The 144,179-nt window shown below is 23.7% G+C and overlaps 21 protein-coding genes across 30 annotated transcripts in view; 11 read left to right on the top strand and 10 right to left on the bottom strand.

Annotated features, from left to right (window-relative positions):
- LOC105366308 (uncharacterized) overlaps positions 1-1,013 on the bottom strand; it is a 1,449-nt gene extending 436 nt beyond the window's left edge. The window contains exon 1 of the mRNA XM_011504714.1: positions 1-1,013. This exon is cut by the window's left edge and continues 436 nt beyond it. Within this exon, the coding sequence (XP_011503016.1) occupies positions 1-1,013 (1,013 nt within the window).
- A 9,008-nt stretch (positions 1,014-10,021) lies between these two features.
- Positions 10,022-11,705, top strand: LOC105366263 (zinc finger protein 184). The gene is made up of 4 exons (XM_011504645.1): positions 10,022-10,202; positions 10,289-10,438; positions 10,703-10,876; positions 10,947-11,705. The coding sequence occupies exons 1-4, from the start codon at positions 10,026-10,028 to the stop codon at positions 11,658-11,660; spliced, it is 1,215 nt and encodes a 404-aa protein (XP_011502947.1). The 5' UTR covers positions 10,022-10,025; the 3' UTR covers positions 11,661-11,705.
- Positions 11,706-12,915: 1,210 nt separating this feature from the next.
- On the bottom strand, positions 12,916-28,412 carry LOC105366307 (uncharacterized). Its single transcript, XM_011504713.1, has 22 exons — positions 28,173-28,412; positions 27,158-27,348; positions 26,867-26,925; positions 26,613-26,796; positions 25,904-26,070; positions 25,705-25,824; positions 24,545-25,060; positions 23,320-23,407; positions 22,283-22,898; positions 21,359-21,918; positions 19,800-20,199; positions 19,460-19,631; positions 19,003-19,241; positions 18,408-18,927; positions 17,684-17,836; positions 16,466-16,932; positions 15,947-16,249; positions 14,910-15,439; positions 14,387-14,516; positions 14,167-14,259; positions 13,972-14,097; positions 12,916-13,690 (listed from the first exon to the last, which is right to left on the bottom strand). Exons 2-22 carry the CDS (start codon positions 27,326-27,328, stop codon positions 13,089-13,091), a joined length of 6,216 nt encoding a protein of 2,071 aa, XP_011503015.1. The 5' UTR covers positions 27,329-27,348; positions 28,173-28,412; the 3' UTR covers positions 12,916-13,088.
- Positions 28,413-36,135: 7,723 nt separating this feature from the next.
- Positions 36,136-38,649, bottom strand: CycY (cyclin Y). Of its 2 annotated transcripts, none has more exons than XM_011504644.1 (5): positions 38,629-38,649; positions 37,769-38,071; positions 37,463-37,683; positions 36,725-37,011; positions 36,136-36,461 (listed from the first exon to the last, which is right to left on the bottom strand). In XM_011504644.1, the coding sequence occupies exons 2-5, from the start codon at positions 37,998-38,000 to the stop codon at positions 36,173-36,175; spliced, it is 1,029 nt and encodes a 342-aa protein (XP_011502946.1). In that variant the 5' UTR covers positions 38,001-38,071; positions 38,629-38,649; the 3' UTR covers positions 36,136-36,172. The 2 variants fall into 2 exon arrangements, with proteins under 2 accessions (XP_011502946.1, XP_011502945.1); XM_011504643.1 differs by having other exon boundaries at positions 38,619-38,641.
- A 2,183-nt stretch (positions 38,650-40,832) lies between these two features.
- sws (patatin like phospholipase domain containing sws) lies at positions 40,833-52,081 on the top strand. Its single transcript, XM_011504642.1, has 14 exons — positions 40,833-41,025; positions 41,421-42,242; positions 43,006-43,325; positions 43,519-43,876; positions 44,517-44,810; positions 45,138-45,517; positions 45,667-45,829; positions 46,188-46,568; positions 47,891-48,166; positions 48,497-48,683; positions 49,923-50,039; positions 50,587-50,907; positions 51,312-51,580; positions 51,918-52,081. Exons 1-14 carry the CDS (start codon positions 41,011-41,013, stop codon positions 52,068-52,070), a joined length of 4,056 nt encoding a protein of 1,351 aa, XP_011502944.1. The 5' UTR covers positions 40,833-41,010; the 3' UTR covers positions 52,071-52,081.
- Positions 52,082-54,511: 2,430 nt separating this feature from the next.
- Uck (Uridine-cytidine kinase) lies at positions 54,512-60,984 on the top strand. 2 transcript variants are annotated; one of them, XM_011504640.1, is made up of 5 exons: positions 54,512-54,938; positions 55,960-56,216; positions 57,987-58,132; positions 58,374-58,520; positions 60,727-60,984. In XM_011504640.1, the coding sequence occupies exons 1-5, from the start codon at positions 54,810-54,812 to the stop codon at positions 60,843-60,845; spliced, it is 798 nt and encodes a 265-aa protein (XP_011502942.1). In that variant the 5' UTR covers positions 54,512-54,809; the 3' UTR covers positions 60,846-60,984. The 2 variants fall into 2 exon arrangements, with proteins under 2 accessions (XP_011502942.1, XP_011502941.1); XM_011504639.1 differs by lacking the exon at positions 60,727-60,984 and adding an exon at positions 59,650-59,967.
- On the bottom strand, positions 56,330-57,954 carry LOC105366258 (glycine-rich cell wall structural protein-like). The gene is made up of 2 exons (XM_011504637.1): positions 57,212-57,954; positions 56,330-56,422 (listed from the first exon to the last, which is right to left on the bottom strand). Exons 1-2 carry the CDS (start codon positions 57,713-57,715, stop codon positions 56,369-56,371), a joined length of 558 nt encoding a protein of 185 aa, XP_011502939.1. The 5' UTR covers positions 57,716-57,954; the 3' UTR covers positions 56,330-56,368.
- Positions 60,753-62,438, bottom strand: ubl (Ubiquitin-like protein 5). Its single transcript, XM_011504641.1, has 4 exons — positions 62,186-62,438; positions 61,651-61,866; positions 61,460-61,474; positions 60,753-60,816 (listed from the first exon to the last, which is right to left on the bottom strand). Exons 2-4 carry the CDS (start codon positions 61,826-61,828, stop codon positions 60,812-60,814), a joined length of 198 nt encoding a protein of 65 aa, XP_011502943.1. The 5' UTR covers positions 61,829-61,866; positions 62,186-62,438; the 3' UTR covers positions 60,753-60,811.
- Positions 62,439-62,833: 395 nt separating this feature from the next.
- Positions 62,834-65,600, top strand: Rrp1 (Recombination repair protein 1). The gene is made up of 7 exons (XM_011504711.1): positions 62,834-62,875; positions 64,046-64,315; positions 64,377-64,503; positions 64,594-64,737; positions 64,962-65,105; positions 65,181-65,361; positions 65,449-65,600. Exons 1-7 carry the CDS (start codon positions 62,834-62,836, stop codon positions 65,564-65,566), a joined length of 1,026 nt encoding a protein of 341 aa, XP_011503013.1. The 3' UTR covers positions 65,567-65,600.
- Positions 65,601-67,589: 1,989 nt separating this feature from the next.
- On the bottom strand, positions 67,590-78,578 carry LOC105366256 (uncharacterized). 3 transcript variants are annotated; one of them, XM_011504634.1, is made up of 6 exons: positions 78,240-78,578; positions 76,883-77,475; positions 76,254-76,634; positions 75,778-75,945; positions 71,707-71,908; positions 67,590-67,720 (listed from the first exon to the last, which is right to left on the bottom strand). In XM_011504634.1, the coding sequence occupies exons 2-6, from the start codon at positions 77,462-77,464 to the stop codon at positions 67,629-67,631; spliced, it is 1,425 nt and encodes a 474-aa protein (XP_011502936.1). In that variant the 5' UTR covers positions 77,465-77,475; positions 78,240-78,578; the 3' UTR covers positions 67,590-67,628. The 3 variants fall into 3 exon arrangements, with proteins under 3 accessions (XP_011502936.1, XP_011502938.1, XP_011502937.1); XM_011504636.1 differs by lacking the exon at positions 67,590-67,720 and adding an exon at positions 67,994-68,110; XM_011504635.1 differs by lacking the exons at positions 67,590-67,720; positions 71,707-71,908 and adding an exon at positions 73,997-74,463.
- Positions 78,579-81,155: 2,577 nt separating this feature from the next.
- Positions 81,156-87,372, bottom strand: garnet (adaptor-related protein complex 3, delta 1 subunit-like garnet). Its single transcript, XM_011504629.1, has 15 exons — positions 87,096-87,372; positions 86,591-86,686; positions 86,372-86,500; positions 85,892-86,302; positions 85,305-85,378; positions 84,792-85,235; positions 84,275-84,502; positions 83,823-83,982; positions 83,562-83,744; positions 83,070-83,445; positions 83,010-83,033; positions 82,676-82,938; positions 82,062-82,607; positions 81,576-82,001; positions 81,156-81,271 (listed from the first exon to the last, which is right to left on the bottom strand). The coding sequence occupies exons 1-15, from the start codon at positions 87,189-87,191 to the stop codon at positions 81,179-81,181; spliced, it is 3,549 nt and encodes a 1,182-aa protein (XP_011502931.1). The 5' UTR covers positions 87,192-87,372; the 3' UTR covers positions 81,156-81,178.
- Positions 87,373-88,179: 807 nt separating this feature from the next.
- Positions 88,180-94,915, top strand: MAN1 (LEM domain-containing inner nuclear membrane protein MAN1). 4 transcript variants are annotated; one of them, XM_011504632.1, is made up of 13 exons: positions 88,182-88,474; positions 89,528-89,814; positions 90,403-90,542; positions 90,705-91,118; positions 91,199-91,307; positions 91,369-91,577; positions 92,324-92,535; positions 92,619-92,744; positions 92,833-92,962; positions 93,637-93,910; positions 94,005-94,226; positions 94,304-94,488; positions 94,564-94,914. In XM_011504632.1, exons 2-13 carry the CDS (start codon positions 89,648-89,650, stop codon positions 94,713-94,715), a joined length of 2,340 nt encoding a protein of 779 aa, XP_011502934.1. In that variant the 5' UTR covers positions 88,182-88,474; positions 89,528-89,647; the 3' UTR covers positions 94,716-94,914. The 4 variants fall into 4 exon arrangements, with proteins under 4 accessions (XP_011502933.1, XP_011502932.1, XP_011502934.1 ...); XM_011504631.1 differs by having other exon boundaries at positions 88,180-88,474; positions 90,403-91,118; positions 92,649-92,744; positions 94,564-94,915; XM_011504630.1 differs by having other exon boundaries at positions 88,181-88,474; positions 90,403-91,118.
- Positions 94,916-95,539: 624 nt separating this feature from the next.
- RpS26 (ribosomal protein S26) lies at positions 95,540-96,748 on the top strand. Its single transcript, XM_011504628.1, has 3 exons — positions 95,540-95,626; positions 95,983-96,291; positions 96,675-96,748. The coding sequence occupies exons 1-3, from the start codon at positions 95,624-95,626 to the stop codon at positions 96,705-96,707; spliced, it is 345 nt and encodes a 114-aa protein (XP_011502930.1). The 5' UTR covers positions 95,540-95,623; the 3' UTR covers positions 96,708-96,748.
- Positions 96,749-97,011: 263 nt separating this feature from the next.
- LOC105366252 (PEST proteolytic signal-containing nuclear protein) lies at positions 97,012-99,167 on the bottom strand. 2 transcript variants are annotated; one of them, XM_011504627.1, is made up of 3 exons: positions 98,922-99,167; positions 98,189-98,422; positions 97,012-97,307 (listed from the first exon to the last, which is right to left on the bottom strand). In XM_011504627.1, the coding sequence occupies exons 1-3, from the start codon at positions 98,949-98,951 to the stop codon at positions 97,068-97,070; spliced, it is 504 nt and encodes a 167-aa protein (XP_011502929.1). In that variant the 5' UTR covers positions 98,952-99,167; the 3' UTR covers positions 97,012-97,067. The 2 variants fall into 2 exon arrangements, with proteins under 2 accessions (XP_011502929.1, XP_011502928.1); XM_011504626.1 differs by having other exon boundaries at positions 98,189-98,406.
- Positions 99,168-99,414: 247 nt separating this feature from the next.
- On the top strand, positions 99,415-99,977 carry ave (sterile alpha motif domain-containing protein aveugle). 2 transcript variants are annotated; one of them, XM_011504623.1, is made up of 3 exons: positions 99,415-99,508; positions 99,588-99,701; positions 99,772-99,977. In XM_011504623.1, the coding sequence occupies exons 1-3, from the start codon at positions 99,470-99,472 to the stop codon at positions 99,946-99,948; spliced, it is 330 nt and encodes a 109-aa protein (XP_011502925.1). In that variant the 5' UTR covers positions 99,415-99,469; the 3' UTR covers positions 99,949-99,977. The 2 variants fall into 2 exon arrangements, with proteins under 2 accessions (XP_011502925.1, XP_011502926.1); XM_011504624.1 differs by having other exon boundaries at positions 99,785-99,871.
- A 362-nt stretch (positions 99,978-100,339) lies between these two features.
- Positions 100,340-103,358, bottom strand: LOC105366250 (RUN domain-containing protein 1). Its single transcript, XM_011504622.1, has 8 exons — positions 103,149-103,358; positions 102,650-102,743; positions 102,428-102,586; positions 101,886-102,063; positions 101,721-101,815; positions 100,882-101,637; positions 100,534-100,804; positions 100,340-100,468 (listed from the first exon to the last, which is right to left on the bottom strand). Exons 1-7 carry the CDS (start codon positions 103,310-103,312, stop codon positions 100,703-100,705), a joined length of 1,548 nt encoding a protein of 515 aa, XP_011502924.1. The 5' UTR covers positions 103,313-103,358; the 3' UTR covers positions 100,340-100,468; positions 100,534-100,702.
- Positions 103,359-106,095: 2,737 nt separating this feature from the next.
- Positions 106,096-110,395, top strand: Rint1 (RAD50 interactor 1). Its single transcript, XM_011504620.1, has 11 exons — positions 106,096-106,257; positions 106,335-106,573; positions 106,638-106,811; positions 107,097-107,231; positions 107,754-108,238; positions 108,895-109,060; positions 109,126-109,291; positions 109,373-109,599; positions 109,665-109,830; positions 109,913-110,046; positions 110,130-110,395. The coding sequence occupies exons 1-11, from the start codon at positions 106,132-106,134 to the stop codon at positions 110,341-110,343; spliced, it is 2,232 nt and encodes a 743-aa protein (XP_011502922.1). The 5' UTR covers positions 106,096-106,131; the 3' UTR covers positions 110,344-110,395.
- Positions 110,396-110,439: 44 nt separating this feature from the next.
- Wdr81 (WD repeat domain 81) lies at positions 110,440-120,964 on the bottom strand. The gene is made up of 24 exons (XM_011504621.1): positions 120,728-120,964; positions 120,496-120,658; positions 120,115-120,370; positions 119,863-120,025; positions 119,451-119,798; positions 118,641-118,841; positions 118,413-118,558; positions 118,159-118,349; positions 117,190-117,783; positions 116,172-116,598; positions 115,618-115,914; positions 115,389-115,540; positions 114,977-115,271; positions 114,094-114,479; positions 113,789-113,964; positions 113,282-113,559; positions 112,789-112,888; positions 112,240-112,417; positions 112,056-112,138; positions 111,695-111,958; positions 111,242-111,535; positions 110,942-111,091; positions 110,756-110,862; positions 110,440-110,671 (listed from the first exon to the last, which is right to left on the bottom strand). The coding sequence occupies exons 1-24, from the start codon at positions 120,962-120,964 to the stop codon at positions 110,440-110,442; spliced, it is 5,718 nt and encodes a 1,905-aa protein (XP_011502923.1).
- Positions 120,965-122,669: 1,705 nt separating this feature from the next.
- On the top strand, positions 122,670-126,418 carry Rtf1 (RNA polymerase-associated protein Rtf1). Its single transcript, XM_011504619.1, has 7 exons — positions 122,670-122,952; positions 123,601-123,865; positions 124,092-124,496; positions 124,673-124,910; positions 124,995-125,721; positions 125,942-126,197; positions 126,280-126,418. The coding sequence occupies exons 1-7, from the start codon at positions 122,872-122,874 to the stop codon at positions 126,384-126,386; spliced, it is 2,079 nt and encodes a 692-aa protein (XP_011502921.1). The 5' UTR covers positions 122,670-122,871; the 3' UTR covers positions 126,387-126,418.
- Positions 126,419-131,514: 5,096 nt separating this feature from the next.
- tsr (Cofilin/actin-depolymerizing factor homolog tsr) lies at positions 131,515-140,687 on the top strand. Its single transcript, XM_011504618.1, has 3 exons — positions 131,515-132,010; positions 139,388-139,630; positions 140,090-140,687. Exons 1-3 carry the CDS (start codon positions 132,008-132,010, stop codon positions 140,288-140,290), a joined length of 447 nt encoding a protein of 148 aa, XP_011502920.1. The 5' UTR covers positions 131,515-132,007; the 3' UTR covers positions 140,291-140,687.
- Positions 140,688-142,748: 2,061 nt separating this feature from the next.
- The window catches only part of Cka (Connector of kinase to AP-1), an 11,156-nt gene continuing 9,725 nt past the window's right edge, over positions 142,749-144,179 (top strand). Inside the window, exon 1 of the mRNA XM_011504614.1 lies at positions 142,749-143,640. Coding sequence (XP_011502916.1) covers positions 143,188-143,640 — 453 coding nt within the window. The 5' untranslated portion in view covers positions 142,749-143,187. The remainder of the gene's footprint in view (positions 143,641-144,179) is intronic.

Raw genomic sequence — 144,179 nt, 5'->3', positions numbered from 1 at the left:
CTTGATGGTGTGACTCGAGATAGTGGAAGTTGTCCCATTAATTGGTTTGCGCGGATTCCTCTTTGGCGCGTGCAAATTGAGTATCGCAGTACGTATGACTTCACCGGATCTCTTCCTCCTATGATCCAATAATTTTGATGTAAATAATGGAGAGTGAGTTCGGTGCCTCCATGGATAGCCCTAAGATGAGCATGAGCTATGACGAGTGTTGTAAATGGCGAGTGTCGTGGTAGGATGGCTGGATGCTTGGTTTCTTCCGGTAGTAATGCTCTCTGTAGCCTGCCCCCGACTCTTATGATTCCTTGTGCGTCTATGAAGGCAGTCAGGCGATTAAACGCGTGTCCGCTGAGAAGTTGTTTTTCTCGTTCTGCTCGTGTTATAGGATTGTAGGACCTTGCTGACTCTTGTACCCTTGCTTGTTCTATAAATTTGAAGCATAAAGAGGTTATTCTCAGAAATTTATTGAGGTCTGAATATTTGTGGACAAGATGCCATTGCTGCTTGGATTGTTGAGTGTCTGTTGGTAGTGCTATGTTGGGACGGGCTTCAGGGATGCAGTGATTGGCATCCTGCATTGGTTGTTTGGGCCATAGCTCTGGGTTGTGTAGACATGGAGGTCCTGTCCACCACAATGGGTGGTTTATCAATTGGTTTGATGTGCGGGATGCAGAATAGGCCGGGTTTGAAGTGCCTGGGATATGTTTACAGTGTGCATCGGCGGTGAGTTCTTGGATTTGGATGACTCTGTTTCTGACAAAGTCCTTCCACCGAGATGCATGGGTCGTTAACCATGCTAAGGTTACGTGTGAATCTGTCCACAAATAGATTGCTTTTGTCTGTATTATTATTGTTCTTTTTACGTATTGCATTAATTTTGCTAATAATAGTGCTGCTACCAATTCTAATTTTGGAATGGTGACTCTTTTTAGTGGGGCTACCTTCGTTTTTGCGCACACTAGTGTGGTTGACGGGCCATTCGAGTTGTGGGCGACGAGATAGGTGACTGCCGCCATTACTAGTTGCGAGGCATCAGAGAATCCATGTAATTCGATTGTGGATGTACTTTCTGTGTTGAACCATCGTGGAATTCTAATTTTGTTGAGATCGGCCAAGTTTTCTCATAAACTGTTGATATAATTGGCGTTGAATTTCGTCTTTGTCTAACCGTGTCAATAGGCTTCGTAGACAGTCATAAGCAGTTGCCGAAGGAGTTTCCAAGGGCTTCGGGCGAATCTTTGAGTGGTAAGTGAACCGTGTAAAGTCCCATGTGATTTCTTGAATAAGTTCTCTGATATTGGTTCTCACACCACTGCTCATCGGGTGTGTATAATTGATCTGAAGTTGTTACCTTTTCCTGTATCCAAAATACCGGACCGACCACTAGCCACTCGAATATGGATAGTTGTGCTATGGGCATTGACAGAGAGACAGAGATCAAGTTGGGTTGGATGACTTGTCCATGTCTGCTCCGAGCACAATTAGGTCTTTTAAATGTGACCATTCTAGGCCATAGGTTTCGAATAATGGTTTTTCGAAAAAATTCGTATCACTGTCAATGCTTTGAGGATGTGAGCTTGTGCAATGACTACATGGCTTGAGTAAATGGATTGCAGGTTGAGGGACACCATTCCGTTTGTTCTTGTTGCTGGGTTGCCTCCAATTCCTTGTCGCTAATGACGGAATATTGTATTGGTAAATGTAACTTTTTCACTAGCTTCGCCGTAACAAATGTGATTTCGGATCCCGTATCGATGAGGATTCGAACTTGAAGTGTTGTGTTGTTTGAAGTTATTTTAACTACCGCTGTTGCGAGTAGAGTTTTCGCAGTCTTTGGGAAGATAGTATCGCCGAATGCAATTTCTTGTCAACTTCAGGGTGTTGAATCACCTGATGTTGGATTTATGCCAACATTAGGATGTAGTAGTATATGATGTGATTGATGGCACTTATCGCATGTTTTCTTGCTTCTGTATATTTTAGTTGTGTGATAATTTAGGCATAGCTGATAATTTTTCGAAGTTGGGATATGTTGTTATGGTGTGTTGCTATTCGCAGCATGAGCAGTGTTTTCTTTGAGAGAAAGGTTGGTTAGGTATACCGATTGAAGAATGATACATGTTGGTTGGTTCCCTTTTCCTTGGTTGGACTGCAGTATGGGTTTCTCGTGGTGCAATACGGCCTTTATTTGTAAACGTTCTTATTCTAATCATCATAAATGCATACGATTGTCAAAATTTCGGGTAATTGGTTGACCTCGCTAATGATTCTTCTCATTTTTCCCTTGTGTGATTCTTGATTCTCGAGCGGTATCCTCCATCGTATCCGCATCATCCTGTATGCGCGAGGTGGTAGCTAATAGTTGTGTTAAGTGTGACTCGAGATATTGTCTGCGGTCCTCATATTTTTCCATTAAATTGTTCCATGTTATCGCGAGGAAGCCATTTCTAATAGGGATTCTTTCTATGATTTTCATCGCCTTTCCTGTAAGTGAATTTTTAATGTGTTGTAATTTTTGTACCTCACTGAGTCTGTTATTGTTCAAAATAATGTATTGAATTAAGTCTCGGAGCGTAGGCCATGCTAAATAGTCGCCAGCAAAGATGGGTAGTGGAATGTCTGGTAAGTAGGTTGGTTCTCTCATCGTGGGAAAGCTGTTAGTGGATGGCATCGATGCTTCGGGTGTGTTTTGAGTTGTCTCCTTTATATACCGGAGCAGTTTATCTAGTGTTTCATGTACTTCATAGTAAATATTAAATTCTTCTCCCGATGCATCCTTTTCAAAGTATTCATAGGAAGGCAGGGATGCAGGCCAGGCTATTTCTAAATACGCGTGCTCCTTTATAAATGCCTTGTGTAGTTCGTTAACTCTTTTTCTTATGCCTTGAATTTCGGCGTCGAAGATTGTCTTTGGAGGAAGTGGGAGCCTTTCCCCGATTTTTTTCATCGAAGTAATGCGACTCCATTGCGTCTTGGATTTGTTAATGAATTCGTTGGTTTGCAATGCTTGCGTGGTGATGCGAGTTCTGTGGGTGTCCCCTTCAGCCGAGTTTGTTGACCCCTTCTTTTCCGGGTCGGGGATTTTTTTTTTTTTTTTTTTTTTTTGAGTCAATGTATTTATTTAAGAGTGGATGGTCGGCGACGAGGCGGAGCAGATGTTAGTATTTATAGCTGTTGATAATGATAGTTTTGAGACAATAAAAAAATGTTTTTTTTTAATGTTGATTTCTTAGATAAATGACACGTCCTTCCATGTATAAAGACCGAGATAATGCATTAGCTCTACTATCCGGCTCGAAGGACCAAATGTTTGGAATTCAAGCCACCAGTATGATCGCAGTGCGTGGATTAGACCGTATCACCGGTTTAATGGTGATGTGGGGAGGGGGGATAGGTGAGAGGTTAATGAATCAACTCAGAATAAATAAAATTGGTTTTAGTGACCTTTATTTAAGTAGTTGTTACAGTATTGTAGGAGTTTTTTATCCCCCCCCCCCACATCACCATTAAACCGGTGATACGGTTTAATCCACGCACTGCGATCATACTGGTGGCTGGAATTCCAAACAATAGCAGTTTTTATTATTTCTTAAGATATATTATGTGTATTATATATTATGTGTATATGAGTAAAAGTAAAAAGATTTGTAGAAATAAATTTTATTAAATTACTTAATTTATTAAATTTAAATAAAAGATAAAAGGAAAAATATTATGTTAATTTCACAATAGTGCATATTATCTACATATTATGTTTTATTATCCTTTTTAATTCAATAAAATTTTAAATAATTAATAACTACTATATTAAAAATACAGAAAATGCAGTATGTAATAATTTTGCTTTTGAAATGTATGTAAATATTATCAGGATATTAACTTATTCATATTATATATTTTTCTACGTAAACTATAAATAACGTTTTTAATAAATACCGAAACTTTTTTGAAATGATCATAATTTTTTTAATGATATATTTTTTTGTATTAATATAATAATGTAAATATTAACTTTATCAAAGTTTTAAAAAATTCATTATGGTTTTTTATATATTTATTTGCATATAATGGTCACACGCAGACATAGAAAATTCTAGAAAGATTTAACAAATGATGATTTAATATTATTAGAATATAATAAATTTATAAAATTAAAATAATATGATTTATTAAATAACTAATATATTCTTTTTATAATGTATTATATGGATTATATTCAATGTAGTTATATTAATTTATATCAAATGTAATTATATCAATTAAATTAGCTAGTACTAACAGGTAATAGCAATGTCAAATATTTATTAGATAAAGATTTATAGCTTATCAAAGAAAAAATTTAATATATATTCGAATAATTGAATTGTCAAAATTCTAAAATACTGTATTATATTGTTTAGTAAAATAAATGTTCTGTTACTCTTACATAAAAGAGATTTCGAATCATATCATATTTCAATTAAATTGAAAATTTGATGGATAGTGTTGATAATATATTTGTATATCTGTATTAGTATAATATTTTTGGATATAATGAAAAATGTTTATAAATTGAAATTATTAAAGGAAAAACTGGGTATCATGTGATTATGCCAAAACAAAAACGAAACAGAGTATCCAAAAAATATTTAAATACTGCCGCTATCGTTTAAAGGGACATGAGTAACGGAGTATAATAACGAGAATAAGAGTCACGGTGTAATTTGTTAAGTTGTGATTACTTGTGCTGTTTTTCCAATATTTAATGATTTTATACCTATAAAAATATAGTTTAAATTAATATATTTTATTATTTTATTTTTAATTGTTATTCTTCTGTACTTTTATATGCTTATACTTTAATTTATGAATATATTGTAAATGAGTTCACTTTCTTTTCTCAAAAATAAAATATAATTCACAATTCCAAAATAATTTTACAAAATAATTTTATTTGAACATTAAATTTTACAAATAAATATTATAGTTTGCATAATTTTTAAAACTCATAATATTGTTAGCCAACAATTTTTCTTACTAAAAGCTGAAAATTTATATTGAATGCTTCATTTAAACTAATAATAAGTAAATATTTTGTGGTAATACTTATTAAAAGAAAATTAATAAAATTATTACTCAATTCAAATATAATATATCAGTAAGTTGAAATTATAATATGAACTTTCATTATTATTTTCAAAATATTCATCATTTTTATTCATCTTTTATTTATTGTTAGTTAAATTAAAAAATTTATATATATTTTGGTCCTTTATATAGATATTAGTCATTTATTTTATAACAGCAGATTGTTTTAAGATCTTAAAATAAATTATATATATCTATACACATCGTAAATTACAAATGTAGATTTGCAATTTGCAATATGTATGACGAACATACAAATAGATCAGAAAAAACTTTTTTGCTGATTATGATTGAACTCTTCTATTAAAGAAACTATTGAACTCTTCTTTATTAATTATGTCGTGTATGAGATATTTATATAGTTTTTCACTCTTTTCTAATAATCTGCAGTTTTTATACTTTTTCTGTGAACAAATATATATCAAATATCTTTTACACAATATAGTGCAGAATAAGTCAATAACAAGTAATAAAGCACTATATTGAAAAATTATTGAATTAAATGACAACATGGATACACCTAATTTTCTTAAATTTTTTTGAAATTTCAATACAATGCTATGATCATAACCTTTTCAGTTATAAATAAATGCCAGATTTAATAGATTGAAGAATAAATTAATATTAATGAAAATAAAAACTAAAATATTATATTTATTGATTTCAAATCTATTTTAACTAAGTGAATCATTAAAATTTTTTTCATTTTAATTAAATATAATAATATAAACTATGTACTTCATAATATCGTTAAATATAAAATATAATCGTATAACTTTTAATTATTTGTACGTTTAAGTTTCAACTATTTATATATTAAAATGATATTATTAAATATTCAAATTAAATTCTAAAAAGACGTATACAATTTATTTTAAAACGTATTAAAATAGTGAACAGCATAGAAAGTATATATATTAGAATGTTCGTATAGATATAGAAATATTTAATTATATTAATTATATTCTTAATATTAAGTAAATAATTAAGAATGTACATAAGTAATTTTAGAAGCTGTTTTGATAATAAATTTTCAAATAATTACTAAGCAATAACTTTTTAACAATTTATATAAAAGAACAATCAATTATTTATAATTAATTATTACGTTAAAACATAAATGTCCGAAACGAACGATTTCAATTCGAAGTGATTTTTTAAATGACACCTGACATATTATGAGACAGAAAAGGTTTACTTCTACAACTGTCTTTCAAAGCTTGTGTCTCATGTTTTTATTTTCTGAATTCTCAAATTATTAAAATCAACTCGAATAATTGCTCAGTAGATAATATATACTATTAAATCTTGAACTTATTTTATAGTGATAAAACAAAATATGCTCTAGTGATTACTTTTCTACTTATTGTTGTTCACGCTATATATACGATACAAAGAAGTTTTCAATAAATTCAATACTATATAGTATATTAATATTTTTTCCGAAACAGTGTAGTTTATATGCGATAAATGTTAAGTTATCTGGAAATAAAATAAACTCTATTTTTCCAATGCCAATAATGAAAAATATCTGTACTTATTAAAAAATTTATATTGCAAGTATTATAAATTGCCTTATTCAAGAAACATTTCAAAAACCGATAAACATTTTTATAGTGGTATAATGATAATTTTTATGTAATATTTTAAAATGAATAACTTAAAATAATTGTTACTAAAAAAATTTTGCGTAATCAAATATAATTGTGATAATATCAAATATAATTATACGTAAAGCAAGGACAAATAATTTACATAAATTTAAAGTTTCTTCTTTATGGTAGATACATTAAAATTATATTTTTAAATAAACCGATGTATACATTGTCTCTTTTTAAAACAAAAATTGATTTTTTATAATCATAAATAAAATTAACAATTACAATTATGTGATTTATAAACATCTTCTTAAAGCTTTAACAAGAGTTTTGATATTTTATTTAGATAAATTTTATTTATTCTAGATATGCAGTAATGAATGGTCCTACATTATATTGAATTATATTATGGAACTATTATAAATTGCAATAAATTATAAATAAATAAGACATAATATTTTATAAAATATTTTAATTAGATAAATGTGTAAACTAAATAAATTAACCAAAATTAAATCAACTAAAATGATTTCTCAAATAATAAGAATGTTACTTAAAATTTATGTGAAGTATAATTAATTCAATTATTGAATACGTTGATACATCGTTTTTGACATAAATTATAATATAAAATAAAGTTAATAAAGTAAGTAAATAAAGTTTTTAAAAAAATTTATAATTTTAAACGTAATTCAAATCGTAAACGGCCAATGGAAGCTAAAAAAATACAATTATTAATTAAAGTAAAGTGACTTAGAATTAAAGTAAAGTGAAGTTTCAAATGACTTAATTTTATTTAAGTTTTATTTAATTATTTTAAAACCTCAAAAAAAAATTTTCTTAATAAGATTTTTTTTATCTCAAAATAAAGAAAGTGTAATATACTATCTATAAGAAAGAAAATTTTTGTTTCAAATACTTTATTTTAAAGTGGCACTACTAAATCTTAAAAGAAAATATTTTTTAGTATTTAAAAATAATCTTATTTTGGTTTACTTTTATTATTAACCTAAAAAACTATTTTTAATATTTCATAACAATATTTAAAAAATATTTTGTTAATTTAAGATGAACATTATACGATTTTTGGTAATATTAGACCTTACGAATGATTTTCTTAATTATTAATTCCTAAATCTTTATATGATGTTAAGAGGTAAATCCAGTAAAGAATATTTATGAACTTTGTATTGTTAATAGTACTATATAAATCATTATTAAAATTTTTTATATTCTATTTCTAATACAATATGTATACAAATAATATGACGAATATGTATAATGGTATCATAATTTATAACAAATTATTTCCTGAAGAACACAATGCTACACAATTAATTTTGTTTAATATGAATCATTTATCTTTGAAAAATCCTATTTTTTACTAGTGCTAAATACTGTTTTTTTTTAATTAAAAATCAATCGCTAAGGGTCATCGAGAATGTATGTAGAGAGCTAATCATTGGAATTACAATAGTTTCTCATCAAGTTACAGTTCTATTTATCAAATGTCGGAATTAATTCCGATAATAACATAATATAAAGTGGATACAAAATTCTAATATTAATTCGATTGGTCAGTTAGTACAAAATACAAAATAAAAATTTTCCGAGTTCCAATAATAATAAATGTGATTGCAGTTTTAATTAATGACATTATTATTAATCACAAAAGTTCTTCTTGAAATCACGTTAAGTCCCGGTATTAAGTAAAACAGGTACGATAAAGACAAATACTACTCTTCGCAGTATATTTTTGTATTTTATTTATTATGCCGTTATATTTTGTGCCTATCGTAAAATTACTTCTGTATTTTAAATTTTATTGCTGTTCGATAAGCAGATATACGGTACACCGAATGGTGGTCATATATTCCAGGAAGAATATGGTTTTTTTGGGTTCGAATATTGGTTTTATACTTTGTTTATTTTTTTGCTTATTACCTCATAGAAAACAAGTACATCAATCATTATTCTAGATTGAGTACGTACGACTATATTTTTGATAATTTAACGGTCAAAATATTATTTATTTTAATTTTATTTCAAGTAGTTGTAAAATGGTGAAAAACAATATTGACTATGAATTTAGAAGATTTTTTAATTTCGTAAATGAATTAATCTATAAGTCTTTTCTTGATTAAGTGATAGACAAATAATGATAGTGATAAAAATTTGAATAGTTTTCTATATTATTTCTATGACTTAAGGCGAACGTATTCTCCTATTACGGCCTGTAATAGTATTTAGTGTAACGTGAAGAATATATTTGATTAGCAGACACGTATTTACTATATGATTTCCCTCAAACCTTCCAGCAACATCCTAACAATAGTATAGTATTTAATGACATAGTAAAAATTGGGATATATCGCATGCTTTCAACATTAAATTTTTCTTTCTTTCGTATATTTTATTGTGTACAAATTGAATTGAGATAAGAAGGTAGATAAAAGAGGAAGAGAGAGAGAAATACAAATTTCAAATAGATAAATATAGATCTGTATTTTTTTTTTTATTAAATATATTTGATTTTGGTAATAATTTATTAAACTAAAAATAACATCAATAACTAATATACATAATTGAAAGCATGTATGTTTAGTCCATTTCTGCAAATAAAATTTCAATTTTTAATTATCTTCATTTGACAATTATATTCTTATGTATGAAATATAAATATAATGACCAAAAATTCATAACTTTAACAGAAAATGAATTTTATATTAAACACATGATACATAATTTTTAAAACTTAAGGTTATGAAATCTTTTCTTATTAACTTACGATTATAATCAAGCAATAAGTATCTGTATTAATAACACTTCGATCAAAATATTTTACATTTTGATTAATATGAAAACGGTTAATTTTGTATTTTGTATATTTTGTATATAATATACATTTTATTTTTTATTTATTTATTATTTATTTATATATTATAATATAAAATTTAATATTTTGTATATAAATAATGTTAGCATTGTATTAAAATACTTGTTTAAATATGGAATTAAAACTAAATACAATTAATAATATCTAAAATATAAACAAAATTAATACAAAATAATAAATTTTTTACTTAGAATTATGTTATTAATAAATTATTAGAAACTAATTATTAAAATTGCTTTAAAATTGAATACTATACTTATTTATTAATTAATTTATAATTTATTTTATTAATTAATAATTAATATTTTGATAAATATATTCTATTATATTTTGCGCATGCGTTTCTATAATGATGTTTGTATTATCGATAAAACTGTTTTCTTTCTTTTCTACTGAACAAACATGAAATGTTATGTCGTAATATTAACGCAAGTAACTTTAAAAAAATGTTGGTTCATAAAATAACAACATTCAAATTGTGTAGACTTTGCGGCAAAAAAAAACAACAAGGTACTGATTTATTTGAAGATAAAATAAAAGGTTCAGTACTTATATCAATAATCAATAAATACTTTGCAAAAGAGGTAAATGTTTCAACCTACAACAATTACTTAATCTTAAAAATGATTTATAAAAACATAATTTTGAATAAATAAATTAACAATTTTAGATTATTAGCATTTCTATATCTGATAATTTATCGAAATATGTATGCAATATATGTGAACAAACAATCTGTATGTTTGATGAATTTTGTTTAATGGTAGCAAATGTTCAAAAACAATTATCTGCACCATCATTAGAAATTAACTTTACAGAGGTATTTATTATAACATTATTACAAAAATTATTATTTGTATTTAAATCAATAAAATCTATTTAAATATAATTTTATATTTCTTCTACTACTTCTCAAATGGCTTTGAGTAATAGTATGTTAAATCTTAACAATAATTATATTTGAAAAAAATAATAAAATAAAATAATATTCTTAATAAAACTGTTTGCAATATTTATTAATATTACTTAACAATATAAGTTTGAAAATCATTTTCAAAGTTTTTCATGATATATAATTTTTTAGAATATGTTATGTCATTTAAAAGAAACTGATATACCTGAGACATCAAATGAACAAGTAATTTCATTCCAAAAAAAAAAACAGACTTGTTATATTTGTGCAAAAAGTTTTAGATGTTTAGCTCATTTAAATAGACATAAATTAATTCATACAGGACAACGCCCATATGCTTGTAACGTAAGTATTCTTTAAGAATTTTATACTATTAATTATTATTTAAATAATTAATTATATATTTTATAACTAGATTTGTAACATGTCTTTTAATCAGCAAGAAGTTATGACAAAACACAAACAAATTCATGATAATAAAAAACTATTTCAATGTGCCAACTGTCACCAAGCATTTCGATATAGAATTTCTTTAAAATCACATATGTTAAACTTACATGCAACAAATAATCAAACTACTATTGGTAGTCAAGATATCTGTACACAAGATCAAGCTTTGCAATGTACAGAGTGTGGAAAACAATTTGTAACAAAGTACAAATTACAAAGGCATATGAGATGTCATACAGGTGAAAAACCATATAGATGTAATTATTGCGAACGTTGTTTTTCACAAACTGGCAATCTGAAACTACATCAAATCAAATACCATCAGATTAAATATCCCATTCCAGAAACTGAAAAGCTTCTTCAACATACAGTAAATCGAGCAGTAGAACGTGATGTTACTATTTCAATGAATACATTTTCACCAATTTTTCTCACTGAAACTGAAATACAAAATACTATAAACGAAACGATTAATTCTACAAATCCAAGCTCTTCTTATTTAAGTAAATCATATGAAACCCCATTATATATCGATGAAGAAATTGAAACGATGTTAGATCAAGATCTGAACCAGGTACAATACCAAAAGTATGCAACATCAACACAAGAAAAATTTTCGTTCTGCGTAAAGCAACCAGAAACTCCAGAATTACTACATAGTCTACTATATGATGAATGATATTAGTCTATTAATTTTGTAAATAATAAGACAGTTAATTTTGTATTACCAATTTATTGGTATTTTAAATATTCGTATAAATGCAGAAAATTTATTTGATCTTGTCATGGAACAGTTAGTATTTTTACTATTAGAAATATCATTTTATTATTTTTATATTTTTTCATAATTTCAAAGAATATTAATAATGTATTAATTTATTGGAAAGTTGTTTATGTATTTACAAAAAATCTAGAATTATTTTAATATATAAAGATTATTTTCCATTTGCTCGGTATCTAATACATGATCGTTTTGTCTCTACGAAAAATACATTTACATATACTCTTTTCTAAAATATTCCAAGATAGAACATATTTAACGATTTATAAAACAGTACTATTTTGAATAGTTTTCTGTATGTTTGGTATATTAATATTATATATAGATATATATTTGCATTTTTATTGAATATTAATAAAAGTAATGAATCCCATTAATTACTATAATATAAGAGCTAGTAAGATTAAATTCAGTAAGATTGAATGTAGTTTTTAATAATCATGCAATAGTGTAGAGAATAATAGAAAATATAACTTTAGACTATTAATGCATTGCAATTTCATGCAATTATTATGACCTAATTATTATCACAAAAGAATATTCCAATGTCATTAACAAAAATATTCAAATCACAATTTAAACTCAGTTCGATAAAAAAATTAGTGTAATTTTAATACATGATTAATAATTCAATTACAAAATCTTAAGAGGCCATTCATGAAAATTTACTACTTTCGATGTATATCATTATTACATTATTAGTTTTTTTATTTGAGTTGCTTATTTATACAATGATTCACGATAAACATTAAATATTGTTTCATATTAAGAATAAATTGAGATAATAAAAAAGTTGATAAGGCACAGTCCCATGATGAATAATATTATTAATTAAACAATATATTAATAATTATTATATTCAATTGTCTTTTTTGTATTCTAATATATGCAGCAACAAATGCGGGACTGATTTACAATTGATTTAACAATAAAATATCAAATGTTTTATAAATCATCTAATATATTGAGTGAAATACATTATTTCTGTATTCTATAGATTATATCAATGAAATATTTTCCGCATATTTGAGCCAAAATAAATAATGCTCATACTTAAAATTTATAAATTTTTTGTAGCATTATTGATATTGTAAGTGAAAATTTTTTATTTTGAAGTGGATAATAATATTCGATTGAAATGATACTTTAACTTTTACAATATTATATCAATATTTTTATACCGCAGCTTTTTTATTATCGACTGCAGGTCAAAATTATAAGAATACAGTTTATTGTATCACACAAAAAAACTTTCCATTACTCTCGTACAATTATATAATTTATTAAAACGCTTAGTACGTTAAAATTATAATCGATAAAGTTTCTCTAATATAATATATTTAATAAACCAGTATTAGTGGCATAAACCATGCCCTGACCAGGCTGTGGCGCCCATCTAATACAATTAAGACTCGCATAACTTGAGGTCTCGTAATTTTGCAGTAATTCACGTAATAGCACCATACTTTTTCTATTTTGTTTGGTACTACTACTAGATTTCGTAATTCGTGTTGCAGTTCCATCGCTTTGTGCTCGCCAATCGTGGTTATTACTGTTTGTTGATTGGGATGGTTGTTGTTGGTTTTCAATCTGCTGCTCCACATTGGTCATTAGTCGACGCAAGTCATTGAAGTAATTATTGAAGAAACAGAGAAAATCGACGTCCCGTCGACCAATCTCCGAATGCTCTTGGCTGTAGACACTGTCTGTGTCCTGATTGCTCGTAGATAGCAACTTCTCCTCAGGTTCAATTAGTTTATAGATAAATGCCATAGGAGTCGGTCGTGCAGGTATATGAATTCGACGCGAAGCTAAACCAACAAGGAGGTGTTGCTTTGTAGGTGACATTGAGACTGAGATAACTGTTTGGTCAGTTTGCGTTGAATAAACTTTTTCACCTAAAGTCTCCCACTCTAGACTATATACACCTACAAAATACAATAAATTATCGAATTGTGCATTCTTATAACATAATTTAATTATATTTTTATGTTACTTAAGTAAAATTTAAAATTGAGTTAATCAATATTTCTAAGTTTTATTATTTTTCTTTTTAATTAATTAAATTAACAAATTATTAATTTTTATTTTATATATACTATTTTAAATGAAATGAAGTTTCACTATGCTTTAGTATTATTATTAATTATTTTTCTTTTAAGTATCGCAAGTATAATAACTTTTCATATTGGATCTATTAAAATCTTACCTATTGTTGTCAGTGGATTTGATCTAGACGATGGCAATAAAGTTGCTAATAAAGTCCCATCAGATGAAATATCAATACTAGCATCATTGTGAATCTTACACTCTTGTACAATCACATTTTTTTTTGCTGTAATTAAATAAGAAGGTACATTACTAATTTTAATTACTAAGAAAATAAATGTGAATGATAACTTACGATCGTGTATGTCAGGAATAGAAGAAAAATCCCATGCTTGTATTCGATAACTTTGAATTTCGAATCCATTAAAAGCCATGTTTATTTGATGATCTTTATACAATAGAAAAATATTAATGTTAAATAAAAATACTTTAAACAAATAAAGTTAAAACTATGAAAAAACTATTAAATCTTAAAAATATACATGCAAGAGAAATGTTATCATATAAAAATTTACCTCTAATCTCTACATCACTATCAGTTTCAGGCTCCTGACTTCCACTTGAACTTTCACCAGCTCTGAAGTGTCCCTGTGATCGAGAAACAAAGCCATCTCTCCAAGTAGCCTGTGTTAAGAACCGTTGAATCTAAGAAATATACTCTCGATAAATGAAAAAAAAAAAAAAATAAATATAAAAATAACATTATTATAACTATCATATCATAAATAAAATCCTGAAAAAAATTAAAATTAAATCTAATTTTATCATAAAATATTGAAATAAATGTATAATATCAAATTAATGACAATTTAATGGTAATATAGTATTAATATTATATTATTAATATTATTATTATATAAAATGTCTGTGAAAACTATGTCAAATATATTAAAATGATATAAAATGCCATATATAAATAAATAATAGTAATTTTCTAGTTTAAATATATCACAGTTAACATTATTTGCTTATTTAGGTACTAAATCATTGTTATTGCTGTTGTCGTGATAATTCGAATACAATAGAAGTTAATCAAACCTGGCTTCTAAAGCTGTTTGAGAATGATGGCGAGGCTGGTTGATCAACAGGATTACTACTTGTATTAGGGTTTGAACTCCTGGTGCTAACGCCTGCGGTACTTCTCTCCGTTCTGTGGGCGACACCATACAAAAGTTCAGACCGGAGAGCTCGCGATCGTGGCCGACGCCTTCGGCCCAACGACGTGCCTCCAATCTCGTTTACTGGTAAATTGTTGATACGTATCACTGGCACGTTGAAGTCTTGTCGCGAAGTAGTTGAGGAAGAGCCTCTGACACCCTCGATATGTGCATCAAAGCGTGCTCGATTTGCAATAAGGTCGACAGTGGAATTGCGTTCGCGTGGTGGCATTTCTTGCCTATTGATACCAGCACTTTGTGAACCCGGAAAAGATTCGAGATAGAGTAATTGACCCATCATCATTAAACCATCGAAACGATGTTGATTCTGTTGACCAGAAATATGAGAAGTCTCCGACCATATTCGAGGCGATTCCCTCCTATTGACTCGATTCTCATTAGCAATCCTACCTGATTCACAAACAAAATAATGAAGTTCCTTTTTTTACTTTTAAAACTATTACTTGGTCTTGTTTAATACAATTAGACTTAAATAATTCTTAATTTTTACAAATGATCAAATAAAAAATATCTGAGCTTTATAATCAACGGATATTTCGTATTACATAAATAGCTATTATTATAAATAAATCATATATTTTTACAATATTCAGAATAATTAACAATATCCTAATAAATACTTTATACATTGAACGTATTTTTAATCAATGAAAATGTAAGATTATATATTTTTACTTAAGCAATTGTTAACATTTAAATAAAAAAAGAAAAGAAAATGTTCAGAATTTTTTATATCATGAGATAACATAATTTAATTTTTATGCATACATTCAAATAAGAAGTATGTTCATAATTTATTTAAAAAGTTGTTTGTTTGTAACTCCGTAAGCATCTATTAAGTTTTTTTACCTATGAATTATTTAGCTCATTAAAAATTAAAAATATATATAAACTAACTAGACATGTCATCGTCTTCATAATGCTCGTCGCTGTCATTATCAGAGTGTGGATTCAACCCACTTCTACTTTGGTAACGCTGACTTGAGTCACTCGTTTCAGCCCCGTTACTCTGTATTCTCTCAATGATGCTTTGAATTTCGGCAGACAAGGCGTTCTCGTTGCGAGAGTCGTTTGTAAGCAAAATGTCGCTATTTTCAAATTCATTTGTGTTACTTGATGTTGCGGCTGTTATTATATTTGCTGCTTCCCCACTCACTGCTGACATGAACGTACTTTGCGACGAAGACGTATTTGTGGCATCTTCCAAACAAAAAATTTTTGTCAGTCTTATAAAAGCATTATTATGACTGGAACTTAAAATACTACTGATAAGTTTTCTGTCGCTATAAATTTTTTAGTAACATAAATAATTAATTTTCCCAATAAATTTGATTAAATGTAACTTATGATAGTTTTCTTTTATATGTTTAAATAAATTAAAAAGGATTTAAATGAATCTGAAAAAATTAAACTAACCAGAGTTACTATTTATACCGGTATTTACTATTTCTGGAAAATTATTTTGTAGTGTAGTACTGGTTGGCGATTGGATTCTGTTTACTGATATTGTAGTCGTTTCTGTTGACATTAATTCCTGCTCATTACGAGTTGCTAGTTGTGTTGTGGATCTATTTGAATCACGACTGTTGACATTTTGCGTTGAACAGGTGAGTTGTTCAAGTAATAAATCCGTTAGTTGTATACCAAGCCTTGGTAACATATATATTCTATTAACCTGTTCATTAAGAATATTGTTGTGGCTGTCATTTCCTGGCTGAATGTCCTCAAAAAAACGAGTCAATCTTTCAACTATAAGACTGAGAGTTTGTCTTGCTTGCAATCGTGTTATTTCCCGTATATGATCAATTATTTCTGAATTTTCATATTGTAGGTCACTGTTGCGACGTGCAAACGACGTCTGCTGATAAATCAGAGTCTGTAAGCTATATAATGATTTTTATTTTTAATAGAATAAAAAACCCAATAAATTGAAAAAGCAAATAAATAAATAAAATGAATCAAGTTTTTAATTATAAAATATGATAACATAAAATGATTGTAATCCTCAATCAATATTGGGTATATTTACAAAAATGTTAGTATTAATGCCAGATAATTTTACCAAAAACTACAACCAGAGTTTAATCAAAATTAAATAAAAAACTTTTAATTCTTTTCTAATTAATTTTACGTGTTAATACTTTTTTGTGTAAAGCAATAAAACATTATACAAAAAAAAATTTGTTCATATAGATTTCAATTACAAAATCATATTGATTAACATATAAAATAAATTTCGTAAAGTTAAGAGGCAAATATAAAAATGTTTATTAAAATAAAAGTTAGATATACTCACAAAAAAATTCATATTACTAATTTACAAGTATATAATTTTGTATTTCTTTTCTTTGAAAATCTTTTATTAAAATACTTTAGTATTTATAGGTATTTTGTTACTATGTCACTTTCGATTCTAGATATATATTGCACTACTCACAGAAAGAGAAATATGCATATGTATATGTTTAGAAATGTGCAAAATATTTAGGTATACAACAAAATAAAGTAATAAAACTTTTTTTTTAATATTAATAAAATAATGAATATCTTAGGTTAAAAAAATATTATTTTTAATTTTGAAAAATGGAATTTCTTGTAATAAAAAAAAGAATATAAAATAATGACTATATATACCCTGTGATAATAGTTTGAAGGGATTCGGGAGGATTACGCCAAATTTGATCATACTGCAGGAAACGTTGATTAAAACTTCTCATACGATGTAATCGCTTCATATAGCGACGATGAATTGACAATCTTTGTCCATAATGCCAAACTCTTCGATATCTAAAAAAATATAAAATACATACAATAAACAATTATATGGAATTTTAATAACACATATACTTTTTTTTATAAGTAGCATTATTTATAATACTGAATAAATAGTTAATACTAAATATGAAGATAAGTTGAAATAATTAATTTTTATTAATTTTTTAGAATCTCTTTTGTTAAAATATTTTAATTATAGTCATTTAAAACAATTTACAATAAGTTCAGAAAATTTAATATTTCAATGTATAATAAAAATTAATATTTTAGACATTAAAAATAAATACTATAAATCTTAATTATTAATTTATTATTAATTACATAATTAAAGAATCGTATTTAATATTTTTAAGAATGCATACAGGCAAAAAATTAATTATTTAAAAGTCAGTATAAATTTTTCTCTACGATGAATAAATCAATATCTTGTAAAAATTAGTAAGCATTATTATATTCATCTAATTTATGAACATTATTAAAATAAAAACCAAAAGTATAACCAAAAGTATATTTTAAAGTAATTTTCAATGCATTAAATATTAATAAAATACAAATAATAATTCTATTAAAGTCTCTGACTAACCTAGATTGCCATTCTGGAAAACTTGTACTATTCACGGGTGAATCAATAATATTACTTGAAGTTGAATTATGTATTTGAGAAGAGGTACTTCCTACCGCCATATTATTTATATTTGAAGATGAAGTGCTCGGTTCACCACTATTTGTAGTAGACTTTATATTTTTATTAGTAGATGCATTACTACTGCTATTTATACATAAATTTAGTACATTGGGCAAGCACAAGGAACTCGAAAGACTACCCGAAATATCGCTCACGTGACTGGATGTGCTTGGTAATGACGTACTATCATTAGGGTTCGTATTGATATTATAGGATGATAAATTTGAATAAGTATGATCATTTGAGGGTCCTGGTAGTGAAAACTGTAAAAGTTGCTCTCTAGATTTTAAAATTCTCTGTTTTGAAAAAAATTTGTCAAGGAGCTTGTAAACATTTGCAAGACACTCTAATTTTACATTGTTTGGTTGCATAGACAGGTTTAAATTAGTTGAGTTAGATGGTTCATTCTTGCCGTTTTCTGTATGAAATTAAAACAAAATTTAAATCACTAATTTTGGCAGTTAATAATTATTATTAATTGAAGTTCACTAACTAAAGCCATCGTTGTTCATGACAGATTGAGAATGGGAAGTACTGGGAAGATTTCGATTGATAATAGGTGATGAAATTGTAGATGTAGATGGTTGTGGTTGATTTGCTTCATTTTCGACAATCTGTTTTTTATAATTCTCTAGCAAAGTTTTCTTAAAATTGCGTGCAGTTTCAGTTTGAAACTCAGTATTTAAAGTTGTAGATTCTGCTCCAGATGTTGATGGACCACCTAATCCCAATCTATATAACAACAGTTAAATTGAAATAATTTTCATAACCAATTTTGAATTAAAACCATTTAAAATATTTCATTAAATTATGTAAACATACAAATAATTATATCATATTTCTTTAAGTTTAATAATTAGGAAGCTTTGTAATTAATTTTATGAAGAATTTAGGTTTTAATTAAGATAATAAATAATATTTATTAAAAAATAAATAAACTCCATGATTACCTGTTTGTATTAGTCTGTGAATTATCATTATTATACATTCTTTCAATGTGAATGGCTATGTAAAGGTATCGAATGCGCCATTGAAGTCTTTCCCACATTAAGCGAACCTGTTGTAGTTGACTGATTTCTTGACTTGTCAAATCAGAACGATGAATGTTATTATTTTGTCGATCTGAAATATGATAAAAAAAGATTTAATTCTTTTGGAAATATATTTCAATTAAATAGAAAGTAACGAATATTATTATATTTCATATAAATGATCTAATTAATTAATAATCTAATTTATAAACAATGAATAAAGTATAGAGATTTATGAGATCATAAATACCATACTTACCAAATAATCCAAAATCCTCATTGTGATCCGTGATTCTATCGATGCTCGGAGCTTGCGTGATGTTCGAAGTAGCAGTGGCTGTAACAGTAACACTTGAATTTACGTCGTGATTAGCCTCTGATTCAGTTGTTCTGCTACTAGATTGTCCAATCAAATTTTGAAGATTGGTGCTCTGTTTAACACTGCATTCGGTGTTCGCCTGGACTCTAATATGAGTCATTTCCATTCGCCGGCGCATCGTCTCACGCAAGCTTCTGAAGGGAAAAAGTGGTGGTTGCTCGTAACGTGTTGAGCTCGCTGAGATTGGCGACCAACTGTTTTCATTCATACCGCCACCGTTACTCTGAGACTGGAAGCGGAACGAGCTTGATTCCCATTCATCGCTTATTAATCTGCTACCCTTTAAGCAATCATTTTATTCGCAATATAGTCAAATTTTCTTCTATTACTCTATTTTCTACTATTTTAATGTTATGTTTGTAGGCTAAATCAATTCTTGTATTCATTATATATATATATATATATATATATATATATATATATATATATATATATATATATATATATATATATATGTATAAGTGTGTGGTGTATTGTAAATTAATTAAATATAACTTATTATAATTATTAACTTCTTCAATGTCAATTCACAGAAAAATATTTCGAATAAACTCTCAAAGTAGATTTCCAATATTTCCTTATGCTATATAAATAAGTAATAAGGTGATAAGTCATAATTATTTTACAGATTATTACAATGTTCATTTTTTTATTATTATGTTATTAATCTATAGAAATTAATAACGTGACTTAGTTAATTTAAATGTAAATTTTACGTATCAAATGTGGGAAACATCTAACTATAATTCTTTTAATAACTCTTAGAAAGTTACATTTTTATATTTTAAAATTTATTTATATATACTGATATTTATTCAAAAGCTTTTTTAGAATTCCTATTTATAAGTTACATTTTACTAAATATTTATAAATGCAGTTGTTTTTATATTACACAAATGTTTATATTTTCGAATAACTTTTTACTATAATCTTATTAAATTTAAATTTGATTTTGAATTTTTTTGGTTAAAAATGTTAGTTTTTAAAATTATTATTATTTGAATCTCTTTTATTTAAAATAAAATTATATAAATAAAAGGTATTCAATTTTTAATCATCAACCAAATACACAATTATAATAATATATGAAAAAATCTTTTTTAATGAAATACATGTTGATCATTTTCTGTATTTGATTTTTAAACACTCTAAAGCTGTAATTAAATTAAATATGTATTTAATTGTTTATTAATCATTCTTGTATACAAAGTATAAGAATTAATTCTTGTAGCTTATAAAAAGAAGATAAATATCATATTTGAAATCGAATTAATTTTAAATATTAAAAAATTTATTAATTAACATCTAAATTATGATGTAAATAGTAAAATAACTCGAATACATAATTTGACAGACCAATTTTATAAAAATACTTTTTTCACTAATATAAAAGAACCTTAAAATTTTTTGTAATTAAAGCATCTAATATACAAACTAACCAAAATTCTTGAATTATCGTTAGCTGTATCAGTATTTCTACTAGATGAATTTAACTGTATCCACCGACTGGCTCGACGCCTCGGCTCTGTGGTCGAATTCATGACACCGTTCGATTCCTCGTGATTCGAGTCTGAGTTGCTATTCTCCTCAAGAAGCCAATAGCCGTTGTCTGACTGTTCGCCTGTAGTCTCATTCTCGTTTAGGGTGTGATCATTTAAATTAATATTATTTAGATAGTTCTGAAACGCTTCCCAAAATCTGTTAAAGCTGTTGAGAGCCATACGTCTAGCACTGCGGATAGTACGTGATAGGCCAGGAGTGTTGAAGTGGCTTAGATCAATATTAGTTTCAGTTCTACTAGGAGCAGATGGTGATGAACTGAAATCGTTGCGATCAAAATTTCTAAACCCATTATATGAATCCATGTTGCTACGTTGACTACTCGAGCGTGTTGGTTGGAATGCTGAACGCGAGGAAATAGAAAAATTAAAGCCGCCGCGTTGAGAGTACGCATTACTGTTAAAATTGTTATTGCTTGATAGCGAACTTGTGATGTAATCTAGATAAATATAAAATTTATTAATACAATGAGTTAATAATGTGTATATAATTGAATTATTTATTTTGAATTACACACTCGTTTCTGTTTTAACACAATCGAATTCTCAAATTATCAAATTATCAGAAATTAAAATATATGGTGGTATTCTTTCAATAAAACAGTACTTTCAAAGGATTTCTTTTCTTAATTTATAAGAAAATAATGTAAGTAAATTATTTGAGTAATTTTTAATAATTATATAAAATTTCAATAACGAAATTATATGAAATAATGAAGTATTTCTGATCAATTGTTTTTGTTAAATAAATAAATATTTACTATAGTCTATACTGTCATATACGAAGTAAAAATCTCTATTTACCAGGTACATCTTCGATTCTGTCATCATCATCATTCTGTAGTCTTCGTCTTGATGTTTGTGGTTGTTCTTCGTCGTCTGCTGTTAGCGATCGCCTAACTGCTGTTCGTAACGTCGAATCTGTAGTTACCGTTGATTGTCGTGGGCGTATTTCGTTATTGAACAGAGATATTTCATTCCACAGCGTTTCAATGCGCAAAATTGTATTCACTAGTTGCCTCTCCATAACATTCAAGGCTTGTACTTCATCGTTCAAAATATTAAGAAAAGCCTGCAGTCTCTCATTGCGACCACTTGCTTGATTTATCATTGCAGTGATACGTGAACGCAGACCTTCTCGCAATTTATGTAAATTCAGTAGGCAAATGGTATTGCTTTGGCCAGTGTCATGCAAATAATGCTGAAAGAAGATCATATTGCTTTGAGCAAACTGGCTGGGCTGCTCCATCAAAAGAGGTAGATTGCGCTGAAGGGTATCTAGACTAAGATTTGTCTCATATGCACTGAAATTCAGAATGTTTCGAAGTATCTGTGCGAAATCCTCAACAGGGAAGTGATTGTTCGTATTACTAACTCGTGAATTCCGCTCTCTATTCAGAATATCTGCACCATGGTCAATCTACGAAGAGATTAGTTATAATAATATTAAAATAAGTAAATAAATACATTACTTATGTATCACATTAAAAATATTGCTAAAATTATTGCCTTAAAAACAATGAAATGCATATTCAAAGGATAAATAATAAATTTCTATTATATATTTTATTTATATTCAAATTTTTTTTTTATATTTATTGAAAAAATTTCATCGAAAGTCTTTCAGAATAAATTATATTTAAAGTGCAAACATTCAATAAAAAGTATTTTCTATTTTTATTCATTACTATTTTAAATTCGAAATAACAATATAAATATTTGTATGTACAAAATTCTATTAATTTTATTCAAGAAATTTGATATTTTTACATAAACAAAAAATAATTGTTTTCATACTATTAAATAAAAAGTATTTTTTAGAATAAGTAAATTTTAATTACCATCTCTCTGCGCCGCGATGTATTAAAATATGATCTATAAGTGCTTTCAAATTGATCCACAAGTCTTCTATGACTCCACTCTCTAAATCTATATGTAGCTAAAGTTTAAATCGATTTCAAATCAAAATTATGTTTTTTGCATAATTATTTAGAAAGTAAACAGTTAAAAATAGTTTCTAATGTAAAATTATTTTTATGATTTTTAAAGAATGTAAAGCTTAAAAAATAAATAAGCAAATATATTATTTGAAAAATCTATTAAATACTTAATATTTAATATTGATATTTGTTATAAAATATTAAAACTAAAAAAGTATTACTAACCTACTTTACTTAGGTTAATAATAACATAACATTATATATACCTCAAGTAATCTATAAAATCAATTTAAAAAATAGTCATAATTCTTAATTTAAATAATGATAATTAATTTTGATAAATATGATATTGTAATATGTAATATTAATGTAATATTACTAATGTAATATTTGCATCATTTTTAATAGATTTTTTTAATATAAATATTCTAATAATACACATATTAAGTATTTAATTATTTTTAAAGTATTTCTGAAGTTATATTATCTATTTAAAATAAACGAAGAATTGTTTATTTATTTAATTGATTACTATCAATTAGTGATATATAATTTTAATTTTTTTTCTAACTACTTAAAAAAAAAAATTGTACATCAGTATCTACAATATGTACAATAAATGATAGTCATTAAATAATTTTGAGAAAATAAGTTTGATACCTAATCACTTATGTAACTATAAATAGTTATTACATAAAATAATAAACAGTACTATTGTTTATTTAATTTAAATAATTTCTACAGCATTGAATAATTTTAATAAAAATTACTCAACTAAAACAAAAGTATATTTTTCGTACAAATCTATATATTTTTTTAATTTATCAGAAATCTAATAAAACAATAATATAAAGTAGGAAAATAATTTTTAAAATTAATAAAATTGATAACAAGAAAAACTAAAATTGCACTTATATTTATAGTTATGAATATAAGAATATATTACAAAAAACGAGTATTTTTCAAAATTGATCATTAATTTTTAATTTAATTGAAATATTTTATATAAGTATCCTATTAAATTTTAAGAAACTAAGGACTGTTTGGTTAATACTATAATTTGTATATTATTTTCTGAATAATTATGCAAAAACCTTAAAAGTCAATAAATTCAAATATTAGTTACATAAAAATATTCCATCGACGCCTAAGATGTGTATCAAGGGTAAGTGAACGACTTGGATATATTTGTGAATAATCAGCATTAAATAAATCTTCGTCGTTACTTTCGTCCTCCGACTCATCAGGTCTTGAATTATTTGCATTATTATTGGTAGAAGGTGATGCATTATTTGTATCTTCATCAGGAATTCGTTCGAAAACTATGTCAGGTAATAATGATCTACTGTTAGTGCCTGCTGTTGCTGTCTCTGATTCTTGAGGAACTAGTAACCACGTAACTCGTGGCGTTGCTACTGGCAAACGATAATTTTGGACCGTCCGAGTATCGTTTAACGAGTTACTACTTGCGTTACTACTATATGCAGGGAAAGGAGGGATGCTTCCAACATGATCTTCACCAGGTATTCTTTCGATAACGATCTCAGGTACTAATCTATTCAAGCTTGAATTTTCGTGAAGGAAGGCTGAACGATTGATTCGTGATGATATTGGAAAACGATTATCTCTGAGTGCTGCAGCTCTACGTTCCCTATTAAACATATTTATACATAAACATAAATATATAAATATATACATATAGGTGTACAATTTTTAATTGACAATAGTTTATATTTTCTTTCTTTTAAAAAGTTAAAAATTAAAAAAAAAATAATAAAAACATTGCAGGTATCAATCCTGAATCTTTTTTGTTTATTATACATTATCTTTATCAAATAAATTTCTTTAATAGCCTTACAATACTAATTTTATAATTGTGTCTAAATCAAACCTAACAATCAAAATTATAAAACAAAAATATTATCTCAAAGTATACAATTTATAATGAGAAAAAGTTACACGCGAAAAAAGAAATAAAAATATAATTTTAAATAATTGAACAAATTCTTTTTTATAAAATATAATAATACCATTTTTAACTTACCAAAAAGATCTACGGAAAGGATTTCTTCTATTTCGAAAACTATGTTCTGAACTTGTACCATTTCTATGCTCAGAATTCTCTGAACGAAATGGACCATAAACTGCTCCATAATTCCATCTTGATGAAGGATTATAGTCATTATCAAGAAGTCTATCCCTTTGTATTCTATAATGTTTTTTTTTTATTATAATTTATTAATAAGTACGGAATAATTTACATATTTTAAAATGAAATAAAACTACCTTGAAAATGGAATAGACCTTATTAAGTGTTCTACTGGAGGTCGATCCCATTGAGAATTTTGAAATGGATTTGCAATACCTGTAATTAGTTTTCTACCTAAGTTGTCAAAGGCAACATACCTAAACAAAATTTATAATTTCAGAATATATATTTTATAAAATATTTTAATTGAAAATTAATACAGATTGTGGTACATACCGAACTTTTTCTTTATGACTTTTTGTAGAAACAAAAGCAAAAGGCTGTGCATTACTCCAATCCCAAAAATGAACTTCATTATAAGTAGCAATAGCAAGCAATCTATCTACAGGATGAAAAGCTAATGAAGCTATTTGACTTTTGGAGTTCCAAATTTCACTACCTCCCTAGAAATTTAAATAATTCTATTCTTAAAAATATTAATAAATGATGTTTAATAAATATATTTATACAATATTAAAAATAATTATATTTTTTAATATGTAAATTTCAATATTTTATAATTTGAAATGGTTCCACATTTTATAAAAATATGTCTACACGTATCTGAGTTACACATATTTCATATTTTCTTCTAGTTAAAAAAGAAATTAATTTGATTTCATTGATTAATTTAGATTTATGTTTCACTTTTAATTATTTTGTATTAATTTGTAGTAATTTTTATAGTGTAATTGGCTTTACCTGTACATAAAATAATTATGATGTAATATTTTATATCTAATTTCATGGTATTAATACAAAAATAAAAATAAAAAAATTAGAAAAACATTTTTCATAGTAGTACATACTGTAAAGGTTTTTTACAAAATGAATTTTTATAACTTCAATAGTTTATTTAAATATGCTATAAATTTAATGAATATAGTTGTTTTATTTGTCTTTATCTGTAAAGAATTGAATATAGTAATAAATTTTATAAACTTACACTGAGATCCCAAACACGAACTTGGCCACCTAAACATCCAGAAGCTAAAATTTCATTTGATGATGGGTGAAATGCTATGCACCATGGTGTGCGTGGATGACCAGAAAGAATTCTAATATTCTTTCCAGTTGTTAAATCTGTTATATAAATTTTATGATTTCCATGTGTAGATGCCACCTTTGTACTGAAATATATATGTTTATATCTTTAATTTATATTTATTTTAAAATGCAACTGTAATTGAGAATATTTACCCATCAGGACTAAAAACCATTAAAAAAGTTGTTCTAGGCACACCTGGTAAATCGCATTTCTAATTCATACAAAATATAAAATAAAAGTATATAGTATTTAAATATTTAAAATAAATTTAAAGTAAAATTTTTTATTTTACATTAAGAAGTTTTAATATTAAATATTTTATTTTTCTTTCAAATATATTTTTAAGTTCATATATTTATACATTCTTTTACAAATCAAAAATAAAAATACATAAATATATAGTAGTATAGATAGATAAACAAATATTTATATCAACTACTCACCAATTCTATAAAATTTTTATGAATAAAATTTGTTTCTGCAAGTGGTTCTAATTCTTTAGTAGTAGTCTTACGTGTTGTACGAAGACCACAGTCACGTAGCATCAAGTTACGAAGCACATTTTGTAATTGACTATTGTGATATAATTCAGGCCTCTTTTTTATTTTACCCATTTATTCTAATTTAACACACCCTTAAAAATATATAAAATATAGTCACAAAAAATTCAGTTACATAATAAGTTTTACTTTTTAATTCAAGTACAATAATTTCAAGCACCATATTTAATGGTTTGGTCATAATTAGTTTTAATTTTCTTGTGATACCTATAATCATATAAATTAATCATTATTGCTTATGAACTGTTTTACTTGAAAGATATTTTATATTTATCTGTATATTTGTAAAATGACTATGGACTAAAAAGATATATATCAAGAAAATTTTTGGATGTAAAGTGTAAATCTAATTACACCAATAACAGAGATAAATCAGCAATATTGAAGTTGAAAATTCATTCATATAATAAAAAAAGGTCATAACAGAATATATTATATAAATTGAGAAATTAGTAAATATATGAAAAAAATAAAATAAAATAATTTATAATTTAGCAACAACAGCCTGTTTTATTTTTAAGTACAGAAACTCTAAAACAAAAAAAAATAAAACAAAACAAAAGACAAACGTTAATCGATCAGAAAATGTCGAAACAGGCCATTAAACTTGAACTGTTCTTGCTACTAGCGCCTACATGAAAAATTTGGATACACATGGACTCGTCAATAACCATTATGAATTACTCCAATTTTTTTATACAAATAAAGAAAGTTTCAATAACGAAGCTAAAAAGAACTTCAAAAATTTTTAAATTATTTTATTAACAAATTAAAAAGAAAAAAACAATCTCGAAAATAAATTCACAAATTAAGTAATTGTGAAAGTCCAGAAAATGGCATAAAACTGGCACTGCACTTTCTTTGGAAAATAACAAAGATGAGAGAACGGTGTACGTACTTTTATAACATACCAAGTAATAAGTCTGTTTTTTTGAAAACCGTATAGCAGCTTTAATCTGTTTCCTTTTTAAATTTCTTTTATGTAAAAAATGTTACCTCAGATTTGTATTTAATAGAAGAAAGTATATTCACGATTCATGTTATATTCAACTTAAACATCTATTTTACTGTCGGCTAGCCTGTCTTTCTGTCTATCCGCTGCCACCCTCTCACTCTCTCATGCTCTCTCCGCCCTCTGCCTCTACCTCTCTCTCTTTCATACTGCCTATTGCTTCTATTCGATCAAACTATCTTACTTGCTTACTTCTTAATTTGTTTCTTCTTTCTCTTCCACTATTTTACTGACATTTACTTCTTCTTTTCTATCTTCAGTTTATATATTTAACCAGTAAATACATTGACGTTTATAGAATAGCTACTCGATGACGCAAATATTAGAATAAAAAAAAAACAAATATATATTATATTGGTATTTTCACCTGTTTCTCGACTGTACAATCGACAAAGCCTCTCGGTACTAAAGAAACTTCTCAATTTACTGCACTTTTTTTTAATAACTTGTATTAATTCTAATTTACTATTTTCCCTTCGAAATTACTCCTCTCCGTATTCACGCATTAAATATTTGAGCTTTTGGATTTTTGCTATAGTTATCAAGAGAATGTTATGTGTGTACACGTACTGTACACAAAATACGTTTTCTTTTTCTATCTCTCTTAAGAGGTAAAAGGAAAAGAAAAAAATAGCAGCGCGCGCACTCATCTATTACATATATATACACTTACAGGCAATAAAGAGTTTGCTTTGAACATTTAGTACTTGTATACTCGATCTCGTTAAAGTAAGTTTATAAATTTATGATTTAACAATTATTAAAATAATACAATTGTTATACAAATAAAATTTGTTAGTTGCAAATTAGAATTTACGTTATACTTTAATAATTAATTTGTTGTACTTGATTAGTTTAAGCAGTAACTAAACTAAAATAATACGTACTTTTGAAAAGTTTTCGCAAATGTCAAAATAAATTAAATTAAAATGTTAATTTCAATTATATTCGTAGATAAAGTAAAATTATTTTAGATTGTATTAAAATAACTTTTAAAAATAATAAATTTTTATGAAAATAATAAATTCTAATATTTAACTTATTAAAACAGTATTCTATTATCCAAAATCAATTGGAATTTATACTACATTAATTTTTATCTTTATACTATTGATTCTTTTTAATATATCAATGGTTCATAAATGTTTATGATAAAAAAGTTTTCAACTAAATATTTTAAAATATTTCTCGATTATTATAATAAAAACAATCGGTTCTGTATTATTTATAATGATTTATCAATTAATTTTTATTCTTAAGCATTACAAATATTTATGTAATCATTATTAACTAAATTTATAATTAATCCGTATCATGATTCGTCTACAATTTAATGAATAATTGATTAGTCGGTAGATAATCTCCAATTGACAATTGTGCAAAGTATACAATATATAAATTTATATGGAGTTGGAAATAAGAATTAAATTTACATGTAATTTTGCTTTTATTTTATTTTGTCTTTTGTGCCTGTATACTGTCTTGTACAAAATCCTAAAATGTTGTTATATATATATATAATGATATCAAACTTAATACAATAATATATCAAGTATTAAGAATTTTCAATTTTACGTATTTTACCGAAATAGATTAATTAAATTACAATAGTCATTGAGTGATATTAGTTGGGTTTAGTTTTCATTAATGAATTTACTTTTATACACTAATTTATACAAATTCTTGATATATTTAATTCAATTAGAATACAATATAAATAAGATCTGAACGATGAAAGATAAATATTTACATTAAATAGGTTATATATAGTCAAAGATGAAAAAAATCCAGACGAATAAAACCCGAAAACTGAAATATTACAGTCGGAGAAGATACAAAAGAATTTTATGAAAAATACTTTTTATTAAAAAACATTGAATTTAAATATTAAATATTATTTTTCAAATAATACATATATTAATTTTCTATTAGCTTTTCTAACACGTATTAATTATCAATACTTTTTTATAAAATATTTTTTTTTAGTAATTTATTTTTAGTACTATATCTAAACTTAATCAGATTTTCATTTATTATAAATATTAAAATACTTTCTCATTCATTTGAATTAAGTAAAAAAATTAAGAAGTTGTTATTTATTGTTAGTTTTAGTAATTTTCTATTAAAAAGAAAAAAATTTTTGTTTTCAAATTAAAATTGTAAAAAACTTTAATTTATATACATATGTAAGTACAACAAATTTTTCTTTTATTCATTCTTTGTTTTCGAATTAAAATAACAGTCAATCTCTTAACTATACGTGCAAAAAAGGATTTTGTTCTTAATACTTTTATTTCTTTCATTTTACTTTTAGTGACCGTCATTAGTTTTATTGTACAGTTATCTCAATGTTTTTCTGCAAATCTTTCATCAAAACATGTCCTGTATCTTCTTTAAATGTTTTTTACATAACAAGAATATTCACTCATTAGAAATGAATAAATGCCTCAAATCATGATGTCTTTAACTTATAAAAAATTAGAACCGTTAAATTCAAATTCTTTATATAAAATATTTTTATTTAAATAATATGCCTTTAATGCCATATTTTTAACATAATATTCATAAAAAAATTGTTTGAATAAAAATTGTTATAATAATTTTTCAATTAATTATTTTAAGGTTTAATATTAATTAATCATAATGCGTATGAAGTTTAATAAGTTCCAATTACAGGCATGTTTTATTTTCATTTTAATCCTGTGTGTTAACTAAAAAACAAAAATTGAACATGTAGAAGGTTAGATTTTGAATAATATAATAAAGCTTAATATATTACTTTTATAAATATGAATAACATTATATTACTTATATTCATATTTATAAATAGTTTGATTAATTAATCTAAAAGTAAAAACTAAATTCATTCGGTTTTTAATTTGTTCTTTGTTTTGATAGGATGACAGGATTATCACATTATTCACACTAATAAATGTTTGTACAATTATATACTTAAAATTAATATACTTTCTAAAATATATTTTACTTCAAATTATTAAAAAGAAACATCAATTTACAATTATGAAAATTTAAAAACAATTCATACATTTAAAAATAAAATATATATTAATATAAATTAATGACAATTATATACAATTAGATGCTTGAAAATTTTATTTGCAAATTTCATTCATACATAAAATTGTCATTCAATTTTTTTTAAATATTTATTTTATATTGTAAACAAAAATATAATTATTTATAATTATTTGAATATCAATTGTAAAGATATAACCTTCATAATGTATAAAAATAAATTGAAATAAACATAAGTAAAAATAAGCTATAAAATTTCATTAGTAGCATTCAATAAAAATGTTTTTTAATTTTGTTTTTTTAATTCTTTTAGAACTATTATAATTTTATTTTATCTTGTATCTTACACCTTTAAATATTTTAATTGTATTACTTTAATTGTATCTTACACCTTTAAATATTTTAAATTAGTTATAATAATACTATCAAAATATAAGTTATACCATTGATAAAACAACCACTTTACATAAATAAAATAATTTGTAAAAAGACCAAATTAATCTAACAGCCCTGGATCTATCTAATGCACGAGATTGTTAATTGATTTTAATTTTTTGCAAGTAACGAATGTTTATAATATTATCTTTGTGCTCATTGCAATGATCATTTATTAAGTAATAACATAATATTCAATTTTTTACTTTATTTTAAAATTATTACGGAAAAATTTATGAAAAATTGATTTAAAAAATTAAGTCAAATCATATAGTTTCAATTAATTAATTTAGTAACATGCTTACGTAAATATACTATAATAATGTTATCAAATAATTATATGTATCAAAGTAATTATATTAGTACTATTTAATACTTATAAGATACAGTATCTTCGATTATTTTTATCTAATTGAATTAAATAAGATATTCGATTATAATTTATATTAATTATAAATTCGATAGTTATAAAAAACTACTTATATTTTGCAATTATAATATTAATATTGCATATTAAAATTATAATGATATTAAACATAATCTCGATTATACTTATATGTTTAAGGAATTAAAAGTAAAAAATTAAATATCAAAATACAATTTTTGTGTCCCTATAAATGAATCATAAAGAGATAAGTTTCTATTTAGTATAAACAAAATATCAAATGAATACTTTATTAAGTTTAATGAACTAAAATTATAAGTTTTGTTATGTACATAATCATTTTTTACTTTTTCTTTTTGCATAGATTGATTTTATGTTACATATGTAGCGTGAAATTAATATTGATATTGATAGATTATTTCAAATGAATATATAAGTTTAGTTACTGGAATAATCTTATTTGTGTTTGAAATATTATTGTTTTCCTATATATTTTTTATAATTAGAACCTAAATCCATTTTTCCTATTCCATCTCTAAGAAAAATAAAACAAAAATTAATAATTGGATCAGAAATAGTATCTGTTCATAATTAAAAACAAAATTTGTATAAAAGATAATGGTAGAAATATTAAAACACATTGTATATACAATATAAATTGTCTGCTTTTATTTCTGATTTAGACTTCTCAGAGGTCATCTTTATTTATATATTACTATATTCTATTCTATTCTATTCTATTCTATATTACTATTGAATATATTGGATTAAGTTAATTATGAAAGAATTTTTCAATTGTTATAGATTTATGTATATAATTTCAGAACAAAAATTTAATTTAGCTGGGTTTAAAAAAAAAAAGAAAATGAAATAGTTTTGAAATTTTGTGCGATATTAGTCATAGAATATAATCGCATAAATTGAAAAATTAAATGAACGAAAATCAAGTTTATTAAATATATTACTTGTGGTTATTATGTATCAAATTTTACCAATTTATAGATTACAAGTAAAAACAAAGGAATAATAAAATATTTATTTCTGATATGTTCACAATACTTTCATATAATCGTTTATAGTGAAAAAAGTAAACATAGCTTACAAAATATACTATTATGTTATATATATTTTATATCAAAATTAATTATAAGAACTAATCATATTTTCACTTAAAATAATATAATTTATTCACAAAGTTAGAAACATATGTATTGATTAAAGTCAAGATTTAATTAAAATATTCATACATTTAATCAATCATATTATAAATTACAATCTAATAAAAATATATATTTTTTTATACTGCTTTAATTGTTTACATGTACAATGCTTTAGAAGAATCTATTTGTTAGTTAATTTTTATATAGTGTTTAAAACTCAATATTTCATAATACTCGTTTGCTTTAATAATGAGGTGGTTAATCAATGAAATTTTCTATTGCTTAACTAATTTTTTATACTCGAAAACAAAAAATTATAATAGTTGAATTTGTAAAGCGTTTAAACATTAATTTAAAGTTATGAATGATTATTTGTACATATATTTTCGTATTATTTTTTATTTTATTCTGTTGATAACTATCTCATTCCAAAATATTAATGTAAAATGCGATATACTTGCTTAATCAAGATACTAACATTTTAATTAATGTTATACATACACTTTTTTACGGAATAACATTACCTGAACATATAAAGTAATCATCAGTATCATTTGTATACTGTGAACATTATGACGAGTAGTTAGTTACTTTTAACATTCAAAATAATAAAAAAAATTTTTAAAGTATATCGTAATATTTTACGAAAAGGTGCAATTCTCTTTTTGTTTTTATGAAACGGTGAAATATTTTTTTAAATTTTGCAGTACCTACATAAAATAAAATTAATGTGTAATATGAAGAACCACACTATTGGGGTTTTTATTGACAATTATACTATTTCAGAAAAGTTATAGACTAATAAAATCACTTTTATAAAGCTACAATAAAATTCAAACTTAAAAAATTTATTTGCATAAATTTACAAGAATTAGATTTACAATTTATTTGTCTATTATTCTTTGTATAAAAAATAAGTAAATTCTTTCTTTAATAGTATATATTAATAATGATCACTTATTAGAAATATTTTGCAAAATTACGCTTTTAAAGCAATATTTATAAAGTTTCGAAAATATATATTTTCTGAATTTATCACATGTATTTATATTAACTGGTGCATTATATTAATTTACTTTGTATATTTGACTGAGATCTAAAATTTTTAAATTATAAACTAAGAAAAAAAAGAAATATATTTACAAAGAGACAGCTTTATTAAGATAATAGTATTTCATTAGTAAAATGTAACAGATTAAGAATTAGAATGATTACTATCTTTTCAGAAATTGAAAAAATTGTTAATGTGTCTCTCATTTGATAGGCTCTAATATATGTAATCAAAATATGCAAAAATATTAATCAATTATAAGTCATATTTATACATATTTTTATATTTAAAAGAAATAGGACAAGAATATCAAAAAGTATAAGTGATTGAATGAATTAATAAAATTGAGCTTCGACTAGATTCATCATTATTTAGAATAGATAGGAATACAAAAAAAGAAGGTATACGCAGAAAATTCTGAATTATTGTAAACGTTATGAACTTAAAATAAAAACATAACCTCTTTTGTTACATTATTAAAATTAATATATGAAAGTAAAATATATATTTCTTGAGTTTGCCTTATAATTTCCAATTTTTCGGCTAAAGTAAGATAATAATTCGTACAAAAAATTTATTATTTATTAAAGTATTTTTATAATTAAAATTAAATTTCTTATAGAATTTAAAAAAAATATCAGTATTAAAACTTCTGTTTAATTATTAGTAATATTAATATAAAATTTAAAAGGAATGAAAAAATGAACTTATTTGTTTGTAAACTGTATTAAAATGATCCTTATTTAATATATAAAAATTAATCATTTTTGATGTTAGAAATATTACTTTTCCCTCATACTATAAAAATGTTTCAGATGTAATTTTATATTTTCATAAGCTGATACCATAGAATCCAGCATAATCATGTATTTTGATTACTTTTCTCAATTAACTTTTTGAATTGAATTGCTTTGTATTATTAATAAAACTAGATTTTACAATTCTGGTATTATATTTATATCCAATAACTTAATAAATTTTAAATTACAAAATCTTTACATAAATGTCCTTTAAAAACTTCATCAAACAAATTATTAATGAATATTCATTAGGATTAGTACTTGCATGGATCATTACAGAATTACAAAAAATTGCTGGCACTTGATCAATAAAATGAAAATAAAGAAAGGAATTATTTATATCTTCAATAAAAATATCATCTTTCAAATTACTTTTAATCAATGTACTCTGTTTATAGATTTTAATTGCTCTTGACAATATATTAAAAATGATTTATCATCATGAAATGGAATTGTAGATTAGTATAATTGGATTTCTATAATAAAAATACTTAGAAATTTTAATTTTATGTACTCACATATATGTGAAATACTTTATAAAGATAATTTACACCCCTTTAGATAAAAAATAGAATACAATATTGATTTGTCTATATTACATTATAAGAAAATATTTATAAAGCCTTAACTCAAATACAATACGAGATTAAAATTCTCAGTTATTTAAAAAAATTTAAATATCAGTTTTAGGATAAAATTTACATATATTTAAATAATATTATTATCCTATTTCATTCAAGATATTTTCAATATACAATGTAGTCTTAGAACGCCTTGTAAATATTACTTTCATAAAACAAATATCACTTTCTGAGGCACAAACTACAAAATGTCGTTCTTTACAAAATTTTCACATATAAAAATTTAAATATTTCATACACACAGTCTTAACAAAATATTTTAATTGTCTTTCTAAATATCTTTACTTATATTGCAATTAATTTTAATCTTTAGAATTATAAAATTATTGTTTAGAAAGATAGAAACCAAATTCAATTTTAATTGTAAAAGAATTTTTTTTAAGATAAAATAGCTATACTGCGCCTGGGTCCACCTATATATATATTGTCTAAACTAGACCATTTTTTAATACCATTTCGTAAAACTTCAGACATAACTTTATCTTCGTATACTCTAGACATTGCCTCAAGTTTTTGAGCTTTTTCTTTGCTTAATGGTTCACTTGGAAATGTTAATTCATTTGCTTCAGCAAGTGTGCGTAAATCAAAATAGTATTTAGCATATACACTTGAAGGAACATTTATATTAAATTGAAGCATTTCCAAAAATTGTCTCTCTAATTCATTCCTATAAGTAATAAATAAACATTGATTCTACATTTAATGTTTATACTATACTAAATAAAAAAATAATTTTTCAAAAATGATATTAATGTCTCTATATTAAAGTGGTAAAAATAATTGAAATTATGTTACAGATAAATAATGATTAATTTAAAATAAATTAAATTAAAACGTCACCATGAAATATTTTTAAAGCATAATATTTAAACTCAATATTTTTTCTTTAATATTTACATTCATTGTAATTATATAATTTTGTATGCTTACATATCTTCTACAGTTATATCCTTTAATATCTGACAATAATCAACATTCCATACAGCTTGATCATCCCACACTTTTGAAGCTAGGAGAATTGCCCCTAACACAATTCTTTTCCAATTTGATGGTGTTATGTCTATTTCAGCATATGTAAGTAGACGTTCAAGATAAACCAAAGTTATAATGGCACATTCAGCTGTTAGCTGTGCAGCATTAAATAGAGTTCGTACAAATTTATAGATTTGCTTATGTTCTGGGTTATGTTTATCATAATCCTCAGACACACCATCGCGCTAAAAACATAATATTTTTAATATATGTTTTTAATGATGACAATTAAAATTATTAAATAAATTAAGTGATTATTTAAATCTTATTTAATTTACAATCAATTATAGTTAGTTATAACAATAACTTAAATTAATTTTGAAAGTAAACAAATAGTACTTACTAGTACAATAAATTGTTATTAATCCTTTATACATATGCATTTTGTAACCTTCATGAATAAACTTATTATATTAATTGAAATAAATAAAATACACTTATATCTTCACCATGAATGCATGAAAACAAAAACACTAACCATTGCTTAATTACATTTTTAATTATTTTGATTTACTTTAAAATAGGTTAGAAAAATGTCAGAAATATAAATTTCGAATGTAATAAATTAATATTTTAATTTAATAATACAACATTATTAGGTAAAATATTAATAAATAGTTTATTGATTTTACTCACGGTTAAAGGATGCAGTTTTTCATCAAATATATCAATATGTCTATTTGATATTCTATTTTTAATATTATAATACACTGCTAGGGCTACACATTTGACAGTATTTTTTAAATTGGGTTGAGAAACTGTACTATCATCTAAATATATTGTACTACAACTGCTGCTTTTTTTAAGAGGTCTTATATCTGCTATTTGGTATTGACTTTTTTTTCTAACTAATCCATCTACAAAATAAAATTATACATAATTTTAAACGATAGTATATATTTTAATATTTAAAAATTAAGGAACATATTTTCAAATAATTACTTTCAATAGCTTGTTTGGAACGTTCCATAAAAATAGTACCAGCACAAGGATGTAATGATGGATCAGAGTCCCAATCTTCAGGCTCTCTTTCACTTATATGTTGAAGATTATTGATACTGATCTCACCCTCGGGAAGATGCTCCTGAAAGCCTTTGTCGCCACCTTCCGTCGATAGTTCTTTGCGACCAAGTTGTGGACTAGAATATACACAACAACTGTTTTTGTTGCCCATTTTGATTGTTTTCACGTAATGCTATTTTGTAAAATTTGTAGACTTCCAGATTTTTTAAAAACCTTAAAATTCTACAACAAATAAATTTTATATATTTATATTTCCATGACTTATTTATACAAACTTTTATACAAATAGATTCCATATTAAATTATAAAAAAAATATATTTAGGTATTTAAACCTATTTATCATTAATTTTTATTTAAAAAGGGATAATTGTTAATTATAATTATTTTATGTGTACAAATTATTCTTGATCATTTAACAATTAAGTAATTATTAAATTGTACTTTAATGAAAAAAATTTTTTAAACTGCTAATAATTAAAACTTGAAATTTAATAAGTATATATCTCTAAAGTACAAAACTATAAAAAAATTTATAAGTATTTTTCATATCATTTTACAAAACAAAACTATGAAAAGTTTTTAGTATACTTTTAAAATCAAACTGTTTATAAAATAATATAAAATACCTCTAAAAAAGTTTATCCTAGTATAATAAAACCAAAATAAATGATATATTACATACACCAATTATATGCAAAATAAATAATTCTTTCACAAACACCTAAGAGTGGTAAATATTTGAATAAAAATGTCAAGCGAAGAACTTACTGATTAATACCTTGTCGATCAGCTGATGTAGTTTGGAGTGACGACAGGTAGAACAGGTTTAATAGTCTTTTCGTTAGCATTCATGTTGGCCACTTTTTCAGCCATTTTTTCATTAGCTCTAGTTCACAAAGAACAAAATACTTGGTATTCTTCAGTTTAAAACAATCAAGAAAGTAGCGTACAAATAAACTTATATACGTATATACAATTTCTAATTAGTCACAGTTGTCTCACTCAAACTTTAAAATGCTTAAAGTCCAACTTAAACTTTTAGAAATACGGCGTGCACGCCAACGCCTTCAATTTCCGAATTCACCGGCGGCTACTGTGCCGCTGCTACTGTTACTATTCCGAAATTTGTTAACTTAATTGTCTATTTGCTTGCGCATAAGAGACGAAGATAAAATTACTTTTGAATAGATGCTCATTGAGTCTCATTCACTACCAATATTTTGCAACCTCTTAACATTCTCTCTCAATACTTTGAGTCTTGTCAGTGGTTATTCTGATATCCCGGGTTTTTGGATTTGCTGTTTTCTCTCTCTCCCTCTTTTTTGTGTCCCCCTTCTCTATCATCCTTTTTATCGTACGCAGGCGTTCCTTCCCTTTTGCCTTTTTTAAATGTAAATTTTTTATCTCCCTTTCAATTCTCGTTACATTTCTTAAAATGATGATTCTTTATTCAAGCCAAAGCTCGTCATAGATATATTATTTCCGGAATATTAAATTAAGTGCAAGTATACCTGAATACGTCAATAAATACGCAGTTATACTCAATGAAGGTAAACTACAGGTGAACATGTTCATTATATGTATAATGTAATATAACGAGCTAAATGCGATACATCCAATGTCTAACAACTTTGAAACCCGTAGATTGACTGGGATTTCATTTTGATGAACATAGAATGTCCGAATAGGATTTGGAAAAATAGAATACATGAATGAGACGGGTAGTATAGATATTTATATTTAAAAATACATTGTCAATAATAATAGGATAACGATATGTTATATAGTAGTTCAAATGTTTATTTTGAAAGTTTACATGCCTAGTATATAATTAAATAGTATATAATATAAATTAATTTTTAAAAATTTTTAAACTATATTTATTAATTAAAAAATTTTCATTATAAAATATCTTTTTACCGTCTATATGTCATCCTATAATTCTTGGAATTTAATGACAATATTTAATTATTAAAAACTATTAATTTCGAATTTTTATTGAATGTTATTTATTTATTAATTAAAATTGATCGATAACATGCTTATTGTTTTTTAATATATGTAATATATATAATTGTTATTTCTCTTTTTTTTTATGATTCAATTATTAAATACTTGTAATATTTAGTACGTACTATTTTGCATACGTTTAATCAATTTTTTAGGGATTACAACCATTTAAATGACAATTTTTTTAATGAGTTAATTCTGTGAACGAGTATAAAATTAATGCTAAATTAAATCAAGCAATATATAATTTTTTTTTAATTTACCTTGCTGATTACATTGTTTTTCGTTTTTATTATTACTTAATATTATATAATAATGTAAAAATAATTTAGGAGGAACTAAATCATATTAAATTAGAATCAAAAATCGATTATTTATAATTCACTAAGTTTTATTTTTTATTTAACTTATTATATTAATAAATGTATTAATAAACAACTTAATTAATTTTTTTTCAACTATTTATTGATTATGTTTTTAAAGAAATTGAGCGTGAATTTTTAAATTATTTAAAATTATTATTGTACTTTATTTTTTAATTTAAATAGCTCTGAATCAGTTGTTTATTATGCTATATATACATATGAATAAATATATAGTTATTGCAGGTATGACACACATGGAACAAACGTTAGACTCTGTATGTTAAAACATATTTGTTTACTCTAAAATACCCTAAGTATGAACATACGATTGTCAATAAGGGTCATATATATATTATTAAAAAGCGATAAATAATATGGTTAAAACTAATATATATCATTCAAAGCTGATATCTACAATGGCGCCAGATGACTTAAATGAGGTAAGAAAGGTCGCCATAATTCATGTTCGCTGTATTACTTGACTATTACTTGGCTTTGTTATTTTACTATCAGATTTCATAGCTGTCATTATAATCCTGTGTTATTTGCATATGAATTAATTTGCTCTCTGCTTTCGAAGTAACAAGCATTTAGCTCCAAATGAGGAAACGATCATTGGGCGCACTTTACGATCAACGCTACTACTCCTCATCCTTACCTTTGTACCTGTTTTCGTTTTCGTCCTCTTCATCGTCGTCGTCGTACTTATTTTTCGCTCTGTGCTCGAGCAGAGTGAATTTTCTGCTGCTTCAGGAAGGCAACGAAATTTCACGTAGAAGACATGAATGTCCATAATGGAGGTATTCCACTATCTTACACTTTCTTTGACTAATTATATGCGTATGTTTTAAACTTTTTTCATGTTTGATAAGACTGTAATCATACGTGTAGATTTGCATCAATGGTCGGATTAAGATATACTCCATTCGGTGTTGATAATTTTTATGTACACACTTAAATTATATATTATTACAGATATAAATTTTTTGATAAAATATTTTCTATATTTAAAAATTTAAGAATTTTTGAATGATTACAAAATTTTAAATATATACTGTTCAATTAATTTTATTTTTATAGTATAATAATATTATTAAGTTATTTAACATTTTAATAAAGTAAAGTTTTAATATAATGTCCAAAGTTGATATTTAAATATTTAATAAAAAAAAATATATTTTATAATTTTATATAGGTTGTGGAGTTGATAAATAAATTTAATAATAGCCTTGGTTCTTATACTTTTTCAAGATGGATAGAATATTTAATTGTAGAATATCAAACATCAAAAACATTATTAATAACATCTATCAGTATTCTTTTAATTATTGTGGTTATATCTATATACGTTCTACGAAAATGGAAGACAAAAGAACTTTTACCTCAAGTCAAAGAGTTTGTAGGTGTTAGTACTGGCAGACCAAGGTTCAGAAAAAGAGACAAAGTTCTATTTTACGGCAGAAAGATGTTGAGAAAAGTGAAATCTATAGGTGGTCAAGTCCATGGTACAGGACAAGGGAAAAAGCGAAGAGCTGTTATGCGATTTGCTAGAAGGCTTTTACAATTAAAAAAGGAAAATACTCCACAACAACTAAAAGTATTAGAACCACCTGCAGAATATCTTGAAGAGGATGTTGGTCCAGGTGATAGAGTACCACCAGATGCACTTTATATGTTGCAAAGTATAAGAGTATTTGGACATTTTGACAAGCCAGTTTTTCTTAAATTATGTAAACATACCGAAATTATTAATTTGCCAGCAGGAACTCCTTTATTCAAAATTGGAGATCCTGATGAAAATGTTTTTATTGTTCAACAAGGTTTAGTTAATGTCTATATAACATGTTCTGATGGATCTCAGATTTCACTTAAATTAGTGAAAACTGGAGAATCAGTTACTAGCCTACTAAGTTTTACCGATGTATTAACTGGACATATAAGTACATATAAAACAGTGGCTGCCCGAGCTGTAGAGGATTCTGTTGTTGTAAAATTGCCAATGTATGCCTTTCAAGAAGTAAGAATATTTTTAAATAAATAATAAATAATTGTAAATAATCTATTATTTAAATAAATTTAATTTTTACATTAACAGTTATACATGATGATAATTAAAAATATTTATATTAAATAAAAAAAAATTTTATGTTTATGTAAAACATAGGTCATTTGGAAAACTAATCCTGTACTAAAATATATATTTAAATCATTTATTTAACACAAAATATACTTTAAACACTTTTAAATGCTATTAACATATTAATTATTATGTAATAAAATAAAATAAAAATAAATAACTATTAATATTATGATAAGAAAAACTGAAATTGTTTTATTCAAATAAGGAATCTAATTTATTATAGTTTTGAATTGAAAAATTTATTAAAAAATTTTATTTATCATATACTTTATATAGTAATTATATGTATTATATGTATATATACTTTATAAAACATTTATTAAATAGTTTCATATATACATTACATTTATTTAATTTTTAAATTATGAAAAATTTTATTAACCAAGTACATATATTTTCAATTAATTCTTTTAGATTAAAAAAAAAAAAAGTAGGCAATTAAAATATAAAAGATTTAAAATTGATATAACATTCAGTACAATAATTCATATATAAATTTACAATAAATCCATGTAAATTAATTATCATTGGAAATATTTAAACTCAGTTAGTGTTAACAATAATTATGAATAGTTTTTCTATAGTAAAATATTGAGCATTTTATATTAAATATGGAATGTTGTATTTGTAATTTTTGTAGGTTTTTCAAGATCATCCTGACGCTTTCATTCGGGTCATTCAAGTTATTATGGTCCGGTTGCAACGTGTAACATTTACAGCTTTACATCAATATTTAGGGCTATCTGCTGAATTGATTAATCAAGGTCCACACAGAAAGAAACATGGTTCAGTTTCAGGTTCACCTGTAAGATCAAGAACGCGAGAGAATTTTGCAGGACTTGCTTCAGAACAGATTATTTCATCATATCCAACACTTCCCGATCAACACTCTTTTGATATTTCTCCAAAAGAATCTGGTATTAATATATCTCAACCTGTTCCAATAATGGTAACTCGAAGGTAAATATTATTTGTATATTGCTTTAATTATTTTGAGGAAAAATTTAGTTGTAATAAGAACATCATTTTTTTAAATAGAACAAAACTATTAGAATTCAGAAATAAACATCTTAATAATATATATAATGTAATGAAATAAATTATAATTTTATAGAATTTTCTATAATGTTCATTTTCTTACGTTGTATCATAGACCAAAAACAAATTTAGAATGGAAAACTCAAAATTCTGATTCTCAATTAAGTCAATATACACCTGATATGATCCCAGACTGTGATTCGCATTGGCCATGTTCTATATCAAATCAGCCATTATCACATCCTGGTGAATCTTTGGATGGTGCAGGGATTCACTTAAGTAACACTAATCGTAAGCATTCAAAGATTGAAGGTGTACAACACCCTTTAGATGAAATACAAGTGGTCCAAATTGCTACAGAAGCGTTCATTAAGGAATTAGGTCTAGAAGATGGTACTCTTCTTAAAGGGGGCAAGGTTCAAATTAGGGAAGTACCCACTGGAACTTACCTCATGAAAGAAGAAAGTCAGAAGGTATATTTCAAGGTTAATTTACTATAAAATTTAGAAAATACCATTTTTAATCAGAAAACTACAAAAAGTTCATTCTATTTTATAAAAATATTAATTATAAGATTAAAAAGAATATTTTTATATTTAATAGATTTTTATTAATAAATATTTCAATGAAAGATTCTAGAATTTGTATAGATTTTTTTTTATAAAATTTAACATAAATTATTTAAAAAATTTAATTGCTTTCTGTAATCTTAATAAAAAATAAATGATTTTTAATTTAAACATTATATTATATCACATGTATTAAATACAAAAAAATTTGAATATACAAATTTATTTAATTAAGAATGAACAATCTTATAAAGTCCGATAACAAAAAATTTTACAACTTTATGTTTTGTTGTTGTACATTTTGGCTTTACAAAGTTTAATTTGTAATTAACTTTTTACATTATTTTAGAATAACCATTTAAAATGAAATAAGATTTAAATTAAAATTATCTATAAAATAAATTTTTTAATCCGATCTGTAGAAAATGTTTTTACATAGTGTAATATTATTAGCTTTTATTTTCACTAATTAATTATCATTATTTTATATTATTTTTTGAACATGAACACTTTTATCTAAACTAGTAATTGATATTATATTTAGGATGTCGCTTTAGTTTACGTTGTGTCTGGGTCATTAATTATTAGTCAACGTGTATCTGAGGGTTGTGATGCAGGCGAAGATGTACATATGTTTAGTGCTCATCAAGGAGAAATCGTTGGTGGACTAGCTGTATTAACGGGAGAACCATCATTTTATACAATTAGAGCAAAACACTCAAGTCGTATAGCTTTACTTAGTAAATCTACATTTTTCTCTATCATGCGTGAAAAACCTACTGTTGTATTGCATGTTGCAAAAACGGTTGTAAAACGATTAAGCCCTTTTGTTAGACAGGTATTGTAGTGTTTTATTATGAATTAGCGTGTATTAAAAAATAATACAAGTTTTAATAGAGTTTTGGATATATAATCGTGTACAAATTCTTATTTCAATTATTTTTATTTATTTTTACAGTATATAAACTTTATTTAATTTTAGTCCAAGTAAAATCTTTTTAACAAAATGAATAAAGATGATAAAAGCTGAAAAAGTAAAAAAACGAACCAAATAATTATTTATATTATTATTGTTAACGAGCTTATTAAATTTAAAATGTATAGAAATTTTATATTTGTAAGAATTAAAAAAAAGATTTAATGTAATGATAATGTTTAATTTTAGGTTGATTTTGCCCTTGATTGGCTGTTCCTGGAGAGTGGAAGAGCTGTTTATCGTCAAGGTGATGAGTCTGATTGCACGTTTATTGTTTTGAGTGGCCGTTTGAGATCAGTAATTACCTATGAAAATGGGAAAAAGGAATTAGTTGCTGAATATGGCAAGGGGGATTTAGTTGGAATTGTGGAAATGGTTACACAGACTCTGAGATCAACCACTGTAATGGCAGTTCGTGATTCGGAATTAGCAAAACTTCCTGAAGGACTTTTCAATGTCATCAAACTTAGATATCCGATAGTTGTGACAAGATTGATTAATTTACTTGGTCATCGCTTGCTTGGTACATGGAAACAGGCACGTCCAAAAAATGGTGCACGCAATAGCAGGTAAAGATAATTATTTTATTATACTCTTGGTACTGTACATTAATTCAGGGTAAAAATTTATTTTTAAATTATAGGTTACATTCTTATTGATTTTATATTTAATAATGATATTTTAAATGTAATAAAATACATCGTGAATTACATTATAGACAAACAGCTGTAGATGCACGACCATCACAAGTCAATTTTTCAACAGTTGCCATTGTTCCAGTATCGGATGATGTTCCATTAACAGCATTTACTTATGAACTATACCACTCATTATGTGCTATTGGTCCTTGTTTACGTTTAACTTCTGATGTTGTAAAAAAAGTGAGTTTAATCTTTCAAATTAATATTAAAAATACAAAAAATCTATTAAAATATATTTATTGGCTTAAAAAATATACAACTATTTTATTTAATTTAAATGTAAAAAATGATTTAATATTAAAAATAAATTGAATTGTACTTAAGATTTTTGTATTATTTTTACAATAAATATTCAAAATATTATTTAGTTCCATATATTTTTATTAATTTATTAAATAAAAATATACAAAAGTTTGATAAATATAGGTATTTATCATACAGAGTGTAGTATCTTGTAAATATTACACATAAATACATATACATAAATATGTTGAATAATAATGGTTCTGTTTATTACAAAATAATCATTTTTTAATAGACACTAGGCGGTACGATCATGGATTCAATGAACGAATACCGTTTGACTTCGTGGTTAGCGCAACAGGAAGATCAGCATCGAATTTCATTATACCAGTGCGACTCTACTTACACTTTATGGACCCAGCGTTGTGTTCGTCAAGCCGATTGTATATTGATAATTGGTCTTGGTGATCGATCACCATCGCTTGGTCGAACTGAGCGCGAGGTTGAGCGACTAGCTATGCGTACGCAAAAGGAACTTGTGCTTCTGCACAAGGAACACAATGGTCAACGACCCATGAATACTGTCGAGTGGTTGAATATGAGATCTTGGGTGTCCAGTCATCATCACATTCAGTGCCCTAAACGCATGTTTACAAGAAAATCCCAGTACAGAATTGTGAGTGTTAAATGAAATAAATCTCCTATTATAATTTAAATATACAATAAAAAATACAATAAAAATTTTCGATCTAATGAATACACTTCAAGAAAATTCAATTAATTTAAACCTTATCAAAAAGAATACGTAAATGCATAAATAGAGCAATAAGAAATTCGAAATTCTAAGAAAAAGATTGATTACTTTATATCTATATTAAACAACTATTAAATTTATGAACTTAAGCAGAATTAAAAAAAGATTGGCATATTCAAATAAAAATAAAAAATTTTAAGAATTTTTATAAATAAATATAATTTTTTATATTACATTTTTTTGTTAAAACTTTTAATGTTAGAGTAATAATTAAATTCTTTAGATTTAATTAAATATGCTAAACAATATTTATAAACATTGATTAATAATCTGAAACCAAATTCTATAATAAAATTATTAAATTAAAAAAATTAATATAAATGTATTAAATATTATGTGTGCGCGCATATGCAAGAGCGAGTGGATATGTATAGAATTACAATATTCAAATCTATAAACAAAATTTAATTTTTATATTTGAAAAATACAATTATTACAAGTGTTAGAAAATATAAAAAAATATTTGGTTGTGTTCACACTAAATATATACATAAATTTTAAAGTATTTTTCTCTTATATACTTTCTCAGTTTCATAAATTTAAAATAAGTATAAATTGTAGTATTTGAACATTAAATGAATTGTGAGTTATGAATAAATTTAAGTCGTTATAGCGTTGAGATTATGACAACACTCATTTGATACCTTTATAATAATATTATCTAACTGTAAAAAATTTGCAGTCTTACATTATTTTATAAAACGTGCAATCATCGAATTCACTATTTCAAATAATTACAATATATTAATTTCTCTGAATTAAAATATAAAAATTAATTATTCTTATTAATTTAACTTTGACTTATTAATAAAAATCAAAATAGATTATGTATGAAATATTAGTTATTTATTTTAGTACAGAAATTGCGACTGTATAATGATAATAGAACACTAATATCCTGTAATTTCATTGTACTTATGGTACTCTTCGAAATATGGTTTAAAATTATTTTTTGTCAATTAAATATGGTTTTATAATTTAGATTTTGAATTTATAATTTAAAATAAGAATTGATAATTAAGATTATAATTAATAATAAAAATAATTATAACTAAACTTGAGTTTTATTTAAGCACTGATGGATAAAAAAAGATTAAATTTTTTAAAATAAATGGAAGCATATGAATTAGTAAATAAAATATATAGATAATTAAATAATATTTATGTTTATGAATTTTTATTAGAATGAACTGTACTCAAAAGTATTGATGTCAGAGCCGAATGTGCACAGCGACTTCAGCAGGTTGGCTCGCTGGCTGACTGGAACCTCGGTTGGTCTCGTTCTAGGAGGCGGTGGTGCCAGAGGGGCAGCCCATGTCGGCATGTTGAAGTCCATAATTGAGGCTGGTATTCCGATTGACATGGTTGGCGGAGTCAGTATCGGAGCCTTCATGGGTGCACTTTGGTGTATGGAGAAAAATATAACCACGACTACGCAAAAGGCTCGAGAATGGTCCAAGGTGTGATTATGATAGCACATTTATCATTGACTTTACTTAGTTATTAATCTTGTTTTCATTTTTAGCCTTCATTAATTTGAAGCTGCTAATAAACAATTATATAAGAATAATTCTTTTCAATTTGAGAAATTGGTTAGTCATATTTAAAATATTATAAAATTTTAATCACTATTCTAAATAAAACTTAAACTTTATTTATTAATTTTAATAATGATATTTAATTTATTACTGATTCAATCACAAGAAGGTTTTTCAAGGAGTACTGTTAAATTATTTGATTTTTTTATAAAAATATTGTTAGATACTATAAGATGAAATTATTTATCATAGAAAATGACACAGTGGTGGAGACAAATTCTAGATCTTACATATCCAATGACGTCGATGTTTTCCGGTAAAGATTTCAATAAAACGATTCAAGGCACTTTTGGAGACGTCTATATTGAAGACTTATGGCTTCCATACTTTACGATAACGACTGACATTACAGCTTCTTGTATGCGCACGCACACGCACGGTCTGTACCAAAATTTTATTAACATTTATTTAATTCAAATAATATATAGAACACTTAACAATAAAATGAAAAATGCCTATTGTTACGACCTTACCGACTCTTTGTGCACTTGTCCAAAATTTAATACTCACGATTTTTATATTATATTATTTTTTTTATACTTAGTTTCATACTATCTGTAAAACTAGATTGCTTTAAGAGCGGGAGTGAGCTGCGCGAACAAACAAATGTTATTGACGTACTCTCCGTTTTGTGTCTCTGGTTCAGTCTCACGAAGTGGGAAAGCAGAACATAAATTTTTTCCCGCTTTAAAATACAGAAATAAAAAAAAACAACCCCCCCTGCTCTCATTTGAAGTACTTATGCGAAAAATACTAGCACAAAATTGTTTATATTGAGCATATTTCAAGGGTTATATTACTGATTAGTGTATCAGGAAGAGCATTGTGGGTTGAATTTAAAGTTATTAAATTTATTACAAAAAAAATGAGAACTTATACAGAAAAACTGTTATTAAGAAACTGAAAAGCGTTAACTAATAAAATATCGACGTGTTTAGGATCACTTTGGCGGTACATACGTGCTTCGATGTCGTTGTCCGGTTATATGCCTCCTATGTGCGATCCAACCGATGGCCACCTTCTCCTTGATGGCGGGTACGTCAATAACCTCCCAGGTAATTTGACTTGTACAACAAAATGATAGTTTGTTATTTATTGCTATTACTTATTTAATTTATTTTAGTAGTAGTAGTAGTAGTAGTAGTAGTAGTAGTAGTAGTAGTAGTAGTAGTAGTAGTAGTAATAGTATGATGTACAAAACATATTACCATTTTATTTAAGGGACTGCTTTTAAGTAAAAGATAAAAATTGATTGTTTATTGTATAAAGGTTTTTCATTTGAATAATATTAAAATTATATTTACGAAATACATAAAAAAAAGAACAGTCCTAAATAATACACTAAATGCTTGAAGTATATTTTGAGAAAAATTTAAATGAATTTTGTTATTATAATGATTAATATTAATAATATTAATTTAATAATAAACATGCTTATATTAAAATGGTATACAATAATTAATGTTTGGTACTTAAATAATTGAGTGAATGCTAGTAAATTATTAAGGAATAAATACTTCTTGCCTATTAGTGTAGTATACAAAATATGCCAGACTCGCTCCCGTTGATAAAAAGATGCACTGTTCATATTGTAAACGATTCAGTTTATCTGAATCAGGATTACTTTGGAAGTACATTCGAGCCAGCATGACTTTTGCTGGTATCTTTCCACCAGTATGTGATCCAGTTGACGGTCATCTTTTAGTCGACGGGTGTTACGTAAATAATGTTCCAGGTATGAAATTTCCGCGATTTAAAAATTTTATTTTTGAATTAAATTAAACTAAAATTTAACTGTACTAAACTGAAATTTTATTCTAGTCAATGATGATTATTTTTAATCTTACACTGGTATGACAATAATTAAATATAAATTGATTCAAATTATGCTCAATTTGAATTCTTACGTTTCTCCATATTTAATTTCTTAATTTAGCCATATTTTATCATTGTATTATCGTACACAAATTTAACAAAGAAAAATACATTATGTCAACTTGTTATATTGAAATTTTTATATTTCTCAGCAAACAAATATAAAAAATTAATTTTATTTTAGGACTTTTTAATTGTTCATTTAATTACATTTTATAAATTTTTAATATATGTAAGTTGTTAATGTATAAAATTTCAGTATAGTCTATCATTTATCTATTATTATTTGTATTTAAGCCAATTTAATTATTTTAAGATTTTAAAAATTAAAGATTTTTAAACAACCACATTTCACTTACGATTATAATTTTTATTTTTTATTAATTAATTTACGGCCATCTACAAAGCTGATGAGATGCTTAGGCAAGGTGCGCATCACATTCTTGCTATCGATGTTGGGTCGCAAGATGATACTGATTTAACAAATTACGGAGACTCATTATCTGGATGGTGGCTACTATGGAAACGCTGGAATCCATTTGCGACACCTGTTAAAGTGCCTAATTTACCAGATATACAATCACGGTTGGCATATGTGAGTTGTGTTAGACAACTAGAAGAAGTGAAGAACTCGGATTACTGCGAGTACATACGACCACCAATTGACAAATATAAAACTTTGCAATTCACCAATTTTGATGAAATTAAAGATGTAGGATATAATCACGGTAAAAATGTTATACACGTTAAACTTTTCAGTACATCTATTCCTTATTTTAATGCTGATCTACACAAATTTAATCATAAAAGAATAATAATATGTTTGAAACTATGAAATTAAATATGAAATTACATATATGATTTGATGAAATTAATATATGATTTACTATCATTAAAACGGGTGTCACCTCGAATTATTCAATTTATTTAACAATAGATTTTTAATGATTTTTAAAAGCATTTTTCCATTTATATCAAATTGACAATTATATAATAATCTATAATCCTAATGTTTATATTACTGAAAAAAGAAAATTTAATTATTTTTCAGACTTTGAAAATAAAATTCAATTAAAATATTTTTCTTTAATGATTTATTTAGTTTTTTTTATAAATTTGTATTTGTCCATAGGAAAATCTTACTTTGGAGGTCAATCAAAAGCAGGAATTCTTCCACGATTTAATGCAGATCGAGAAAATGCAAAAGCATTACGAGCCAAATATCAAGATGCAAATCAACAAACCGTTTCCTCGTATACTTTCACAGATCTGGCACAAATGGTTTGCAAAGTTTCTCGTGGTAACTGTTACGCTGACTTAGACTCAGACTCTGATGAAATGGAGGAATATGAAGAATATTTAGAAGACGCACACGAAGTTGGATATGTTTCTGAACCTACAGTTGGCATTTCAGATAAGGTATCATTTATATATCAAAACAATTGAAGTAATTTAAATATTTTTTTTATACTAATATTAAATTAACTTAAAATATTATTTCAAAATTAATAATTACAATAACTTTTATAAAATACTCTGTAATTTAATTGCACAAAAAATCTTATATCATAGTAATAATTAAGTATTTATTTTTAATTTGAGAACAGTTTAAAATTAAAAATTAAATTAAATGTCGAATAGTCCTCAACTGATTTTAAATATATTCACAAATAAAATTTTTATTTTTATATTTAATTCAAATTTAATAAGTTTTTATTTATAAAGTTTTCATTTTTAGAGTCCAGATGATAATCGGTTGCGAAGAAGAATCGGAGTTTCATTAAGTCTATCTGATACTGAAGCAGACAATGAAATGGAGTATGATATAAGCGGTAGAAATTCTCCACATCAACAGTTTTTTAAATATGGAAATTCCCCTATTGAAATGTAACATTTAAATATAACATATTTTTAATTCTATAAATAAAAAATGATCTTTATTATTTACAATAAAATCTTATTTTATTTTTTATTTTACAATTTTCTATAACATATTTCTATAAATTAAAAATACTTGGAATTTATAATAAAGTAGACTTTTGCATTCATTAAAATTTTGCAATTGTGATTGAATTGTTTGTTTAAATGTTTTAAATCTATACATTGTAATAATTTCATATGAAATATGAAATCAATTACGTTTAAAGTAATGAAAATAGTAAAAATATGTTATTAATTACGTACATTAATAATTTTTTAGTAAAAAACTGCTTTATTATTTACTGATATTTAAACTAATTTTAATGTCGATCATAATAATTATTGTATAAAATTAAATATAAAAAATATATAATTTATGTATATATTCTGAATTTATGAAATTTATATAGTTAACTATGCATGGCTTATATACTAATTATATTTTGATGGATATCTAAAAATTATTTTGTTAAATATTTGAAGATATTTTTGTAATTAATCTTTACATAGCCAAATAAAACAAAATCGCATTAGATTACAAAACATTAAAATTCCTAAAATGGACAAGCGTTATATAATGACCACCAGTGCTTTCTCAAGGATAAGAAACCATGACTTAATTATCATTCAAATGCTTGATTTAATTCTATTTATTTTTAATTTGCTTTATAAGAATTGTATCAATTAATTTTTATAGATGTAATAGTTCTCTAACTTTTTATACTTCCTATTAATTTTTAAAATTCATTTAACAAATATAAGCTACTGAAGTGCACTTATAGTGAATCTATTCCTTCTACTGTAATCAATATTTGTTTAACAATCTTTCTTTTTATATTGCTTTGATATCCTTTTGGTGTTTTTGAATTTTCTCCAAATTGTATATAACATTAAATATCTAATTTATATTATTTATTAAACCATTCTATTTTTTAATAATTTACTGTGGTGGCGGTTTTTTTCTGTTAATTTAGTTATTGTAAGACTTTAATTACGAGACGTACTCAATGCCATTTTTCGTATTCATTTCTTATCGCAATACAATTTCAAGTAATATTTTTAAATTCAATTCTTTTAGATTTATTTACAATCCAAAAAACGCGTTTCAAATTGGATAATTTATTTACTTATTTACAATAAATATATAAATAAGTTAATTATATACCAACTTGGATATAATATAGCACTAAAATACTAGAAGTTATTTTTTTAAACATATTTCTCTTTTATATTTTTTAATGTATAAAATATATTCAATTTTGTCCATTAAAAGTTGTCTTTTGCGAATTGTCGTTTAGAAACACAATCAATTAAATATCGTAGATAAATTTTATAATTCTAAACATATATTTTATAAAACTATTCTATTATTTCAGTTCAATTTGTTTTAAATTTTTATGGATTTATATTCTATACATTATTTTAGTTTACATAAATATAGATTACTTTTTAAACATTTATGTTATTTAAGTTACTTTTTTATGTAAATTTGTTAACGTTGAAATTTACTATATAATATATTTACTATAAATTTGACGCATGTTTCGTATAATTACTTGTGCAACTTGATGATTTTCTAATTTAGTTTTATTTCTTAAATATTAGAAATGAAAAAACTAAATGCTTTACTTCACTATTTTACTTATTAAATATTAAAGCATTAAATTGCATATGAATTGTACTGATTTCATAGCATTTTTATACTTCCAAACATTTTCCTAATAAATTAGAATTATTTACTTTTGGCCAATTAAAAAACGAAATTAAAAAATGAGGATTAACGAAAATCCTCTATAAGTAAAGCTGATTAATCCAAGAGAAATGAATTAATAGTATAATTAAAAAAAATGTTTACCAAATATAATTTTATTATTATTTGATACGGTATGGAAGATAATTATTCATTATATTTCATATAATAGTTTAACGATCTTTGTTATTGATGAAATAGATTTTGATTATACCTGCTGAAAATATAAGATTTAAAAATGAAAATCTGTACAATGCGTATGAGTATACATTATTTGTTACATGTAAATAGTTATAAACTTTTATATATTGCCTATTGAATTATAAATTACGTGCATGCAATACGATTATTATATACTGCACGTTTTAATACAAATTATAAATTTGTATCATGAATGCATATAGTGGCATAATACGCATACAACTCTTTATATATATATATATATATATGCATAAGAGTTTCTTTCAGAGCAATAGAAAGATAGATGATAAAGCTAAAACAGAATGTAAGTAAATAACGCCAGTTATTTATTATCAAATATTATCGCGATATTATAAATAATTGAAAACTCCCGCTGTGAACTCTTTTAACATAAATGTATAAGGGGACAGGTGCTGCGCATGCAGACTATATGCATATAAACGTTTACGCGCATGAAACATTCATTGATTTATCACGTTAGAACTATGATTTTTAGATTCTGGCAATTATTAAGTGCTGATGAGTGGTATTGCTTTTTCGACGTGGCATAAACGCGTCTGATGATATATAGTAAAACAACGACCTTGGCGGTGCACTCACAATGGACAGCCACATCAGGCGCTTTACATTAGATAGTTATAGTGTTGTATCAACCGCATTCGGACAAAAATTGAACGAGTAATTGCCCTCACTTCGTGGCTATTTGACATAACTGCATACTTCCTCGGTGATCTGGCCCTTGCAGCGCAATTGCCTGCAATGGCATTTGTTACTCTGAACATGGGCACCGTGCGGAAAATGTCTTTTGGCTTTAATGGCAAGATCAATGGCGTGGAGGGCAAAACGCCTTTTCTCATTGGTGTATCTGGTGGTACTGCAAGTGGCAAGGTAAAGGCCTATTTCATTTACGTTGCCTTTTTTTCATTATGAACTTATAACTTATTCTGTCATAAGCAAAACTATAAAAACTTATAACCTATTTTCGAACGCTAGTTACAATTTTTTAAATCGTACTGTACACTTGCTTGCATTAATATTCTCTTATTTTTCGCATTTTAATTTCGTTAATACGCTTAAAAAATATTAAAATAATGTTTACCTCTTAAAATTTTAATAATTATTTCAATTGTTATTTTTTATATTTAATTTACATATTTAAGTCATGAATAATCTGATGTTATATTGATACATTTGCTTTTTTATAATTCAAACATCTATCAATTATGTTTGTTATTTAACAGTTTATTTTAGTTGACTTACCGCTTTTTTGGTTAATTTTACAGTTATAAAAATGTTTGAGAACAACTCTTATTCAAAATATTTTATTGATTTGCACGTTTTAATATAATTTTAGTGAAATGAATCAATAATATTATGAATATTATATAAAAGTATATAAAATTTTTTTATATACTTGTTTATAAATTTTTAACAGGAAATTTATACCTAAAACTTATATGCACACATAGAATTACATGTAGTTTATTGTATGTACTTTTTATAGATATATAATGTAACTTATATAAATATAAATATAGCTATATAATTTGTATTTATATTATCTAATAAGTTATTAATTTATGAATGCTTAATAATTAAACTTAAGCTTAAATTTTATAAAAATAATTGGTTTAAAATAAAAAATATCTATAAATATTGTATTACATACTTAAAAATTAATTTTAAATTTTAGTCAATGTAATATTATTTATATATATATATTTTGACTATATAATATTTTATATATATATATATATATATATATATATATATATATATATATATATATATATATATTAATATATTTATAATCAAACCTGAATTTATTAAAGTCAAATATTTTTTATTAGTCAAATGATAAATATTTTGTAGTAAGATATTAAGATATAAAAATGAATTTATCTTTTAGTCAACAGTATGCAAAAGAATAATGGAAAAATTAGGACAAGTAGACAAAGATCATACAGAACGACAGGTGGTATGCATTTCGCAGGACAGTTTTTATAGAGATCTAACACCAGTGGAAAAAATAAAAGCCGAAAAGGGACAATATAATTTTGATCATCCTGATGCTTTTGATAATGACTTAATATTGCAGACTCTTAAAGATATTTTGTTAGGAAACAAATGTGAAATTCCTGCCTATGATTACAGGACAAATAGCTTGTAAGTAGTATATTGTTGCATTGTTGTTTAATTATTTGTATTTTATGGTTATATAAAAAGAATGATTAAGGTTTATTAATAACAAATGTATTCAAATTAATTTAGTAAGTTTATTCACATAAATTGTAAAAAGAATAATTACAAAGAAAAAACTAATAGCAACGGCATCGAGGTTTCCAGTGGCGTCTTCGTAGAAAACCACCATTCTAGAAAAACAAAAGTAATATGTTTTGCTTCAATGTTTTATAAAACGTTTGTCTTATTTAATGAATAGAAATTTATAATTTTTCTTATTCTATTTTAATTTAAAAGATATGGTGTTTTGTTGGAAAAGATATCAGTTTTTGTTAGCCTATTATAGTAATTATGTATTGTTTAAAATTCAGGTAATTAAACTTGAAAAATACAATATTGTATAATAATTCAATAACGTTGAATAATCATTGAAATAAAAATATTAAAAATATTTCAGAAATAAAGTTTTTGTCTATCATAAGCTATTATATTTGTTAGGAAAATTTGTTATAAATCTATTTAATTTAAAAAATTGATGGTAAATTCAATTTTATGTTAAGGAATATTAAAAATAGTACAGTAAAGTATTTTCTAATTTTGTATTTTTATAAATTAAATACTTTTGAAAATTATATACTTATTACCTTTTTAATGCATTATGTACATGATAAAAATAGGTATTAGTTTTTTCTTTAAATTATTTTTAAAATACCAAATAATTATAGGTGTAGTATTCTTAAATAAATACTTTAAATATACTAACTCGTCAAAATTGATTTATTTATTGAATGTTTTTATATATGAAACAGAAAACTATTAATTGTATTTGTCTTCTTTGCAATATTTATTGAATTCTTGATCATATTAAAATTATTTCAAAATATTTTTAATAAATTTACCTAATACATTTTCATAAATACTAGCTCTAAAGAGAAATTGATTAGATCTTGATTCACATTTATAAATACAAATATACTTACATATGCATAACCTCCGCATATACTGCAAATAGAAGGTACTGATCCATAGCCGCCTAATATGTAGTTACCACCTCCTAATCCATATCCTCCTCCAATATGTCCTACATGTAGTCCATAACCACCTCCTATATGGACACCACCACAGTTATGAAAGCCAGGGTGGATACCACCAGGATGATGACCACTCTGATGACTGCAACTGTACCCATATCTGCCTGAATGGCAAAGTCCTGAATGAGGATGATGATTTCCTACTGTCAAACCAATGTGATGTCCTCCATGTGAATTACAACCACACACATCTTGACCGCATTTTTTACATGCTTCAGTAATTTCAAAAGTAGCTATGATGAAAAGAATTATGAGAACACAATTCAAGATAGCTCTTCCGTTCATTTTACCGTCTGTATCTTTATGGATAAGTGTTACAAACGGCGATGTTATGTGCTGTTGAAAGTGAGGATTTTTATACCTGGGTTCATGAATGAGGATGTTTTTGTACATCGAAATTTTTATCGTTGTTTATTTAATTATGTATGTCTTGCGAGCGGAAGAAAAGAGGAAGTAAAATGCGGGTTCGTCGTTTAATGTTGCGCAAACTATTGTATACATGGAGAAACGTCATATTTCATCATTGATACATTGATTCTTTTAATACACAATATGCATGGATATCAACATCCTTATAATTATTTTTATTTAACTTTGTAAAAAAATAATTTTATCTATTTTTAAAATAGAAATAACAGCAATGTAATTAATTTTTTCATTTCAGAATCAAAGACCAAATTACTACAATTTATCCAGCCGATGTTGTGTTGTTTGAAGGAATATTAGTGTTTTATTTTCCTAAAATACGAGATCTTTTTCATATGAAGCTATTTGTTGATACAGATTCTGACACTAGGTTAGCTAGAAGAGGTATAAACACTAGAAATTTATTTTAACAAATATCAAGTAGAAGCTGGACGTGAAAATTTTTTTTAAATTTTAACTATTTGAAGGAAAACTAATTAATTCATAAATAATATTTAATGAGTAGTATAATTAGTTAGTTTTATATTAGTAAAATTTTTAGTTATAAAAATATCAGGAAAAGGTTTTTTCATCCAGCATAATTTTTAATTAAAACTTGTTGTAAATATATTTTTATATAAATTAGTACCACGAGATATTAATGAAAGAGGACGAGATTTGGATTATGTACTTAATCAGTACATGAATTATGTGAAACCTGCATTCGAAGAATTTTGTTTACCAACAAAAAAATTTGCTGATGTAATTATTCCCAGAGGAGCTGATAACACAGGTAAATTATATATTATAATTGTGCTGTTTATTTATATTATTTTTAAAATTTTTCGAATGTTAACAAGAGAAAAATATAAAATTAATATTAAATTTTCAATATATCATAATTAATAGAAGTATTACTAAAATGTTTGCATGATTAATAAATGAATGTCTAAAGTAGCTACATAAATCATAATCTTAAAATTTAATTTAATATGTATGGTTCCATGCAATCATCAATTTTTAACAAATCATATTCATTAAAAAAATGTCTTTTAAAATTATTTTTTGCTTTCTCTTATTAACCAAAATTAATTTATATATATATATTAGTTTTATTTAATTTATTTAATAATATGTTATAATTTATTTATTTAATTTTATAATTTAAATACCTTTGAATAAGTCATTTTTTGTGGCTGCTGCCCGGCATTTGTGGATATAAGTACTGTAAGACTATATTATGCATGTAACTCAATTTGATTATTATTTAAATTCCTGACATATCTTAACTTATTTAGGAATAATAGCAGTATTTATTTTACTTATTTTAATGTTCAGATTAAAAAATAAATTGTTATTTTATTTATGCTTTCTTTATTAATTTTTTGTTTATATCTAAGAATATATTATAAAAGTAAAAATTTTATAATTATAACTTGCAGAAGTAATTGATTTAAGTAATATTAACAACTGATTCACATTCTTTAAGAGATGTTTTAAAAATTGATTTAAAAATTAATTTTTAATAAACATATACATCAATAATTTTTATGAATGATCATATTGTCACTAATTATAAATAGATAGTTTGCATTGCTCAAATAATATTCATTTTAAAGCTAGTTTAATAAAACTTACATAATTATAATATTGTACTGTTTCTGCATTATTGTTACATAAAAAATACAAAAGTCACTATTTATACATTGCATTTATAGTACATTAAGATTTAATGAATTTGATATTTTTAAAATGATATAAAAAAAAATTTACAAAATGTCAAGATTTTGTGTTATAAGTTTCGATGGTCCTGGAATTTTAATTACGCTTTTAAACTTATCGTTGAGATATTACTTTTACTTACGAAAGGAAGTTGAAAATGGAAACAAACATACATGGTTTTTGTTATTGCATGTTTACAGTGGCGATTGACCTTATAGTGCACCACATCTGGGACATTTTGCATACTAAAAAGGGCGATTCCATATCCGGGCAGTATCCATACATCGAGCATAAACGAACATCAACTTCGTCAGACGCCCTCACCAGACGATTGACTTATAATTGAATCACGAAACTCATATAAAAAACCTTCCACTTTTTTTATTATATATTGTGTTACAGCCCATTCTGCACATAAGCAATTCAATACAGGCTTGTTACCCGATATAATTGCGCATGCACATACTAATTAACACAAAGAAAGCCATTAAAAAAGTACAATAAGTACAGGAATATTCGATACGATTTTTCTTCTAGCGAACATTCTTTGTTATAAACAATTTTATTTATTATGATTATTATTTCATTATTGTTTTACAATAATTTTTTATAAATTAGGTTGTACTTAAAGCTAGAATGTTTTATGGCTACATATCTAGTTAATTTTTATTTAAATGGTTGTATAATTTGATGGTATTCTTTATAACTGCTTTTCATTGAATTTTTAGAAAAGTTGTAAAAGAATTTATTGAATCACTTTACAGAAACTGAAGGAATATCATTAATATATAAGTATAATGTTTTTATAAGATTTTATATTTTAACATTATATATAGTATGATAATCAAAGTGTTACGATTGGGATACACATTGCTATGTAATTTTTCTATTTATATTTGTAAATACTTTTGAAGATATATTTCTGCAAGATTTACCAATATTTACTCTTCAAACTGTTTACATTAACGCATAATATTTGCATTTATAGATTTCCCTTAAATATAATTAAAAAACAAATGGAAATATAAAAATTAAATACCTAATGTCTTATTTAAAATTAGGTAAAAACGAGAATTGTATTTAGTAATTGCAAGTATATATTTGTACGCTCTATTTGTTAATTAGGAAAAGTGAACAAATACTTAATTATAATTTATGTGAACATAAATAATATTTTATCTTAAAGTGACTAATTTGTACTTAGAATTTATAAAATAGACCTTTTCATGATTACTACGCAATAAAATGAATTTGTGTCTTTCTATATTTTGTTTTAGTGGCCATTGACTTAATAGTTCAACATATAAGAGATTTTCTAAGCAACCGTGGAAGGACAGTAGTGGAACCTGAAAGTCCTATTAATCATTCTGAAAGAATTGTGAAGAGACCTCATTAATATCTCAGAGATTCTATAAAAAGAAGTAACTAATCTATATGTATATATAGGAGCTCATACTATTAATTAATATATCTTAAGATTCATGTATAAAGAATTGCAATGCAAAAATATTCTTAAGAGACAAAATATTTAAAGAATATTTAACACCTAGTATTTTAAATTATAAAGGGTGTTTAAATAATTATTATCAATTAAAAACTTTAAAGTGAGATTCAATGAGCTTAAAAACCAAAAATTAGTTGTAAAAATTATCAATGAAATTTTTTTTAACAAGTTAAAGTGTTTTGTAGATTATTAAATTATTAATGAATATTATTATAATACTATATTTATTACAATAGAATATATGATCGCACAATACATTAACCAATAACATAATGACATGAACAAAAAGAAAAGCATTTAAAAAACATTTTTTTTAATCATAAAAGTAGGATAAGTGTAAAACAATATTATACTTTTTTTACCTTATTAGCATTGTTTTTTTTAAATGTTACGTTTCCGAATTATTGATTAAAAGCATTACAAAATATATTATACTTATATATAATCTTGAAATTGGTAATGAGATCTATTTTTAGCTCACTGATAATATAATTCTAAGTTCATACCATCATGAATTTCATCTAAATTTTTTATTTAAGGTAAGTATTTTTATATCTAATTGAGACTCTTATTTTATTAAATAATAAAAACATTTTACATTCAATAAGTAAATATAATTTTTTGTAATTGAGAATTATAAAAAAAAATTAAGATTACAAATTTAATTTTTATTTAAGTAGTATTATTAAAAGGATACAATCTTGTAATTTGATGTGGTCTTTAAAAATTAAGTACCATTTTTTTAGTATTATTTTTTCCCAATGTGTCCCAGTTTGAGCTGCAATTAACTTTTTAAGATCTCTAACTGTATCATCGGCATTACATTTTACTCTCACTTTTTTGCCAAGGCGGTCATTGCATGTAATTTCTATCATTTTATTTTCCAATAAATGAAATTCGAAAGATAAACTTACTAATAAAATTAAAACAAATATGTATTAAAAACTATTATTTATGTAAATATAGATTAATAAACTAATTTAATCTTAGAAGAATTAAAACGAATATTTTTAATATATATTGTTCTTTTTCTAGGTTAGATATTCGAAATTAAATATATATGAATAATTTCATAATAGAAATTAATATAAATTTATAAGTTTGTGGTATTTGTTTTAAAATGTTCTATAAAAACTAATTGTTATGTTCTTATTTTAAAATAAAATAATTAAATTGTTAATTTATAAATCAGTCGATATACAAATAATTTAACTAAAATTTAGACGACGCACCTTGAATATTGGAATTGTAATAAGTAATACAAGTTTTAATGAAATTCAGCAACCATAAACTATTTTAGATTTTTGTAAATAACTTGACAGGAATTTCAACAAATATAAATATTACAATAGTTTTGCTTTTGTTATTAGTAAAGATTTTTTTTGGAGGAGCCTATCATGCACTACTATCCTTGTGACGTTCAAGTTTATTACTCTAAATTTCAACTATATATTGCCAACTGTAAACATTTCATGTCATATCAGTATTATCCAAGTACACCATAATTAAATGATTATATATTTTTCATAATATAGACACAATAACTGTTAAAAAAATCATTTTAACATAATCACAGATTTACATCACTTAGAAATAAATTAGAAATAACTTGCTGTTATTTATTTGTTTAAACTGTTTTGTATTAAATTTATATTTGTATCTTTCTATTTGTAATAAAAATTATTTTTCATTTACAATTATAAAGTACAAATAAATTGAAAAAAAGAAAAATTTATAAATAGTTTTAATGAATAATTACATAAATGAAAATAATGTAAATTACAATAATATACTATTATTATAATGATACTATCTTTACAAAATAATGAAATTGGGTTGTTTTTAAAATTTCCATAAATGAATAATTTTTCAGTATAATTATGGCTTCTATTGAGCTGCGAATATTTATCCTTAAGAATTATGTAAATTAAATAACGTAAGGGTATCATACTAATTACTATTTTATAATTTTTTAATTTTGTAAATATCTAATTTGATCGAAAAGTGTTATATCTTTCTATAAGTTTATAATTGTTTATATAAATAATTCAATAAAGTAAAAGATACATTTGTAGAAATAAAAATAATTTAAAGGTATAGTTTAAAAGCGCATGTAAGCAAATTAAATTAAATACAAATAATGTTTATATCAATTTTTTATTTCAGTATATTCATTTATCCGAAATATAAGTTATTCTTAATGAGACCATTTTTATTCTTATACAAAATGTTTGTTAGAAGTTTATTTTTTATGATCGATTTTTTTGCTCTTCACTGTCGCAGTGATACTTCTTTGAAGATAAACAATTTTAATATTTTTTTATTTTTAGTAGGATATTTACTTACTATTTATTTGTACTATAGCTTCTATTGCTATTCATAAGGGGCGGTTGTGTGCTACTTATATAACTTACTTATAAATTATAAAGGCAATAAAAGTACATCACTGTCAATCATATATTATAATCCAATAGCCCAAGATTAAGGACTACAGATTAACTAGAAATTAATTTAACATTTAACATTTTTTAATTTATTTATTGGGTGTCAACGAATTACATATGGGCATTTAATGAATTTTTAAGCATTATTCATAATATTTATTTATAATACTTATTTATAAAAGTACACAGATGACGAGTATATTTTACTGAGAAATTTTACATTAACTTTTTTAGTCTGAATTTTCCAAATGTAATTTAGTAATAATTCAAATCAGCTTCTATATTCAATTAAGATTTATTAAACAATTTGAAATCTCTTGGAAACACGATTTCAAAATTTTTGTACAAAAACCAGGTTTTTATGGCATCCAAACAAGACGTAAAATCTAAGGTTAAAAGTATAAGATTTAATTTTATTACTTTTATTTAATATATTAAAGTTATATATTGTATTAAATTACATATATAAACTATGATGTAATAGCGTTAATTTTTCTTGATGCTTCGTTAACTGATTTAATTAAATTGTATATAAAATTGTATTTACTTTTATAAAAAATTCATATTTAATTAAAAATACAACTTTATGAGAACAAAATATAATATACTAATTGATATTAAATATTGATGTTTTATTTTAATTATTAGACTGATGTTAGTCAAAAAGAAAAATATATATCAAATTTAAAAAATAATAAAAAAGTTGTGGCAGAACCAGATAAATATATTAAAGATAAAAATGAATTTGATGAACCCCAATTAAAAAAAGCAAAGTTTGAAAAAAAAAATTTATTGAATAAAATAGATTCAAATATTGATGAAATCAATTATAAATGTACAAAATTAAACTGTGAGGGACAAAACTATAATATAAAAATTTGCACATGGAATGTTGCAGGAATTCGAGCAATATTGAAGGTATAGATTGATTTTATAAATATTTTATTATATAATATAAAATTATAAATTTCAATTTTAGAAAAATGGTATTGAATATTTAAAACGGGAAGATGCAGATATAATAGCATTACAAGAAACTAAGTGTGACATAAGAAAAATTCCTAATGAAGGAAAATTAAAGGGATATACATGTTTTTTTCTTGACAGTAATATTTTAAGATTTTTACATTTTATATTTAAAATAACTGTATGTGCATATTAATATTAACAAAAATATATTAACATTTTCTTAATAGGTAAAAGAGCTGGCTATTGTGGAATGGCTCTATATTCTAAAAAGAAACCACTACAAGTTTTATTTGGGTTAAAAAATAAAGAATTTGATGAGGAAGGCAGATTAATAACAGCTGAATATGAAACATTTTATTTAGTTAATGTTTGTAAGTACCATATTTCATGAATATCTTAATTCTAAAAAATACGTAATAAGATAATTAAAGTGTAACAGAGGAAAATAATAAAAATATGGATTAAATTTTTAACAAAATTGAAAAGAAAATCTTACATTTTCAGACTATCTCTCAAACAAAGGAATCAAGGATGCATTAAATACTTGATATAATCATTTTATGTTTTTTGAACTAATACAATTTATTATTTTTAGATGTACCTAATGCTGGCCAGAAATTAGTAACATTACCAAAACGCTTAAAGTGGAATGAAATATTTAAAAAGTATGTTCAAGACTTAGATAAAATAAAGCCTGTAATTATTTGTGGTGATATGAATGTAGCTCATCAAGAAATTGGTATTAAATTTTATACTATAGCATCAAGAATTTATTCAAATAAAAATTGGTGCTTATATGTACATTTATTTATAGATTTAAAAAATCCAAAAACAAATACCAAATCTGCTGGATTCACTAAAGAAGAAAGAGAAGCAATGACTAATCTCTTGCAGTCAGATTTCTTTGATGCTTTCAGGTCTTTATATCCTGACAAAACTGAAGCTTATACATTTTGGTCATATTTTAATAATGCAAGGAGCAAGAATATAGGCTGGTAAAATTTTTGTTTTAATGTTTTTTTTAATTTCTATTATTTTGAAGTTTACTGTCGTAATATTTATGAGTTACAATAAATTTTCAGGAGACTAGATTATTTCATTCTATCTAAAAGACTAGAAAAGAAAGTTTGTGATGTAGTAAACAGAAGTGAAATTTTTGGAAGTGATCATTGTCCAGTTGTATTTTATGGAAAATTATAACAATTATTTAAAATAAATTTGAAATTAAAATTCATATAATAGATAAATTTTTGATAATAAATTTGTTATAAATTAATTAAATGTACATTAATCAAATAATTTTTATTTTTATATATTTTATAATTTATATCAATATTAAAATAAAATAAATTTTAAACGATTCAGCTATAAAAACAGCATTCTTTAATGTTCTTACAAATTCACATGTAATTTATTTTCTCTTATAAAAATTATGAGGCAATTGAAACTGATATGATTTTAAAATTAATTTTTAAAAGTATATTAACAATATTATACACCTAATAAAATTGAAATTTCATACATGCATTTATATATTATTATTTCATATGTAGGACTTGACAAGCATGTACCACTTTTTAAATCTAATTTTCGTTTCATTAATGTAATTACCTTTTTTTATTAAATTATATTAATACAGAATTTTTTGTCAGGAATAAAATAATGAATATTTGATAACTGCGAATTTCTTGTTGTAAAATGTCTCTCTTTTATTAATTTGATTAGCTAATAATTATAGTACTTTTGACAATTTGCATAAAACATTTATTTAATTATAATTTGTTCAATAATATATAAATATTTAATATGGAATTTAGTGTAAGTAAGGATTTCATTGGAGGCCTGACTGTTGTCAATGACTTGTAAACTAAGAATTAGTATTATATTAATATATTATAAAACGATAATAATAACTCAATATATGTTTAATAAAAATATAAAAAGTATATATAAAAAAACAGATTATAAGAAGAATGCAAAAAGTACAGATTATAAATGTTTATTGTCAAAAAATATCAAACATCTTGATATTAATATGTTCATAAAAATCATTTACTATATCATAATTTTCATCATCAATCATAACATTAATAATTAATATTATGTTATCTTGATTATTGTCTATTATATTCAAAATTATTAGATATTACATGAAAAAAATTTACTTTATCATAATTGAAATTTATAATGATGAAATTGAATAGTACCATTTGGAAATTACATTTTCTTCGTTACAAATATCTTAAATATTATATATATGAATAATTAAATAAAAAAATATATTGCATACATTTATTAAAAGTGTATTATGTTAAACTTTTAACGATTTAACGATTAATGTAACCAGTACTGCAACAACTTTTTAACTTTACCATAATTAAATATTAATATTAGTATTGATTCATTTAAAATATATGGTTAATTTACAATATTAACTATATAAACTAAAAAAATATTTATTTTCAAAGTAAATAATTTTTTATTCGATATTACTTCTAAAATTTTGCATAGAAAATATGAAAGAAATAATATAGAATATAAAATAATAATGTGATATACACACTTAATATATAATGAATGAAATTAAAATATTATAAATGTTAATTTAAGATTAAATGGCGAAATGTGAAGTACAAAGGTAGTAAATAAATAGAACAAAAAATGTATACTAAATTAATGATTTATTTACTCAATAATTAAAATATATAATTAAGTTCATATTAATAATAATAGAAAATACAAGAATATAACATCAATGAATAACAATGAGTGGGCAGTATGATAAACCTTGACATAATAAATTTAAATTAATAAAGAATTAAAATATAAATGATTTTAAACCAAATGGTGGAAGTTTAAATACTGAAAGAGTTTTTGAAAATAATAAATGTATAATGACTATAAGTATTTGTTTCGAAATATAAAATCTCTCCAAAGAATTTTTTCAAAACCATATTAATGTTTAATAAAAAGTGGAGATGACACTGATTTAAATCTGATGTGAGACTATACAAATTGACTTCTTCAAACTCTGGGCATGGGATACATAAATGGAGTATAGTTAATATCCTTCTTTTATAAAATCAATTGCTACCTCTTCTTCTCCATTTAATTACGAACTAGTGCAACCTATGTTAAATTTTTTTAAAATAAGTATAATTAAAATAATTTTCAAATAAAAATTTATATTCTTTTTTTATTGTTATTTTTTAAGATTTATATAAAAGCATATCTAATAAAATTAAAAAAAATTTTTAAAGAATTAAACTTGATGAGGATATTCATATATCGGCGAATGAAACCTCATTGTTGAATCAGAAAGATAGGCGCACCATGTAAAGCCTGGAGGATATCCTGTAATAGTAGTATTTTAATTAAATAATTGAATGTTAAAAGAATTTTTTAATAATTTGTAAATAATTAAAGTGATGCAATTAAATTCTTTTCTGTTGAAAATTTATTAAAAAATTAATTGTAAAAGAACATAATATAGAATTGATACATTTAAATACATATAAAATAAGTTTTTAACTTTCTTATATAGATAATAGATAGTAAACAAGTAGTATTAAATAGATAATTATAAGATAAATATATGTAGACAAGTAAAATATTAAATAAAAATATAAATTGTGCTACCTTTTGATCCAGTTGTGCGAAATCAATGTTAGTTAAGTGACAAATAGAAGTAGGTATAAGATTGACTGGATTGACATCAATAATTATAGATTATATTTGAAGTATCTGCCTTTGAAAGAGTAAATGGTTTGCAAAGATTTGTGGTTAATATTATATACATAGTTATTTGGGATCTAAACATATCAAACGTATACTTTAACCATGTGTTACCCATTACTATGTTTCAAATTCTCTGTACTATTTTGAAAATCATTTTAATTAATAATTTTTAATTTAATTTTAATTTATCCAAGTTAACGTAACCTATACATATTTAGTCATTCAAAATCATTAAAATTCAATATGCATATTCATATGGTTTCTGTAAAATCTAGTTCTGGTTACATTCATATTGAGTCTTTTAAACAATAATAATAATTTAACATATTTTATAAAATTCAATTTATGTTATTTTGCTTTTTTTAAGATTACATTTATGATCATTTTTAATTCTCAGTCATAAATAAATTAGTATATTGATATTACAGTACATTTGATCATTAAAATACCTATGTACATAAGAGAAAGACATAAGTATTTATATATTAAAACTATTTTTAAAAGCACATTTCTTTACATTTATTATGTAGAAAAATATTTTTAAATATAGTTAATGTATATCTAAATTATTGTATTATTGTTTATTTTTAAATTTAAACATTTATAAATGATTACTACAATTTTTATATTTTTTATAAATTTTTAAATTTATTATTTTAAATTATATATAAATTATTGATTCTTTTGATAAATTTTTAAATGTATGTTTTTACTTTTATTAATGTAAAAGGTAAAAGATAAAAGCTATAATTATTATATAAAACAAACAAATTAATATATTTAGGTAAAACATATATTTACTTATATACATACACAACAGATTCAATATAAAAGATATGTAATAATAATAATTAATTCCGAAAAATGCAGTACTAATGCTTTCATATAGAATAATTTATACTATAGCTTCCAATTTTTTCATAATTACAAGCAATTTGACATTAACGTGTGTTAAATGTGTCTTTTATTCCATTTTAATATTAAAAATTAAATTCTTAAACTCTTTTTTTCAATATTAATGCTTTATTAAATAATTTTGCAAAATAATATTAATATTAATTTTAGTAAATAATAAAATTACAGGCGTTCAATGTTATAGTAATTAATTTTTACAAATTGTCGATCGTTTAGAAAAAAAAAAATTTCTGAAAGAACTTCAATTTTTTTAATATGCACACACATTGCACATACTTTAATTTAAAAATTTTATAAGTAAATTTTTAAAAGAGTATTTTCATCAAACAAGTATTTCAAATATTTGAAATATATAATTTCAAAAAGAAAACAATTTTTCATAATTTAAATCTTTCGATAGATGGATTTCTTATATTATATTATTATTATTGTTACTATTATTATTGAACAAAATTGTAATTAGATTTAGAATTAAAATTACTAAAAAGGTTTGAATATTCTATTATTTTATTATAAAAAAGTAATTAAGTTTTAATAAAAAAAATAAAGTCAATGAAAAGAAACATATAGGAAGAACTACACACAGAACATGCGTAAGATAACACTATACATATTTATACGTTATAACATATAATACGAGTGAACGAATCGATTAAGTACATCGTAAGAGTCTGGGTTAATCAATTTTATAATACATTTTATAAAATTTTTAATAAAATTAATAAAAAGTAATCTTAAACAATTATTTCAGAAATTGTATATTTATTTCACGATATTATATATTAAAACATTTTTTTAATTATTGTTACTTCATTCGATTTGCTTCTATAATTTAAACTTTATTTAAGTATTTATAGTTCCTGAATTAATATGTATTTTACTTTATATTGTATAGTTTTGCTCAAATAATTATTTTGTATGAATAAGACTTCTAAATTCTAAAAATGTATGTTAAAAGTTACAATTCATCTAAATATTGATCTATATATACATATGATTATTGATACTAACTTGTTTTTTAAATTATTAAATACAACTCTATAAACAAAATCAATATATTATACAAAAATATCAAAATTTTATTACATATTGTATATAAAAAAAATTTTGTATTACGAGCCAATTTAAAGTTAACTTTTAAAGTTAATTTTAAAAAGACACTTGTGAAACAAAGTAGTAGGATAAAAATGAATTCAAAAGATAGTATAATATTTTATATTTTCATTATTTCATTTTTTTATAAATGATTATGGATTAATTAGCTTCTAGAAAAACAATAAAAAAATATTGCACTTGAGCTTATATTAGTCTTTTTTGTACAAAAGATAAAATATATTGTAAATAAAATATTCTGAACTTCAACGATATTTTAATTTAATTTACAAATATTTTAAAAGAAAGATTTATTTACTAAATCAATCATCAATTATATTATAAAATAATCAAATATTCGACTATAATTAACAAAATTAGGAATAGAAAATAAAAAATTAATATTGGATTCGAAAAAATAAATAGATTTTTGTTATTTAGATTATTTTATTTAAAAAACAAGTTTGAAAACATGACTATGTAAAGCATATCCAGTTAATGTAGACACTGTCAAAAATAATAACTCGATTATAAAATTATAATATTAATTAAAAAATTTATAATTAAAAAATAGTTTCGTTAATAAATTAATAAATTAATTTGAAAATTATTCATATTAAAATCAATTATTACATAATAAACATTTTCAAAATAAATTATTAATCTACAATTAACATTATTTTCTGGACTAGCAAGTTTTTGTAAATATGCATTATTGAATATGTATATATATTTGAAATAATGTCTTTATAAGTACAAAGATCATTTTTATTTTAGGTAAAATAATATTAACAGTATAATTAATAATTAAATTTTTTAAATTATAGAAGAATATATTATAATAAATTTTGTGATTAAATTTTAACTTACTTTCAATTCTTCGATAGAGGTATTAAATATTTTGCAATGATTTTTAGTTCAAAAGAAATTAATTTCAAAATTTAAAATAATTAATTATCTTAATTGTTTATAAATAAGTACTTTCATTAATTAAAAGAATAATTAAAACCTAAAATATAAAAGAAATATTTTTAGATACATGCAATGTCTATTAGATATGTAATCCAAAACGTAAAATACAAATATTTCTTCAGATTGAAAATTGAAACGAAGTAAACATTTAAGAAAATTAATATCTGTAAATTATAAAATGTTGAATACAATTTTAAGTTATTATGCTACATATTATGTGAAACATGCGCGCTTGCGCGCGTACAACTTCTTATTTTTTAAATTTAATTAATTCTATTGACATAGTCTTGTATTTCACAAAAACCGGTACATGGGACATATTGTTAAACATAACAATCTGTAATGGTATATGTTTTACTTAATTATAGTAGTTATTTGTTTTTAAATAGTTGGATTCAAATATACATAGTATTTGCTTAGAATATAAAATTATCAAATTTTCTCTGCCTTTAAGAAATGAAAAAATTTAATTAAAAGTATAATACAATGCCTGGAGCGCATCTTGAGTTCGAGAAAAAAAAGTGGAGGGTTAAGCACATATATATGTACCACAGGTTAGCATTTGATTGATCACTTAAAATAGAAATTTGGCATTTTAAAAAAGTTACATAAAGTTGACTTGCCTTTAGGCTTATATTTAAGGTGTTCTTCAATGAATTGACAAGGGCATCGAACAGTAATACAATGACGAGGAGATTGCATCGATAAGTCATGAGGGTTGCCTTGGTTACGCTCTTGCGAGTCAACGGCTAGATTGAGCCTGCATTGTACGAAATGATGCGACCATCGTGATGCGTACCTCAGCAACACCAATTCTGCCCGCTCCTGTCAACACATACATTAAAGGCTTCTTAGCATGTTTGCCGCGGACGTTTCATCATTTCTTCTTTACACTTTTTTCTGTTGTATTTATTTTCCATTTACATTATTTTCAATGCAAATTTCTTTCAGGTATTTTTTTACATTTTTTAAAATGTATTTTTGTAGTTTTTTTATTAAAGTTATCTTATGAAATTATACTATTATCTCACGTATTTTATTATTACTACTAAGTAAAGTATTAACTAACATTTAGTTATTGTAACATTATCATTTTGAAGATATGTTTTGTTATTGTTACCTGATGAATCTTAAATTTTTTAAAATAGCAATTGCAATTTTTATGATATATGTCAACTATTAATCCCATTTTTGAATAAAAATATATATTTATAGTCAAAGTTAATAATCATGCTTTTATAATACAGCATTTAATCGTACTCGTTATCGATGGTATAACTACATTAAAAGTTATTTAGTGTTATTTTAAATATCTTGCCGTATATAAAGTATTCAAGGATATAGGAATGAATTAAATAACCAGTATTATTGTTTTATTATAGGAAAATAAAAACTCTTTATTTGATTTGATGATCTATATTATCAATCAATTTGCAATCTACAGAAATATTCCGTGTTCTTTTTGCGGACATTATCCAAAAAAATTCTCAATACAATTTAATATACCATTAAAATTGCATTCAATAACATTTCGTTAGCCTTAATGAAAATCGGAATTCTTGTTTTCAATAATATACTCACCATCGTAGAAACACTTACATACCTTAAGTACGATCCATAAAAAGCGTTGAATTTTAGTTAAAAGGATATTATATAATAATGGACGGAATATTACAGTTCTTATATATATGCAAACATTGACTTTAAAAATAAAAAATGTATTTTAATAGTGTTTCTTATATATTATAAAAATGTTTTATATAAAATAAATTAATACATTCCTAAGTGTAAATTATAAGTACATTTATTTAAGTAATTATGTTTTATATATCTTTTTTATATATATTTATTCATTTAAGTAAAACATTTTATGAAACTTTTTCTAATCTAATTATACTTATATTTATGTATTTAAAATAGATTCTCTTACATTAAGTTTAATATTAGATTTCAAGAATATATATATTTCTTCATTTTTAACAGTATAAAAGTATTTTTGTAAAATACTCGTATAAATATGTAGCGCAGCTAACATTATAAAAACAACATAACAATAACAACATTAGCATATATAAATATTTGTTAACATGCATATTAAAAAAGAAAAATATATTTTTAAAAATTAATTTCTAGTAGATTAGAAATCATTTTTAAAAAAGTTCACGGCATATACAAAATATATTATTAATATTCTAAGTAAATATTTATGCATTTTATGGAAACTAATTAAATATATTAAATCATAACAACTTTGTATACAGAAACAAACATTTTTGTAATCCTCAGATATATTTAATGTAAATTCAAATTTGAAATAATATATAAGATATTTATAATTGGAATAACTTTATATATATATATATATATATATATATATATATCTAGTTTCTATTATATACTTAAATACTTGTAGTGCATCGTTTAAACGCATGCTACGTAGTATTATATAATTAAAATCTTTATAGAAGTAACATCAATTACATTTGCATTCCATATTTGATATGAAAATTAATTCATACAACTTTCTCGCGATTATAAATATATCTTGCATTTATTGATTTTTTTACTTAACTACATGAATAAAGACGCTATTTTGATTTATTAGTTTTTTTCACAAAGAAATTTGTCCAATACACGAAACAAAAATAAGACAATAATACAAATCGTATTTTTAATGTAAATATAGCTTATGTAAATTGTTTATATATAAAAACTAAATTTTTTTTTAATTTCATGTTGATTTTTATCATTATGTCATTTATTGTTTACCGATAATAATAAAATTACAATAAAAAGTACAATTAAATTAAATGTTTGTAATAATAAATAAAACATTCTTAAATTTACTATCATTGAATGATAGTTAAGTAATATATATTAAGCATAAAATTAATGATAGAGTAAGCTTTTACAATTTAAGAGTTTAGGAAACGGATTATACTGATATAAAAAAAATGAGCCGCTTGTATGTTATTAATTATCAAGTCATAACATTGAAAATGTGCTCCTCAATATGATATTCTAAATAATTTTTGTATGTAAATTAGCTCGTTGATTCGCTCATTTAAGTCATTGATCCTACCAAATAATTCGATTCATTCATTTATTTGTCAATTCACTCCTCTAACAACATAATTTCAATCTTAAATGCCTTTATCTCGAAGGAAACTACTCCATCGAGGGCAAAAGTCTCTTCCTTGCACATGGATCTTATTATGCAACCATTCCTCAATATACTGGCAGGGACACAAAGCAGTCGATAAATGTCGGGACGAAAAAGGATTTCCTCCTTCCTCATCGACTGTCCAATCCAATCGGCGGCGTAAATAGTCCTTTGCCCAGCGTTGTGTGTAACGGCAGAATACTTGCTCGCATTTGTTCTAATTATTTAGCACAAGTCAAATTTACAAGAACATATGATTAACGCTTCAATCAGGATTGTATGCACGGCTAATGGCATACTTTAAAGATTATTCTCATTATGTAAGATATTGCTTTATTTTATGCTACGCATGAAATTATTAAAAACATATTTAGCTCAAGGCGAAACCTGCTCTTGTACTTAAGGATTATTCTATTACCTAAAAACACCACTATAGTGGAATTAAAATAAAATAATTTTTGGAAATTTTTATAGATAAAACATAATTTGTATCATTAGCAAATATCAATAGTTTAGGCAATATGGATGATCAATTCAAATAGCCATTTTGCTAACAAGTTCACGGATACAAACTATTTCCATCTAATTTTTAACGTAAAATAAAAATGTTTTTAAAATGAATACATCAAAATTCAAAGAATGATGTAATTTTTGTTTAAACAAAAATAATATTACAATAGAAACTGTCTTTTTATAGATAATTTAATTATAAAATCACGGTTAAAATTTCAATTGGCAGATCAATTAAATGAGATATTAATTTAATGACCTTTTTAACTCAATTAAAAAAGGTGCTTTTAAAAACATCTATCTAAATTTTCAAAAATGTTCAAAGTACTAAAATGTCCAGAAATATTTATTTATATATATTTATTTAAATATGAAATTAATACTTAAATTTCAATCAATATTTTAAAAACAATTTCAAATAATTTGGTTTTATTTAAAAAATAAATATTGTAACATTATACATTGATTAATAATTCATACAAGAAGTTTATGCGTGGATTCGTGAAACGCTGTAAATAAATAAATAGAACCGTTCAACTTCCAATAATTTTATCTAATTTATAAATATTTATCATAATTGTATTATTTCTTGAAATTTGCTTTTGTTTTGCATAAATCACATTTATTAAGCAAATTTTTGTATTAAATTATTATACATAATAAATACAGACTTTCTTGCATTAAAATTAATTTATCTTGATATTAAAGTAATAAAGTAATAATGTAATAATGTTAATAGTAATGTATTTTATATTCATGGCTTAAAAAAGATTGTGACTTAATTTACAATAAGAGATCATATATTTTATTTAAAAAACAATTCATTTGAAACTGTAATTAAAATATAAAAATCATGATGTTCAAACTGCATCCGTTTACTTTATAGATAATATAAAATCTTTTTACTGGTTATTTTCTATGCATTTACTATGTAAAAATATAAAAATTATAATCTATTACTTTAAATTACGATAAAATGAAAGCCATGAGATTCTAATGATATTGTATAAAATTTACAAACCTGTTTACGTGACACTCGAGTAGTCGTATTGCCTTGAATGACAATATCACTGTCATCAATATCCATACGTTGCTGTAACTCACGCTGACGTTGAGATCTCGAATTCTCATTAGTATCGATTGCTCTACCAGCTTGCTCTTCTTGTTCAATTATTTCTTGTAATTTTTTCTGTAATAATAATTATTTTAAATAATACTTAAAGTTTGAAAATTATATTTTTCAATTATTCAAAGTTCAATTAAGATTCCCAACTGGGAAGTAAACTTACAAATATCATATTAAAATTACTTTTATATTTTTAATTTTATATATTACAACTTATTATACAAAATCTTAAAATATTACTAATATATATATGAATTAATCATTTTAATCTAAATTATTGTTGTACAAACAATTTTAAAAAGATTTTAAAATATTACATAAAACATTCTTTTTTTAATAATAACATGTATATATAATTTAAATTTACTTACAATACAATCCGTTGTGTCAAAATATATAAAACATAAATTAATTTTGTGACATGAAATAATTCCTCTATCATCAAGACCAAGTAAAATCTTATGTCTGAGAAGAGATTTATTTACTTGAGCCATACACTTTTCAAGATTATAATTCAATTTAATTTTAATAAACATGCATAAAAATATGGCAGCAGCATTTAAAACCAGCCACATTACTCCTAGACCAAATAATGTCAATCCTGTTACTCCTGAGAATAACAATCCCAATAACACTACAAATGCAGTAAATATCCAAATAACAAGGATTCTTTTGTAGCATATATTATACATATTAAATCGAACATCATTTACAAGAAGCTCCATTATATGCACATAATCTTCAACTGTTAGCTGTGAAATATAATAAAATGAAATTTGTTTTAGTAATTCTATAAAAAATTCAAACAAAAAAATTCAAAAATCAAAAATGGAAAAAATACTTATATGAAAAATTTTAAATTGAAAATATTTTGGCAACAAAATTTTACAGTATTTAAAGTTAATTGGAATAAAAAACCAAGATTTCGAAACTATTATATTAACTATTTGAATTTTAATAATAAATATATATAACTTATTCAACATATTAAAGTACAAACTGTTAATCCTTGTGCCATTAATTCTTCAGGTACAAGTTCTGGACGAAATCTAGCTGGTGTAATCCAAGGCCACTTAGTATTAACTGGTAACAAAGTAACAATGATATCACCATTGGCAAAGCCTTGCCTAATATTACCAAAAGGACTATTTATGGTATTTCTACCATGAATGGTATCTCTTAAATCTATAGTTTTCAAAGAGGCACTTTTTGTATTATAAATTCCTGCCACAGATAGTTGCAGGTTAGGTTCTAAACTTTCATTTGTTATGGTACGATTTATCCCAGAACGATCTAAATTAATTTGAACTGAATTAGTTGCTATTACAGCTCCACTATAACTCTCATTTCTTTTGTGATTTTCGTCTAAAGGCTTCTTAATTTTATTGATTTTGAATGTCAATGATTCTGATTTTATAAGAGCTGGTATATTTGTTTCTAGTTTTTTCATATTATCAATTTTATTTGAAGTTGATGAAACAACAGATACTGCTTCATCTTCAAATTTAACCCATTCTTTTGTTTGTATATCTGGTTGGACAACTAAATTATTAGTTGTATCTTCAGGTGTTGGCAAATTCATGGTTTATTTATCTAAAATAATTGATTTATGAATATTTTTTAAGATAAATATTTAAATATTATATATATTAAAATGAATTAAATTGCATTATCATTTTAACAATTTTATTCTAGAAAAATTATGCTATTTGTATAAAAATGAAAAGTTTAAATAATTTAAATTTAATACGCTATAAAAATGTAAAGAAACATAAAATATATTTTTATGATACATGCTCATCATATGATTGCTTTCATCAGTAATTTGCTTAAGTAAACATTTAAATCAAATGAAAACTTGAATTCTAATTTTTCTTAAACGAATGTATAAATGAACGGTGTGTATGTGCACGCGCGTGCATAGAAGTGCAACTTCACTCTATAAAAGTATATTTTATATATTTATTGTAGAATATATAAAAGACCGGCATCATACCGAGAAATTGGTTCTACATTCTCCTACTGAATTAATATAATGCAAACATTATTTCGTAAGAATAGTATAAATACATTGCTTAATTAATACAAAGTGATAATATAAAATAGAAAAAACAGACACATTTCGATTGTACTTTAGTTAATAATACAGAACGAGAAATTTATGATTCCTTTCGTTTATTAAAAATATATAGTTATAAGTATAGATCGCTGGTAATTCCAACAACTAAGGTGCGTGTACTATCAATATGCATGTATGAATATTTATATATGTCGCAGAAGATTTCTACATAACTGATTGCATAAATCTAGTCACCAAATGCATAAAAATTTAAAAAGTTAAATTGAAAGTAATTCACCTGTGTTAAAATGAAGACAGCGGTTTCATGACAGTATAAACCAAAATGTTGAGAAAGTTCGAGGATAATTATATTTAGGTATGGTTATAGTTGACTACAGCAGTAGTTTATACGGTTCGTAATACATTACACAAAAGATCAGCGCACTGTAATTATCCTTGTTTGAATTAAAATTGGAATCATACATGAATTGAATATTCAAATACTAATTATAATATGAACGCAAACGAAAGTATGTGAACGCATCTATTTTTTGTTACATAGGCGCGCGCGTGTTGTGTACTTAAGTACAGAAATCGAGAATATATATGAATTAATTAATATTTTAACGCAGGTAGGATACGGAGTACCTAACTCATGAAAAGAACGCCACTTTACGTTACCTGTGAAGAAGGAGTCAAGCTAGACAATATAATATACAGTAAATTTCTGCGCATGCGGTACTGCAATTAATATGATCCGTACCTTGCTGTCATTTATTTATAGGTGTTATATGTTAGTAATTACTCAATTAATGTGTTATATTATATATTATTCTTGTTTAAATACTTAATTTAAATTAATTTACATTAAAATGTTTAAACTTAATACATGTCTATAATTATTATAAAAACCAAAACAAATTATTTTCAATTGGAATAAGAAAATATTTTTTTCTACTTCAATTTATGTCAAATTGACATTATACAATAATATTATCTAATTATACACAATTTTTTTTATAGAACAATGTATAAAGCATAAAATGAATCCGATTATAACAAAAATATTTTTCAATGTCTAATATTTGATTATTCAATTTAAAGTGACAACTATAATTTATTACAAGCTAATTCAGAAATTAACAAAATTAATCATTAAATGAATCTTTGAAAATAAGCATTTAATTACATAATTATTTCTTTTATTATAAATATATTTATTTTAATTTTCAAAGTCAAGACATTTTATATAATGACGTAAAATATTCAAAATAATTTTAATCATTAAACCTTGAACTATCAATATTTAATTATGTAAATATTATGTTACCACTACATGATTAATTTTACGTAACAAAATATAAATTGTAGATAAAAGATAACTAATTATTTTCATATATTAATAAAAAATATGAAGAAATTTTTAAATTGAATAATTTAGTCTGGTCTATTGAATTAACTAACAATATTCAATTATATCAAGTAAAAATAATGTTTACAAAAAAGAAAAAACAATACAATTAAGAAAAAATGTTTATTTAAAAATTCTAAATTTACGTGAAATTTATTTACAGAAGATTAAAATATATTTACTATACAATAAAAATATTTGTTTTAAAAACTGATATATAAAATAAAATTATTATCAGTTCTTTATATTGAATTTTCTAATTGCACGCATACTTATAATCACAAATATATACCTACTCCTATAAAATTAGATTTCATCATATTACTGCTAACATGTTTTACTTTTTACCGAAATAAATATATATATAAACAACATAACAAAAAATCTTTTTATATTTATAATTTAGTTGACAATATTTCAATTTCACAATTTGTTGCAAAATATATTTTATATAAAATATATAAAACTATTCAGTATACTGTTAAATAAGAATTAATTTCGATAAATATTTGATCACATTAATTTCCAATTGCCTTCATATATGATAATATTTGAATTAGAAAATAAATTAATAATTGATGTTTTGATATGATTATTTATAAAATATTTCGTTTTATAAATAAAATTAATTGTATAAGTAAAATAAATTAAAATTGTTATATTAAAGAATTTGTATGATATATATATATATATATATATATATATATATATATATAATATTGAAATATTCTAAATATATATTTATATTGAAAATTATGAAAAAATTTTATTTAAAATTGCCTAATTAATAAAATTATATCTAGTACTAGAACAAAACTAAAAATACAACTTAATCAAGGTATTGTATATAATAACAAAACTAATAATTACATTTCTTGTAACACTTAATATAACTTAAAATAATAATATCAATTATCAATGGAAGAAAAATGAAATATTTACTATTGATAATAAAAAATGTATACTAAAGTAAAAATAAATAAAAATTTATGTAAGATAAATAATTAAAAATATCGAACAATACATATTTAATAATAATAATTCATTTATAAGATTACCGTTTTCCATTTATTATTTGTATCTTGAAAATAATTGTAATTATTTTTTTAAAATTTTACTAAATGGTATTTTTTAAAGTATTATATAAATGGAACAATAACAATAAGTAGCCTACTGTAATAATGAAGTAGTAATAAAACTTAAAATATTTTTCATTTATTCTGATATCATTTCGAAATTTTTTTGATATGTATATATATCATTGTCACTGGTACTCATCATTCCATGCTAATGTATACATATAGGCATAATCGCAAGCATACAGAAAGAGAGGGAAGAGAGAGAGAGACACACACATACACAACACATATTGATCTATTTATTGATAACTTTAAATAAAAAAATTAAATTTTAACAGAAATATCGCATATATAGATATATTTGACGTTTTAATGTTTTTAGTACACAAGATTTCTATAAATTTTAAGTATGATTTATTGAATTCGAGAAAAATTTTAGTTTTTTAATTGAAAAATAAGCTAACAGATAGATTAATTAAATAATATCGAATTAATAATCAACATAAAATGTTGAATAGATAATAAGAGTCTAAAAATAATTTTTAGATAGTTATTTTTCTAAAGGATATATATCTGTATATATTATGTGCAAATGCCTATGCACATATTTGTATGTATATTTAAATACATATTTTTTTTTATTGATAGTTGTTTACTTTGCAATAAAAATATGTCAAATATTTATTTTAATATATTTTAAACTGTTTGCTTAACATATATCATATTAAAATCTGCGTTTATAAATGTTCAAGTTAATATTTGTATTATTTCATTATGAATTTCTGAAAGAAGTGATCTGTTATCACTTTTACCTTCTATTATTAATGTATTTGTCTTCAACTGTAAAATAAAAAATGAATAAATTCATTACTATAATTGCATAAAACAAATATAGTAAAAACTACTACTGAAGATAATATAAGAATATACAATATACAATATAATATTCTTTAATATATAGTTTTAGTTATGTACATTTTAGAAATATATTTATGAAATAATGATTAGCTTTTTATTTATTTGAAATATATAATAACAAATCGAAAATAATGTTTCTTCTGTGTTTGGACTATGTTTGTTAATAAATTGATATACGTTTATGTAAAGTTATAAATTGTAAAAAAAAATTATTTATTTAACTTACATTTTGTTTGAATAAAAGACAAACATGGTGTCCTTTTAGAGATTGTCCATATAACGAAGTTGATTTATCCATTTGCTCAATGAGCGTAAGATGACAATCATTGCAAATATTTTTTAATGCATCACTAAACTCTTGACATATAGTGATTTGATTTCTCAATTTATACAAAAGCTGACCACTTTTTAACAATTCCGAAAGTATATCGTCATGCGATATTAAATTAATCATAAAACTACTACAAGGTAAATGCAATATAAAATCAAGTTTCTCCCGAATTGTATAATTGAAGTCTTGTACTATGTATGTTAAAGTACCATAAAGTTTTTGAGGAAATGTTACATCAGATACTAATATTGCAATATGTTCTTCATTTGAGCTTAAAGGAAGCAATAGGAAAGTCATTTTAATTCCATATTCGTCTTTTGACTGAAAAAAAATTTATCATTTATGTGATTCTAAATTTTCAGAAATAAAAATTTTACATACCCTTCGTTCTAACTGTAAGGTAGGTGTATCCATTACATTAAATACTAATTCTTTTACAATGCTTTCTACCTTATTAATAAATGAAATCAACAAAATTATTTTATTTGCATCATATTCTAAATGTTTAATTTCATAAAAAACTTGTATAGTTTTATCTTGAGCTAATTCTTTGGAAGCTTTTGGTAAAAGATTTGATGCATTGGATTCCATGAGAAGATATTTTCTTGGTAAAATTTCTTTAGAAGGGGTGGAAATGCCAGCAGTTTCTTCATAATCCTGATTTTCTTTATTGTTTTTAGTTTTTTTATTTTTTGTTTTTTTTGATTTTTCTCCAATTTTTTTATAACTATTATCTTCATTTTGTTTGACTTTTTTACGTTTAGATCTCTTACTATTCATATTTTGTCCCTCCACAGTTAGCTTTTTTATTCCTTGTTCTTCTTCTGATTCATCTACTTTTATTAAATCAACTTCTTGATTAATTTTTAATTCTTTATTTTCTTTACTTTCCTTAAAACAGTGTTTCTTTCTTTGTTTTTTATATACCTAATTTTTTTAAATAATTAAATGTATATGAAAATTGAATATTTTTAAAAAAATTTTTAATTACCTACCTTTTCTGATTTATGAATTGTCTTGTCGTATACATTACATATGATAGGTGTATCTCGTAATCGATGCTCCACTGTAGGTAATCGTTCATCCTCTCGTAAAGGTCTATCTAGATCAATATTAAGAGCTCGATGAGGATCATTTACATCATTTGTATTATTATCATCAGTATCACTTAATGCAGCTCCAGGTGGTAATTCTCCAATTCCTTTATTTACTAATTGTACTGGATAAGATTCATCATCAGAACTACTAGATTTTTCATCTATAGAAATATAAATTGAGTTCATAATTAAAATAAGAAAAATATTTTATTGATATCATGTTTTCAATTACTTTTTCGAGATTTTCTTTTCTTGACTGTTTTTTTATAAAATTGAGGAACTAACTTTTCACTTTGATTGATATCAAAATATTTATTTGAAAGAAAAGAATCGGTAACTTTTAAAGATATTGGTATATTTAATTCAGCAATTGGAATGTTTTCACAATATTTATTATTATTTACAGATTTATTGTAAAATGTCATTTTTTTATGAGTTGTAGAATTTTTCAAGTAATGTGGATTATTTTGTTGTTCTAGTTTTCTTGCTTTACGTCTCATTTCTAATTCTTCAACAGTTAGTTCAGGTAATTTTATTATATTGAAATTATCTTTGACTTTTTCTGTTTTAACAAAAATATCAATCATATCCATATTTTCAGAATCTGAACTTTCAATAGGAGGATCATTAATCCAAGAATCAAGATCTAAATCATCCGGAATTGGCACCTAAACATAATAAAGTATCATACTACTTTAGATAATCCATAATACATCTATTTAAATAAAAAATAATGTTAATTAAAGTAATTTTTTATACATGAGCTTCCAGTTTACAGATATACCTTTCTCTGAGCTTTAGGAGCTACTGGATTTAATTCACCACCAAAAGCTTCAGAAATTTCTTTGCTTATATTAGGATTTTCTATCAAACATTCAAGTAAAGCTACAGCAGAACTTGATCGTTCTTGAACTTCTAAATCACTACTACAAACGAATTCTACTAATTTGCATTTTATATCAGCAATCTAAAAATTTCATACAAAACTAGTAGCATTAATATGTTTTTTTAATGTATTTTTTAATTAATTGATTTTAAAATATACCTGCTGTATTGGATCAATATCAGTCTTATTAGTTTTATTTAAAATAACAGCAATTAATTTCAAAATATTATGAACATAAACTGCTTGTATATGACCAGGCAAGTTTGATACCTGAGGTTTCAGCATTGATTGTAAAGTTTCTATTGGATGTTCCAATTCACTAAAAATATAAATAAATATATAAAAAATATTTAAGTCATATAATGAATTAAAAGTGAAAAATAATTTAAATTTCAACAATGTATTTTAATAAACAATATTTTCATTTTAAATTTAAGATTAAAGTAAAATTTGTTTAATATTTATATTATAATAATTTATTGATTAACAAAATTGTAAAAATATATAATAAACTTTGTATTAAATATCACATACATTTTGATTTTTAATAAAATTAAGGCACAGGTATAGACACAGACACACATACACACATAAATATATAAATGACAAACCTGGAAAATTCACCACATATCCATGCAGCTGCATAGAGCACTTCAGACATAGTTGCTCGTGGTTGTCCTGTCAGAAGGCATGCCTTATCAAGTAGTATTGCACATTGTTGCACTGCATATTTACGAATAGCTTGTACACGAATTGCAACATCTAATAATTTTGTTGCTATTAATTGCCCATGCTTTGTTCCTTCCATATATGTTAATTCAACAAGAATTGATATGTACCTATTATAATAATTTGTTTAAAATATGATTCTGTAAAATTTATGAACTATATACTGAAGATTATTTTATGAAAATATATAAAAGGTTATATATGCTTCAGTACTTTATAAAAATATTAACAGTTACCATTTAAAATATGTAATCAATAATTTAAATTTCATGTAAAAGTTAATATTTTTATTTATAATATATTTATATATAATATATGATTCGATTTTATTCTACAGATTGTAAAAATAAATGTATTTAAATTAAAAGATACATATAAATATTTTTTAAGAAAATTTACCATTCAAAATAGGTAATAAATTGATAATTATTTTGAGAACATATTTGAATAATCTTTGATAATAATTCATCTCTATATGTTGTGCCCTCAGCTTTTTCCATATGTATCATTAATTTTTTAACGATTTCCATTAAATTTTTTTTAGATACCATTCCATAAAGTAAATCTAAAGCTCGTAATCTTATACTTTCATCTTTATCATCTAAGCATCGCATTATGAGATCCTTATGCGCCTGTACACTCTTTGGATGAGTTTTTAAAATTTTTGACATTGCTAACAGACCCAAATACTTTAAATTTTGGTCTGTATCCTCTATAAGTATTCTTAACTTTTGTACACATAATTGAATTGAATCTGAATGATTTGGTAAAGACGATGATATTGAAATTAGTACAGCTATAACCGTATTTATACATTCGTATAAAAGAGACATCGCTGATGTGCTAAAATTTAAAAAATAGTTTAATGGTTAGATTAACTCATAATTTAAAGTTTAAATATAGTTATAGTACCTGTGTATTAAATTTGTAAGTGGTTCTATCAATTTTTTACCAAGTCTAGGTTCTAAAGGAGTCAATGCACCAAACTAGAATTTTAAAAACTTTAGCAATTTATATTTGATGATTATTATATTTGCTAAAATTTATAAACAAAATTTACTCATACATAAATTGAAAAAGAATTCATTATTAATAGAAAAGTTAATCAGAAGCATTAAAATATTATTTACTAAAATTAAGAAATCGGTTCACTATTTATCATTAATCACTGACTCAAGCTTAGTTTTTTGGAATACTATTTTTTATTCAGTCAAGATTATTGTCAAGAATTATGATTATAAAATAGAATCAACTTTATTCATCTCACTTGTAAGACAATCATTAAATTAATCACTATTTTTAGTTTAAATGAACATAAACATGTTAACATAAAAGAAGTAAATTGATATAAAACTGCTTAACAATGAAGATGCTTATAGAATACAATTTAAAAATAAAATATATAATTTATTTCAAGGATAAAATAAATAATAGTTGCATAAAATATTTTTTCAAGTTGTCAATTACAATGATGTTCCAAAGCAATGCAATAATTTTACCAATTTAATAATTTTGATGAGCATCCAATTGTTTGTGGATGTTGTCATTAATTTAAAAAATACCGGTGCTAAACTTAAATAATTTTTTGGATTTTTCCTAGCCAATTCACAAACTACATTGACTGCTGCTGATTGTACTCCACTATCTGGATCTTCTAATTTCTCCTTCAACCTTGGAAATGCTGGCCTTAATGCTTCTGGAAATTGAAGAAATACTTTATACATCATTAGTACTGCTTTCTTTCTCAAGTATGGTTTAGTAGAAGTTAATAAAGTCATTATATCATTAACTAAATCTCTAGCTAAATCTTGATTAACAAAACATGACAATCCATTTAAGGCTAATCCAGCATCATACTGATTAGAACTATTTAAATCTTTACGAATCATATTAGTTGTTAACATTAGTAACTATAAAAGTAATATGATAATAAGCAAATTATAAATTACATAATTTTTTTTTTTTTAAATGATATTAACCTCAGATTCCATATGAAAACTTTGACTAGCAGCCAAATATCCAATTCTTTTAAATGTAAATTTAGAAGAAGACATAACTTCTATGATATTAAATCCAGCCCAACTAATATCATAGCCAAGCATTTGCAACTATAAATTTAATATAAATTTTACTTATTTATTTTTATACATTACTTATTTATAAAATAATTACTTATAAATTCTTACTGTAATACATACATATGTAAGTTTGGCTACAGCATTTGCTTTGATTGCAATATTATCTTGTCTTAATTCTTGTTTTATTTCTTCCATACATTGAGATATATATTTTATCTAATCATAAAAATATAACAAACTCATTTTTAAATATACATATTTTAAAAAATATAAAATATTTAATAAAAATAGTTTTATAAATTATTTAATATGATATACTTAAAAATTTACAATCTTGTAATTTTATGTGTAAGTATTACAAAAATATTTTCAATATACAATATATAAATATTTAAAAAATTGATAAAACAATAAAACAATATTAAATAATTTATAAATTGGTATTTTCTCAAAATATGTTATATAAAATGTAAGATTCAAAGTACATAGACTCATTGTTTTCAAATATTGAAATATGCAAACTATATGTGTAGTCCTAATTAAAAATATAAAAACCCAAATGTTAAAACATTTAAATTCTGAGAAAATTAAGTTGATTTTAACCTCTCAGAAGTAACGAATTCACCTCATTTTCCTTATTGTTTCTAATCCCTCTTACAAGATCTGTGAGGTTCTTGTCAAATATTCGTTCAAAGTTTCCTTTAACTTTTCGAAGAGCCATTTTAAACTCTTTTTCAGTTGTTACAAAAATATCAAGAAATATAAATTTAACTGATTTAACGTCACTTGGAATACAATTGCTCAAGAGTTAAGTAGAGTGGTTTTTCTAAGGCGTGTGCGTTTTGCTTTATCACAATAAATAAGTGTGTTCATTTGGTGTATTATATCGGCTTTCAATTTTTATATATTTTTTATATTATTAAACAGAATTTTAATATTATTATGAATTTTAAATTCGATTATTTGTTATGCCTATGTTTCCAATACAGTTTTAAAAATATATGTTTTCAATATATTTTGAAAACATGTGAACAAAATTGTGTTCAAAATAATTTTCTTTTTAATTTTAAAGCAGTATTAAACACGTGTAATTAAAAAAATTAAGTATAGAAAAATATAAAACAAAAAATTTACAAATATATTTTAACCATAATAAAATATCTTTTTATCTTTGGTTTACATCATTACCGACTATGTATATACTTCATACATTTTTTAAAATGCTTAGAACACATAAGAAAATTAATTAATACATTTTTTTGATTTCGTGAAAAGTATTAGAACAAATTATCTATTGGTGAACATTAAAAACACATATAAAACACTTCATGAATTTCAATCTATTTCATCGTGTGGTTTAAATTTAATAAATGAAACACGTGCATCTCGTGCACCTTAGTTAGTCTATTTAATGGCGTCTGTATTTATTATTCTCTGCGCACGTTTTCTTTGTCACTAACTTCTCGATCTACATCTTTTTTTCTTTCGACACATAATTGTGCGCACGACATACGTAAATGCAACAAAACAGTATCTATATATATATATATATATATATATATATATATATATATATATATATATATATATATATATATATATATATAATTGAGTGCATAAGATGGCATGAGCGAGTTGAAGCGACTCCTATAATATAAAGCTGTTGAGTTTGTGCGTCGTCGCCACTGCTGCCACTCTCTTGTCTATTTGTGCCGCGCCGCGTATTTTGCATTTTCAGGCGACCGTTATGTACACCGCATCGCTGCCGGTATTTAGTAATATTTTTTCGTGTTTTTAGAAATATTGTGATGTTCGGCTGCAAAAGTAAAAAAGTAAACAGAACCTCATTTTTTAAGATTTAATGTACACATGTATGTAAGCGTATAAATCGGCGATACCGAAGACTACTGAGAAAAAGAGCGCAAAAGCTGTGGTGACGAAAACAGGAGAAAAATAAGAAATAGAGTCTAAAAGAAAAGTTCATCCGGCGCGAATATTAAGAAGGTACGTATCTTGGCCATCTCTCTTTTTTTATTTTACCAGTTCGTAACGTGAACGTCCCAAGACCCCTGACTTTTCTCGCTTTCCTTCCCTTCCTCCTGCCCTCCTTTTGCTCTCATACCATCCCTTTACTCTCATACCATCCCACCCATTCTCTCATCATCCCACCCATTCTCTCACCATCCCACCCATTCACCATCTCACCCTCCTTTCCTTCCTTCCCTCCCACCCAACTGTCTATCGTTCTCCTCACCTTGTTATTCTCCCTCCCTCACTCACTCGCTCACTATACCCTTTCCTCTTTTCTTACATTGTTCAATATTGGTGATATAAAGAGTAATACCCCAGTAATAAACAAACGTCAGTAGATATTTTACCTTAGAGTGAAATATGCATTCCCTTCATTTTTTTATCGTTGTATTTTTCAGTTTTTATCGAAAATAGAATAATTGTATTTGTTATGTTTATTTACTTATTTGCAATAGATGTGGACCTTGTTCATTATATGATGTTAATGCACACGTATGCACGACTCGCGAATTTATGCAGGCATAAACCTTGCACCTATTATCACAAGCAGATTCAATTTAATATAGGCATGCATTCGCAAATAAAAGAAAACCCTATATATGTATAGTTAAATTAAAATCTAAAATCAAATTGTTTTAAATGGTTGTATTTTCTAAAATTTAATTTTGAATTGCATAAAATGAAAATTATTTTAATTTCTAAGGTTTACAGAAACTCATTGGTAAAATTAATTTTGTCTGCATATAGTTTAATATTACTAAAAACAAATTTCCATATCCCATTGATTACGAATCAATTATTTTTAATTTTCCAAATAAAGAAATTATTTATATAAATTTATATATACATCAAACTTATATTATTTATTTTAAATAATTTTTACGATATTAAATTATTATTTTTTTATAAAAAAAATTATTAACACATAATTGAAGTATTACATTGAATAAATTTTAAAGTAGTATTAAATTTTGAAATCTATTAATAATGATAGGAAGCTATTTAACTTTATTATTTTTTTAATAGCAAACAAATTGGATTAGATACATATGATACAATTATTGAAAATAGAAATCAAGAATTCCATTGAGCATTGGACTTAATAGTTTTCATAAGCTCGAAGTCAAAATTATTAATACAAACAGGATGTCTGCAGAGGCACTAAGTGATTCTGAACTTCGTACCAAACTTTTCGAGTATGGATATTCAGTTGGACCAGTTACTCAAACCACAAGAAATATTTTAGTTAAAAAACTCAAGGCCCTTATGGAATCACGTGGTACTGCTAATTCTCGCCATTCCATGGCTGCTAGGTATACCATAGATATAATAGGTCTTATATAGGTAGAATTTGAAAAACTTTGTATAAATAGTTGTTTATTTTTAACAAATAAAATCATCAATTTTATAATATTAAACCTATGAGGTATTTTCAAAAAGCGAAGAACAAAATAAACTAATTGAAAATTAATTATATATTAATTTAGTTACCTATATTTGTTATTGTCTAATTATTATATATTATATTATTTAAAAATTTTATGATATATTGTATATGAGTTTATTATATATACATATAATAAATTCATTTAATTACTTGATAATTATCTGATTTACTTTCAGATACTGTGCTAAAATTAATAAAATGTTAAAATAATTATTACAGTTAATGACTGCAATTATTATTGGCAAGAAATATATAAAATTTTAAAATAAAATATTGAAAATACATTATTTTATTAAAAAAAATATATGTTGAAAAATAAAATTAAGTAAAGTTTTTCTTAATATTTTCCAAATAAATTTTCTTTATATCTATACATATATGTATATATGTATGTCATACACAATATTTTATTAATAGTGCAAGTTTTTATATATTCACCATTTCTTTTTTATAGATATAGCAGTGATGATACAGATGATGATACTTCAGCAAGTGCTAAAAAAAAGAAGAAAGCTTTACTTAATACTCGTAGGCAGACTTTAGCAAATCCTATGCCTCCACCAGCAGTAACGCCAATCACCTCACCTAATATAGGTAAGAATTCATCAAAAAAGAAGACATCAAGGAACTTAAATACTACAGAATCAGAAGTAGATTATAACGATACTTTATCAAGTTTAACAAATAGATCAATAATAAAAACTGACAAAACTTATATTAAGAATAATAAACAATCTAAAAATAATGATGGTCTAGAAACTGGTTCAGATTCTGATGCAGTTGAAGACATTTCACAGCAAGCTATCATCGTTACCAAATTTGGTGGTGGCACTACGAAATTATATAATGACCGAACACTTAATATAACAGCAGCAGATGTAAATCTATCAAAGTCATATGAAACAAATTGGAGAAGATCATCGAAAGATGCTCATGATATTAATTCACATACAAATTCATCTATAATTAAAGATGAAAGATATTTAGTGAACTTGCCAAAGTCAAGAACTCATTTAGATTCTAATAGAAACGATTCATTACCGAAAGAGAATATAAAAAAAGATGATATTCTTTCTACTTTTGAAACTCCTTACTTATCAGAATTTACACGAAGACTCAGTGTTCAAGCATCTGTAAACCCACCTTCTTTATCTAAATCTACTTTAAAAGGTAAATGTTGTTATTGTTAATGTTTATTATCTATGGAGTAAAAATATAAAATCGATATTTAAATAAAGATTATTTTTCAGGGCAAAAATATCGTGTCTCGGGTTTAAGCAATACACTAGAGGTAAAAGAAACGGATTCTAATGGTCATTTTATTTCTCCATTAAGAAATACTTATCCATCAAGTTCTAGGTAATTATATATAATATTACTCTTTTATTTTTGTAGATATTATATAATTATATTTATTTAGTATGACATATGTTACATCTTCTTTGGACAAAACTCGAGATATCAATAAAGTTTTCAAGTCTTCCAATGTTCTTCGAGAAGACGTGAAAAATAACCAGAATTTTATTTCCAAAATTCTTGTAATAGTTCTGGCTTTATTTTTTGGTGGTTTGACAATCGTTTATTTGAGATTGGAAGGAAAGACTGACAACTTTCCTCTACTATCTGCTGGTATGTAATTACTTAAAAAGTTTCAACTTTTAGTACTGTAATTTCATATAGATTAACTCTATTTTATTATTAAATACTTCACAAATTTTAACAATTTTCATAAACTTTTAATATTTGAATTATTTATATTTTGTAATAAAAATATTGTTATGTATTTTAAAATTATTAGACATAATTTTTAATTTGAATTAATAATTTAAAATTTTGAAAATTGTATATTTAAGAAATCTAATATTTTAAGCACATAATGCAGTTTAATAATATGAAATACATTATAATATATTGTATAAACCATTTTATTACTGAAACAGGAATATTCATAGCTAAATTTTTGCATTTAATTGAATAAAATATAACTAATCAAAGTTACAAGTATACTATTTGAACTATAAAGTATGATTTATCCTATGCAATCTAAGCTTCTCATTTTATTTTATATTAAGATAAAAAAAACTAATCATTCGTAAATGATAAAGAAATAAGAAATAATAAACTTATTTTTGTAATTTATAATAAAATTTTGATTTGAAATCAAAATTTAAAAATTAAAATAAGAAAATAAAATTAAATAGTATCAATATTTCATAGATAATCAACTTGTATTTTAATTTATTTTAGTGACATGTCAAGTAAATATTTAATTTTAATTTTAAAGTTATTGATCACCCATACTATGTATTCATAAAATGTTTTTATAAAATATAAATTTTTTTATTACTAATCATTATTCTTCAATATTATTTTAGATAGTGATATACCAGTGTGCATTTTAGCATCGTATGGCCAAAATAAACGCACAGATTGTATACCAGAAGATAAAGTGCAAGATACGTTACTCTTAATAAAACGACTTCATCAAATTTTATTGAAACAAGCTGTATCTGCAAAATGTGATAGTACTAAAGAACCACCATATCTAAATAACAATGATATTAAAACTTTTTTAAATTATGAAGTGGTTCGTATTTGTCACTTAATATCATTTATTCCTCATACTTATTAAAATAAAAAATTTGAACGTGTTGTATTATTCGATTTTAGTCAGAATTAACAATGAAAGAAACTTTACAGATGGCACACTTGCTTATCTTTAAAAATCCTAAATGGGGAATCTTTCTAATAGAGATTGCAGATGATAATGAAACACATGAATTACTTGATTCAATGGTAAAACAATATAAACACCATATCTTTCAAAGCATTTATAAGTTAAGCCTATTAAAATCTTTTTATGAATATATATTAATTATTACAGGATGAAGTAATTTTGAAACGCTCGAAAGGAAAATTAGGATTATTGATACCAGAACCAGATTTACCCTTGCAATGTCTCATGAGAAAACGAATTTTTACTGTATTTTCAACTCTTTTAATAGCTGCCTTTGGTAAATTTCTGACTGAAATTACTTCTGGTTCTGTCAGTAATATGTTCTAAGATGTACATTTTTTAATAATGTTTTATTATTAATTTTTCAAAATTTATAAAATATCAATAAGTTTCTGTATTTTAGAATTTAATTTTTTTAGTTTAATAATTTGTAATTAATTTTAAAGATAACGTAAATTATTAAATAATATTAAGTATACTTTATTAATAAAATATGTTTACTAAAGTAAAATATTAATGTGTTAAAGTAGTATATAGTGTTTGTTCGATCAATCTAATAAATACATAAACGAAATGGATTTTTATTTTAAAGCAAATGTACAAGTAAGTTAATTAGAATAATGAGTCGATTCTTATTGCAGGCCTATATCTGTTAATACTTTATTCCAATTATTTAAAATTATAAATTTGAAATATAAATTAATTAAATTATTTATATTTGTATTCATTTTTATTTGCTACAGTCTAGTATATCCATAATTATAGATAGATAATTTATTATAAATTTGAGATTTATATGGATTTGCTTTTAATAATTGAATAATACGTTTAAATTACGTTTAAAACGTTTAAAATATAATATTTTTAAACTATACGTTAAAAAAAAAAAATTTACAAGCATTTAAACAACAAAATTAAACAAGTTTCGTATTATAAAATGTGTCATTATAGGTGCATTAGTCATTATTGGATGTCAAAAGATGGTGCTTGCTTATTGGCGATACAGAAAAAATACCGAAAGAGAAGTATTTAATTTAGTCAGTGAAATTATTAATATACTTGAAATTCATCATCAAAGTTTTGTATCAACTAATCTTGGTAGTATACAAGAAACTTATTTAGCAATAAATCACATAAGAGATAATCTTATACCACCTAAAGATCGAAAAAATTTAGCTGGACTGTGGGAAAAAGCTGTTAAATTTTTAGATGAAAACGAATCTCGGTAAATTTTAAAAGCCATTAATAAACAATAAAATAATAATGATAAATTAAGTATTAATTTAAAAAAAATGAACTTAATTTTTATAAATTTATAGAATTCGACGTGAGGTTCAATTGGTTGCTGGAGAAGAATTTCAAGTATGGCGTTGGTTACCCAGCAATTCAACTACTTCTAATTCTATAGGAAGTAATTCCGTCCCAAAAATGTCCAAAGTTTGGCAAGGAAGTGCATTTGAAACTATGGAAGGCTCTGTAAACAGTCTCGCATGTTCTCCAACTCCTTGTCTTAAAATACGACATATGTTTGATCCAGATGTGTAAGTTAAATTATAGATTAAATATAAAAAATTTAAGATTATCAATTTTTTATTATTAAAATATATGAAAAATATAGAGAATTTGAAGAAGATTGGGAGACAAAAGTAAAAGATGCTATACTTGAAAAATGCAGTGAAAATGTGAATATTTTGCACATTAAAGTTGATCGAGGAAGTCGTGAAGGATGCGTATATATGAAATGTTTGTCCCAAGACGATGCCGGTAAAGCTTATAAAGCTTTACATGGGTGTTGGTTTGATGGTAATATTAAAAATAAAGTTCTTAATGTTTACTTTGCATGTGTTTAGGACATGTTTATAAAGAAATATGTTACAGGACATTTGGTTACCGTTAAATACTTAAGACTGGAACGTTATCACGAACGTTTTCCAGAAGCTGTACATTTTTCGACATCCTTAAAGCCAAGTAACAATCAACGACTTTCTATGCAGGCGCATTATTGGACAAATTCCTCAGAAGCTAACTAATATTTTTTTATATTTAGGAAGTTTTTTTATTTAACTTCTAATAATTTTTGTTGTACTGAACATTGCAAGATACATATAATTCGTTAATAATTCTTTCGTTTTTGTGTATAATTGTAATCTCTTTGAACAAAAATAGTAATGTTTTGATGATTATAAAGTAATTACTTTTTATAGGCTTAATTTAAAATAACGTAAGTTTTTTTTATTATATATTGTCAATTACATCAAAACAAAAGTAAATTTTATTACAAAGATTGTATGTGAGAAGATTGTATTTATATTATAATATATCTTTGTATTTTATCTTAAAGCAAAGTCAAATTATTATCAATTTCTACTAAATTTATTGAGATTTACAAACATGACTCAACTATTAATTGATATAAATAAGATAAAGGAATCTAATGTAAAAATAATATAAGACATATATATATTGATAGTGTTCAAGAATTTCTATAATTTTTAACTAAAAATTTTATGTAGAATTTTATTTTTTTTCACCTTTATTTTACAATTTACTTCTTCGTTTTTAAAATAAACAAATTATTTTTATAATGTATAATTACAAATAAAAATTGTAATATGAAAACCATTACTTATTTTGACAGACTTTTATTATACTTAATGATATTATTTTAATAAATAGTATTTCAAATTTAAAGAATCAGTAATTTTTGTAAATATAGTATAGATAAGCATATTTTTAATATAATAAATCTAATTTATATAATTAAAGTATTATTATTCATTGCATAATACCTGAAGTAGAAGTTACCGGAAATTTCTTTAAATTACTGGAAATTTGTTAGGAACGTGTTTTGTTTCAAGTAGTATTACATTAGTACTATTAGACTGCAGGGGTCAGTTAAAAATACTTCCTCCTAACCATTCGAAGATAACCTGTAATAATGGTAAGTTATGCGGTATTTTAACAATAATAAATTAATTTTTTTGTCAGTTTATTTAATTTTCTTGACCATATATAAAATAATATGTAAGGATTTATTTATTTTAATCTATTAAACATATGAATTTTTATAAAACCTTGAATAATGAAAATTAAAAACTTTTACACGTGGATGTAAAATAATTCTTTGAAGAAATTTTTATACTTTTATAGTTACAAATAATTGTTAGAGTTATTATTTTCAATTTATTAATAATAAAATTCATTTAATTAAAAATATTTACTGGTCTAAAAAGGAGACAAGCTTTATAAAATACAATAAATAATTAATGTGTTTTTAAAGTTAATTCATTTGTCTAGACGCGCAAGCGTAGAAATGCAGGACGTGCTAAAAATGGCCGTGGGCACGTGAATCCAGTCCGTTGTACGAATTGTGCTCGATGCGTTCCCAAGGATAAAGCAATTAAGAAATTTGTGATTCGAAATATCGTTGAAGCTGCTGCAGTCCGTGATATAACAGATGCAAGTGTATATTCTCCATATCAGCTACCAAAACTTTATGCTAAGTTACATTATTGTGTATCTTGTGCAATTCACTCCAAAGTAGTACGCAATAGATCGAAGGCCGATAGACGCATCAGGACACCTCCAGTGCGCAACTTTCCTAGGGTATTACTTTTGTATTTATATTTTTGTTAATAATTTTTTTTTATAATATAGATTTAAACATAATTAAACATTTATAAAATGATTAGGCAATACGTATAATTTTTGTGTTTATTTTAATCAATTTGACTAAGTCGATCTATAGTACTTTTATAACGTTTAATAAAATAATAGTGATTATTAAATATGAAATTGGTGTATCTCTTGTTATGAAAACATGGCTTTATATAAAAATCATTTTAAGTTTACTTTTTATTTAATTATAAAAATTCATTTTTTATTATTATGAATTAATTAAAGTATTTAATTTTCAAATTTTAATTTAACAAATATTAAATGAAATTGACTTAAGGTTTGGTAAATTGATGTTTTTTTTCAATTTTTAGGATATGCGTCAAGGCCAACAGAACAGGAAATAATGTCAGTCCATGTAATATTCACCAATAAACAGAATTAAAAAGATATTCTATTTAACTTTTTTAATATCCTCTATATAATATTAGTTGTAACTGACTTCAAGGTAGATCCAATAAAAACATTATTGAAATAATTAATCTTTTATTTTAATATTTGTTCAGAGTATAACTTTTCTATAAAATAAGTTTACATGAATATGTGACAAATTATAAATTTTAATATTTTTTACTAAAAAAGTTATGTAATTTAATTATATTGTATTTTATTGTAGAAAAATAATATTTAATTTAATATTTTAATCAATCATACTCCTTTAAAATAATAACTAAATTAATTAAATTAGTTTTAAAAGGAAAATAAACTCATTTATTTGCTTCGTCCATTGCTTGCTTTAAAGTTTTTTCAAAAATTTTTTTGGAATCACAAAAGCCTTGTTTTGTCTTTCCAAATGATTTAGGACCTGCTGAAGTTGGTGTTTCTCGCCCAATGTTTCTCATTCTCATCCTTGCTTCAGCAGGCATTTCTTCAGGTTCATCATCATCATCATTATTAAAAACAGATGCTATTGTTGGTTTTTGCACAGGTGCTGATTTTGGAAGTTTCTATAAATATAAAAGTATATTCGACATAAAATGATTGAAAAACTAATAACTTTTAATTTACTGATATTTTATTATAAATATTTTTGTAGTATTTAATATTTTACATTTATAAAATTTTGTGACAACTAAATTGTCACAATCAATAAAAACTTTTACAAATAAATATTATTGTATGATGAAGCTATTAATAATACATTATTTTAGATATTTTATATTATATAATTGAAAACAGACTTAATGCACATACATATGCTTGTACACTTGATGAATGATAAAATTAAATTCACTGATAATTTCGTACTTAACATGGTAGATTTTTTTTTATTAAATAATCTCTTAAATAATATAGCATTGGAATGTATTAATAATATTTATATAATATTAAACAGTAATCATATCACATTTTTGTTAATTAAATTCAATAATTGCATTAATACAACATAATATAATTTTAAAAGTATATTTTATTGGCATTGATGTAATTTATTTTTTTTTATTAATTAAAATATTTTTAATTATTTGTGTTTAAAAAATTATATTTATATTACTTTTTTATATAAAATTTTTAAATATTTTCCTAGTTTTAAAAATTTCATATGAGTTTTATTTTCTATTTCTAATTACTATAGGGATACAAGTATTATATAAGAGGAGAATTAAAATAACATTTTATTTTATATAGTTTAATAAATTAATATATTTATAAAGATTGTAATTCAATGAATTAAAATAATATTAATTTATCAAATTTACAAATGCCTAATATGTAATAATCCAGTATATTAGTCCATGGAAACTAATTTAATTTATGCGATTTATAAATTGTTTTAATTAGAAATACTAACTAATACAAGCCAATAAAAAAAATATATAATACTAACCGAGCCACTGCCTAACTTCATTTGAATACCACTTTTTTTTGGGTCACTACTGGTAGCTTTCTTATCAAAACCAAATACAAGTTTTTGTTTTCCTGATCGTGGTTGGAAGGAACTGCTGGAAAGTTCATGTTGATCGTGTGGTTTATGTGGTGAGCGATCTCTGGATCTCAAATCATCATCATCATCCCTCCTGTCCTCTGCTCTGTAGACACTTGACCCTGACAACGTCAAACACTGGCAAAGTTCAGATCAAGTTAAAACAAAGCAGACAAATTAACCGGAAGCTTTTAAACGGTACAAAATGTACCACTGTTCTTTAAAATAAATTAATTTTATTCGAACACGATCCTAGTCTCGACATCTGTTTAAAATAATTTCTTATTAAAGAATTAAAGATAACCTTATACAATTAAATTTGAAAATTACATTAGATATTTACTTACAATTAAGAAAATTTCCTTTATTTTATTGAAAGTAAATAAACATAATAAATTATCAATAATTAATTAAATTATTTGTTTCAAATTTTTAGTGATTACATAATTTATTTATAATTTCATTTACTTCATTTTGTATTATAAATACAAGTATTGTTTCAAAATTTTTGTAATACAAATTAAAATAGTAATAACCAATATTTTATATATATTTATTCAGATTATCAAAATAAAGGGTAAATAATTAACGATTAACGAATAAGTAACGTTTAATAGTATAAAACAATTAATAAAACCTTTTCTATAGTCGTCTCTTCTGTAGTCATTGTAATCCCTCTTCGACATGTTGTATAGGAGTTTATTCCCCTATTCGTAAGTTAAGTTAACTATTGTTGTAAAAGTTGATTTTTATTGTTAGATTTCTAATTTTATCTTAAACCTTATAAAATGTATAATAAGATAAGATATTTTAACTATTGTAAAGTAATAAATCTTTTTGTCGATCCACAGCGTCATTTATGCGTACATTTTGGATCTAAGAAAACTAGTAGTTACTAAACAACTACACGCTACGATAAGATTATATATATATATATATATATATATATATATGATAATAAAAAACACTAGGTACTATGTTTGATTTTAATGTTCGTCTGATGCGCCATCTACAAATATCAGCGAATATATTAATATATATTAGTATTCTGTAAATAAACGCTTTCCGACTTATATCAATTCTTAGCTTTAACATACATTTTATAATATTAACACTTATTAAATTAAAATAAAGTTGTATGTTTGATGTTAGATTTGTTAAATTTGGTATTAATTTATATTCATAATGGTGGAAGAAATTATAAATGCCAATAATAAAACAAAGGTAAACGAGAAATAAATTTATGATACTTTTGGATATCTTTGAAAACATTTATCTCATAATGTTATAACTTAAAAATTAGAATAGAACTACTAGGCCACGACCTGTCTATTTGTGGAATGTATTAGATGTTCAGAAATGGTTTAGAAGACATTGTAGTGATTATTATCAATTCTATCATGAAAAATTTCTATTTGTAAGTAATCTTGGCTTTTTGATATTTCTAATGTAATAATTATTATATATATTAATAATTTATTTTGAAGCATGATATTACAGGGCGAGCACTATTAAGAATTAATGAAAACGTTTTATTGCGGTTAGGAATCCACAATAAAGAGCATAGAATGGATATTTGGAGAGAAATAATGAAGTTACATTTAAAAACAGATATTCTAGAAATAAGGGATATTGAAAGATGTAACAATATGATTTATGATTAGTTATATGTTATATATAATATTAATTTATTTTTACAATAATTAAACTAAATTTCAGCAAAAAATATATACAAAACTTTAGATACATACTTATATATAGAAATTTATATAATTAAAAATGATTCAATGTTTAATATAATATTAATATTACTCAAACTTTAATGTTGAATCAATAAAATTTTTAATAACTAATTAAACCTAAAACTGAAACATAATTAATAAGAAAATTTTGTTTCAATTAAATAAATAACATTGTAATATAATAATAAATAAAAGGTTAAACTTCAAATAATTAACTTTTTATGATCAAAAAGTTATTCTGTTTTAATGAGTTGTGTTAAATTTTAATTAATTAGATTTTATAATTTTATGAAATTCATCAAAATTATAACTAGATAAATAAAATTATTTTTTAATTAAAATGCTTCCTTAATATTTTGAAACTGTTGTACTGCTAAATCTATTGGCAAATCAAATTTATGTTTAGTTAATTTATCTAATGTATGAAAGGCATCTTGAAAGCCTATAAAAAAAAAATGAAAAATAAATAAATTTCTTTTAAAATTTCTTTACGATATTCAAACTTACCGGTTTTAATAACATAACTCCAGGGCATGTAATAATTTTCTAATAAATATTGGCTCTGTAGAATGAGTTTAAGCCATATAACCAATTTGTTTGCGCTATAAAATTGTTTTAAATACTAAAATTTATATTTTATTCAATATGATACATAAATGTTGTAAATTAAAAATTTTTACTTTAAAGCAGCACATATAAAAGCTTTAAAATTAGAATCAAAGCTTCTCTTGTAAGGTGAGTGCATTGTAATGATGTTGCCAATTGTAACTAGGAGATTCTACAAATTTGAATAGTAATAAAAAAATAAAAATATTACTATTTATCTATTTAAATTTTCTTAAAATTTACACATACCTGTTTAGAAGATGTCATTTGATCACCAATTAAGTCTAGATTAAAACTCTGTGATAATTTTTGGGCTGGAGTAGAATTATAGCGACACCCATTTTTTATTTCATAATATTTAAGAATAATTTCCCAGGCATGCATAAGATTATTAGGATTATGTGTTCTTGGTGTAAAACATCCAACAAAAGGAACAACGCTATTTACAGTAGCATCTGTTGTTGTGCCATGCTGTATTAAATCTCGAATGCAAATTGCCAGGTGTTTTCTGACTGCTAACGTTATCTTGGCATCATATTGATTTGTAAAAGAATCCGAATCTGAATTATATGCTACTTCTTCACTGATGCTATCTCTATTCATACAATATTCACTATCTGCAAGAGTCTCAAAAACATATTCAACTGCAATATCTAATCGAGTTCTCAGATGTTGCCAATCACATAATGAATCTTTTTTTCTACCATATGATTTTTTACTACCACAGCCCATCTGAGACATTATGTACATATGCAATAGTGTTACAAGTTTTTTGACTGTGCTTAAATTAGTTGTGCTATTTTCATTGATCATAGGTTTTTTAAATGTCTTTTTTGAATTACAACTTTTAGCTAATCCACTTGTATGAACTGGACAGGCACAGGTACAAGTTAGTTTTTCAACACAAACTTCACCTTGTAAATAATTTATAAACCGTTCTAAATCTGCAATTTGCGTTTTTAGTTGAATTATAAGTTGTTCTTTCATTTTTAGTGGGTTAACAATCTAAATAATAAATAATTTGAATCTATTTAATGTTTATAATATATTCATTTTAAAAATGTTTTAAATACATTTAAAAAATTTACCTGATTAATAGCAAAGTCAACTTGCCATTTTAAATCATCTGTAGAGAGTTTACAAAGATCTTCAATATTAAAGTTTAATTTTTCTTTAAGGTGATCTGAAAATTTTAAATGTTCAATCATAAGCTACATTTATTAAAGGGGTATTTATTTCTTATAAAAACTTACTTATTATTAAGTTTTGTCGTTCTAAAACAATACTTTGAGGTAAATCTGCATCACCAGATTCATAAGCATATTTTTCTAAATTTTCTAATTGTAATTTGAGTTGACAGATTAATTCTTTTTGTTTATTTTTTTGCATTTCTATTTTTAAATCTGTTATTTTATCATCTAATTTACCAGACTGTGTACAAAATCAGAAAAACTTTTTTATATTTTTCTTTAATAACTTCAAAATATATTTATTAATATTTGCATACTTAGTTTCACATTTTTAGTTCTATTTTCTAAATCTTAATGTATTATTAATTAGAATATTTTATATAAAATATACAAAAAAAAATACATAAACTATAAATTAATTAAAACCAATAATTGTATGGGGAATTAATCAAGTTTTTAAGAAAATTAATATTTTAAAAAAATTAAAATATTAATTACATTACCATAATTATTTTAGTTCATTTACACAATTCAAGTGATTGAAAATAATGTATAACAAGTTAAAATTCCTATTATATTAATATTATCAACAAATATTATCTTACATATCTATGATAAGGACTTGGTGATGATGATTGTATATTAAAAATATGATTATTTTGAATAGCAGGAATTCCTTTAAATGCAAACTCTTCTAACTCTTTTAATAAGTCTTCTTTTGTATTTGTTGGTGCATCACATATTTGTTTTAGTCGAAACTGCACCTAAAATATAATTAAAAGTAATATATTAAAAATATTTTCATTTTAAATATTCATTAAAAATACCTGCGCAAAATGAGTTGTTAATGCAATGAGAGATGAGTTGAGCATTTCTTGTTCCTCTTCTAATATTTTAAGTTTATTCATTTCAATGCAATAACTACGAAAATAATAAAATACATGTAAATATGTAGATTATTTATTAATTATGCTTAAAAAATTATTATTTTATTTACATAATATTTACATATTTACATCAATAAATATAATAATGAATTACGTATAATAAAGAAATATGTGAGAAATATAATATCTATATATATTTTTCTCACAATGTACTTAAAAAAATGTTTAAATATAAAATATTATATTTTTATACTTGCATAAGAATTATTATTTAATAATAGAACCACTTATATTAAATATTTATTTTTAGATTAATATACAATTTGTGCTACTTGAAGCTTTATACAAAAATATTTTTATTTTACTTTCTTATATTTATTTATAAATGTTTAAAAAAATTATAAATATACATAAAGATAATGCAGATAATGAAAATTACCCTTCTATACTATCTGTTTCTCTATATTCTAATATAGAATCGTCATCTCCGTTGTTAGCACCAACAGGATCCCATCTTATACCGGACAGACTGTCATATTCTCTCGAAATATCAAGTTCATTCTTACTGTGAAGCAGTTCATCTGCTACTGCTTTATCGCACATTTTTATTTGTTAAAAATATCGATTCCTAATGAATTTTATCTGTTTGTATATATTTGATCGATTTCATATAATTAAAAGAAAGAGTTCAATGTAAAAGTTTTTGTTTAGATTATATTGAAAAATTGTCATAATAAATCCATACTTAAATTAAAAGTATCTGGAAAATTTTAAATAACGATTCGAATGAAAAAGAAAAATAGTAATAGATGCTTGGAATAAATTGAAATATAACAGAAAATCAATCCTACTTATTACTGTCAAGTTATGAAGAGAATGCGTAGAGTGAAAATGAAAATCAAAATCGAATTACCATAGTATTACGCCATCTGACAACTTGTATATGAGTTAAAATGCAATTACAATTCTTACTATATTAGTTTTTCATTGTTTTAAATATCTTGACTGGTCTTATAACAGTTTTAACAAATTTATAAGTTGTATTTATTTCAAATTTATTAGAGAAATAGAAAACAGTACTTCCTCATCCCCGTGACGATTTATATTATTTCCACCATTCCCCAACAAAATCACAAAATTTGATTTTATACAAAATATGCTGTTTTCAAATTATTAAATATTTATGAATGAGCAAGTGTATCCATCAGATGTGGCTTTTATATCAAATTCATTGTATTTAGGAACAAATAAAAAAAAACAAAGTAAAAAATTGTACATTTGAATTTTATTTAATTTTTCAATTAATTTAAATATAAATAGTTTTTAATTGATTTATCGAGTATCTAATATACAATATTAAATGATTTTTTAGATTTTTATATTATACAATGTATAGAAACACATTCATACTTAAAATATGTCAGATTATCTTTACAAATTTTTCCATTCGCACATTTAAAATTTTGTAAATAATATATTGTAATAGAAAATACTAAGATTACTAGAAATGAAAAGGACATTTTCTTGGATATTTAAATAAATATAGCATTATTTGGTTAACTTTTATTAATTGAATCTTACGTATTAATAATTATTATTAATTGTATATTACATTACATTAAACAATTAAAAAAACCTATTCTAAAAACATAGATATAAAAATCAATTATTGTACTAGTGCTGTTAAACTATTAGAAAAGCAACACAAAGAAAAAAATAAAGAATTCAATTTATGAATGATAAAAATATATTATTGAAACTTTAGAATTAAAAAAATCATAATTCTTGCATTAATTTAATTACAGGAAATTTTAATTAGAAAAATTTTGTTTTCATGTAAATATAATTTAGGGTTACAATTTATGTTATTTATTCGATCTTGTAAAGATGTTGACGAAACAGAGTTCTATAACCTTAATTGTTTTTTTTTAAGATTTCAACAATGAGTATACATTTCAATTGATTAATTCGATGACTGATAATAACCAATTCAAAATATTGATATTTTTTAAAGGATATACATTTTTACAAATGTATAATTTTTAATAAAAACTATAAAATGTTTTAAATTGAATAAAATTGAAAATTAAAATAGACATATATAAAAAATAGTCAACAAATTTCAATTTTAAATTAAAATAAAATGAAAAATAAATATAATATTAACTATAACTATTTTATTTCAAGGCTTTATTTGCAAATGAATAAACTTATGCACAATGAAAAGTATATTTTATCATTAATTTGTCAATGACAAATATTTTCAAATATATACTAAAGAATATATGGTTTTCATATTGTAATTTCTTTCAAAAAATATAATTATTTAAAAAATTTATTAAGTAAAAATTCATAAATAAAACAAATTGAAATAATTTACCATAATATCGAAACTAATAACTGCATTGTTAAATATTAAATCAATTATATATATTCACTATATAATACAATTTCATCATCAATATTTAGAATTATATTTTATTCTAATGAAACTTAGGATTGCTTACTATAGTTTAATATAATAGCCTCATATTAAACCAGTCTAAATTAAACATTTACTAGAGTGTTTCTATAATTTTCAATATCAAATAAACGTGAAATGCATTCTCTAATGAATCATTCTATTATTGAATGAATTAAATGGAGTTACAATTTAAATAGACTGTAAAGGAAATTTTAAAAGTTTGCATTAGTTTGAATCAGTAATTAATAAAATCAGAATCATATTTTTATTTTTAACACTTACAATAAATCATTAAGCTGCATTTGTTGAAGATATAGTCACATTTATGGTTAAATGACTTACATTGATTTATTATATAAAATGATATATAATTTTATAAAATTATATTAGTAATCCTAATTATATTGATTTTATTTAAAATATTACAGAATATATTCATGATTAATTGTACTTAGAAAGTAAAAATGTTTAAAATAATTCTTTTATATAAAATAAAATTGATTTAGCTTAATCTAAAATTTGTTAAAACAAGTATATACGTGTACATTTCAGAATTAATATATTTTAAAATTATTAATTCATATTGTTAACCTAAACAATCAAAAACTAAATTATCATATTAAAATTATCAATAATTTATAAAATTCAAAAAATTATGTGAAAGATATAAAAACTTAAATTTTAAAATTTAAATTGAACTAAGAAATTCGTTTTCTATAAATAACATTCGATTTATAGATTTTATACAATTGAAATGTATTTTTATTTATCTATTTCGATGTTTCCGTCGTTTAAATTTGTATTGTTTAGTTGTCGATAAGAATCATGGAATATACAAAAGAATGAATGTATTAAAAGGAAACCAATTGTCAATATTTATTGAGCAAGTTGCATATTATGTAAAAATATTAAGTATATAAAGAAGAATTTATAAAATATAATATTTTAGGAATATAAAATGGATGTTAAGGTTAAGGTAATTGAAATGTTCAATGATAAGTTAGGATATGTATTTAATAATTTTAAAATGATAAAAGAAATGCATACTAATCTTGAACATAATAAAAATAAAGTTGAAGAATATGTAAGTATATTCTATTAAATTATTAAATTGTCATATATGCTATTAAAAAGCTATTGTTAAGAAATATTTATGTCTAGTTATCTTTGGCTTCTTCAGAAGTACCATCAAGAATCCAAGAAACCATTAAAGAAGTTAATGATATCATGAAATCTGCAGATAGGTTAAAGAAAAGTTGTGAATTCATTTGCATCAATATAAAAAAAAAATTAGAGCAAGAAAATAAAATCTGTGAAGTACAAGATACTATTGATGATATTACTTATTTAGCAAGATTATTTTTATATTTGCAATTTGTTCAATTTATTGAAGATATAAGGTAATCAAACCAATTATTAAAATATGTGTAGTATTCATATAAAAATAATATTTATTATTTTCAGTGTAGAATTAGAAGTATCGTTAATTTCTGGAAATGATGAGGCTTGTGTTTCATCATATGTCATTTTAAAAGAATCTTGTCAAAATGTTCAAATTTCATTATGTACAAATTTGAAAAATTATATAAATAACACTCTACAATTTTGGTATAATCAAATTAAGAAAAACTTAATTGAGTACGTAGTCAAATTAATTTCATCAATATTTTAAGTAAAGAATGTATTTTTAATTTTTTTATTATTATTTTTTATTATTATTATTATTATTATTATTATTTATTATTATTATTTTTTTTATTAATTTTATTTATTATTTTAATTAATTAATTAAATTAATATAATTTAATATAATATAATATAATATAATAATATAATATAAATATAATTAATTAAATTAATTAATAATAATAATTATTATTATTATATAAAAATATTATTTTAATAATATTTTTAAATACATAGGGAATATAGTGAAACATTAAAAACTCTTAAGTGGCCTTTTTGTGGAAATAATTCACAGGCCATAAATACGCATACTCAAGAGTCTATTACCAGATTTAAAATAATAACACAACATTTGTTTCATTTACAATTGCCGTATCCTTTCAGTATAATTAATTCAAAATAATTTAATTTTTATTGTATATTGGTATTTTTAATTCTTTCAATTCAATTCGAGTATCATAAAATTAATATTATTTTCACATAAAAATATGAAGTATCATTTTTTTTTTAATTATATAAGTTAGTTAAAATATTGAATCTGAAGGTTTGTTTAAATATAAATTTATGAAACATTCACATTTTTTTAATAATTTTTATAATGAAATCTTGTTTTAATATAATGTGATATGAATTTTTATATCCCGGTATTAGTGTAAGTACTGATTGTCATATACAGTATATATTTTTTATATTTGGTTAAAAATTTCATTTAAAAAATTGTTTTTAATAATCCGTTAATAGAAATAAAATTAATTATAATGCCTGTATAATAACTATTCTGTAAAATTATTCTAAATTTATTACTTAAGATTATGATCAAAGGCTTAATTAAATTTTTATTTAAATTTTTGAAAAAAAAATATCAATGTATTTGATTCTTACAAAAGATTGTAGTGATAATATGATTGATAAAAGATCATCAGAGTTTTTATCTAGTTTTTCAACAGTATGCTTACCAGTAGCTTTACTTATTCATCCATTAAAACAAAGATTTTTATATCATTTTACTGGTATTAAGCAGACAAACAGGCGAGACAAACCTGAATGGTTTTTTACACAAATATTAACTTGGATTAAAAATCATTCAGAGTGGCTAGAAAACATTGTTCAGCCGGTAGCTGATGCAGCTGGATTAAAGAATATAAATATAAAAGTAGAATTTATGAGGGCACTGGTGTCACTAGCAGTTGAAAAATTAAATTCTGAACTTTGTATTGTTCAATATGATGACTCTTTATTTGCTCATACTGTCGATGAAGCACTTGGTTTTGAGAGAGAACTAAAAGGTATTCTTTTATATCCATCTGCAGATCTTGCTATTGTTTTTGTCTTGACACAACCACAATTTTTTATTAAATGGATCACAATGGAAAAAAAATGTAAGTTACTATAAAAGTCTTATATAACAGTGATGCTATAATAACTTTATTTATTTTTAAGGAGTAATATTTTTATTAAGCACTTCTTAAACAATTAAATCATAACACAACAATAATTCATTAATATAAATAGACTAATAATTTAATTTATTTTATTAACTAATAAACATTTTTTTAACAGTATGTTCATTATCACTGATAATGTTTCAATATGCTATTAAAGATTAATAATAATAAAATATTAAAAACAATATTTAATTTAAAATTTCTGTGTATAATTTTTTTTATTTAAAAAAATTTTGAAGATGAATATATTATAGATTCTTCTTCCCTATTATTTCTTATTTATATCTCCTCTATATTTAATTTATAGATTCAATATGTACTTATTTATTTATTTAAAAAATATTAGAAGTATTATAATCATTTTACAATTAATTTTATAATTATTTTAATACATTCATTTAGATATAAAAAATTGAGATACTATTATTCCTTTTTAAAGATTTATTTCATTACGTAATCACTATTTAAAATGATGTATTTAAATAAAATTTACATTTTTGTCAAGTATATAACAGTTTATTTAAAAACTTATAGCATTAGTATTTAAAGTTAATTAACTACGAGTCTTCCATTTTTTAATATTCTATTAGATGCTACTGAAAAAATGGATGCGATATTGAGTTCAGAGACAGCTTGGTCTAGATTACCAGGTTTTGAAACAGATGAAATGAAAGTTACTGAATGTTCGGAAGCATTCTTGATACTTTTAAGTACAATTTCTGATAGATATAACCATTTACCTCAACCAGGTCATAGGTAGTAAATAAAATATTTAATTTAATAAAAAGAAATTAAACAAATTTTAATATCAAATTTTTTAGATTACAGTTTTTAGATTTACAATTAGAACTAATAGATGATTTTAGAGTACGATTGTTACAATTACTGCGTGAAAACTACAAAGATCCTCTTTTATCTTTAATGCCTTCAATTCTGAATACACTATATTATGTTTCTATTGTACTTCAAAATTGGGGTATTACTGTTGTATGTAAAATATAAATTATATTATTTTAATTAAAAATTATTACTAACATTTAAGTATTTAAATTATATTGTAATTTTTAGCCATTTTTAAAATTATATTTTTTTAAAAAACAATTTGAAAATTTTGGGACAATAATGCATGATGATGCATTCACAAAACCTTTAGTAGATGATAATGAACACAATTTAACTGTTTTTGATGAAGTTATAAGTCTTTTGCAACGATTGGAAAAGAAACTTATGATAGAAATTGGTGATTCAGTATTTGCAGAAATAACTGCAAAAAGTAAATTATACTGCAATGAAAAGTATTGTCTTTGTTAACTATAAAAATACTACAAATTAACTTTAAATAATAAATGGTTTTCTTTAGATGGTTTGCAATGTCATCAGAAAAAGATGTAGTTTCATTATCAATAACTGCAAGTGGTTGCTCCATGTTTCAAGAAATAGTTAACCAATTACATGCTCTTCACAATTCATTAGCATTACCTTTATTTGAACAATCATGGCAAAATTTAGCAATACGATTGGATCAAGTAATTTTTTCTTAAATTCAAAAAATATATAAATGGTATTTTTATGTTATTCATTTAATTTTACTTTTTATTATTTTTGTAGTACTTATTAGATGAAATTATTCTTCGAAATAAATTTAATACTGGTGGTGCATTTCAACTACAATTTGATATTAAAAGAAATTTACTTCCGCTTTTTGGTTTATACACAAATAAAATTGAATTATATTTTGCTCTGTAAGAATAATTTTATTTTATATATACATAGATATAACATTATTTTAACAAATTTGATTGATATTTTTAAAAATATTTATTAGGACTGTTGAAGCTTGCATTTTGTTAAATATGTTACCAGGTGCAGCTTTTCTTTTAATAGAAACTTTAGAAAATGCAGATGAAGACACAAGAACTGAAATTTTAGCAGATGTTAAAATTCAACAGCTAACATCAAATACTGCACTAAAAATACTTAAAACTAGAATGGATATAAATTACAGATCACAAGAACAAAAATCTTTTGAGATTGATTAAATTTTGTGTACACATTAAATAACATTACATAAATTCAAATTTTATCTTTACATGCAGGTACATTTTAATATTTAATATGTAAATGTGTTTTATATCTCAGCATATTAAATTTATAATACCATTATCTGCTCCTAATAATAAAAGTCTATTTAACGGTAGAATAGACATTGCAGTTAATACACCTTTAAAAGTATCTTGACGAAGTTTTGAAAAAGAATAAGTTACAGAATCTTCCAATGCTGAATGTACACCTATTCTATTTGCAGTTGTTCCTGATATGAGTTGTTGTTCATATACTGCCATGCAATGTATTGGTTCTGTCACACCTCTGTAAATTAAATATTAGAAATATTTTAATTTTCTACTAAAAACTAGAAGCTCTAAAATTTTAATATAAATATGTTTAATTTACTTTAAATAAAACTTCAATTTTCCATCTATTGCGCTCCATACTGCAATGGTTTGATCAAGAGAAGAACTAATTATTGTTGTTTCATTCAATGCCTCCAATTGAAGAATCTGAAAACAATAGGCACGGTGTATAATTCCATTAATTTAAAAAGTTTAATTATGTAATAATTTAAAGGTTAATCTTTACCTCACATTCATGTCCTTTCCAAGACGTAATTATTAGCCCAGTACGAATATCCAAAATTGTAAGAAGTCCAGAAGTTTGTCCAAGAGCAACCCAGGTACCACTTGGAGCTACTGCTATGCATCTAACTAAGCCAGTAGGATTCATTGATACCTACAAATTAAAAATGCTAACAAAAAAATTATAACACAAATAAAAAATGCTTCTTTAATACTAATATTGTAAAAATAATATAATATATTGTTTAATTTAGAGATTAAAAAATTTCGATCTTCTGTTATTACAAAATCATAAAAAACAAACCTTCATTTCGTTAACATATTGAAATGTTCTACAATCAATGACTCTTAGCATTATATCTGCAGTGGCAACAAGAATTGTCATAGAAGGAGCTGGATTTGCAACTAATACATTTACTGGTGTTAGTCGAGACGATTCAGGACAACCTAAAAAGGAGCCTATAAATGGATCCCAACAATGAATGGATCCGTCGCAAGTAACTGCATATCGAAGAGATTCCAGAAACGTTAAGGCAAGAATGGATTTTTTGTGACCTCCATATGTATATTGACAGGAGGATACAATGCTACCATCTCCCTATAATTTTTTATTTAATTAATATTATCAATTCCAATGAATTTAAAAATTATTTGTATAACTTAATACAATTCCCAATTATGATTAATAAATAAATATAACATTTCTTTATAAATTTATCAATTGTTAAAGATATTTAAATTTCTACTATTATCATACTTGACTTCTTAAACTCCATAACTTAACCATACGATCTCGAGCGCCACTCATAAAACTGTTTTCATTGTCTAAGGCATATAAACATCTAATACTATTAGTGTGACCAGTGAATGTTTGAAGTTTTATTTGTTTGATATTAAATTTTGTGTCCTTGTCTGATCTACCAATTTCATGTTCCCAGTAAGCAAGCCAATTTCCTCTAAGATGTCGTCCTGTAGATGAAAAAGAATTTGACTCTTTGATCATTAAAGAATCATTCATTGTCTGAAATCATAGAATCATAAACATAATCCAAATCTAATCCAAATAAATTAGTACATAAAAATATTTTGAAAAAAAAAAGAGTATATACTGAACCTACCTGTACTTTAATTTTGTTGCCAATAGTGGATATTTTACCAAAGCCTTTGGTATTGCAATCCAAAAACGTTTTATTTTCTGAAGCTTAATAAATTTTATAACAATTGATAAAAAAATTAGTTTTTCATATACGTTTTATAATAATCAGAAATTATCTATATAGAAATACTAGTAATGTAGCTTACGAATACTTGATGACGCTGGGAAAAGTAATTCTTGTTCAAATTCGTGAAATAAATCTCTTATAAGTTGATGATCTTTAATTAATTCCTCCATAATTTCATCACTTAGCAGACGATAAAATGTTACATAGGCTCGGTGAGCTAGTGAAGCTGAGAAAACTTCTTTCAATTCTTCAACTGCCTATGTAAACACCATAAATTTAATTTGTTGAGTCATTATATATAATTATACTGTTATAATAAAATAACTTATTATACAGAAGTATATCATTCTCACTAAGTAAGTTAACAAGAAATGTACAAAAAATTAAATCAATTTTGATTATTAATCAATTTTAATATTTATATTAATAATAATATATTTACGTTTAAATCCATTATTATAGACATGCAAATTGAATTTAACTTGAGAGAAAAAATGATCAAGATCAATGACTATGGCTCTAAACATTGTTATTATTGAATAGTTTTAGCTCTATATATGAAAGCAGTAAACATAATATGTTTATTTTTATGTATATATTCTAAATATTTATAATAATATTAAAATACCTTATTTGTTTTGGAGTTTACATTATTTGTAATTTCTATCATTGAAGGTGAAAATGAATTGATTTCAGCAATATTTACGATAGATTTTTTATGAAGCTTACTAAAAATAAATTTGAAAAAAATATATTATATTAACTTATATTATAAATTATATTGAAACTTTTATTATAAAATAAATATAGCATGTGTTTTATACATGCTTATCTAATTGTTAAATTCAATATATTTATAATGAGTGATTCAATATTATTAAATATATTTTAAAATTACTATGTATTTTATATAAAAATAATTTATAATCTTATATAATAAAAAAAAATTTTAAACCACAAATATTTTATATAAATGTACTTTAAAATGTACAACATGTATGTTATATGTAAATATTAAAATTAATTTAATTTATTCTAATTGATTAATACTTGATAAACATATGTATAATGAATTCAATGTACATTTAATAAGAATACCAAATATATAAAATTGCAATTACCTTAAAAAGTTATTTTGTTTTAATGTATTTGACTGTGATTCATTTTTTTCAGGTTGCTCATTATTGAAAACTTTATCAAATGCTCCAAAGAATCGTTGAATGGGTACAGTTAAGTGATTTTTTGCCATTACATTTCCCAAACGCATTATTAAAATAAATAAAGCTTCTAAATATTTATTTGTTAAGACAAAACGCGCTGTTGCTCCATTTGGGAACATAAATTTACTAGTTGAGAATATCCGAGCAATAGGTAATAAGATTGATTTTACAATTCCTTCCTATAATTAAAAAACTATTTTAAATATATAATAATTTATGCTTTTATCAGTGATAGTGTAGCAACATTTTTTTAAATAAAACTTTTTATAACATATATTCAATATCATTTAAAAAATATATAAAAATATATATATATTATTATATTGTATTATGTATATTATATATATATTTGTTTTTTTTTTTTTTTTTTATTGAAAATATATAATCAAGTATTATAAGCACACAAACATGAATAATATCCATAAGTGAAGAATCTGTTAGATAAGGAATAACGTATATAAGTAAAATTAGACATGAAATAAGTCCTCCTTCTAAATTTGGCGTTAATTTACGTTTGCATTGTGCCACGAGTTCAGTCATATGAGAAAAATATTGCAAAATAATTGTATGTTCCCCATATAAACCTAAAAATCAAAAATTTTATTTGTATTTGTAGTTACTTTAATATAATATTAATTATTATTATAGAATTAGAACATCACAGTATCCATTGATTATAAATAAATATATAATTATTAATTTTATATATTTACCAACAATAGAACCTAGACACTCAAGAACCTTTGCAGCATTGGCATCACCTGAAAGCTTTAACCTATTTGATTCAAAGTCATCAGAACGTTCACCATTATCAAAACTCGGTACAAGATTCTCTTTTGAAAAATAACAGAGAGTTAACATTTTTAAGAGGTTGCGTGATAAATAGCGTGATGTGAGTACGGGTCCAAGTCTGTGAGACAACCAAATGACAGACTCAGCACTCATCTCTGAGGCTGAGCATTCAGTGTAAATAAATCGACGATGTTTCTTCATTTCTTCCACGTTGTGAATTTTCTTAGTGCCATGTAATTCGTCTTCTTTTCGAACATACAAAAATGAAGATTCTGGTTCAACAAAGGTCTTATCTTCTTTACCAGCACTATTTAAATTACAGACAATGATAAAAAATAAACTATATCATTACGATAGTAAACATTTTATATTTATTTTTTTATTTTCGAAAACTAATATTGCAGTATTATAATTTAATATTATACAATATATAAATTATATTTTAATACTATTATAAAAAAACATAGTATCATAATTATTATTTCTTAAATATAATTATATTAATTTTGTTATATTTTATTTAAATTTATTTATATATTTAAATGAAAATACTTAATTTTTTTAGTGCTATAATAATTTTTAATGTTATACAGAATTATATGGTTTATAATAGTATTATAAAATTTTCCATATTATATTTTTAATTTGAAACTGTACTACAATTAAAGCTAATTGATTATTATTTTATAAAATATATCATAATTATATACATTGGTTATTCATTGAAAAATTTTGTAAAACTGAAAATCATTAATAAAAAAAGTATTAAATATATTAATAAAAGTTATATTTAAATTTTCTGACCTCGATTCATATTTGGAAGAGTTGTTTGTATCAGTATAAAAATTGAAAAACGTAAGATCCTCATTTGTACTTCCTACTTTACAGCAAATACTATTAAATTCTGATATACATTTTCCAGTGGAAATATCTGTTTTAGGAATAGAAATTATAGAAGACTTTGCATTGCTTACGACAGATACTTTTGATTCACATGAAAATTCTTCAATCTCTTGAATAAAGTTGAAATTTAAAGTTTCAGGTGTATGAATATTGGACGATGATAAGAATATTTCCTCGGCTTCCATTAGACAAACACCTGTTTAGGAAAACAATAAAATAATTAATGATAGTGATAGAATTATATAGATAATGAAATCAAATAGGTTAAACTTGTAAATATTAAGAAATTTTAAATTATATAAAACATGTTTACCATCACTATTTTCAGGAACACCATGAATTTTTCTATCTGAATTTAATTCATTTAATACAAGAAATATATGTTCTGATTCAACAGAAGAATCTTCATCTAAAGGAGAGAGAACCATATCTATATCATTAGTGCTGTCAGTTAAATTACAGTCTCTAAAAATCAAGATTAATTTCATGTACATATTTATAATATATTTATATTATTTTGAAGTATATTTTTATTTGCGAACTTAAGTATTCCAGCTTTATCCAAATTTAAATTTAGAGATCCAGATAAATGATTTCTATAACCACCAACAGCTTCTACAAGAGGAGTAATAAAATTTTCTAAAAAGCATTTTAAGCCCAAACGAACCATTAATTTTAGTAGAAAACTCCTATGATACAATCTTACAGACTTGAATTTTGTAACTAAATTTCCTGGAAATATATTTGCGAACGATAATTTATCCATAAGGGAACCTCTATCATACATTTTCATTATCGGAACAAGAAATGTTTTAATAGTTCTTCTAGGACCAAGTGCTCTGTAAATGTTATAATTATTAACATAATCATACAAAATACAAAAATTAATAAATGGTTTTTAACAATATTTTTTAAAAATAAAAATAAAGACTTCAAAATTAATTTACTAACATTAAAATAGCATAATTTAATACATTTTCAAAATCTGTGCAAATACATTTTGTTTCATAATAAATTTTGAAATTAAGATTGTATTATTAAATTTTGTATTTTATAAAATCAGAAAATTAATTTTTATTAATGACAAATATATTACCTGGCAATAGGGTCGAATAAATACCAAGCAGCAAGTACTGAACTTAGTGGCTGTTCAAAAATTTGCTTCACATGAGGAACTATTAACTGAAGACTCGTTTCCGTATTTAAATGATCAAACAGAAGTAACTTCTCTAGCTCATTGGCAATAGCTTTAACTTTACATTCGTTGATCTTGCAAAGAAATATGATTTTTGTTCTTTCCATACTTCGATCGTCATCAACGGTTTGCGTGGCCTGATCTAATTCCCGCGAAAGATTATTATACTCTTGTATCATTTCTACAACACTATATAAATAATGAAAATATTTTGAAGAAGGAAACAGAAAACCACAAAGAAGTGGTTGAAGTATTTGGTGCGCTGAGGGTGGTGGTAATCCCATATTCGTGATCGTTGGATATCGGCAAATGCCGACATTATTTTGATCTAATGGAGTATAACTTATATTAGAAACCAGTAATTTTAAGAAATTTCACTGTAAGAAACAATTCTAATTATAATTAAATGGTGGTCATATAAATATTTAGAAAACTATCTTACCAGCTCATATTTAAAAAAATTTTTTATTTATAATTATTTTGGTCATGCTATATTAATCTTTTATCCGACATTTAATATTTTGTTTTTATTTTCTTCTTATAATGATTTCAACGAAAAAATAAAATTTTTTTTTATAAATATATCTTGAATATTCAAAGCATAATTAATAAAAGGATTAGTTGTTTTTGTGACTGTTAAAAATTTTTTAAAGCATATTAATTAATCATTTTAATGAATTTCAAATAAACCATATCAAATTAATTATTATTCATAAAATTATATTTCTTTTTAATGAAAATTAATATGATGAGTTCAAATGTAATTAGTAATTTAAACTGAAATATTCTATTTCAATATTTTTTTAAAGAAATTTTTAATTTGAATTCTTACTTATTATAATTCTTTCAAATTAATTCTAAGAATTTCAAAAATTTATATAGCACCATAAAATACTTTGATTAATACTGTACAACTCACCAAAACCATTTCCATTCTCTAAAAAATCGATGTTATAGCTTTTAGGAATGGTATCAATTTTTAATAATAACATAGCAGCATTCCGTATGCATTTTGGTAGAGCATTAGGTGATTTTTTAATAATATTTAAGTTTGCATTCAGGCGACTATCAAATGATATTTTTTCAATTTTCCAAATAGATCGGAATTTTTCAGCAAGAAATATTTCAACAATCAAACAACCGAGTACCTGATGTTCATTTATTCTAGCTGTAACTACAATTTGTTTTTGATTTGGTTTGTTGTCGGCGGACGTTATTCTTGGCTCGTACATTTTATGACTGACTTTATTTATAAATGTGTGACTTGTTTCAACTTGAAAAATAATCGAAATTGGATTGTAATCTTTGGGTAGAAAAATGGGATGTTCGCTCACTTTTTCTTGTTTCATATTGTCATCAAAAAGTGGCAAAGAGCTGCGTGAACGACTAAGAAGACGACTGAATGTTAATGGTGACGAACGCGTTGCATTTGTTACTGTCATTATTTGTGATTCTTCATCACCCGAACTTTGATGTTCATTATTTATATCTTTGACAATAAGATAGTCACTACCTTTTGTTACATGAAAAACATGTGAATTATAGTTTATATATATACATATTAAATATGAAATTTCAATTACAGTGATTTTATTATTTTAAGGTACAGTTAATATTTAATTTAGGAATAAAATGTGATTTAAAATAATTTAAAATAAAATGTAATAAATTTTTATTTTAAAGGCTATATTAGTTAAAAAAAATATATACATATAAATTCTTGAAAAATGAATAAAAATATAATAAATAAAACTGAGTTTTAAATTTACAAAATTGACAAAAATTCATTAACTTCTGGAGTCAAACCTTTTAGTTTCTATTCAATATATTTTTATTATTATTTGTATTTTTTAAAGAAACATTTTATTTTGAATAAATTAATACTAACTTGACAATTTTTCATCTATTATAAAACTGTGTAATCTAGGAGGAATTTTATTCCAATATGCAGATTGTACAATTTTTTGAGGATGTGGGTTAGTAAATAATTGTACCACACCAAAATTTGAAAGATTTGTATGATTATCTACAAGATGTAAACAAACATTTTTCGATTTTACAGCTGCTAATCCTGAAAGCCTATAATAAAATTATGAATTTATGATTCATTTGTATTGTAACATTTAAATTTTTCTTTTGTACTTATAACCAAAAGTTAAGTCAATCCAATGATGTAATCGTTCAGAAACATAAGAACTTTCTAAAGACTCATAATGTTTTTCAATAAAATCTTCTGGAGAACTTGCCCAACTGGGTATTTCTAAGTCTGGTAAATCCTCATGAATAGACTATAAGTAAAAAATTTAAATAAAAATAATTTTTTATTAAACTGTATATAAATAAAATAATATAAAAATAATAATTCTGTACTTTAAAAACATTTGGATCTGTAAAAAATTGTGGTATGCACTCATCAGGACTCCAATCATACAATCTTTGAATGGATGCAGGATATTCACCAGGTACCCATAATGGACGAACATGTTTACATAAAATAGACCTTGAATAACGTCTTGAAAGATAAACATAATAAGTTATTTCTGAAAGTACATCAGACACATGATAACCAACCTTAAAAATAATGTATTTATTATTATTATTAGAGAATTAGTATTAAAATTAGTATTATTTAAAATGGAAATTAAAATAAATTATAAGTCAATTCAAGAGTCGAAATTTGTTAAAAAAAATAATTAAATTCTTAAATAAATATTCAAAAAATATTTCTCATTCATATTAGATCTAATTATATTAGAAAGTATGTTAAGTGAAATATAATGCTTTTGTTTCATTTGAAATTATTTTTTAAAGGAGTTAAAAAATATTTATGCTTTTTGATTTATTCAATCATATAAATTATTAAATTCTTCTAATTTTATTTAATAAATAATCCCTCAATAACTTAATCTAAATTATTATTTTATTTAAAATACACAAAAACATATCAATAGAATATATGTCAATATTTTTGAAATTCTAATTTTATAAGTTTTGTTAATCACTATATTTAATATTACTATTTAATTTAATGAACATTTATTGCTTAAAATATTTTTCAATAATTGAATCAAAAGTATTTACTTTTTTAATAGTATTTTATATTTTGTAATATAAAATTTTTTAATATAAAATATAATAAATAAAATCTTGTAATTATTGTACAATATTATTATGAATTACTTCGGTTGATTCAGGATCAAAAGTGAGATCAAGTTGTCTATCTCCTTTATTTAATCTAAATTTAGATTTTGTAAAATCTCTCCAATTCTCACCACATCTTGATGAAAAATCTGTTACCCATGGCATTACATGATGGCAACTAGGATCTCCATATCTTTTACCAGCCAAGTCATTTAAAGCAGTTAAGTAATCGAAATTACTCATTTGACCATGCAACCACATTTCACATAAATCAGTAATATTTAAATTTGTATCATTCTTTAGGTTAAATTTTTTATTGGATATACTTTTGTCATTACTATTAGATTTCTCTATTATGTGAAGATTATCATACAAATTTGGTAGTACCTAACAATAATAATAAATTTTAACAATGTATAAAAATGAAATAATAAATCACACTTTTACAAACCTGAATATTCAGATTATCCATTATTAAAATATCAGAAAGCGTAACTTCACCTAATAATAAACCACAGTCATGTAAATCTCTAGATAATCGAAGAAGCTGATATGTAAGAAAAAGTGGCTTTGCATAACTTGTGGATATTGCAGCAGGACTGTAGGTTACACATCTAATAAAAATTAATTTTATTAATTCACAATATTGAAATTAAAGTATATGGTAATAACATTTTTATTTATATAAAAAATAAATATTTACTCTCTAAGAGAGTATTTTGTAGTTTGTTCATAAAATATTATGAATGCAGATTCAGTTTCTATTGCTATTATAGCAGGTAATAAATTACAATGTGTACGACCACAGACAGGAGCCTTAATAAGTGTCAAATTATTTTCTAGAAATTGAATTATAGTACAACCATACATACGAGTTATTATTTCTTTCATTAATTCTACATCACTTGTATATTCAGTTACATTTATTTCTTCCTGTTGATCCAATGTAGTCCAAGGAGCTTGAAAATTAAATATTTGTACAAATAATAATAGTTCAAACTATAAATTAATAATATTTTTATAATTGAATAGATTTAGTAAAACACTTATGTAACTATATTATTTTCATAAAAAATACTCTTACCAAAATATTTCTTATAAAAATCTTTCCATACATTTTGATAATTTGTTTTTGATACATAGTGTAATACCTCTGAAAATGTTAACTCAGTTTCTGTTTTTAAACTAGACAAGGTACATCTTTCTATTGGTAATGTAACTGTATTTTTATATATTTTTTTGTAAACCTATAAGCAGCATCAATCTTTATATTAGGTCTTATATTAAAATTAAATGTTTTCATGTAATTACGTTACCTTAATATAAACTCTTAACCATTCTGTTCCTAACTCATCTAATGAAGGTTGTGCAGCTATTTCATCTGGATTAAACTGATCATGAGTTATAAATTCAACAGGATTAAGATGTAAAAGACTAGATAACCATTGTTTATGTATAGTGGCACAAATTTTATCTTCAGTACAGATTAAATATTTTTCTGTAATTTTTAATTCCTTTTTCAAGATATTTATACTTGGAGTTTGTTCATTCATTTTTGTAATTAATAATTATATTTAATTATAAACAAAAAATACAATTCTAAATTTCAATATTACTCCATTATCAAGAATAAATATGAAAAGCAGACCTTAGTGACAAATTTCGTTTTACGAATTTATATTCTCGACATTAAATAATTTTCATTCAATAAATTTAAAAAACATCCTTTTACTATTATTGCAAAATTTTATTATTATTTGTTTTCTTGGAAATTACATTTACTGATATTCATTGTTCTGTAAAATAATTTTATTGCATCTATAATAACACACTCCAATCCTAACCTATATTCGAAACCAGAACAAAACTAATGTTACGTCTGCTAGATACGAATATGTATTCATGTAAAAATAGAATATCGAATTTTTGTAATATAGAAAAATGATTAAATTTAAAAATTTGCGTCTACGTCAAAATAATTAAATAATTTTTAATAATCGATATTTTTTTAATTTGTTGAAAATTATCAAATTTGATTAAATCTCAATTTTTATAAATTTTCATTTTGAAATTCAAATTCATTCATTCGTCTTAAGAGTTCAAAAACATTATTTATATGTAGATATGAATTTACTCCATAATTTTTATTTCTTCTTTTTGATAGAGATATTTTTCAGAATCGTACATTAAATTCTAGTTTAATTGCAAAAACTGCATCCTTAAATTAGTAAATTTGAATGAAAAAATTTGTTTAAAACGTAAACAAAGACCGAATATTAAATTATATAAAAATGTAGTTTATATTTATATGTACAATTATACGATTATAATTTAATTATACAATATTACGATTATATTTTAAAACATATTTAATGATTTAAAATCATTTGTTAAATTAAAATTTATATTATATTTTATTTATTATTTTTTATTAGTAAAGAAATTCATATTTGTTAATGAATTAAATAACTGTGTAATATAAAAATAAAATTAAAAAAACATTTTACATTCTATTCAATGTAGTTAATTAATATCTGATAATACATAAGTTTTGTATGTCATCTCTCTAGTAACAAATTAAAAAATAAAGTTGAATTCAAAAATTTTGAAAATGTTTAATTTTGTACTACATTTTATACGTATTAAATTCTTAACAGATGATTTATTATTTTTTTTTAATAATTTGAATGTAAATTTCAATTTTTTATTTGTATTCTGTTAATATATGTTATGTGTTAAATAATACGTGTTATATAGTCATATAATATACGTTATTTATTTAATATATGTTATATTATATTCAAATTAAGATCAAATGTATCAAACTAATATAATTGAATACGCTTTTTGAAATTTGTTATAAATATGGATGTATATTTTTATATCTACTATTAAAAATGTGCTTGACCTTTAAATTTCATTATCTACAATAAAAATGATAAAATTAATTGATATTAAACTTGTTATCTAAAGATAAACATTTGATCTAAAGATAAACAATAATTTTTTTATTAAAATCTTGCGATGCTGAATAAATCATTTTATCTTTGTTAAAAAAGCTTTAAAAAGTTTAAAATAAATAATTTTTTATTATAATTGTTCAGGTTTTATCTGGTATAACTAAACTAGAAATAATATGAAAGTATATGTATGGTAGATATGCATATGGAATTTAGTATAATCACATACGCCTATTTACGAGATTCATAATTTCAGTTGAAAGTGCAAGGGAGAGGGAAAAAAGAAAGACAAGTATAACGTATGTAGACTAGCGGCAGTAGTGACCAGCAGTAACTCGATAGATTCTTATTTCTAGTATTAGCACTATTTGACATATACAAGAAATAAGTACATTTTAGATTACTAATGTTATCCGCTATTTTTCTATTATTGTTCGTCTGAGGTCGAACCTAAGAGCAAAAGTTCTCTTAATTGCCTTGCTTTAAACTGTAGATTAATAATGCCTAAAAGAAAAAGTCAGGCACTCATCGACTCAGATAGCAGTAAAAGTTCCGAGGAAAGTGGTTCCGATTTAGAAAGCGTAAGATTGTATGCCTTTAATTGTAACAGTTTTTTTGCCTACCTTCATTTTATATAATTCTACATTTATTATTCATTAGTTTTCAAATACAAACATTTAAATTTGTAATGAAGATGTCAGCAACCTAACCCTATTATTTAAAATTAATACACTTTTTAATTTATTCATTATGACAAAAAATGTAAGAAAAAATTGAATAAAAACATAATTAACTTGTTATTGATATATTTTTAAATTATTTTTAATGTTTTAAATTTTTTGAATTATTCACGCATTTACAACCCATGCAATATATAAGTATATAATATATGTGCATAAGCATCTTACTATGCAGATATTACTATAATTTTTACAAATTATATACTAACATAATTAATATAGTTAAAGTTTTTTAATTGCATTCATTATAATTTAATAATTTTATTTCATTTTCTATATAATATATAATTATAATTAAATATCAGTTAAACAATTAAAAAAATTGAATATTGTGTAATAAAAAATTTATTTATATTATATATTTTTGTATTTGAATTTGTAAACATTCAATAACATTTTTCAGTTGTACATAATGTTTTGTGAGCTATATTTTATGCTATATTTTAAATTAATCATATGAATATCATTAAAATAAAAATTTATCTTTAGGAATTATTAACATTAGCCAAAAAAAAAAAAGGAAAACCAAACAATGATGGCTCAAGTAATGAAGATAGTAGTTCAAATAAAAAAGATAACAAGGTCTTTGATTCTGAAACTTCTGATTCTGATGACGAATGGAATGCTAAGAGTGGAAAGACGAAAAAAAAAAAAATACCAACAAAACGAAATAAAAGAAAAATGACAAAGTCGAGTAGTGGAGAGAGTGAAAGTGAAAAAGAAGTATCTGAAAAATTTTCTGAACCCGAAGAAGGTAATATTTATTTTTACCTTTCAATTATTAAAGTTAATCTGCTTCAAATATATGTCAATAATTTGACATTTATTTGCTTTTTGTTTTAACAGTACTTTCAAGTTACTATATATTTAATATAAATAGTTAAATAGATAAATATATGTAGTAAATATTAGATGGTTAAAATTTAAAAAGCCACCAAGAAAAATGCAATGTTTATCGTTTAAATAATTTTATTTGATAGGTGAAGTATCAGATTCAGATATTAGTGAATCTAATTCGAGTCAAGAAGAATTTAATGATGGTTATGATGAAAAATTAATGGGTGATGCTGAAGATCAAGCAAGGCTTGCTGAAATGACTGAAAAGGAGCGAGAACAAGAAATTTTCAAACGCATTGAACAACGAGAAATTATGAGAACAAGATTTGAAATTGAAAAGAAGCTTAGAATGGCTAAGAAACAGGAATTAAAGAAACAAAAAGAATCGAAAAAGAAAGATAAAGGAAATGATGAAAGAAAAATTGACAGAACACCAGATCCCAAAGAGAGAAGCAAAGATCGTAAAAAAACGATTGAAGAAAAACAAGATAAAAAATCAAATGCTATGGCCTTATTGAAAGCACGACGTGAAGAAAAGAAAGAACGAGGTATGTTAATTTTTTATTCACTAACAGCTGTTAAACTCAGTCAATAATAAATGTTATTTGTATAATTTTTCCTTTAAACTCAAATTATTTAATTGTAATTTGGTTAAATTTCTTACACATTAAGTAAAAGTTATTTTAAAGCGTGATAATTATAATTAAATAGTTATATATTTTAGAGGAAAAAGAAAAACAACGAATAGAAGAACAAAAACAACAATCAAAAGATGAAGAAGAAGAATTGGAGAGAGATCATAAAAGTGGATCAAAAACAAAGCTTAAAGCATCTGATATTTATTCTGATGATAGTGGTTCTTCTGACAGTGCTGAAGAAGAAGACGAATCAAGTAAATTTGCTTCAAGACAAAGATCCTCTTCTAGTTCCTCAAGAGAGTCTGATTCTGATACAGATAAAAAGTAAGTATTAAAAATTTGCAACCTTTATTAATAAATAGACAATTATAGATTAATCAAATTAATCATTTAATTTATACATTTTAGGTCAGTTACTAGTGTCAAAAATAAATCTAAAAAAATTATTTATATTAGTACAAAAGAAGACTTAAATAAAATACGATTATCACGTCATAAAATGGAAAGATTTGTACATTTACCATTCTTTGAGAGAGTTGCACAGGGTTGTTTTGTTAGAATTGGTATTGGAAATAATAATGGTCGACCAGTATATAGAGTTGCAGAAATAAGTGGTGTTTGTGAAACCGCAAAAATTTACCAATTGGGTAGTACTAAAACGAACAAAGGACTTAAATTAAGGCATGGTGCTCAAGAACGTGTATTTAGGCTAGAATTTGTATCAAATCAGGAATTTACAGAATCAGAATTTTTCAAATGGAAGGAGACTTGCACTTTACAGGGTATATCAATGCCTACTTCAGATGAACTTGATCAAAAGCTAAAAGATATCAAAGAAGCGATGGTATACGAATTTAAGGAAGAAGATATTGAAAAAATTGTAAAAGAAAAATGTCGATTCAAAGGTACTCCATATAATTATGCTATGAAGAAAGCTCAGTTAATGCGGGAAAGAGATGCCGCTAATTGTAGAGGAGACGATGAAACAGCTACTCGACTTAATGTGGAGATTAGTGAATTAGAAGAACGAGCTTCAGATCTTGATAAAAAACGATCTGCCACTATTTCAAGCATATCATATATAAACGATCGCAATCGTAAGAAAAATGTAGAAGAAGCAGAAAAAGCTATTCTTGTAAGCACAATAAAAACAAAATATTTGTTTTCAAATTATAAAAAATTAATTGATTTTTAGAAAAGAAAAATAGTCCTTTTTATTATCATTATTATATGATCTATAATTAACATAAACATACATTAAAATTACTCAAAAATCTAATGAGTATTTAAAAAAAATTGTTTAATTATTGACAATTTAATTGAGTGAAAAACTTCTTTTTTCCTTATTTTTATAGGAAGAAATTAAAGCAAACAAAGGAAAAATTATAGATGACCCATTTACTCGAAGAAGTACAAGACCAAAAATGTTTTCTCAAAAAGAGGAGTCTGAACAAGAATTAGATTCCATTATTCACAGTTCTACTGAAAATTTTCCAAAGCCAGTTGTAAAAGAAAAGGATTCTGTACCAGAAGTTAAAAAGAAACACAATACAGACTTATTTAATGCACATAATTTTGATATTATGATTGATCTAGAAGTCCCTATAGCTAGTAAATACAGTACAATTATCAACTTTTTATTTCTAAATTATATATAGTCGAAAAGTTATTAATATAAACTATTCAATTGCAGATAATCCAGTTAATGTTCTCCCAAAACCTGTCAATAGTATAAAAGATTCAGGCCCTCGAAGATCTTTAAACTTAGAAGATTATAAAAAAAAACGAGGCTTAATCTAATAATTTTAAAAAATATAAGAGCGATTGAAAAACATGAATTCCGACATTAACGTAACATAACTACGGACTATTTGTTAAATAACAAATAAGATCGCGATTAAATAAAAATAATGGCAGTCAAATATTATTGCTCACTTTTTTAGTAAAACCAGCCGTTTTTGTACTCTAATCTTGCAATACAATAACCATGGAATTCAATATATTTAATATTGATTTTTTTTAATTTTAGATTGCGTTTGCGAGTTAGTTTATTATTATTACTAATATTGAGTCGAAATTTAAAATCAGAAAGCCAACCTATCTTGTATAAAAGTTTAATGGCTTTCTTTAGTTTTAATATATCTTATGTGCGAAATCACTGGTACACTATCAGGCATAATAGAAAAGAGACTATTATTATCTACTGATTGTTGTTAGATAATTTGAGATATTAGGTCTTAAATACGTACACTTACTGTTAAAATTGGTGAATTTATGTAAAATCAAATAAACAAAGATTATCAATGATTAAATATCCACAATTTCAAAATGCAGGTTGAATTATTAACTTATTCTATAATTTTAGTTTTAAAAGTGAGTCATTTAAAATCAGTATTAATACAATAACATAATTTTTGTATGTATTATAAAAAATATCTTATGTAGAACTCATTTCAAAAATAATAAATACATCTTTTTCTTTTACTTATAATATTTCTAATATATAAAATCTGCCATTGTTTATCTCAAGTAATTATAATTAATATTAAAATTTAATTATTTTTTTTTTAATTTACGATATTACATAATTTAAAGACGAGCTTTACTAATGTAATAATATAGATTATATATTAAAATCATGTGCACTTAATGCTATTAAAAAGATTTATAAAAATTATTTTTAAATTTAGTAAAAAATATATATAAGTTACATGTTTAAAGATTTTTGTGCAAACAGCTTATTTTAAGAAAATCTAAGTTTTTAAATATAATTTACAAATTGTATGCCTGCAATTTGAAAATAGATGTTTGATATTAATATAAAACATAACAATTTAAATAGAAATAAACTGTTATAATTTATGAGTGAAGTGGAACATGTCTTTATTATGTAAAAAACGATTATTGATTTTTGACATTGACTATAATGCATACTTATTTATTTTATGAGAAAAAGTTAACATTTCTTATAATTTATATTCTTTTGTAATGTTTTAATGTCTTCATAATTTTTGTTTATGTAAATCTTTAATTTTATAATACCCTAAAACAAAACATTAAATGTTAGATCAATCATTGTATATTATAATAAATTGTAAGAAAAATAACTTTCTTCGTTACAATGCCTGCGGTAGGTTTTCTAATGTATATAACATGTATATTTCGTAAAATATATACAGTAGAATTGTATGTAATTTCATAATATTTGAAATATACAATAAAAAAATTATTTCATTTCATTTGCTAATAAAATATAAATAATATTAAATGTTAAAATATCAATAGAAATTAAAGTTAGGTAATGTGTAATAATGTGATAGTTTAATTTCTAATAAACTAAACATTACGATTCAGTTAAATATTTTATATAAATCATACCATTTTTTATTCCTTTTTCAATTTTAAATCAAATTTAAATAAATATCAATGTTTTCAGTAATTAATTTATTCAACATAATTGAAGTGGGTTTAGAATAATAAAATATACAGATTTTATTATATATTGGCATATTCTATTATAATTAATATATTAATTAAACTGCTTAAACTTCTTTGACGTTGAAAGACTTTAATTTGTAATGTAGATATTTGTATGGTTGTAATTTGATTGCATCCAACATTTAACATCAACTAAGAATCGTGTCTTATTGAGTTTTGCAAATTGATTTAAAAAACTAGATGCAATATATTTATTTTAAATTTTACATTTTTTAAATAATAAGTTTTTTAAAATTATTTTTAATCGTGAAGCTCTTAACATGTATGATAATTCTAATAATTTGTACAAAGATAAATGCTATGTTCTTACGAGTACACGCCCTCTATTAGTGAAACTGATAGCTTTTTACACTACATCATTACTTTGAATGCGCCTACAATTATATGAATAAATAGTTACAAATTAGAAAATAAAAATAAGAATTTTATATTATAATCAAAATTTTTTGTTGTTTATAATATTATTTTTAACTTATTTAAAAATTTGATAATTACATTATAATAAATAAAAACATGTTTAACCATGCATGCGTTCAAATAGACACACACATAATGATAATGTTTATTAAATTGACACATATATATTTTTATTTATTTCAATAAAATATTCTATATTCAATATTCATATTCAATATAAAATAAAATAATTTAACATTCTTCTATATGTATATCTAATTAAATAAATCATAAACGGTATACCTATTAATGTAGAATTCAAATTATGTGTCATGAATATAAGATTGAACGAATTAAAATATATTTTAGTTATTTTACCATAATTTCAATGTCTACATTTAAGAATTTCCTATGTAAGTAAGGCCATAATAAATAAGTATAATAATACATTTATAGTAATAAATAATTGAAATATTCTAACAATAAATAAACTTGAAAAGAATAGTGCTACCAATATGTACATTTATTCAATGTTACATGTGAATAAATTGTCATGTATATACATATTTACATAGAAATTTAGATTTCATAGTTCATAATTTGTAAGTAAGCTAATGAAATTTTATCATTTGATTTATAAAATTTACCGATTGAACAAAATTAATATAATTCCTAATGAAAAATTCCTTATTAATAATAAATACTAATTATTACTATCATGTATTAAATCTAAATTAAGAATTTGTAAATCAAAATAGATTATTTGTTTGAATATTACATTAAAGATTATATTCATTACGATACCCATGAGCACACAAATAATTATGTACGGGTTAAAGGGGACATATTACAATAGCCATGCGCAATGTAATGTTCTGTTTATACGATACTAAGTAAACCACAGGGTGTATTATATTCTATACACATGCATATGATGTCAGATGGTTACCACTACCCATATATGGCAATTTTCTTGCATTCTTAGCCACGATTGGTTCGTATCTACCAAGTCAAGAGAGTTGATAATTTGTACCGAAACCACTGTTCTTGGTTATTATTCATTGTATTTATGTTTGATATTATATTAACGTTATTATTATTATTTTATTATTTATTTATGTTGATAAGGATATATTATTTAAACTTCTTTTGACGAGATTTACTATTTCGAATCCCAAATTCTGTTATCCGATTCTTATAAAAGCAATATAATGAATGTTAAATTACAAATAAAACAAAGATAATCATAAAATAATTTATGAATAATTTTGTACTTAATGACAAACGTAATTAGGTTAATTAGAACCATGGTTAGGATATTGTATAGATAATAAAACTAAAATAAGAAAATAAATAAGACCACAACTTTAATAATCAAACAATTGAACTACAAAATATTCTGTTATGTTTTCAATAATCAAATAGACTATTACATTATTAAATAATACTTATATTCTTATTATGTATATTTTACCCATATCAATAATGAATTACATAATATTTTTTTACATTATATTACTAATTCAATTAATAAAAGTTTATTTTAATTTTTTAAATTTTATTATATACAAAAAATATTTATTTTATGCTTACATATAAACTTATGCTTTATACTTTACATATTATATGTAAACAAATAACTTATATTATACACTTGTTTTATGAAAAAAATATAAATGACAGAAACACAACACGGTTAACTAAAGATAAATTAACGATTTCCTAAAATAAATTAATAAAGCACTGAATATATGGTGAAATTTGGTGTTATTTGTTGTAGAAATAAATCATCTCATATATTTTTTGAATATTTAATCGTTTAATAATTATTTTGTATACAAGTCTTTGTTATCAATTTTTTAATTTTTGATTGCGAAAATAAAAATATATATGTTTACCTTTTTTTTTTAATTTAATTATTTACTTTTTAGTTATTTTGTTACATTTACTTTTATGTATTTTTATTAATTTTTATTAATATATTTAATAATTTTGTGCATAAATTTGTACTTAATGAATAAAACATATGTATGTATTATTAATTAAATTTATTAAGATGAAAATAAATATAAATATAATAAAATTTAAATAATATTTTATTAACGAGAATTGGTATAACAATAGAAATTAGAAGTCGGTATATGTGGGAATCGATAAGTCTATGCATAAACAATAGGTGACTCTTTCATATATTAGATTGTAATTATATTTGATAAATATTAATTTTGTTTAAAAATTATATTTATTATATTTTTTTCTTATTTTTCGTAAATTGACCATAAATTGAATATCTTATATTTTAGTTGATATAATAATTTATGTATAGAATTAAAAATATTAAAAAAACATTTACATTTATGTTGAAAAAATTAAATTTTATATTAATTTGTTAAAATAATTCATTACAGAAGTCAATATTTTAATAAAAATTATCTTAATTCAACACATTTAAGTTCAAACAAAATAAAATAAATCAATTTAAATGTAAGCCATAAACATATATATAAGTATAAAATATCCTAAAAATATTTAAATTAGTTTCTCAAATATCATATTTATATCACATTAGACTGAAAATTAATTTTTTTATTATAAATAAACTGTCGCATATGTGGCACACATATTTTATTATTACACACATTATTCTTATTTTGAAAATTATTGTAGTGCTTAATCCAAAATAAATATGTAATTATATATTTTTACATATATAAAAGTATAGAAAAGTAAGCTATTGGTAATATAATAAACAGTTATAAATTAATTACAAAAACAGGTAAAGATGTTGAAAACGTATTTGTAGGATTAAAATAATAGAAAATTGATATAAATTTTTTTTGAAATGCACAAATTTACCAATAATTTAAAAATATATTTAATGTAATTAAAATTCATAATATGCAACATTTAAGATGCAGCCGGTATTGATGTACTGTAGTTAAAATGTCTGTCAAACATAAAATTGACTTTGATTATCCGAACTCCCATTTATGACAATCAAATTATAAAGAATGGCTTTGCGCCTGCGTTCGTATCGAATCTTCCGTTTAATATACTACATTCATCAGTTCAGTACAGTATTACACATGCAAACCGAAGCGAGATTAGTTTGCACAAGTGTAAGCGAGATGGATAGAATAGCGAGTCATAGCGAAATGGTCCGAGTTTAACCGAGAAGTTGAGGTGAGGCCAGGAACCTCCCTATTCTTTTCCGTTTGTTACATGCGTGATACGACCCCCAGTTGAACGTTTGTTCTTGCTGCTGCCGCTTTCTTTTTTCCTAATACATACTTGCAACATATGCATTAGTGTATGTGCGTATTCATACGTACTTGTAAAAATACGTATATGCGTACCTTTTCAAGCACGTAACACATAAACTGTGCAACCGTCGTTCGGTACGTTTTTCGACGACGATAAGTTCGAGAGTGCCACAGCGAAGCGAAGCAGAGTAGCAGTGCCCTTATACAGACAAGTGTATTTTGTTTCTCTCAGGATTAATAATCACTGGTCACATCCTTGAAGACATGGTAATTATATGAAACGAATAATAACTTATCGCTTTTAAGGGATACGGATTATTTTCGAGAAGCTATTCTTCGGCCTTTGTAACGTGATTGCGATCTATTTAATCTGTATTTAATAATGAGGTAGAGGAAGAATGTTTGCATTCCGTTGATAACAATTTTCCTGATGAACGATGAACGACAGATATAAAATCGAAAAATAAGTTGCCACTCGGCAATACAGTAATCTTATTTTTGTGGTTAGAAACGAACATTTTCTCTCACTCACTCACTCACTCACTCACTATCTTTGGCAAACCTGTAGAGGCGCGCCGAATGAGCCGGCAAGAGCGAAGAGGGACCACTAATGAATTCAATATAGCCAACCATTATGGATTCTATAAGAAAATTTCAAACTATTTTATTTGTCTTTAGAATCTACCTCGGTTGAATCTATATCTACATTGGCTTATCTTTATCATTTCGCGTAGGGGCAATGGAAGTTGTGAAATCAGAAAATGGACGGATGGGCAAATCATCTTGCTTTCATATTTTCTTCTTTTTAAATATACGCCTACTTTCTGGTTTAATTGTTGTTGAATTTGTTATTGATTTTCTTCAGTTAAACATTATATATTGAAACAGTGTCATTTAATGTATTAAGTACTTTTGGAACGCTATATGTGATTTGCTAATGGATGTGATAGAAGAGAAAATAGAATTTGACTAGAGGGAAAAGCTAGCAAAAACTTGTGAAAACTGTTAATAATTTGATCATTCATGTATAATGCTTATCTTTCTCTAATTGGCATGAAAGTTGCTTTTGCCTATGTCATATGCACGCCTGATAGGGAGAGTGTCCACTGTCTATGCGCGCGCGCAGTGCGTGCTTATGCGCACTGCAAGCCATACTCTGCCTGATTTCCTGTATCTCATGATTGCTACCAGCAAGAGAAAGAACGGGAAAGATAGATATGTAGAAAGTTATCATGCGAGATACTCATATTGCATATACAACTATAGAATTTAATTTTATTTAATCCAAAATATCAAAATTGTATGAAAATATTTTTATATGGTTTCTCTTCTTTGTGTCATGCTATCAATTTGTTTCAAATCTAAAAGATTATTTCAATTATTTTATAGCTTCTTAGAAAAGTAATATAATTATTTCAATAATATTACAATGTAAGTAAGTATCCTGTTTTTATATAATAAAAAACATAGTTATGTATAACAGAAATATATATACCTCAAATTTTATTCTACATTTTATTACTTTTTAAAAAGGATTCATTCACAAAATTGTACATTTTACTCTTAAAAATAAATTATTATGTTTCAAAAGGAAACTTTTTCTATTTAATTTAAATCACTAAAAATAGAAAGAAATTTATATCACTAACATTTTTACATGATTGGGGTTATTAAAGTGCTTTCTAAATTAAATCATCTTAATTGATGATAAATTTATTAAATTAAGTTCATTTAAATAATATTAACCTAATAAGGTTAATTTAAACCAAAATAATATTGTAAATAACTTTTTATATGCTCAACAGATTTTCCCTTATTTAATATTTCATATAAAGTTTAGGATTACGAAATAATCGCATCTTTGTTTATGGCATATTATACTACTGTAAAAATTACGTAGAAGAAACTTTTTGAGTAACTTTGTCCTTTTCAATTTTCTATATCTTTAGTTTAATTGAATTTGTTTTCTAGTGATATTAATTGTTGATCCATTAGTTGCATTCACTTCATCTTAATTTATAAGCAAAAATATTACAAGCAAAAGAGTTTTAAAAAACAATTATTTTCACGTTGAATAATATTATAAAATATATAATTCATATTTCAATATTTAAAAATAATATTTTAAAAGCGTATTTAAAAATATCAATGATTAATGTAGTCTATATTAACTCACGAGATAAAATCTCAATATTTAAATAAAATTATTAATAGTTGAAGAAAAAAATAATTAAGCATAACTTAAGACATATGCGAATTAGTTTTCAGAATGCAGTTTTATTAAAAAATAGTTAAATGGCGATACCAAATATTTTCTACATCTCCTTGATTCAAAGAAAATAACTCATATTCATTGCAGTATTTAACAGAAAAATCTTCTTTGTTTTATTCAAATTCACGAACAATCGTAAAATAGAAATCTATATCATAAAATAGATTTATACGGTAAAATTTATTGCAACTCGCTACTCTTGTACATGCATACAATGTATCCAGTTTCCATTTAATAATAAATTAAGGATATAATTATTTAAATGTCTCCTTCATAACGCCGGCCATTACAAGTTAAACGATTAACAATTCATATAAAAGCTTGTTTCTATGTTAATATTGTAAAATAAATAAATATATATCTTTGGATTATTTCTTTAACTAGATTATTTCGCCATTTAATTATATTTATAATAATTTGATGGCAAGTGTATATATATATATATATATAAATTAGGAAGTTTTTATTATATATTATTTTTGGCTATTCGATCTAACTCTATGAACTGCTATATTTTTAATCTACCTTCTTACCGGGCTCTCTCCAGTAGTATTTTACTTAATATTTAATATAGGGTATTTGATCATCACTATCAATAATTTGAAAATCAATTTTCTTAATTATGTTTGTATTCGTATATCGTACATAATCGTTTTAACAGAAAAAGATTAAAATTAAAAAATTTCTATGCGTGTTAAAAATTAAATATTTATAGATGTTTTATATAAACAGTCATTTTTAATAGTATTCACTTACATATGTCACCTATGTAATAAATATTTTCAAGAATTATTTGCTAGCAATCATAAGAAGTTGATAGCGTATTTTGACACTACCTTTTTCATTTGATTCTTTTCAATATAAAATGGTTAATAAAATTATGTTCTTTCTGATAGATGAATAAATTTTGTATATACGTATAATATTTTTAATTAAATTTAATCGCTTATTCATGTTTTAAATTATATGTATGTATCCATGAGTATGTATTAATTAAACGTATAATTTTAATATTCAGTGTCTAAAACAGTATTCAACATAAGAATATATTTAAATATTTGATTCTATATTTAAATTAGATAAATTATTATGAATTTATGTTTATTAAATATGTTAAAAGTATTTAGAATTCATAGAAAACATGCTTAAATTCGTTTGTTAATACATTATAAAATATTGAATTTAAACAAAAGTCTAAAAAAATTTTTTAAATTTGTTTATTAAAATTATACATTCAAATTAAAAATCTTTGTCCACTATTTTAATTTTTATAATACGAATATAAATTACAACTTTCGTATTGAAAAAATGTTTCAGCATTAATAATTAAAAAATTACATGCATTAAATTAATTTTTGTTAAAGATTTTACACAGATGATGTAATTGATGCCAAAATAAATACTCAAATCTAGTGTTTTTCGAAAAGAAAACGGCGGAAAGTGTATTGTCTAGCGTGTATACGGCATCTTGCACCGCTATTGCGTATAAAAATACATATCTTCCCACGCATGAATTCAAAGCTAAAGAAAGCTCCCAGAATCTCATTCTAAAGTTATATCTAGTGTGCTGGGTTTGATTTCTATCCGCTCTTTCGTGTTTCACGCTCTGCTTTTAGCTGCATGTTGAGGCGACGAAGACAGCAAAGATGACACTTAAGTACGAGACTTACTGAAAAAGTTCTTCCTTCTACCGGGTAAACATGGCTACTGACCTAACCAAATGAATTAGCAGTTCAAATTTCATCTCATTACAATGAAATTTCAATTGAAGGCTTGGATATAATTCGTAACTCTAATGCAAACCATGATCTATATAGGCTATATTTATACATACATTTGCCGGATTAAGGTTTCAGATTTTACAAGATTAAATTTCACTTTACGTTACCGTATATTTGGATATATATACGTATTTAAAGATGCGACGATTTCAAGACGCATAGAGTCCTATATTATTTTTTTTTTTTTTTTAGCACTTTACCCATTTTACGAATTTATCACAACATAACATTAATATAACAATACATATGGTCTGTATATAGTTAACTATTTCAGTTTATTTGATTTAGTTGCTTCAGTACATTTTAGTTAACTTTGGTATTTAAATATTAATTACATAACGATTTTAATATTTACTACAATTCTCTAAAACATGGAATCTCTATTTTGTAGCATAAATTAATTTTTCAAACATATAGTTAAAATCATATTTTATATTGTAAGCTTCGAATCACATGAAAATTCATAAAATTATTCGAATTTATTCAAACTTCTATTCAAACAAATTGTTAATTCAGTCATTCTAATAACAAGAAAAAAAATATATTTCTATTTATTTTAATATCTTACTTTATATACAAAACCTATTGAGTTATCGGACATTTTTTGCCTAGCAAACACCTACATAAAAGATATTAATATTTTTTATTGTAAATAATTAGTTATACTTTTTAATTATATTTGTCCATTAATTACATATATATGTTTTTTATTATTAAATCAAATTTTACAAGATATTGCATCTTTTTATTTTTAAAAGAGTAATATTTATAAATGATGTTAAATAAAATTTGTTAAATCAATTCTATGGTAAAATATAAGAAAATACTTTCTGTATTATTTTATGCTAACGTAAAATCTTTAATTTTGTAAATTTATATTTGATGCTTTGTTTTCAAATTAGCGATATCGTATTCAAAGCTATTTAAATCAATTTGTAACTTAATTTATATTTGGACTATTTTTAAACAAAGCAGTTATATAAATAACTCATTCTTATAAAATAAACAATATTTTTCGAATAACTGTAAGAAAAAATCTTTTTTCTTTCCATTTCTATCTAAATTTTGTTAAAACATTTTTATTAATATATGGTACGGGATTTAGCCTTCTTTTATAACCTAAAATTATACATACTATTCACTTTTTAATAATTTCTCAGATATTGCTTTTGTATAGAATAATTATTAATTAAATAAACAAACATTATTTTTATTAGTCTCAATTTACACGTAGTTTATTAACTATCGAATATAAATTCAATTTTCAAAGAATAAAAAAAATAAATACTAAATACAAATATGAAAAGTAAAATTAACTAATGTTCTATTTTGTATAAAATCAAATTATTACGTGTAGAAAAATTGACCAATTTATAATTTTTTTACTATTTTATAATAATTGAGAATAATTAAATCGATAAATAATTTTATTTATGTAACATACGTATACAATTTTTACTTATAATTATGATGATATATACATTATTTAATTTATATTAGTGACAAACAATACATCTTCAACTATCAATACAAATAAAACGTAGAGAAATTATATTATTTTAAAATTATAATACTATATAATGTATATTTTTATTTCATTTTGAATTTTAAATTAAAGTTAAATTATAAAATATTTACAATTTTTTAGAATTTTGATAATTTGCAAACGACTGAATATATATTCATATTTATTTGTATTTAAACAATTAAGTATTATGTATACAATAATATTGCTAATAAATTTATATTTTATGATTTGTGTCATCAAATTTTATTATATATGTAATTTGAAAAATACATTATTTATATATAAATCATTCATTTGTAATTATTATTACAGATAGGTTAGACAATTAGGGTTAGATTCTTTGTGGAATTCTTGAACGTTTTTAATCTTTTTTAACGGTTGGTTTTTTTGTGATAAAAATATGTTCATGAATTAATTAAAATGTTTATTGCTTTTCAAAAATTATATTTTCAAACTTAAATATTATTACTACCTAATAATTATTCAATAATTCTTTACAATAAAGCAATTTGCCCTTTTAAAATCCACAAACTTTATGAAAAATAAATGTTTTGTAATAAACATAGTTCAGATGAAGGTTTTATATTTTTGGTATTTTTAACAAATCTCTTATTCTTTGCATTACTAACTTAATTTTAATGCTAGCATTGAAGTACGTTTTCCAGTTATATTTTTATGAAATACAAAAAAAAAAAATAATATTTTTAAATCCATAAAACAAGGAATATTTCATTTTTATTAATGTTACATAATTCGATAATGAATCCTATACAGTTTTTTGTTATAAAATTTATATATATATAAACTGCATTTTATTTATAAAATAGTTATAAAAAAATTTCGCTATAATAAGTTTATAATAATTGTAAAATTGCAGTTTTATATAAAGTGTCTAATAACATTTAGTTTATAATATAAATCCAATTTTTATTAGTATACTTTTGAAAAATGTTTATTTTTTTATATATTAATTTTTCATAATGGCATTCAATTAAAGTAAAAAAGATTATTACAATATTTCTGGTAAAAAATATTTTAGAAAATCTAAGAAATAGAACATACATTTTTTATTTAAATTATAAAATGAGTTATTTGAAGGATAATAATCTCATACTACAAAAATTATGTGTTTTAAATCTTAATTTAAGAATAATAAACAATGTGCTACTTCTCTTGTAGGTGAAATAGATTTTAAAAATAATTATTTGTATAAAATATAGTTAATGTTCTTTACAAAAATACAACATATAAAAAAAAATTGTTAGATTGCATATTTGAAGAAAGCCTTAAAACAGTCGATAGATACATTACATTGCTTAGTTTCACATTCTATGAACAAAAAAATTCGAAGAATAAAAATAACAATATATGGTAACAATTTATTTACTTACAGAATTTCTAATTTTTTTAAGAATTTTAGAAATTGTATATTTTCGACTTTTAATAATGGCGCATGTATAGTATATAAATATAATTATAGTTTGTGCATAAATATCTTTATACTATAGCCATAATTTTTTTTATAGTTATGAAAACGTATAAAAATTTTAACTGTGCAAGTGTTATTATTTGAACATGAGAAATTTGTAAACTATTTAATCATAAAAATTTATTTATTTTCCACACATACAAACTACATTCATAAATCTTTACTTACATACAAACTAAATATTTTATAAATAAACAATTAAATATTACACTTTATTTTAAATATTACTCATAAATTAAGTTGATTAAGAACAAAAAGAAAAATTTAAAAGAATTTCGTTCGACTATTTGAAATTAGCATATAAACTAATGTAAAGTATTATACTTTAAATAAAAAATAGTCATGAATTCTTTGTTGCTAAAAAGCATTTTTTTGTCGGTCTTTGAATTCATAAGCAGGTTTGAAGATTTGAAATTAGTTATAAATTTCTGGAAAGTAATTGTGAATTGAATAGTTATATCAACTTGCTCCGTTCTAAATTTTCTTAAAATTCTTATTCTTTTTAAGTGTAAAAGATAGATAATAACGCGATGAATAGTTTAATAAAAGAATGTCTTTTATTATTATTTTTTAGGCATCAGGAGTAACTGTGGCGGATATTTGTAAAACGACTTACGAAGAGATAAAGAAAGATAAGAAACATCGATATGTAATCTTCTATATCAAAGACGAAAAGCAAATTGACGTAGAAGTAATTGGAGCACGTGAAGCCACCTATGATGCTTTCCTAGAAGATTTGCAAAAAAGCGGTACCGGAGAGTGTCGCTATGGACTCTTTGACTTTGAATATACTCATCAATGCCAGGGAACTTCTGAAGTATTTATTACTTTTCATAATTTTTTAATGAAAAAATAATTAAAACGACAATGTATAGAATCAAATATTTTAAATTTTTGAATTTTTTTTTAATATTTTCAAAAGACTATATTAAATTAATATATATTTATCAAATGAGAATCAATGCTATGTTTAGTTATTCAATATACATAAACAACCATGAAATGTATTTTTTATATTATATAATTGTTTTAAAAATAATCTTATATTATTTTAATAAATAAAGATATAAATATTAAAAAAATATTTGATATATAAAAAAAATTTCTAATTCAAACTTATGTAATTGAAAATAATTACCGTTTTAAAATATTAAAAAACTATATATACCAGAATTTAATAAAAAAAGGTTATTCTATTAGTTACTGTTATTTAAAATTTTTTTTATAACATATTATCATTTTCTTTTAAGAACCTCATAAATGTATTATGATATAGGCTTCCAAGAAACAAAAATTATTTTTGATGTCGTGGTGTCCAGACACAGCTAAGGTGAAGAAGAAGATGCTGTACTCTAGTTCTTTTGATGCATTGAAGAAATCTTTAGTTGGTGTGCAAAAGTATATCCAAGCGACAGATCTTTCAGAAGCCTCAGAAGAAGCAGTTGAAGAAAAACTTAGAGCCACTGATAGGAACTAAGAAAGAAAAAATATGCAACCAATTTGATAAATATAATTGATTTAAAACAAAAAGGGGCTTCGATACACAAATTCCTGATCCTTAAACAAAATATTATATAACATTCAAATGAAAGTTCGTGTTTTTACATATTTTTCACTATAAAAAATGTTTTATTTGAATATACAAAAGAATAAGATATGTCGTACGTTATAGACAGAAAATTACGCAGTCAAATTTCTCATGTTTAATATGATTTGAATATATGGTTAAAATGATGTAACAATAAGACTTTAAAAAAATATAATAACAGTGTATAATTACACAACTATTGAGCTATAGGAGAGCGAAACAATTCAATCATTTGTCATAGGCTGTATAATGTTTAAATTAAATTCATTTCATAATTATAACTTGACGCATTTGAGATTTGTTGATCTCAATGTGAATTTCCTCGTCAAACCAATTTAAAATAGTTACAGGACCTGAATCTACCAAGTACTGGAAGTGCATGCGCAATTAAAAGTAATTAAGGTAAAATAATGTATACTCTTTCAAGAATTTAAATAATGAAATCGTCCTTTTATAATTATGTAAAATATCAATCGCATATGCTACTTTTGTATGTAGTTACATAAACTTATCTTTTAATTTAACTTTTTACTTGCTCTTACCTTTCCATATTTGCTTTATTTTAATATACAAAATTATTAAAATTTTCATTTAAATATCAGATAACATAGTACTTTTGGTATAATTATTTTTAATATATTCACCATTAATAAGGCCATTTTAAATTCATCTATCATATATTTTATTCTATTTTTAGCTGGACTATTATAATTAATAATAACGTATTTTAGAATCAGCATAGAAATAATTCATTTTGCTTATATTTTATTTATTGCATTCAATGTAGTTTATAACTTTTTGTTAATAATTTATTAAAAATATAAATAATACAGAAATTAGCATTACAAAGAACTAGTAATTATTGTCATCTTATGTGCGCGCGTGCTTTATAAAAAATTTGTAGATTTAGTAATTCAATGCAATGAATATATTGAATTATAAGTTTTTTTTACTAAGAAAGTTTTTGTTTTTAAATTTTAAAAAGTGAGTAATGAACAATCATAAATATTTTAAATATTTGGGCATTAGAATTGTAATAATTATATTGTTAATCAAGTTAGTTAATGTATATTGCTTAAATTTATGTTCATTGATAATAAAATGTATATTTCATATTCAGTTAAATAACAATATAATATTGTTAAAAATAATAGTATAGAAGCAATTAAATTTCGTTTTAACATTTATTTTGAGTTTCATTATATTGTTTTTAATGTTTGTTAGGAAAAACTTAAGTTCAAAGTTTAACATTTAAAAAAATGTTTATCTTGATTGTTCAAATGATAATTTATTAAATAAATGTCAATTAGATTGGTTAAATCAAATTTATTTAAAAATTATACTTGTGATGCTTGAAAGGTAATTAGAATTTGATGAAATTAAAAAAAATATATTAAATAAAATTGTCAATTTTTTTAATAGACATGTAGGCATTTAAATACCATTTATATTACAAATTAAATTATATTTAGATTTATATTTATGTATAAATATATGGACATTGTAAACGTAATAATGTATATTCTATTTAAGAAGCTCCTATTATGATTAGTATCGTCATTTTTAATATTAATAAATTTTATTAATGTGTATATATATATATATATATATATATAATTGATAGTGATTAAAAAGAAGAAAAATGTAATGAAACCATCAATATTTCGCAATTGCTTATGAATAACATTCGTATATAATCATTAATGATACATTGAATGCAAAGCTACCACTAGAATGTATTAATAGGTGCTGTATATGACTTCTAAACAGTGACAGTCATGTTGCAGATACTGGTCGTATCTACCAAAGATTTTATATTCTCGTGAAAACATCTGGATTTTGCATGACTTTTATATAATTTGCTTATCTATTTAAGGCTTTGAAAATTACAAATCTTCTGAGTTTTAAAGAGTAAATTACAGACTTTGTGCAGTGACATGCAACTAAGATACACATTAACATAACACTGTTTTTCTCTATTTTCTTGCAAGCTAAAATCGGTAGTTTCCTTTTACTCCTACTGTGAGTCAGAGTAAAGTAAGTGGGTAAAAAGTAACAAGTATAATAATGTGATAGTATCGCGTATTTAAGTTAAGCACACGATAGTAATCATTAAATACACTAATGAAACAGTTGAAGAGACGCACGCTCGGTTCCGCACCTCTGATAGTAAACGTCCAATCACATATAAAGGCTAAATTGTCACGTGGTATGTGACGGTCTTCGGTCATCCTGTTGACCTCTTGCACCGTCTTGCTTTAAAGTACTTTCGTCATAATTTCGGATTGCACTTTCCCTCTCTTTCTATTAGTCAATCTGTCTCTCTTTTGGTATCTCTTTCTCTCTGTTTGAAGCATCAGTTATCGCTGCTGTACTTTTTATTGCGTGCTTTGTAATAGTATAACAGAAGAATTATGCTATACGTGCAGATAGAAAGAAAGAATCTTTGAATTATGCTCTAGTTACTTTCTATATTGCTCTGCATATGCAAATACGCATGTCTAGCTCTATTGATATATACCTATATCCTTGAGCACATACACACGCATATCGATTTGATAGCTCGCGGTCGATCGCGTATGTTTTGTGAGTTTGGTTCGAATAGCAGCGACAAGCAAGAGATACAAGAAAAAAGATTCTGTTTGCGTGTGTATATGTGCAGTGCGTGAAGAAGCGAACCAGCAGCAATAGCAGTAGGTGCTATTCGCTTAGGTGTTATCTTTTTTCTTCTTTCTTTTCGCATGTAAGAAGTGAAAAAAGTGTTGTAATGGCTGCCGTATCATGAAATGAAGGTACCCTGTAGCCAGTATTATACATCAACGATGGAGGAGAACTCCGGCTCGCCGTCATCATCGTCGCCGTCATCGTCATCGCCATCGTCGTCGTCCCCATCGCCGTCGTCTTCGTCGTCATCATCATCGTCATCGTCGTCATCTTCCACGTCGTCCATCTCTCAAAATCACAACGGTAGCAGCGGACAGCCCTTTGGTGGTGTCAACGTCTCAGTAGCAAACAATAAGCATCAACCTGGCGGTGGGGAGAACGATAGTAGTGGCGTCGGTGGTAACGGTAACGGCAACGGCAGCGGCAGCGGTCCAAGCGGCAGCGCCAACCAAGGCGACAATAAGGGTCAAAAGGTCCAGTATACTATGCCAGGTGTTTTACACTTTTTACAACATGAATGGGCAAGTTTTGAACTGGAGAGATCACAGTGGGAGCTTGATAGAGCAGAATTTCAGGTTTGTGTGTGAACTGCATTTTTAAATTACTAAATATTTGATATACTTTAACAACTTTTGTGAACAAGCTTAATTATTATTATCCACGAAAGATTAAGAAATGGGTTCTTGATGTGAAATTTGAATGAAAGTTTGATGAAACTCACTACAAAACAACAACTATGTAACTTATTATGTGAATAATAATTAAATGATAAAGCATTCAGTATTTATTCAAATATATCTTATTGATTGTTTCTAACCAACTTTAAAATAAATATATAAATTGACTCAATTAGTTAAACATTTTTCATTTTGCTTGAAAATGCAAAAGATAATATATTACTTTGCACAATTATATCCTTTTCTCTCTTTATTGATGATTTGGTTACAATTACATTTGTTATTAAATAATTTAGATTTCTAATTACATCAGTTGTATCAGAAGATTTTATATACGTTTTCGCAGTTTTTAACTCTTTATAAACATACTATGCATAAGTTACTAAAATATATATTATTCTTTGAAATATAATAATGTCAACAGAGCTTTAATTTGT

Source organism: Ceratosolen solmsi, unplaced genomic scaffold (genome assembly GCF_000503995.2).
Source record: "Ceratosolen solmsi marchali unplaced genomic scaffold, CerSol_1.0 scaffold58, whole genome shotgun sequence".
Lineage (NCBI taxonomy): Eukaryota > Metazoa > Arthropoda > Insecta > Hymenoptera > Agaonidae > Ceratosolen > Ceratosolen solmsi.
Note: the sequence above shows the minus strand (reverse complement) of the source record. Positions and strands in the feature narration are given on the sequence as shown.

Bases quoted from the DNA above. Each gene is read 5' to 3' on its own strand.
- LOC105366256 (XM_011504634.1), bottom strand. From the start codon at position 77,464: ATGAATTTGCCAACACCTGAAGATACAACTAATAATTTAGTTGTCCAA. The intron at 76,635-76,882 runs GTTTGTACTTTA...TATATTTCACAG, and splicing joins TAATGGCACAAGGATTAACA to CTAACAGTTGAAGATTATGT. The intron at 67,721-71,706 runs GCAAGTCAACTT...CTACTATTACAG, and splicing joins CCTTAAATATAAGCCTAAAG to GATATCCTCCAGGCTTTACA.
- ubl (XM_011504641.1), bottom strand. From the start codon at position 61,828: ATGATAGAAATTACATGCAATGACCGCCTTGGCAAAAAAGTGAGAGTA.
- Wdr81 (XM_011504621.1), bottom strand. From the start codon at position 120,964: ATGAATGAACAAACTCCAAGTATAAATATCTTGAAAAAGGAATTAAAA. The intron at 115,915-116,171 runs GTAATATATTTG...TAACATTTACAG, and splicing joins TTATTCGACCCTATTGCCAG to AGCACTTGGTCCTAGAAGAA. The intron at 115,541-115,617 runs GTTCGCAAATAA...CTTGATTTTTAG, and splicing joins GATAAAGCTGGAATACTTAA to AGACTGTAATTTAACTGACA.
- sws (XM_011504642.1), top strand. The intron at 45,518-45,666 runs GTAAAGATAATT...ATTACATTATAG, and splicing joins AATGGTGCACGCAATAGCAG to ACAAACAGCTGTAGATGCAC. The intron at 48,684-49,922 runs GTCTGTACCAAA...TATCTGAATCAG, and splicing joins TATGCGCACGCACACGCACG to GATTACTTTGGAAGTACATT.
- RpS26 (XM_011504628.1), top strand. The intron at 96,292-96,674 runs GTATTACTTTTG...TTCAATTTTTAG, and splicing joins CAGTGCGCAACTTTCCTAGG to GATATGCGTCAAGGCCAACA.
- ave (XM_011504623.1), top strand. From the start codon at position 99,470: ATGGTGGAAGAAATTATAAATGCCAATAATAAAACAAAG. The intron at 99,509-99,587 runs GTAAACGAGAAA...CTTAAAAATTAG, and splicing joins ATGCCAATAATAAAACAAAG to AATAGAACTACTAGGCCACG. The intron at 99,702-99,771 runs GTAAGTAATCTT...TTTATTTTGAAG, and splicing joins ATCATGAAAAATTTCTATTT to CATGATATTACAGGGCGAGC.
- MAN1 (XM_011504630.1), top strand. From the start codon at position 89,648: ATGTCTGCAGAGGCACTAAGTGATTCTGAACTTCGTACCAAACTTTTC. The intron at 91,578-92,323 runs GTATGTAATTAC...ATATTATTTTAG, and splicing joins CTTTCCTCTACTATCTGCTG to ATAGTGATATACCAGTGTGC. The intron at 92,536-92,618 runs GTTCGTATTTGT...ATTCGATTTTAG, and splicing joins CTTTTTTAAATTATGAAGTG to TCAGAATTAACAATGAAAGA.
- LOC105366258 (XM_011504637.1), bottom strand. From the start codon at position 57,715: ATGTACAAAAACATCCTCATTCATGAACCCAGGTATAAAAATCCTCAC. The intron at 56,423-57,211 runs GTAAGTATATTT...TTGTTTTTCTAG, and splicing joins TATGCGGAGGTTATGCATAT to AATGGTGGTTTTCTACGAAG.
- LOC105366307 (XM_011504713.1), bottom strand. From the start codon at position 27,328: ATGGGTAAAATAAAAAAGAGGCCTGAATTATATCACAATAGTCAATTA. The intron at 16,250-16,465 runs GTTAGTTTAATT...TTTGTTTGGAAG, and splicing joins CGGTATAAATAGTAACTCTG to ATGCCACAAATACGTCTTCG. The intron at 13,691-13,971 runs GTAAGATTTTAA...TGTATTTTGTAG, and splicing joins AAATCCACTGACAACAATAG to GTGTATATAGTCTAGAGTGG.
- LOC105366252 (XM_011504626.1), bottom strand. From the start codon at position 98,970: ATGTCGAAGAGGGATTACAATGACTACAGAAGAGACGACTATAGAAAA. The intron at 98,407-98,921 runs GTTTTATTAATT...TGACGTTGTCAG, and splicing joins AAGAGACGACTATAGAAAAG to GGTCAAGTGTCTACAGAGCA. The intron at 97,308-98,188 runs GTTAGTATTATA...TTATATTTATAG, and splicing joins TGAAGTTAGGCAGTGGCTCG to AAACTTCCAAAATCAGCACC.
- LOC105366250 (XM_011504622.1), bottom strand. From the start codon at position 103,312: ATGTGCGATAAAGCAGTAGCAGATGAACTGCTTCACAGTAAGAATGAA. The intron at 102,587-102,649 runs GTATTTTTAATG...ATTATATTTTAG, and splicing joins TAACAACTCATTTTGCGCAG to GTGCAGTTTCGACTAAAACA. The intron at 101,638-101,720 runs GTAAATTTTTTA...TTTATTATTTAG, and splicing joins TTGACTTTGCTATTAATCAG to ATTGTTAACCCACTAAAAAT.
- LOC105366263 (XM_011504645.1), top strand. From the start codon at position 10,026: ATGTTATGTCGTAATATTAACGCAAGTAACTTTAAAAAAATGTTGGTT. The intron at 10,439-10,702 runs GTATTTATTATA...ATAATTTTTTAG, and splicing joins TAGAAATTAACTTTACAGAG to AATATGTTATGTCATTTAAA. The intron at 10,877-10,946 runs GTAAGTATTCTT...TTTTATAACTAG, and splicing joins AACGCCCATATGCTTGTAAC to ATTTGTAACATGTCTTTTAA.
- Rrp1 (XM_011504711.1), top strand. From the start codon at position 62,834: ATGGCTTCTATTGAGCTGCGAATATTTATCCTTAAGAATTAT. The intron at 62,876-64,045 runs GTAAATTAAATA...TTTAATTATTAG, and splicing joins TATTTATCCTTAAGAATTAT to ACTGATGTTAGTCAAAAAGA. The intron at 64,738-64,961 runs GTAAGTACCATA...TATTATTTTTAG, and splicing joins ATTTTATTTAGTTAATGTTT to ATGTACCTAATGCTGGCCAG.
- Rtf1 (XM_011504619.1), top strand. From the start codon at position 122,872: ATGCCTAAAAGAAAAAGTCAGGCACTCATCGACTCAGATAGCAGTAAA. The intron at 122,953-123,600 runs GTAAGATTGTAT...ATTTATCTTTAG, and splicing joins GTGGTTCCGATTTAGAAAGC to GAATTATTAACATTAGCCAA. The intron at 126,198-126,279 runs GTAAATACAGTA...ATTCAATTGCAG, and splicing joins TCTAGAAGTCCCTATAGCTA to ATAATCCAGTTAATGTTCTC.
- garnet (XM_011504629.1), bottom strand. From the start codon at position 87,191: ATGGCTCTTCGAAAAGTTAAAGGAAACTTTGAACGAATATTTGACAAG. The intron at 86,687-87,095 runs GTGAATTCGTTA...TTTTATGATTAG, and splicing joins GAAACAATAAGGAAAATGAG to ATAAAATATATATCTCAATG. The intron at 83,446-83,561 runs GTATATCTGTAA...TATTATGTTTAG, and splicing joins CTCCTAAAGCTCAGAGAAAG to GTGCCAATTCCGGATGATTT.
- Rint1 (XM_011504620.1), top strand. From the start codon at position 106,132: ATGGATGTTAAGGTTAAGGTAATTGAAATGTTCAATGATAAGTTAGGA. The intron at 108,239-108,894 runs GTAAGTTACTAT...ATATTCTATTAG, and splicing joins GATCACAATGGAAAAAAAAT to ATGCTACTGAAAAAATGGAT. The intron at 109,292-109,372 runs GTATGTAAAATA...TGTAATTTTTAG, and splicing joins AAAATTGGGGTATTACTGTT to CCATTTTTAAAATTATATTT.
- Uck (XM_011504639.1), top strand. From the start codon at position 54,810: ATGGCATTTGTTACTCTGAACATGGGCACCGTGCGGAAAATGTCTTTT. The intron at 58,133-58,373 runs GTATAAACACTA...TATATAAATTAG, and splicing joins CACTAGGTTAGCTAGAAGAG to TACCACGAGATATTAATGAA. The intron at 58,521-59,649 runs GTAAATTATATA...GCATGTTTACAG, and splicing joins CAGAGGAGCTGATAACACAG to TGGCGATTGACCTTATAGTG.
- tsr (XM_011504618.1), top strand. The intron at 139,631-140,089 runs GTATTTATTACT...ATTATGATATAG, and splicing joins AATGCCAGGGAACTTCTGAA to GCTTCCAAGAAACAAAAATT.
- CycY (XM_011504644.1), bottom strand. From the start codon at position 38,000: ATGGGCAACAAAAACAGTTGTTGTGTATATTCTAGTCCACAACTTGGT. The intron at 37,012-37,462 runs GTGAGTAAAATC...TTATGTTTTTAG, and splicing joins AAAAACTGCATCCTTTAACC to CGCGATGGTGTGTCTGAGGA. The intron at 36,462-36,724 runs GTAAGCATACAA...TATTACTTATAG, and splicing joins GATATAACTGTAGAAGATAT to GAATGAATTAGAGAGACAAT.